Raw genomic sequence first — 144,179 nt, 5'->3', positions numbered from 1 at the left:
TAAACTAAATACTGACACCTAGTGTCACAGACACACACTGACAGACAGTAACACAAACAAACACACACTGAGACCCAGTAACACAGAGAAACACTAATAAACAGTAACAAAGACATACACTGACACCAAGTAACACAGACACACAATGACACCCAGTAACAAAGACATACACTGCCACCAAGTAACAAAGAGAAACATTGATACCAAGTCACAAAGACATACACTGATACCCAGTAACACAGACACACACTGACACCAAGTAACAAAGACATACACTGACAACAAGTAACAAAGGCATACACTTACACCAAGTAACAAAGACACACACTTACGCCAATAAACACAGACAAACACTGACACCAAGTAACAAAGACAGACAAATACACCAAGTAACAAAGACATACACTTACACCAAGTATTTTGACATACACTGACACCAAGTAACAAAGACATACATTGATACCCAGTAACACAGACACACACTGACACCAAGTCACAAAGACATACACTGATACCCAGTAACACCGACACACACTTACACCAAGTAACAAAGACAGATACTGATACCAAGTAACAAAGACATGCACTGAAACCCAGTAACACAGACACACACTGACACCCAGTAACAAAGACATACACTGACACCAAGTCACAAAGACATACACTGATACCCAGTAGCACAGACACACACTTACACCAAGTAACACAGACATATACTGACACCAAGTAACAAAGACATCCACTGATACCCAGTAACACAGACACACACTTACACCAAGTAACAAAGACAGACACTGATACCCAGTAACACAGACACACACTTACACCAAGTAACAAAGACATACACTGACACCCAGTAACAAAGACATACACTGACACCCAGTAACACAGAAATACACTGACACCAAGTAACAAAGACATACACTGACACCAAGTAACAAAGACATACACTGATACCCAATAACACAGACACACACTGACACCAAGTAACAAAGACATGCACTGACACCAAGTCACAAAGACACACACTGACACCCAGTAACAAAGACATACACTGACACCAAGTCACAAAGACATACACTGATACACAGTAACACAGTCACACACTTAAACCATGTAACAAAGACATACGCTGACACCCAGTAACAAAGACATACCCTGACACCCAGTAACACAGACACACACGGACACCAAGTAACAAAGACACACACTTACACCAAGTAACACAGACACGCACAGACACCAAGTAACAAAGACACACACTGATACCCAGTAACACAGACACACACTTACACCAAGTAACAAAGACAGACACTGATACCCAGTAACACAGACACACACTTACACCATGTAACAAAGACATACACTGACACCCAGTAACAAAGACATACCCTGACACCCAGTAACACAGACACACACGGACACCAAGTAACAAAGACACACACTTACACCAAGTAACACAGACGCGCACTGACACCCAGTAACACAGACACACACTTACACCAAGTAACACAGACATGCACTGACACCAAGTAACAAAGACATACACTGATACCCAGTAACACAGGCACACACTTACACCATGTAACACAGACATACACTGACACCCAGTAACAAAGACATACCCTGACACCCAGTAACACAGACACACACGGACACCAAGTAACAAAGACACACACTTACACCAAGGAACACAGACGCGCACTGACACCCAGTAACACAGACACACACTTACACCAAATAACACAGACATGCACTGACACCAAGTAACAAAGACATACACTGATACCCAGTAACACAGGTACACACTTACACCATGTAACACAGACATACACTGACACCAAGTATCAAAGACAGACAATTACACCAAGTAACAAAGACATACACTTACACCAATTATTTTGACATACACTGACACCAAGTAGCAAAGACATACACTGATACCCAGTAACACAGACACACACTTACACCAAGTAACAAAGACATACACTGACAGCAAGTCACAAACACACACACTGACACCCAGTAACAAAGACAGACACTGACACCAAGTCACAAAGACATACACTGATACCCAGTGACACAGACACACACTTACACCAAGTAACACAGACATACACTAACACCAAGTAACAAAGACATACACTGATAACCAGTAACACAGACACACACTTACACCAAGTAACAAAGACAGACACAGATACCCAGTAACACAGACATACACTGACACCCAGTAACAAAGCCATACACTGACACCCAGTAACACAGACACACACGGACACCAAGTGACAAAGACACACACTTACACCAAGTAACACAGACACACACTAACACCCAGCAACACAAACAAACACACTGACACCAAGTAACACAGACATCCACTGACACCAAGTAACAAAGACATACACTGATACCCAGTAACACAGGCACACATTGTGGCGGGGGGGGGAACACATTGGCGCAGTGGTTAGCACCGCAGCCACACCGCTCCAGGGAACCGGGTTCGATTCTGGGTACTGCCTGTGCGGAGTTTGCAAGTTCTCCCTGTGTCTGCGTGAGTTTCCTCCGGGTGCTCCGGTTTCCTCCCACATGCCAACGACTTGCAGGTTGATAGGTTAATTGGCCATCATAAATTGCCCCTAGTATAGGTAAGTGGCAGGGAAATATATAGGGACAGGTGGGGATGTGATCGGAATACGGAATTAGTGTAGGATTAGCATAAATGGGTTGTTGATGGTCGGCACAGACTCGGTGGGCCGAAGGGCCTGTTTAAGTGCTGTATCTCGAAACTAAACTAAATACTGACACCTCGTGTCACAGACACACACTGACAGCCAGTAACACAAACAAACACACACTGAGACCCAGTAACACAGAGAAACACTAATAAACAGTAACAAAGACATACAATGACACCAAGTAACACAGACACACAATATCACCCAGTAACAAAGACATACACTGACACCAAGTAACAAAGACATACATTGATACCAAGTCACAAAGACATACACTGATACCCAGTAACACAGACACACACTGACACCAAGTAACAAAGACTTACACTGACAACAAGTTACAAAGGCATGCACTTACACCAAGTAACAAAGACACACACTTACACCAAGTAACACAGACAAACACTGACACCAAGTAACAAAGACAGGCAAATACACCAAGCAACAAAGACATACACTTACACCAAGTATTTTGACACACACTGACACCAAGTAACAAAGACATACATTGATACCCAGTAACACAGACACACACTTACACCAAGTAACAAAGATATACACTGACACCAAGTCACAAAGACACACACTGACACTCAGTAACAAAGACATACACTGACACCAAGTCACAAAGACATAGACTGATACCCAGTAACACAGACACACACTTACACCAAGTAACACAGAAATACACTGACACCAAGTAACAAAGACATACATTTACACCAACTATTTTGATATACACTGACACCAAGTAACAAAGACATACACTGATACCCAATAACACAGACACACACTTACACCAAGTAACAAAGACATACACTGACACCAAGTCACAAAGACACACACTGACACCCAGTAACACAGTCACACACTTACACCAAGTAACACAGACATGCACAGACACCAAGTAACAAAGACATACACTGATACCCAGGAACACAGACACACACTTACACCAAGTAACAAAGACAGACACTGATACCCAGTAACACAGACAAACACTTACACCATGTAACAAAGACATACACTGACACCCAGTAACAAAGACATTCCCTGACACCAGTAACACAGACACACACGGACACCAAGTAACAAAGACAACACTTACACCAAGTAACACAGACGCGCACTGACACCCAGTAACACAGACACACACTTGCACCAAGTAACACAGACATGCACTGACACCAATTAACAAAGACATACACTGATACCTAGTAACACAGGCACACACTTACAACATGTAACACAGACATACACTGACACCAAGTAACAAAGACAGACAATTACACCAAGTAACAAAGACATACACTTACACCAAGTATTTTGACATACACTGACACCAAGTAGCAGAGACATACACTGATACCCAGTAACACAGACACACACTTACACCAAGTAACAAAGACATACACTGACAGCAAGTCACAAAGACACACACTGACACCCAGTAACAAAGACATACACTGACACCAAGTCACAAAGACATACACTGATACCCAGTGACACAGACACAGACTTACACCAAGTAACACAGACATACACTAACACCAAGTAACAAAGACATACACTGATAAGCAGTAACACAGACACACACTTACACCAAGTAACAAAGACAGACACAGATACCCAGTAACACAGACATACACTGACACCCAGTAACAAAGCCATACACTGACACCCAGTAACACAGACACACACTTACACCAAGTAACACAGACACACACTAACACCCAGCAACACAAACAAACACACTGACACCAAGTAACACAGACATCCACTGACACCAAGTAACAAAGACATACACTGATACCCAGTAACACAGGCACACACTGGGGGGGGGGGGGTGTGGGGACACATTGGCGCAGTGGTTAGCACCGCAGCCACTCCGCTCCAGGGAACCGGGTTCGATTCTGGGTACTGCCTGTGCGGAGTTTGCAAGTTCTCCCTGTGTCTGCGTGAGTTTCCTCCGGGTGCTCCGGTTTCCTCCCACATGCCAACGACTTGCAGGTTGATAGGTTAATTGGCCATCATAAATTGCCCCTAGTATAGGTAAGTGGCAGGGAAATATATAGGGAGAGGTGGGGATGTGATCGGAATACGGAATTAGTGTAGGATTAGCATAAATGGGTGGTTGATGGTCGGCACAGACTCGGTGGGCCGAAGGGCCTGTTTAAGTGCTGCATCTCGAAACTAAACAAAATACTGACACCTCGTGTCACAGACACACACTGACAGCCAGTAACACAAACAAACACACACTGAGACCCAGTAACACAGAGAAACACTAATAAACAGTAACAAAGACATACAATGACACCAAGTAACACAGACACACAATGACACCCAGTAACAAAGACATACACTGACACCAAGTAACAAAGACATACATTGATACCAAGTCACAATGACATACACTGATACCCAGTAACACAGACACACACTGACACCAAGTAACAAAGACTTAAACTGACAACAAGTAACAAAGGCATAAACTTACACCAAGTAACAAAGACACACACTTACACCAAGTAACACAGACAAACACTGACACCAAGTAACAAAGACAGGCAAATACACCAAGCAACAAAGACATACACTTACACCAAGTATTTTGACACACACTGACACCAAGTAACAAAGACATACATTGATACCCAGTAACACAGACACACACTTACACCAAGTAACAAAGATATACACTGACACCAAGTCACAAAGGCACACACTGACACTCAGTAACAAAGACATACACTGACACCAAGTCACAAAGACATAGACTGATACCCAGTAACACAGACACACACACCAAATAACACAGAAATACACTGACACCTAAACTGGATTGGAGCAATCTCCTTGCTAAGAGGGTAAAAAGATCAATCCAAACTTTTTAACTGAATTCAAATTCTCAAATCCTCTGGATAACTAGTCCAGTAACATAACTGCAATCCAACAGAGTACAATTTCCAGCCAGTTCCACCCATTTTGCACAGTACTTGATCTTCCAGCAGACCTAAAGTTATTTTTGCATAAAAAGTTGCAGAGCTTAGATTCAATATGTAGTGGTCCAAGGACAGATCCTCTGAAACAAAAACAAGAAATGCTGGATTCACTCAGCAGGTCTGGCAGCATCTGTGGAAAGAGAAGCAGAGTTAACGTTTCGGCTCAGTGACCCTTCTTCGGAACAGATCCTCTGCTCATTTCTCCATGCTTCACAGTTCTGTACTTTCCTCTTCAGTTACTCATGTCTCTCATTTTTCTAAACCTCCATTAGAAATGAGCAATATGACTAGGGAAAAAGTACATGAAGTGGTTCTCGTTGCCTGTAAGCAGCCATTGTCCCTCTTCGAGCTCTTCCATCATTACCACTGAAAATTTCCTGGATCAGCAATTAGCCGTGGTTTGTAACCCCGAGCATCGGACCCTTAACTGTGGGCTTTCAATATGTAAATGTATCATAATCAGGTCTAATGTAATTGCTCGTTCATTTACATCATTAAGTGAAAATTCAACACTTCTGCACCCCTCGGCGCTTGACCACGTTGTGAACGATCTCGCAGTGTAAGAAATCTGAAATTTCTTCCGATATCATCTCTCCAGCCATATTTTCACCTGTCTCTCCTTATCTGATGCCGTACATTGACACTGATAGCAATCCTGAGATTACTCAGGGAAGAATAGGCAAGAGAGCTTTTTTGGAGAGTATCCGGAATCAGGAGCTAAATTTAAGAGCAGGACCTCAAGGGTTATGATCTCTGGACTGTTATGCGAGCCACGTGCAAATTACCAAAAGTATAAGCAGATTAGGGAGGTGAACATGTGGCTGTAGGGAAGCTGTGGGAAAGAGGGGTTCCATTTCTTTGGATACTAACACGAGTACTAGGACAGGAAGGAACCATACCATTGGGCTGGGTTTCACCTGAACCCAGCTGGGACCAGGGTTCTAGTTGCAAGGGTGAATAAGGTAATCAAAAGGACTTTAAACTAGTAAGTGGGGGGAGGGCTCAGGTGGAAAAGGTAGTATAAATAATAGTTCAAAAACTAACAAAATTGAAGAGAATAGAGTAACAGTTAGAAATTGTGCTTTAGGCACTACAGGTAAAAGGAAAAGAAAAAGCTATAAAGTAATTAAACCAGGAGAGAGAAATAAGAAACATGTGAGTAAAACATTAGAGCAGAAGCACAAGCTAAGGTTGTGTGGCCCAAATAAGCATTCTTTATTGTACGAAATGTGAATTCTGTGATTTTTACTGGCTATTTTTGTTTGTATTATGAATTTTATGTACTTTCATATATATATGTTGTGTATAAGGTTTTGGTTCCCCGCACCCCCTTCCCCTGCACCCCCCCCCCACCCCCTCCCTCTACCCCTCCCCCTTGCATCCCCTCCTCCCACCGGCACCATCCTACACCTGTGTAGGGGCCCCAACAACCCCACTGCCTTGTGGGCGTCTCGGGAGAGACCAAGGCTAAGGGAGTAAACCCTAACAGAAAATCCGGAGCGGAACCCCGTAGGCGGTCATGTGTCACCTTTGGCATGTTTCCGGCAGTTCCTGCAGCCATACTGGTGCCAAATGTCGTGTCCTGCACTCCTTTGGACCCCACCAGAAAGGCCGAGAGGGGGGTTTTGACGACTGGGCAACTCTCAACCTCCATAAATTTGCCCAGGCATGCGCCATGGAGAGGTCACTCCACAGTTGCCTCACAGCGACTGAAACAACACGGAAGGCAGCAGTTACGGGTTATAAGTCCAGATAAATTGGCGTAGAAACTGGGCGCCACGGGTTGCCTTTGTCGGTGGGAGAGGTCATTGCACCTCACTGGACAGCTACCGCCCGCCTCAAACCGGGCAGCCCCCGGTCAATAAGGTTCTGTCCCGCCACAGTCTGCCTGCTTCAATGGGTGCTTGGAGCTCAGGGTCATTGCCCGAAAGGTGGACTGATACCTCTGCAGCACCTGTGGAAGAGCCTGTCACTCCAGAATTGGCCTTTATAGCCACTCCAGGCGCTGCTTCACAAACCACTGACCACCTCCAGGCGCGTATCCATTGTCTCTCGAGATAAGGAGGCCCAAAAGAAAAGAAAGAAAGAAACACTGACACCAAGTAACAAAGACATACACTTACACCAACTATTATGACATACACTGACACAAAGTAGCAAAGACATACACTGATACCCAATAACACAGACACACACTTACACCAAGTAACAAAGACATACACTGACACCAAGTCACAAAGACACACACTGACACCCAGTAACACAGTCACACACTTACACCAAGTAACACAGACATGCACAGACACCAAGTAACAAAGACATACACTGATACCCAGTAACACAGACACACACTTACACCAAGCAACAAAGACAGACGCTGATACCCAGTAACACAGACACACACTTACACCATGTAACAAAGACATACACTGACACCCAGTAACAAAGACATACCCTGACACCAGTAACACAGACACACACGGACACCAAGTAACAAAGACAACACTTACACCAAGTAACACAGACGCGCACTGACACCCAGTAACACAGACACACACTTACACCAAGTAACACAGACATGCACTGACACCAATTAACAAAGACATACACTGGTACCTAGTAACACAGGCACACACTTACAACATGTAACACAGACATACACTGACACCAAGTAACAAAGACAGACAATTACACCAAGTAACAAAGACATACACTTACACCAAGTATTTTGACATACACTGACACCAAATAGCAGAGACATTCACTGATACCCAGTAACACAGACACACACTTACACCAAGTAACAAAGACATACACTGACAGCAAGTCACAAAGACACACACTGACACCCAGTAACAAAGACATACACTGACACCAAGTCACAAAGACATACACTGATACCCAGTGACACAGACACACACTTACACCAAGTAACACAGACATACACTAACACCAAGTCACAAAGACATACACTGATAACCAGTAACACAGACACACACTTACACCAAGTAACAAAGACAGACACAGATACCCAGTAACACAGACATACACTTAAACCAAGTAACAAAGACATACACTGACAGCAAGTCACAAAGACACACACTGAAACCCAGTAACAAAGACATACACTGACACCCAATAACAAAGACATACACTGACACCCAGTAACACAGACACACACGGACACCAAGTAACAAAGACACAAACTTACACCAAGTAACACAGACACACACTGACACCCAGCAACACAAACAAACACACTGACACCAAGTAACACAGACATCCACTGACACCAAGTAACAAAGACTTACACTGAGACCCAGTAACGCAGAGAAACACTAATAAACAGTAACAAAGACACACACTTACACCAAGTAACACAGACGCGCACTGACACCCAGTAACACAGACACACACTTACACCAAGTAACACAGACATGCACAGACACCAAGTAACAGAGACATACACTGATACCCAGTAACACAAACACACACTTACACCAAGTTACAAAGACATCCACTGACACCAAGTCACAAAGACACACACTGACACCCAGTAACAAAGACATACACTGACACCAAGTCACAAAGACATACACTGATACACAGTAACACAGTCACACACTTACACCAAGTAACACAGACATGCACAGACACCAAGTAACAGAGACATACACTGATACCCAGTAACACAGACACACACTTACACCAAGTAACAAAGACAGACACTGATACCCAGTAACACAGACACACACTTACACCAAGTAACAAAGACATACACTGACACCCAGTAACAAAGACATACCCTGACACCCAGTAACACAGACACACACGGACACCAAGTAACAAAGACACACACTTACACCAAGTAACACAGACGCGCACTGACACCCAGTAACACAGACACACACTTACACCAAGTAACACAGACATACACTGACACCAAGTAACAAAGGCATACACTGATACCCAGTAACACAGGCACACACTTACACCATGTAACACAGACATACAATGACACCAAGTAACAAAGACAGACAATTACACCAAGTAACAAAGACATACACTTACACCAAGTATTTTGACATACACTGACACCAAGTAGCAAAGACATACACTGATACCCAGTAACACAGACACACACTTACACCAAGTAACAAAGACATACACTGACACCCAGTAACAAAGACAGACACTGACACCAAGTCACAAAGACATACACTGATACCAAGTGACACAGACACACACTTACACCAAGTAACACAGACATACACTAACACCAAGTAACAAAGACATACACTGATAACCAGTAACACAGACACACACTTACATCAAGTAACAAGGACAGACGCAGATACCCAGTAACACAGACATACACTTACACCAAGTAACAAAGACATACACTGAAACCCAGTAACAAAGACATACACTGACACCCAGTAACACAGACACACACGGACACCAAGTAACAAAGACACACACTTAAACCAAGTAACACAGACACACACTGACACCCAGCAACACAAACAAACACACTGACACCAAGTAACACAGACATACACTGATACCCAGTAACACAGGCACACACTGGGGGCGGGGGGGGGGGGCACATTGGCGCAGTGTTTAGCACCGCAGCCTCACAGCTCCAGGGAGCCGGTTTCGATTCTGGGTACTGCCTGTGCGGAGTTTGCAAGTTCTCCCTGTGTCTGCGTGAGTTGCCTCCGGGTGCTCCGGTTTCCTCCCACATGCCAACGACTTGCAGGTTGATAGGTTAATTGGCCATCATAAATTGCCCCTAGTATAGGTAGGTGGCAGGGAAATATATAGGGACAGGTGGGGATGTGATCGGAATACGGAATTAGTGTAGGATTAGCATAAATGGGTGGTTGATGGTCGGCACAGACACGGTGGGACGAAGGGCCTGTTTCAGTGCTGTATCTCGAAACTAAACTAAATACTGACACCTAGTGTCACAGACACACACTGACAGCCAGTAACACAAACAAACACACACTGAGACCCAGTAACACAGAGAAACACTAATAAACAGTAACAAAGACATACACTGACACCAAGTAACACAGACACACACTGACACCCAGTAACAAAGACATACACTGACACCAAGTAACAATGACATACATTGATACCAAGTCACAAAGACATACACTGATACCCAGTAACACAGACACACACTGACACCAAGTAACAAAGACATACACTGACAACAAGTAACAAAGGCATACACTTACACCAAGTAACAAAGACACACACTTACACCAAGTAACAAAGACAAACACTGATACCTAGTAACACAGGCACACACTTACAACATGTAACACAGACATACACTGACACCAAGTAACAAAGACAGACAATTACACCAAGTAACAAAGACATACACTTACACCAAGTATTTTGACATACACTGACACCAAATAGCAGAGACATACACTGATACCCAGTAACACAGACACACACTTACACCAAGTAACAAAGACATACACTGACAGCAAGTCACAAAGACACACACTGACACCCAGTAACAAAGACAGACACTGACACCAAGTCACAAAGACATACACTGATACCCAGTGACACAGACACACACTTACACCAAGTAACACAGACATACACTAACACCAAGTCACAAAGACATACACTGATAACCAGTAACACAGACACACACTTACACCAAGTAACAAAGACAGACACAGATACCCAGTAACACAGACATACACTTACACCAAGTAACAAAGACATACACTGACAGCAAGTCACAAAGACACACACTGACACCCAGTAACAAAGACATACACTGACACCCAATAACAAAGACATACACTGACACCCAGTAACACAGACACACACGGACACCAAGTAACAAAGACACAAACTTACACCAAGTAACACAGACACACACTGACACCCAGCAACACAAACAAACACACTGACACCAAGTAACACAGACATCCACTGACACCAAGTAACAAAGACATACACTGATACCCAGTAACGCAGGCACACACTGGGGGGCGGGGGGCGGTGGGGGGACACATTGGCGCAGTGGTTAGCACCGCAGCCTCACAGCTCCTGGGAGCCGGGTTCGATTCTGGGTCCTGCCTGTGCTGAGTTTGCAAGTTCTCCCTGTGACTGCGTGAGTTTCCTCCGGGTGCTCCGTTTTCCTCCCACATGCCAACGACTTGCAGGTTGATAGGTTAATTGGCCATCATAAATTGCCCCTTCTATAGGTAGGTGGCAGGGAAATATATAGGGACAGGTGGGGATGTGATCGGAATACGGAATTAGTGTAGGATTAGCATAAATGGATGGTTGATGGTCGGCACAGACTCGGTGGGCCGAAGGGCCTGTTTAAGTGCTGTATCTCGAAACTAAGCTAAATACTGACACCTAATGTCACAGACACACACTGATAGCCAGTAACACAAACAAACACACACTGAGACCCAGTAACACAGAGAAACACTAATAAACAGTGACAAAGACACAGACTTACACCAAGTAACACAGACGCGCACTGACACCCAGTAACACAGACACACACTTACACCAAGTAACACAGACATGCACAGACACCAAGTAACAGAGACATACACTGATACCCAGTAACACAAACACCACTTACACCAAGTAACAAAGACATCCACTGACACCAAGTCACAAAGACACACACTGACACCCAGTAACAAAGACATACACTGACACCAAGTCACAAAGACAGACACTGATACACAGTAACACAGTCACACACTTACACCAAGTAACACAGACATGCACAGACACCAAGTAACAGAGACATACACTGATACCCAGTAACACAGACACACACTTACACCAAGTAACAAAGACAGACACTGATACCCAGTAACACAGACACACACTTACACCAAGTAACAAAGACATACACTGACACCCAGTAACAAAGACATACCCTGACACCCAGTAACACAGACACACACGGACAACAAGTAACAAAGACACACACTTACACCAAGTAACACAGACGCGCACTGACACCCAGTAACACAGACACACACTTACACCAAGTAACACAGACATACACTGATACCAAGTAACAAAGGCATACACTGATACCCAGTAACACAGGCACACACTTACACCATGTAACACAGACATACAATGACACCAAGTAACAAAGACAGACAATTACACCAAGTAACAAAGACATACACTTACACCAAGTATTTTGACATACACTGACACCAAGTAGCAAAGACATACACTGATACCCAGTAACACAGACACACACTTACACCAAGTAACAAAGACATACACTGACAGCAAGTCACAAAGACACACACTGACACCCAGTAACAAAGACAGACACTGACACCAAGTCACAAAGACATACACTGATACCAAGTGACACAGACACACACTTACACCAAGTAACACAGACATACACTAACACCAAGTAACAAAGACATACACTGATAACCAGTAACACAGACACACACTTACATCAAGTAACAAGGACAGACGCAGATACCCAGTAACACAGAGATACACTTACACCAAGTAACAAAGACATACACTGAAACCCAGTAACAAAGACATACACTGACACCCAGTAACACAGACACACACGGACACCAAGTAACAAAGACACACACTTAAACCAAGTAACACAGACACACACTGACACCCAGCAACACAAACAAACACACTGACACCAAGTAACACAGACATACACTGATACCCAGTAACACAGGCACACACTGGGGGCGGGGGGGAGGGGGCACATTGGCGCAGTGGTTAGCACCGCAGCCTCACAGCTCCAGGGAGCCGGTTTCGATTCTGGGTACTGCCTGTGCGGAGTTTGCAAGTTCTCCCTGTGTCTTCGTCGGTTTCCTCCCGGTGCTCCGGTTTCCTCCCACATGCCAACGACTTGCAGGTTGATAGGTTAATTGGCCATCATAAATTGCCCCTAGTATAGGTAGGTGGCAGGGAAATATATAGGGACAGGTGGGGATGTGATCGGAATACGGAATTAGTGTAGGATTAGCATAAATGGGTGGTTGATGGTCGGCACAGACACGGTGGGACGAAGGGCCTGTTTCAGTGCTGTATCTCGAAACTAAACTAAATACTGACACCTAGTGTCACAGACACACACTGACAGCCAGTAACACAAACAAACACACACTGAGACCCAGTAACACAGAGAAACACTAATAAACAGTAACAAAGACATACACTGACACCAAGTAACACAGACACACACTGACACCCAGTAACAAAGATATACACTGACACCAAGTAACAATGACATACATTGATACCAAGTCACAAAGACATACACTGATACCCAGTAACACAGACACACACTGACACCAAGTAACAAAGACATACACTGACAACAAGTAACAAAGGCATACACTTACACCAAGTAACAAAGACACACACTTACACCAAGTAACAAAGACAAACACTGACACCAAGTAACAAAGACAGACAAATACACCAAGTAACAAAGACATACAGTTACAACAAGTATTTTGACATACATTGACACCAAGTAACAAAGACATACATTGATACACAGTAACACAGACACACACTTACACCAAGTAACAAAGACATACACTGACACCAACTCGCACAGACACACACTGACACCCAGTAACAAAGACATACACTGACACCAAGTCACAAAGACATACACTGATACCCAGTAACACCGACACACACTTACACCAAGTAACAAAGACAGATACTGATACCCAGTAACAAAGACATACACTGACACCAAGTAACAAAGACATACACTGATACCCAGTAACAAAGACATACACTGACACCAAGTAACAAAGACGTACACTGATACCCAGTAACAAAGACACACACTTACACCAAGTAACAAAGACATACACTGATACCCAGCAACAAAGACATACACTGACACCAAGTCACAAAGACATACATTGATACCAAGTCACAAAGCCATACACTGATACCAAGTCACAAAGACATACACTTACACCATGCAACACAGACATACGCTTACACCAAGTAACAAAGACACACACTTACACAAAGTAACACAGACATACACTGTCACCAGGTAACAAAGACAGACAATTACACCAAGTAACAAAGACATACACATACACCAAGTATTTTGACATACACTGACACCAAGTAACAAAGGCATACACTGATACCCAGTAACACAGACACACACTGACACCAAGTAACAAAGACATACACTGACACCAAGTATCACAGACATAAACTGACACCAAGTAACAAAGACATACACTGATACCCAGTAACACAGACACACACTTACACCAAGTAACACAGACATACACGGACACCAAGTAACAAAGACATACACTGATACCAAGTCACAAAGACATACACTGATACCCAGTAACACAGACACACACTGACACCAAGTAACAAAGACATACACTGACACCAAGGAACACAGACACACACTGACACCCAGTAACAAAGACATACACTGACACCAAGTCACAAAGACATACACTGATACCAAGTCACAAAGACATACACTGATACCCAGTAACACAGACACACACTGACACCAAGTAACAAAGACATACACTGACACCAAGTAACAAAGACATACACTTACACCATGTAACAACGACACACACTTACACCAAGTAACACAGACATACACTGACACAAAGTAACAAAGACAGACAATTACACCAAGTAACAAAGACATACACTTACACCAAGTATTTTGACATACACTGACACTAAGTAACAAAGACATACACTGATACCCAGTAACACAGACACACACTTACACCAAGTAACAAAGACATTCAATGACACCAAGTCACAAAGACATACACTGATACCCAGCAACAAAGACATACACTGGCACAAAGTAACAAAGACATACACTGACACCCAGCAACAAAGACATGCACTGATACCCAGTAACACAGACATACACTTACACCAAGTAACAAAGACATACACTGACACCAAGTTACAAAGACACACACTGACAACACGTAACAAAGACATACACAGACACCAAGTAACAAAGACATACACTTACACCAAGTAACAAAGGCACTTACTTACACCAAGTAACACAGACATACACTGACACCAAGTATTTTGACGTACACAGACACCAAGTAACAAAGACATACACTTACACCAAGTATTTTGACGTACACTGACACCAAGTAACAAAGACATACACTGATACCCAGTAACGCAGACACACACTTACACCAAGTAACAAAGACATGCACTGACAAAAAGTCTCAAAGACACACACTGACAGCCAGTAACAAAGACATACACTGACGCCAAGTCACAAAGACATACACTGATACCCAGTAACACAGACACAGAATTACACCAATTAACACAGACATACACTGACACCAAGTAACAAAGACATACACTGATACCAAGTCACACAGACACACACTGACACCCAGTAACAAAGACATACACTGACAACAAGTAACACAGACATCCACTGACATCAAGTAACAAAGACATACACTGATACACAGTAATACAGACACACACTTACACCAAGTAACACAGACATACACTGACACCAAGTAACAAAGACATACACTACAACCAAGTCACAAAGACATACACTGATACCCAGTAACACAGACACACACTGTTACCAAGTCACAAAGACATACACTGATACCCAATAACACAGACACACACTTACACCATGTAACAAAGACATACACTGACACCCAGTAACAAAGACACACACTTACACCATGTAACACAGACATACGCTTACACCAAGTAACAAAGACACACACTTACACCAACTAACGCAGACATACACTGACACCAGGTAACTAAGACAGACAATTACACCAAGTAACAAAGACATACACTGACACCAAGTATTTTGACATACACTGACACCAAGTAACAAAGACATACACTGATACCCAGGAACACAGACACACACTGACACCAAGTGACAAAGACATACACTGATACCAAGTAACAAAGGCATACACTTACACCATGTAACAAAGACACACACTTACACCAAGTAACACAGACATACACTGACACCAAGTAACAAAGACAGACAATTACACAAAGTAACAAAGACATACACTTACACCAGGTATTTTGACATACACTGACACAAAGTAACAAAGACATACACTGATACCCAGTAACACAGACACACACTTACACCAAGTAACAAAGACATACACTGACACCAAGTAACAAAGACATACACTGATACCCAGTAACACAGACACACACTTACACTAAGTAACAAAGACATACAGTGATTCCCAGTAACAAAGACACACACTTACTCCAAGTAACAAAGACATACACTGACACCAAGTAACAAAGACACACACAGACACCCAGTAACAAAGACATACACTGACAGCAAGTCACAAAGACATACACTGATACCCAGTAACACAGACACACACTTACACCACGTAACACAGACAGACACTGACACCAAGTAACAAAGACATACACTGATACCCAGTAACACAGACACACACTTACACCAAGTAACAAAGACAGATACTGATACCCATAACACAGACACACACTTACAGCATGTAACAAAGACATACACTGACACCCAGTAACACAGACACACACGGACACCAAGTAACAAAGACACACACTTACACCAAGTAACACAGACACACACTGATACCCAGTAACACAGACACACACTTACACCAAGTAACAAAGACATACACTAACACCAAGTAACAAAGACATACACTGATACCCAGTAACACAGACACACACTTACACGAAGTAACAAAGACATACAGTGATACCCAGTAACAAAGACACACACTTACACCAAGTAACAAAGACATACACTGACACCAAGTAACAAGGACACACACTGACACCCTGTAACAAAGACATACACTGACAGCAAGTCAGAAAGACATACACTGATACCCAGTAACACAGACACACACTTACACCAAGTAACACAGACAGACACTGACTGCAAGTAACAAAGACATACACTGATACCCAGTGACACAGGCACACACTTACACCAAGTAACAAAGACAGATACTGATACCCATACCACAGACACACACTTACAGCATGTAACAAAGACATACACTGACACCCAGTAACAAAGACATACACTGACACCCAGTAACAAAGACACACACGGACACCAAGTAACAAAGACACACACTTACACCAAGTAACACAGACACACACTGACACCCAGTAACACAGACACATACTTACACCAAGTAACAAAGACATACACTGACACAAAGTAACAAAGACATACACTTACACCAAGTAACAAAGACATACACTGACACCTAGTAACAAAGACATACACTGATACCCAGTAACACAGACACACACTTACACCAAGTAACAAAGACATACACTGATACCCAGTAACACAGACACACACTTACACCATGTAACACAGACATACACTGACACCAAGTAACAAAGACATACACTGACACCAAGTAACAAAGACAGACACTGATACCCAGTAACAAAGACATACACTGACACCCAGTTACACAGACACACACTTACACCAAGTAACAAAGACATACACTGACACCAAGTAACAAAGACATACACTTAAACCAAGTAACAAAGACATACACTGACACCTCGTAACAAAGACATACACTGATACCCAGTAACACAGACACACACTTACACCAAGTAACAAAGACATATACTGATACCCAGTAACACAGACACACACTTACACCATGTAACACAGACATACACTGACACCAAGTAACAAAGACATACACTGACACCAAATAACACAGACACACACTTACACCAAGTAACAAAGACATACAGTGATACCCAGTAACAAAGACACACACTTACACCATGTAACACAGACATACGCTTACACCAAGTAACAAAGACAGACAAATACACCAAGTAACAAAGACATACGCTTACAACAAGTATTTTGACATACACTGACACCAAGTAACAAAGACATACATTGATACCCAGTAACACATAAACACACTTACACCAAGTAACAAAGACATACACTGACACCAAGTCACAAAGACATACACTGATACCCAGTAACACAGACACACACTTACACCAAGTAACAAAGACAGATACTGACACCAAGTAACAAAGACATACACTGATACCCAGTAACACAGACACACACTTACACCAAGTAACAAAGACAGATACTGACACCAAGTAACAAAGACATACACTGATACCCAGTAACACAGACACACACTTACACCATGTAACAAAGACATACACTGACACCCAGTAACAAAGACATACACTGACACCCAGTAACACAGACACACACGGACACCAAGTAACACAGACACACACTTACACCAAGTAACACAGACACACACTGACACCCAGTAACACAGACACACACTTACACCAAGTAACAAAGACATACACTGACACAAAGTAACAAAGACATACACTTACACCATGTAACACAGACATACACTGACACCAAGTAACAAAGACATACACTGACACCAAGTAACAAAGACATACACTGATAGCCAGTAACACAGACACACACTTACACCAAGTAACAAAGACAGATACTGATACCCATAACACAGACACACACTTACAGCATGTAACAAAGTCATACACTGACACCCAGTAACAAAGACAAACACTGACACCCAGTAACAGAGACACACAAGGACACCAAGTAACAAAGACACACACTTACACCAAGTAACACAGACACACACTGACACCCAGTTACACAGACACACACTTACACCAAGTAACAAAGACATACACTGACACAAAGTAACAAAGACATACACTTACACCAAGTAACAAAGACATACACTGACACCTAGTAACAAAGACATACACTGATACACAGTAACACAGACACACACTTACACCAAGTAACAAAGACATACACTGATACCCAGTAACACAGACACACACTTACACCATGTAACACAGACATACACTGACACAAAGTAACAAATACAAACACTGACACAAAGTAACAAAGACATACACTGATACCCAGTAACACAGACACACACTTACACCAAGTAACAAAGACATACAGTGATACCCAGTAACAAAGACACACGCTTACACCATGTAACACAGACATACGCTTACACCAAGTAACAAAGACAGACAAATACACCAAGTAACAAAGACATACGCTTACACCAAGTATTTTGACATACACCGACACCAAGTAACAAAGACATACATTGATACCCAGTAACACATAAACACACTTACACCAATTAACAAAGACATACACTGACACCAAGTCACAAAGACACACACTGACACCCAGTAACAAAGACATACACTGACACCAAGTCACAAAGACATACACTGATTCCCAGTAACACAGACACACACTTACACCAAGTAACACAGACAGACACTGACACCAAGTAGCAAAGACATACACTGATACCCAGTGACACAGACACACACTTACACCAAGTAACAAAGACAGATACTGATACCCATCACACAGACACACACTTACACCATGTAACAAAGACATACAGTGACACCCAGTAACAAAGACATACACTGACACCCAGTAACACAGACACACACGGACACCAAGTAACACAGACACACACTTACACCAAGTAACACAGACACACACTGACACCCAGTAACACAGACACACACTTACACCATGTTACACAGACATACACTGACACCAAGTAACAACGACATACACTGACACCAAGTAACAAAGACATACACTGTACCCAGTAACACAGACACACACTTAAACCATGTAACACAGACATACACTGACACCAAGTAACAAAGACATACACTGACACCAAGTAACAAAGACATACACTGATACCCAGTAACACTGACACACACTTACACCAAGTAACAAAGACATACAGTGATACCCAGTAACAAAGACATACACTTACACCAAGTAACAAAGACATACACTGACACCAAGTAACAAAGACACACACTGACGCCCAGTAACAAAGACATACACTGACAGCAAGTCACAAAGACATACACTGATACCCAGTAACATAGACACACACTTACACCAAGTAACACAGACAGACACTGACACCAAGTAACAAAGACATACACTGATACCCAGTAACACAGACACACACTTACACCAAGTAACAAAGACAGATACTGATACCCATAACACAGACACACACTTACAGCATGTAACAAAGACATACACTGACACCAAGTAACAAAGACATACACTGACACCCAGTAACACAGACACACACGGACACCAAGTAACAAAGACACACACTTACACCAAGTAACAAAGACATACACTGACACAAAGTAACAAAGACATACACTTACACCAAGTCACAAAGACATACACTGATACCCAGTAACATAGACACACACTTACACCAAGTAACACAGACAGACACTGACACCAAGTAACAAAGACATACACTGATACCCAGTAACACAGACACACACTTACACCAAGTAACAAAGACAGATACTGATACCCATAACACAGACACACACTTACAGCATGTAACAAAGACATACACTGACACCCAGTAACAAAGACATACACTGACACCCAGTAACACAGACACACACGGACACCAAGTAACAAAGACACACACATACACCAAGTAACAAAGACATACACTGACACAAAGTAACAAAGACATACACTTACACCAAGTAACAAAGACATACACTGACACATAGTATCAAAGACATACACTGATACCCAGTAACACAGACACACACTTACACCAAGTATCAAAGACATACACTGATACCCAGTAACACAGACACACACTTACACCATGTAACACAGACATACACTGACACCAAGTAACAAAGACATACACTGACACCAAGTAACAAAGACATACACTGATAGCCAGTAACACAGACACACACTTACACCAAGTAACAAAGACAGATACTGATACCCATAACACAGACACACACTTACAGCATGTAACAAAGACATACAATGACACCCAGTAACAAAGACAAACACTGACACCCAGTAACACAGACACACACGGACACCAAGTAACAAAGACACACACTTACACCAAGTAACACAGACACACACTGACACCCAGTTACACAGACACACACTTACACCAAGTAACAAAGACATGCACTGACACAAAGTAACAAAGACATACACTTACACCAAGTAACAAAGACATACACTGACACCAAGTAAAAAAGACATACACTGATACCCAGTAACACAGACACACACATACACCAAGTAACAAAGACATACACTGATACCCAGTAACACAGACACACTCTTACACCAAGTAACAAAGACATACACTTACACCAAGTAACACAGACATACACTGACACCAAGTAACAAAGACAGACAATTACACCAAGTAACAAAGACATACACTTACCCCAAGTATTTTGACATACACTGACACAAAGTAACAAAGACATACACTGATACCCAGTAACACAGACACACACTGACACCAAGTAACAAAGACATACACTGACAACAAGTAACAAAGGAATACACTTACACAAAGTAACAAAGACACACACTTACACCACGTAACACAGACAAACAATGAGACCAAGTAACAAAGACAGACAAATACACCAAGTAACAAAGACATACACTTACACCCAGTATTTTGACGTACACTGACACCAAGTAACAAAGACATACATTGATACCCAGTAACACAGACACACAGTTACACCAAGTAACAAAGACATACACTGACACCAAGTCACAAAGACACACACTGACACCCAGTAACAAAGACATACACTGACACCAAGTCACAAAGACATACACTGATACCCAGTAACACAGACACACACTGACACCAAGTAACACAGACATACACTGACACCAAGTAACAAAGACATACACTGAAACCCAGTAACACAGACACACACGGACACCAAGTAACACAGACACACACTGACACCCAGTAACACAGACACACACTTACACCAAGTAACACAGACGTACACTGACACCAAGTAACAAAGACAGACATTTACACCAAGTAACAAAGACATACACTTACACCAGGTATTTTGACATACACTGACACAAAGTAACAATGACATACACTGATACCCAGTAACACAGACACACACTTACACCAAGTAACAAAGACATACACTTACACCAAGTCACAAAGACATACACTGATACCCAGTAACACAGACACACACTTACACCAAATAACACAGACATACACTGACACTAAGTAACAAAGACAGACAATTGCACCAAGTAACAAAGAAATACACTTACACAAAGTATTTTGACATACACTGACACAAAATAACAAAGACATACACTGATAGCCAGTAACACAGACACACACTGACACCAAGTAACAAAGACATACACTGACAACAAGTAACAAAGGAATACACTTACACCAAGTAAAAAAGACACACACCTACACCAAGTAACACAGACAAACAATGACACCAAGTAAGAAGGCAGACAAATACATCAAGTAACAAAGACATACACTTACACCCAGTATTTTGACATACACTGACACCAAGTAACAAAGACATACATTGATACCCAGTAACACAGACACACACTGATACCCAGTAACAAAGACATACACTGACACCAAGTCACAAAGACATACACAGATACCCAGTAACACAGACACACACTGACACCAAGTAAAACAGACGTACACTGACACCAAGTAACAAAGACAGACATTTACACCAAGTAACAAAGACATACACTTACACCAGGTATTTTGACATACACTGACACGAAGTAACAAAGACATACACTGATACCCAGTAACACAGACACACACTTACACCAAGTAACAAAGACATACACTTACACCAAGTCACAAAGACATACACTGATACCCAGTAACACAGACACACACTTAAACCAAGTAACACAGACATACACAGACACCAAGTAACAAAGACAGACAATTACACCATGTAACAAAGACATACACTTACACCAAGTATTTTGACAAAAACAGACACAAAGTAACAAAGACATACACTGATACCCAGTAACACAGACACACACTGACACCAAGTAACAAAGACATACACTGACAACAGGTAACAAAGGAACACACTTACACCAAGTAACAAAGACACACACTTACACCAAGTAACACAGACAAACAATGACACGAAGTAACAAAGACAGACAAATACACCAAGTAACAAAGACATACACTTACACCCAGTATTTTGACATACACTGACACAAAGTAACAAAGACATACATTGATACCCAGTAACACAGACACACACTTACATCAAGTAACAAAGACATACACTGACACCAAGTCACAAAGACATACACTTACACCAAGTAACAAAGACATACACTGACACCAAGTAAAAAAGACATACACTGATACCCAGTAACACAGACACTCACATACACCAAGTAACAAAGACATACACTGATACCCAGTAACACAGACACACTCTTACACCATGTAACATAGACATACACTGACACCAAGTAACAAAGACATACACTTACACCAAGTAACACAGACATACACTGACACCAAGTAACAAAGACAGACAATTACACCAAGTAACAAAGACATACACTTACCCCAAGTATTTTGACATACACTGACACAAAGTAACAAAGACATACACTGATACCCAGTAACACAGACACACACTGACACCAAGTAACAAAGACATACACTGACAACAAGTAACAAAGGAATACACTTACACAAAGTAACAAAGACACACAATTACACCACGTAACACAGACAAACAATGAGACCAAGTAACAAAGACAGACAAATACACCAAGTAACAAAGACATACACTTACACCCAGTATTTTGACGTACACTGACACCAAGTAACAAAGACATACATTGATACCCAGTAACACAGACACACAGTTACACCAAGTAACAAAGACATACACTGCCACCAAGTCACAAAGACACACACTGACACCCAGTAACAAAGACATACACTGACACCAAGTCACAAAGACATACACTGATACCCAGTAACACAGACACACACTGACACCAAGTAACACAGACATACACTGACACCAAGTAACAAAGACATACACTGAAACCCAGTAACACAGACACACACGGACACCAAGTAACACAGACACACACTGACACCCAGTAACACAGACACACACTTACACCAAGTAACACAGACGTACACTGACACCAAGTAACAAAGACAGACATTTACACCAAATAACAAAGACATACACTTACACCAGGTATTTTGACATACACTGACACAAAGTAACAATGACATACACTGATACCCAGTAACACAGACACACACTTACACCAAGTAACAAAGACATACACTTACACCAAGTCACAAAGACATACACTGATACCCAGTAACACAGACACACACTTACACCAAATAACACAGACATACACTGACACTAAGTAACAAAGACAGACAATTGCACCAAGTAACAAAGAAATACACTTACACAAAGTATTTTGACATACACTGACACAAAATAACAAAGACATACACTGATAGCCAGTAACACAGACACACACTGACACCAAGTAACAAAGACATACACTGACAACAAGTAACAAAGGAATACACTTACACCAAGTAAAAAAGACACACACCTACACCAAGTAACACAGACAAACAATGACACCAAGTAAGAAGGCAGACAAATACATCAAGTAACAAAGACATACACTTACACCCAGTATTTTGACATACACTGACACCAAGTAACAAAGACATACATTGATACCCAGTAACACAGACACACACTGATACCCAGTAACAAAGACATACACTGACACCAAGTCACAAAGACATACACAGATACCCAGTAACACAGACACACACTGACACCAAGTAAAACAGACGTACACTGACACCAAGTAACAAAGACAGACATTTACACCAAGTAACAAAGACATACACTTACACCAGGTATTTTGACATACACTGACACGAAGTAACAAAGACATACACTGATACCCAGTAACACAGACACACACTTACACCAAGTAACAAAGACATACACTTACACCAAGTCACAAAGACATACACTGATACCCAGTAACACAGACACACACTTAAACCAAGTAACACAGACATACACAGACACCAAGTAACAAAGACAGACAATTACACCATGTAACAAAGACATACACTTACACCAAGTATTTTGACAAAAACAGACACAAAGTAACAAAGACATACACTGATACCCAGTAACACAGACACACACTGACACCAAGTAACAAAGACATACACTGACAACAGGTAACAAAGGAACACACTTACACCAAGTAACAAAGACACACACTTACACCAAGTAACACAGACAAACAATGACACGAAGTAACAAAGACAGACAAATACACCAAGTAACAAAGACATACACTTACACCCAGTATTTTGACATACACTGACACAAAGTAACAAAGACATACATTGATACCCAGTAACACAGACACACACTTACATCAAGTAACAAAGACATACACTGACACCAAGTCACAAAGACATACACTTACACCAAGTAACAAAGACATACACTGACACCAAGTAAAAAAGACATACACTGATACCCAGTAACACAGACACACACATACACCAAGTAACAAAGACATACACTGATACCCAGTAACACAGACACACTCTTACACCATGTAACATAGACATACACTGACACCAAGTAACAAAGACATACACTTACACCAAGTAACACAGACATACACTGACACCAAGTAACAAAGACAGACAATTACACCAAGTAACAAAGACATACACTTACCCCAAGTATTTTGACATACACTGACACAAAGTAACAAAGACATACACTGATACCCAGTAACACAGACACACACTGACACCAAGTAACAAAGACATACACTGACAACAAGTAACAAAGGAATACACTTACACAAAGTAACAAAGACACACACTTACACCACGTAACACAGACAAACAATGAGACCAAGTAACAAAGACAGACAAATACACCAAGTAACAAAGACATACACTTACACCCAGTATTTTGACGTACACTGACACCAAGTAACAAAGACATACATTGATACCCAGTAACACAGACACACAGTTACACCAAGTAACAAAGACATACACTGACACCAAGTCACAAAGACACACACTGACACCCAGTAACAAAGACATACACTGACACCAAGTCACAAAGACATACACTGATACCCAGTAACACAGACACACACTGACACCAAGTAACACAGACATACACTGACACCAAGTAACAAAGACATACACTGAAACCCAGTAACACAGACACACACGGACACCAAGTAACACAGACACACACTGACACCCAGTAACACAGACACACACTTACACCAAGTAACACAGACGTACACTGACACCAAGTAACAAAGACAGACATTTACACCAAGTAACAAAGACATACACTTACACCAGGTATTTTGACATACACTGACACAAAGTAACAATGACATACACTGATACCCAGTAACACAGACACACACTTACACCAAGTAACAAAGACATACACTTACACCAAGTCACAAAGACATACACTGATACCCAGTAACACAGACACACACTTACACCAAATAACACAGACATACACTGACACTAAGTAACAAAGACAGACAATTGCACCAAGTAACAAAGAAATACACTTACACAAAGTATTTTGACATACACTGACACAAAATAACAAAGACATACACTGATAGCCAGTAACACAGACACACACTGACACCAAGTAACAAAGACATACACTGACAACAAGTAACAAAGGAATACACTTACACCAAGTAAAAAAGACACACACCTACACCAAGTAACACAGACAAACAATGACACCAAGTAAGAAGGCAGACAAATACATCAAGTAACAAAGACATACACTTACACCCAGTATTTTGACATACACTGACACCAAGTAACAAAGACATACATTGATACCCAGTAACACAGACACACACTGATACCCAGTAACAAAGACATACACTGACACCAAGTCACAAAGACATACACAGATACCCAGTAACACAGACACACACTGACACCAAGTAAAACAGACGTACACTGACACCAAGTAACAAAGACAGACATTTACACCAAGTAACAAAGACATACACTTACACCAGGTATTTTGACATACACTGACACGAAGTAACAAAGACATACACTGATACCCAGTAACACAGACACACACTTACACCAAGTAACAAAGACATACACTTACACCAAGTCACAAAGACATACACTGATACCCAGTAACACAGACACACACTTAAACCAAGTAACACAGACATACACAGACACCAAGTAACAAAGACAGACAATTACACCATGTAACAAAGACATACACTTACACCAAGTATTTTGACAAAAACAGACACAAAGTAACAAAGACATACACTGATACCCAGTAACACAGACACACACTGACACCAAGTAACAAAGACATACACTGACAACAGGTAACAAAGGAACACACTTACACCAAGTAACAAAGACACACACTTACACCAAGTAACACAGACAAACAATGACACGAAGTAACAAAGACAGACAAATACACCAAGTAACAAAGACATACACTTACACCCAGTATTTTGACATACACTGACACAAAGTAACAAAGACATACATTGATACCCAGTAACACAGACACACACTTACATCAAGTAACAAAGACATACACTGACACCAAGTCACAAAGACACACACTGACACCCAGTAACAAAGACATACACTGACACCAAGTCACAAAGACATACACTGATACCCAGTAACACAGACACACACTGACACCAAGTAACGCAGACATACACTGACACCAAGTAACAAAGACACACACTGATACCCAGAAACACAGACACACACTCACACCAAGTAACAAAGACATACACTGACACGCAGTAACAAAGACATACACTGAAACCCAGTAACACAGACACACACGGACACCATGTAACACAGACACACACTGACACCCAGTAACACAGACACACAGTTACACCAAGTAACAAAGACATACACTGACAAAAAGTAACAAAGACACACACTTACACCATGTAACAAAGACATACACTGATACCCAGTAACACAGACATACACTGACACCATGTAACACAGACATACACTGACACCAAGTAACAAAGACATACAGTGACACCAAGTAACAAAGACATACACTGATACACAGTAACACAGACACACACTTACACCAAGTAACAAAGACACACACTGATACCCAGAAACACAGACACACACTTACACCAAGTAACAAAGACATACACTGACACGCAGTAACAAAGACATACACTGAAACCCAATAACACAGACACACACGGACACCAAGTAACACAGACACACACTGACACCCAGTAACACAGACACACAGTTACACCAAGTAACAAAGACATACACTGACACAACGTAACAAAGACACACACTTACACCAAGTAACAAAGACATACACTGATACCCAGTAACACAGACATACACTTACACCATGTAACACAGACATACACTGACACCAAGTAACAAAGACATACACTGACACCCAGTAACAAAGACATACACTGATACCCAGTAACACAGACACACACTTACACCAAGTAACAAAGACATACACTGATACCCAGTAACAAAGCCACACACTTACACCATGTAACACAGACATAGGCTTACACCAAGTAACAAAGACACACACTTACACCAAGTAACACAGACATACACTGCCACCAGGTAACTAAGACAGACAATTACACCAAGTAACAAAGACATACACTTACACCAAGTACTTTGACATACGCTGACACCAAGTAACAAAGACATGCCCCGATACCCAGTAACACAGACACACACTGACACCCAGTCACAAAGACATACACTGACACCAAGTAACACAGACATACACTGACACCAAGTAACAAAGACATACACTGACACAAAGTAACAAAGACATACACTGAAACCAAGTCACAAAGACATACACTGATACCCAGTAACACAGACACACACTGACACCAAGTAACAAAGACACACACTTACACCAAGTAACACAGACACACACGGACACCAAGTCACAAAGACATACACTGACACCGAATAACACAGACATACACTGACACCAAGCAACAAAGACATACACTGACACCAAGTAACACAGACACACACTGACACCCAGTAACAAAGACATGCACTGACACCAAGTCACAAAGACATACACTGATACCACGTCACAAAGACATACACTGATACCCAGTAACACAGACACAGACTGACACCAAGTAACAAAGACATACACTGACACCAAGTAACAAAGGCATACACTTACACCATGTAACAAAGACATACACTTACACCAAGTAACACAGACATACGCTGACACCAACTAACAAACACAGGCAATTACACCAAGTAACAAAGACATACACTTGCACCAAGTATTTTGACACACACTGACACAAAGTAACAAAGACATACACTGATACCCAGTAACACAGACACACACTTACACCAAGTAACAAAGACATACACTGACACCAAGTCACAAAGACATACACTGATACCCAGTAACACAGACACACACTTACACCAAGTAACAAAGACATACACTGACACCAAGTAACAAAGACATACACTGATACACAGTAACACAGACACACACTTACACCAAGTAACAAAGACTGACACTGATACCCAGTAACACAGACACACACCTACACCAAGTAACAAAGACATACATTGACACCCAGTAACAAAGACATGCACTGACACCCAGTAACACAGATACGCACGGACACCAAGTAACAAAGACACACACTTACACCAAGTAACACAGACATACACTGACACCAAGTAACAAAGACATACACTGATAAACAGTAACACAGAAATACACTGACACCAAGTAACAAAGACATACACTGATACCCAGTAACACAGGCACACTCTTACACCAAGTAACACAGACATACAATGACACCAAGTAACAAGGACATACACTGACACCAAGTAATAAAGACATACGCTTACACCAAGTAATAAAGACACACACTTACACCAAGTAACACAGACATACAATGACACAAAGTAACAAAGACAGAAAATTACACCAAGTAACAAAGACATACACTTCCACCAAGTATTTTGACAGACACTGACACCAAGTAACAAAGACTTACACTGATACCCAGTAACACAGACATACACTTACACCAAGTAACAAAGACATACACTGACACCAAGTCACAAAGACACACACTGACACCCAGTAACAAAGACATACACTGACACGAAGTCACAAAGACATACACTGATACACAGTAACACAGACACACACTTACACCAAGTAACACAGACATACACTGATACCAAGGAACAAAGACATCCACTGATTCCCAGTAACACAGACATACACTTACACCAAGTAACAAAGACATACACTGAAACCCAGTAACAAAGACATACGCTTACACCAAGTAATAAAGACACACACTTACGCCAAGTAACACAGACATACAATGACACCAAGTAACAAAGACAGACAATTACACCAAGTAACAAAGACATACTCTTACACCAAGTATTTTGACAGACACTGACACCAAGTAACAAAGACATACACTGACACCCAGTAACACAGACACAAACTTACACCAAGTAACAAAGACAGACAATTACACCAAGTAACAAAGACATACACTTGCACCAAGTATTTTGACATACACTGACACCAAGTAACAAGACATACACTGATACCCAGTAACACAGACACACACTTACACCAAGTAACAAAGACATACGCTGACACCAAGTCACAAAGACACACACTGACACCCAGTAACAAAGACATACACTGACACCAAGTCACAAAGACATACTCTGATACCCAGTAACACAGACGCACACTTACACCAGGTAACACAGACATACACTGACACCAAGTAACAAAGACATACACTGATACCCAGTAATACAGACACACACTTACATCAAGTAACAAAGACAGACACTGATACCCTGTAACACAGACACACACTTACACCAGGTAACAAGACATAAACTGACACACAGTAACAAAGACATACACTGACACAAAGTAACACAGACACACACAGACACCAAGTAACAAAGACACACACTTACACCAAGTAACACAGACACACACTGACACCCAGCAACACAAACAAACACACTGACAACAAGTAACACAGTCTAACACTGACACCAAGTAACAAAGACATACACTGACACCAAGTCACAAAGACACACACTGACACCCAGTAACAAAGACATGCACTGACGCCAATTCACAAAGACATACACTGATACCCAGTAACACAGACACACAATTACACCAAGTAACACAGACATACTCTGACACCAAGTAACAAAGACATGCACTGACACCGAGTAACACAGACACACACTTACACCAAGTAACAAAGACAGACACTGATACCCAGTAACACAGACACACATTTAGACCAAGTAACAAAGAGATACACTGACACCCAGTAACAAAGACATGCACTGACACCCAGTAACACAGACACAGACGGACACCAAGTAACAAAGACACACACTTACACCAAGTAACACGGACATACACTGACATCAAGTAACTAAGACATACACTGACACCAAGTAAAAAAGACAAACAATTACACCAAGTAACAAAGACATACACTTACACCAAGTATTTTGACATACACTGACACCAAGTAGCAAAGACATACACTGATACCCAGTAACACAGACACACACCTACACCAAGTAACAAAGACATACACTGACACCAAGTCACAAAGACACTCACTGACACCCAGTAACAAAGACATACACTGGCACCATTTCACAAAGACATACACTGATACCCAGTAAAACAGACACACTTACACCAAGTAACACAGACATACACTGACACCCAGTAACGCAGACACACACTTACACCAAGTAACAAAGACTGACACTGATACCCAGTAACACAGACACACACCTACACCAAGTAACAACGACATGCACTGACACCCAGTAACAAAGACATGCACTGAGACCCAGGAGCACAAACACACACGGACACCAAGTAACAAAGACACACACTTACACCAAGTAACAAAGAAAGACACTGATACCCAGTAACACAGATACACACGGACACCAAGTAACAAAGACACACACTTAAACCAAGTAACAAAGAAAGACACTGATACCCAGTAACACAGATACACACGGACACCAAGTAACAAAGACACACACTTACACGAAGTAACACAGACAGACACTGACACCAAGTAACAAAGACATACACTGATAAACAGTAACACAGAAATACACTGACACCAAGTAACAAAGACATACACTGATACCCAGTAACACAGTCACACTCTTACATCAAGTAACACAGACATACACTGACACCAAGGAGCAAAGACATACGCTTACACCAAGTAATAAAGACACACACTTACACCAAGTAACACAGACATACAATGACACCAAGTAACAAAGACAGACAATTACACCAAGTAACAAAGACATACTCTTACACCAAGTATTTTGACAGACACTGACACCAAGTAACAAAGACATACACTGACACCCAGTAACACAGACACAAACTTACACCAAGTAACAAAGACAGACAATTACACCAAGTAACAAAGACATACACTTACACCAAGTATTTTGACATACACTGACACCAAGTAACAAGACATACACTGATACCCAGTAACACAGACACACACTTACACCAAATAACAAAGACATACGCTGACACCAAGTCACAAAGACACACACTGACACCCAGTAACAAAGACATACACTGACACCAAGTCACAAAGACATACTCTGATACCCAGTAACACAGATACACACTTACACCAGGTAACACAGACATACACTGACACCAAGTAACAAAGACATACACTGATACCCAGTAATACAGACACACACTTACATCAAGTAACAAAGACAGACACTGATACCCTGTAACACAGACACACACTTACACCAGGTAACAAGACATAAACTGACACCCAGTAACAAAGACATACACTGACACCCAGTAACACAGACACACACAAACACCAAGTAACAAAGACACACACTTACACCAAGTAACACAGACACACACTGACACCCAGCAACACAAACAAACACACTGACACCAAGTAACACAGACTAACACTGACACCAAGTAACAAAGACATACACTGACACCAAGTCACAAAGACACACACTGACACCCAGTAACAAAGACATGCACTGACGCCAATTCACAAAGACATACACTGATACCCAGTAACACAGACACACAATTACACCAAGTAACACAGATATACACTGACACCAAGTAACAAAGACATGCACTGATACCGAGTAACACAGACACACACTTACACCAAGTAACAAAGACAGACACTGATACCCAGTAACACAGACACACATTTAGACCACGTAACAAAGAGATACACTGACACCCAGTAACAAAGACATGCACTGACACCCAGTAACACAGACACAGACGGACACCAAGTAACAAAGAGACACACTTACACCAAGTAACACAGACACACACTGACACCCAGTAACGCAAACCAACACACTGACACCAAGTAACACGGACATACACTGACATCAAGTAACTAAGACATACACTGACACCAAGTAAAAAAGACAAACAATTACACCAAGTAACAAAGACAGACACTTACACCAAGTATTTTGACATACACTGACACCAAGTAGCAAAGACATACACTGATACCCAGTAACACAGACACACACCTACACCAAGTAACAAAGACATACACTGACTCCAAGTCACAAAGACACTCACTGACACCCAGTAACAAAGGCATACACTGGCACCATTTCACAAAGACATACAGTGATACCCAGTAAAACAGACACACTTACACCAAGTAACACAGACATACACTGACACCCAGTAACGCAGACACACACTTACACCAAGTAACAAAGACATACACTGACACCCAGTAAGAAAGGCATACACTGACACCCAGTAACACAGACACACACGGACACCAAGTAACAATAACACAGACTTACACCACGTAACACAGACACACATTGACACCCAGTAACACAGACACACACGTACACCAAGTAACACAGACATACACTGACACCAAGTAACAATGACAAACACTGATACCCAGTAACACAGGCACACTCTGTGGCCGGGGGGGGGGGCGGGGGCACATTGGCGCAGTGGTTAGCACCGCAGCCTCACAGCTCCAGGGACCCGGGTTCGATTCTGGGTACTTGCTGTGCGGAGTTTGGAAGTTCTCCCTGTGTCTGCGTGGGTTTCCTCCGGGTGCTCCGGTTTCCTCCCACATGCCAAAGTATTTCAGGTTGCGAGGTTAATTGGCCATCATAAATTGCCCCTAGTATAGGTAGGTGGCAGGGAAATATATAGGGACAGGTGGGGATGTGACAGGAATACGGGATGAGTGTAGGATTAGCATAAATGGGTGGTTGATGATCGACACAGACTCGGTGGGCCGAAGGGCCTGTAAAAGTGCTGTGTATCTCGAAACTAAACTAAATACTGACACCTAGTGTCACAGATACACACTGATAGCCAGTAACACAAACAAACACACACAGACACCCAGTGGCACAGAGAAACACTGATAAACAGTAACAAATGCATGCACTGCCACCAGGTTTCACAGACACACACTGACACCCACTAACAAAGACATACACTGACAACAAGTCACAAAGACAGACACTGATACCAAGTCACAAAGACATACACTGACACCCAGTAACACAAACAAACACACACTGACACCCAGTAACACAGCGAAACAATGATAAACAGTAACACAGACAGACACTGACAACAAGTCACAAAGACATGCACTGATACAAAGTAACAAAGACATGCACTGATACCCAGTAACACAGACATACACTGACACCAAGTAACAAAGACATACAGTTACACCAATTAACAAAGACATACACTTACACCAAGTATTTTGACATACACTGACACCAAGTAACAAATACATACACTGATATCCAGGAACACAGACACAAACTTACACCAAGTAACAAAGACATACACTGACACCAAGTCACAAAGACACACACTGACACCCTGTAACAAAGACATACACTGACACCAAGTCACAAAGACATACAATGATACCCAGTAACACAGACACACACTTACACCAAGTAACAAAGACATACACTTACACCAAGTCACAAAGACATACACTGATACCCAGTAACACAGACACACACTTAAACCAAGTAACACAGACATACACTGACACCAAGTAACAAAGACAGACAATTACAACATGTAACAAAGACATACACTTACACCAAGTATTTTGACAAAAACAGACACAAAGAAACAAAGACATACACTGATACCCAGTAACACAGACACACACTGACACCAAGTAACAAAGACATACACTGACAACAAGTAACAAAGGAATACACTTACACCAAGTAACAAAGACACACACTTACACCAAGTAACACAGACAAACAATGACACCAAGTAACAAAGACAGACAAATACACCAAGTAACAAAGACATACACTTACACCCAGTATTTTGACATACACTGACACAAAGTAACAAAGACATACATTGATACCCAGTAACACAGACACACACTTACATCAAGTAACAAAGACATAGACTGACACCAAGTCACAAAGACATACACTGATACCCAGTAACACAGACACACACTGACACCAAGTAACACAGACATACACTGACACCAAGTAACAAAGACACACACTGATACCCAGAAACACAGACACACACTTACACCAAGTAACAAAGACATACACTGACACGCAGTAACAAAGACATACACTGAAACCCAGTAACACAGTCACACACGGACACCAAGTAACACAGACACACACTGACACCCAGTAACACAGACGCACAGTTACACCAAGTAACAAAGACATACACTGACACAACGTAACAAAGACACACACTTCCACCAAGTAACAAAGACATACACTGATACCCAGTAACACAGACATACACTTACACCATGTAACACAGACATACACTGACACCAAGTAACAAAGACATACACTGACACCAAGTAACAAAGACAGACATTTACAAAAAGTAACAAAGACATACACTGACACCCAGTAACAAAGACATACACTGATACCCAGTAACACAGACACACACTTACACCAAGTAACATAGACATATACTGATACCCAGTAACAAAGCCACACACTTACACCATGTAACACAGACATACGCTTACACCAAGTAACAAAGACACACACTTACACCAACTAACACAGACATACACTGACACCAGGTAACTAAGACAGACAATTACACCAAGTAACAAAGACATACACTTACACCAAGTACTTTGACATACACTGACACCAAGTAACAAAGACATCCACCGATACCCAGTAACACAGACACACACTGACACCCAGTCACAAAGACATACACTGACACCAAGTAACACAGACATACACTGACACCAAGTAACAAAGACATACACTGATACCCAGTAACACATACACACACTTACACCAAGTAACACAGACATACACTGACACAAAGTAACAAAGACATACACTGAAACCAAGTCACAAAGACATGCACTGATACCCAGTAACACAGACACACACTGACACCAAGTAACAAAGACACACACTTACACCAAGTAACACAGACACACACTGACACCAAGTCACAAAGACATACACTGACACCGAATAACACAGACATACACTGACACCAAGTAACAAAGACATACACTGACACCAAGTAACACAGACACACACTGACACCCAGTAACAAAGACATACACTGACACCAAGTCACAAAGACATACACTGATACCACGTCACAAAGACATACACTGATACCCAGTAACACAGACACACACTGACACCAAGTAACAAAGACATACACTGACACCAAGTAACAAAGGCATACACTTACACCATGTAACAAAGACACACACTTACACCAAGTATTTTGACACACACTGACACCAAGTAACACAGACATACACTGACACCAAGTAACAAAGACATACACTGATAAACAGTAAACACCGAAATACTCTGACACCAAGTAACAAAGACATACACTGATACCCAGTAACACAGGCACACTCTTACACCAAGTAACACAGACATACAATGACACCAAGTAACAAGGACATACACTGACACCAAGTAATAAAGACATACGCTTACACCAAGTAATAAAGACACACACTTACACCAAGTAACACAGACATACAATGACACAAAGTAACAAAGACAGAAAATTACACCAAGTAACAAAGACATACACTTACACCAAGTATTTTGACAGACACTGACACCAAGTACCAAAGACATACACTGATACCCAGTAACACAGACATACACTTACACCAAGTAACAAAGACATACACTGACACCAAGTCACAAAGACACACACAGACACCCAGTAACAAAGACATACACTGACACGAAGTCACAAAGACATACACTGATACACAGAAACACAGACACACACTTACACCAAGTAACACAGACATACACTGATACCAAGGAACAAAGACATCCACTGATACCCAGTAACACAGACATACACTTACACCAAGTAACAAAGACATACACTGAAACCCAGTAATAAAGACATACACTGACAGCCAGTAACACAGACACACACGGACTCCAAGTAACAAAGACACACACTTACACCAAGTAACAAAGACATACACTGACACGAAGTCACAAAGACATACACTGATACACAGTAACACAGACACACACTTACACCAAGTAACACAGACATACACTGACACCAAGTAACAAAGACATACACTGATACACAGTAACACAGACATACACTTACAACAAGTAACAAAGACATACACTGATACACAGTAACACAGACACACACTTACACCAAGTAACACAGACATACACTGATACCAAGGAACAAAGACATCCACTGATACCCAGTAACACAGACATACACTTACACCAAGTAACAAAGACATACACTGAAACCCAGTAACAAAGACATACACTGACAGCCAGTAACACAGACACACACGGACACCAAGTAACAAAGACACACACTTACACCAAGTAACAAAGACATACACTGACACGAAGTCACAAAGACATACACTGATACACAGTAACACAGACACACACTTACACCAAGTAACACAGATATACACTGACACCAAGTAACAAAGACATACACTGATACACAGTAACACAGACATACACTTACAACAAGTAACAAAGACTGACACTGATACCCAGTAACACAGACACACACCTACACCAAGTAACAAAGACATACATTGACACCCAGTAACAAAGACATGCACTGACACCCAGGAGCACAAACACACACGGACACCAAGTAACAAAGACACACACTTACACCAAGTAACAAAGAAATACACTGATACCCAGTAACACAGATACGCACGGACACCAAGTAACAAATACACACACTTACAACAAGTAACACAGACATACACTGACACCAAGTAACAAAGACATACACTGATAAACAGTAACACCGAAATACTCTGACACCAAGTAACAAAGACATACACTGATACCCAGTAACACAGGCACACTCTTACACCAAGTAACACAGACATACAATGACACCAAGTAACAAGGACATACACTGACACCAAGTAATAAAGACATACGCTTACACCAAGTAATAAAGACACACACTTACACCAAGTAACACAGACATACAATGACACAAAGTAACAAAGACAGAAAATTACATCAAGTAACAAAGACATACACTTACACCAAGTATTTTGACAGACACTGACACCAAGTACCAAAGACATACACTGATACCCAGTAACACAGACATACACTTACACCAAGTAACAAAGACATACACTGACACCAAGTCACAAAGACACACACTGACACCCAGTAACAAAGACATACACTGACACGAAGTCACAAAGACATACACTGATACACAGTAACACAGACACACACTTACACCAAGTAACACAGACATACACTGATACCAAGGAACAAAGACATCCACTGATACCCAGTAACACAGACATACACTTACACCAAGTAACAAAGACATACACTGAAACCCAGTAACAAAGACATACACTGACAGCCAGTAACACAGACACACACGGACACCAAGTAACAAAGACACACACTTACACCAAGTAACAAAGACATACACTGACACGAAGTCACAAAGACATACACTGATACACAGTAACACAGACACACACTTACACCAAGTAACACAGACATACACTGACACCAAGTAACAAAGACATACACTGATACACAGTAACACAGACATACACTTACAACAAGTAACAAAGACATACACTGATACACAGTAACACAGACACACACTTACACCAAGTAACACAGACATACACTGATACCAAGGAACAAAGACATCCACTGATACCCAGTAACACAGACATACACTTACACCAAGTAACAAAGACATACACTGAAACCCAGTAACAAAGACATACACTGACAGCCAGTAACACAGACACACACGGACACCAAGTAACAAAGACGCACACTTACACCAAGTAACAAAGACATACACTGACACGAAGTCACAAAGACATACACTGATACACAGTAACACAGACACACACTTACACCAAGTAACACAGATATACACTGACACCAAGTAACAAAGACATACACTGATACACAGTAACACAGACATACACTTACAACAAGTAACAAAGACTGACACTGATACCCAGTAACACAGACACACACCTACACCAAGTAACAAAGACATACATTGACACCCAGTAACAAAGACATGCACTGACACCCAGGAGCACAAACACACACGGACACCAAGTAACAAAGACACACACTTGCACCAAGTAACAAAGAAATACACTGATACCCAGTAACACAGATACGCACGGACACCAAGTAACAAATACACACACTTACAACAAGTAACACAGACATACACTGACACCAAGTAACAAAGACATACACTGATAAACAGTAACACCGAAATACTCTGACACCAAGTAACAAAGACATACACTGATACCCAGTAACACAGGCACACTCTTACACCAAGTAACACAGACATACAATGACACCAAGTAACAAGGACATACACTGACACCAAGTAATAAAGACATACGCTTACACCAAGTAATAAAGACACACACTTACACCAAGTAACACAGACATACAATGACACAAAGTAACAAAGACAGAAAATTACACCAAGTAACAAAGACATACACTTGCACCAAGTATTTTGACAGACACTGACACCAAGTACCAAAGACATACACTGATACCCAGTAACACAGACATACACTTACACCAAGTAACAAAGACATACACTGACACCAAGTCACAAAGACACACACTGACACCCAGTAACAAAGACATACACTGACACGAAGTCACAAAGACATACACTGATACACAGTAACACAGACACACACTTACACCAAGTAACACAGACATACACTGATACCAAGGAACAAAGACATCCACTGATACCCAGTAACACAGACATACACTTACACCAAGTAACAAAGACATACACTGAAACCCAGTAACAAAGACATACACTGACAGCCAGTAACACAGACACACACGGACACCAAGTAACAAAGACACACACTTACACCAAGTAACACAGACGCACACTGACACACAGTAACACAGACACACACTTAAACCAAGTAACAAAGACATACACTGACACCAAGTGACAAAGACATACACTGATACCCCGTAACACAGACACACACTTACACCAAGTAACATAGACATACACTGACACCAAGTAACAAAGACATACACTGATACACAGTAACACAGACACACACTTACACCAAGTAACAAAGACTGACACTGATACCCAGTAACACAGACACACACCTACACCAAGTAACAACGACATACACTGACACCCAGTAACAAAGACATGCACTGACACCCAGGAGCACAATCACACACGGACACCAAGTAACAAAGACAAACACTTACACCAAGTAACAAAGAAAGACACTGATACCCAGTAACACAGATACACACGGACACCAAGTAACAAAGACACACACTTACACGGAGTAACACAGACAGACACTGACCCCAAGTAACAAAGACATACACTGATAAACAGTAACACAGAAATACACTGACACCAAGTAACAAAGACATACACTGATACCCTGTAACACAGGCACACTCTTACATCAAGTAACACAGACATACACTGACACCAAGGAGCAAAGACATACGCTTACACCAAGTAATAAAGACACACACTTACAGAAAGTAACACAGACACACACTGACACCCAATAACGCAAACCAACACACTGACACCAAGTAACACGGACATACACTGACATCAAGTAACCAAGACATACACTGACACCAAGTAAAAAAGAAAAACAATTACACCAAGTAACAAAGACATACACTTGCACCAAGTATTTTGACATACACTGACACCAAGTAGCAAAGACATACACTGATACCCAGTAACACAGACACACACCTACACCAAGTAACAAAGACATACACTGACACCAAGTCACAAAGACACTCACTGACACCCAGTAACAAAGACATACACTGACACCATTTCACAAAGACATACACTGATACCCAGTAAAACAGACACACTTACACCAAGTAACACAGACATACACTGACACCCAGTAACGCAGACACACACTTACACCAAGTAACAAAGACATACACTGACACCCAGTAAGAAAGACATACACTGACACCCAGTAACACAGGCACACACGGACACCAAGTAACAAAGACACAGACTTACACCAAGTAACACAGACACACATTGACACCCAGTAACACAGACACACACTTAAACCACGAAACACAGACACACACTTACACCAAGTAACAAAGACACACACTGACACCCTATAACACAGACACACACTGACACCAAGTCACAAAGACATGCACTGATACCCAGTAAAACAGACACACTTACACCCAGTAACAAAGACATACACTGACACCCAGGAACAAAGACATGCACTGACACCAAGTCACAAAGACATGCACTGATACCCAGTAAAACAGACACACTTACACCAAGTCACAAAAACACACACTGACACCCAGTAACAAAGACATGCACTGACACCAAGTCACAAAGACATACACTGATACCCAGTAACACAGACACACACTTACACCAAGTAACACAGACATACACTGACATCCAGTAACACAGACACACACTTACACCAAGTAACAAAGACATACACTGTCACCAAGTCACAAAGACACACACTGACACCCAGTAACAAAGACATACACTGACACCCAGTAACACAGACACACACTTACACCAAGTAACAAAGACATACACTGTCACCAAGTCACAAAGACACACACTGACACCCAGTAACAAAGACATACACTGACACAAAGTCACAAAGACACACACTGACACCCAGTAACAAAGACAGACACTGAGACCAAGTCACAAAGACATACACTGATTCCCAGTAACACAGACACACACTTACACCAAGTAACACAGACATACACTGAAACCCAGTAACACAGACACACACTTACACCAAGTAACAAAGACATACACTGTCACCCAGTAACAAAGACATACACTGACACCCAGTAACACAGACGCACAAGGGACACCAAGTAACAAAGACACAGACTTACACCAAGTAACACAGACACACACTGACACCCAGTAACACAGACACACACTTACACCAAGTAACACAGACATACACTGACACCAAGTAACAAAGACATACACTGCTAACCAGTAACACAGTCACACACTGACACCAAGTAACAAAGACATTCACTGATACCCAGTAACACAGACACACACTTACACCAAGTAACAAAGACACACACTGATACCAAGTCACAAAGTCACACACTGACACCCAGTAACAAAGACATACACTGACACCATTTCACAAAGACAAACACTGATACCCAGTAAAACAGACACACTTACACCAAGTAACACAGACATACACTGACACCCAGTAACACAGACACACATTTACACCAAGTAACAAAGGCATACACTGACACCCAGTAACAAAGACATACACTGACACCCAGTAACACAGACACACACGGACACCAAGAAACAAAGACACAGACTTACACCAAGTAACACAGACACACATTGACACCCAGTAACACTGACACAGACTTACACCAAGTAACACAGACATACACTGACACACAGTTACAAAGACATACACTGATACCCAGTAACATAGACACACACTGACACCAAGTAACAAAGACATTCACTTACACCAAGTAACGAAGACAGACAATTAAACCAAGTAACAAAAACATACACTTACACCAAGTATTTTGACATACACTGACACCAAGTAACAAAGACAAACACTGATACCCAGTAACACAGACACACACTTGCACCAAGTAACAAAGACATACACTGACACCAAGTCACAAAGACTTACAGTGACACCCAGTAACAAAGACATACACTGACACCAAGTCACAAATACATACACTGATACACAGTAACACAGACACACAATTACACCAAGTAACAAAGACATACACTGACACCCAGTAACACAGACACACACTTACACCAAGTAACAAAGACATACACTGACACCCAGTAACAAAGACACACACTGACACCCAGTAACAAAGACATACACTGATACCCAGTAACACAGACACACACTTACACCAAGTAACACAGACATACACTGACACCCAGTAACACAGACACACACTTACACCAAGTAACAAAGACATACACTGACACCCAGGAACAAAGACATACACTGACACCAAGTCACAAAGACATACACTGATACCCAGTAACACAGACACACACTTACACCGGGTAACACAGACATACACTGACACCCAGTAACACAGACACACACTTACACCAAGTAACAAAGACATACACTGACACCCAGTAACAAAGACATACACTGACACCCAGTAACACAGACACACACTTACACCAAGTAACAAAGACATACACTGTCACCAAGTCACAAAGACACACACTGACACCCAGTAACAAAGACATACACTGACACCAAGTCACAAAGACACACACTGACACCCAGTAACAAAGACAGACACTGAGACCAAGTCACAAAGACATACACTGATTCCCAGTAACACAGACACACACTTACACCCAGTAACACAGACATACACTGACACCCAGTAACACAGACACACACTTACACCAAGTAACAAAGACATACACTGACACCCAGTAACAAAGACATACAATGACACCCAATAACACAGACACACAAGGGACACCAAGCAACAAAGACACAGACTTACACCAAGTAACACAGACACACACTGACACCCAGTAACACAGACACACACTTACACCAAGTAACACAGACACACACTGACACCAAGTAACAAAGACATACACTGATAACCAGTATCACAGTCACACACTGACACCAAGTAACAAAGACATACACTGATACCCAGTAACACAGACACACACTTACACCAAGTAACAAAGACATACACTGTCACCAAGTCACAAAGACACACACTGACACCCAGTAACAAAGACATACACTGACACCAAGTCACAAAGACACACACTGACACCCAGTAACAAAGACAGACACTGAGACCAAGTCACAAAGACATACACTGATTCCCAGTAACACAGACACACACTTACACCAAGTAACAAAGACATACACTGACACCCAGTAACACTGACACACACTTACACCAAGTAACAAAGACATACACTGACACCCAGTAACAAAGACATACAATGACACCCAATAACACAGACACACAAGGGACACCAAGTAACAAAGACACAGACTTACACCAAGTAACACAGAAACACACTGACACCCAGTAACACAGACACACACTTACACCAAGTAACACAGACACACACAGACACCAAGTAACAAAGACATACAGTGACACCCAGTAACAAAGACATACACTGACACCAAGTCACAAAGACATACACTGATACCCAGTAAAACAGACACACTTACACCAAGTAACACAGACATACACTGACACCCAGTAACGCAGACACACACTTACACCAAGTAACAAAGACATACACTGACACCCAGTAAGAAAGACATACACTGACACCCAGTAACACAGGCACACACGGACACCAAGTAACAAAGACACAGACTTACACCAAGTAACACAGACACACATTGACACCCAGTAACACAGACACACACTTAAACCACGAAACACAGACACACACTTACACCAAGTAACAAAGACACACACTGACACCCTATAACACAGACACACACTGACACCAAGTCACAAAGACATGCACTGATACCCAGTAAAACAGACACACTTACACCCAGTAACAAAGACATACACTGACACCCAGGAACAAAGACATGCACTGACACCAAGTCACAAAGACATGCACTGATACCCAGTAAAACAGACACACTTACACCAAGTCACAAAAACACACACTGACACCCAGTAACAAAGACATGCACTGACACCAAGTCACAAAGACATACACTGATACCCAGTAACACAGACACACACTTACACCAAGTAACACAGACATACACTGACATCCAGTAACACAGACACACACTTACACCAAGTAACAAAGACATACACTGTCACCAAGTCACAAAGACACACACTGACACCCAGTAACAAAGACATACACTGACACCCAGTAACACAGACACACACTTACACCAAGTAACAAAGACATACACTGTCACCAAGTCACAAAGACACACACTGACACCCAGTAACAAAGACATACACTGACACAAAGTCACAAAGACACACACTGACACCCAGTAACAAAGACAGACACTGAGACCAAGTCACAAAGACATACACTGATTCCCAGTAACACAGACACACACTTACACCAAGTAACACAGACATACACTGAAACCCAGTAACACAGACACACACTTACACCAAGTAACAAAGACATACACTGTCACCCAGTAACAAAGACATACACTGACACCCAGTAACACAGACGCACAAGGGACACCAAGTAACAAAGACACAGACTTACACCAAGTAACATAGACACACACTGACACCCAGTAACACAGACACACACTTACACCAAGTAACACAGACATACACTGACACCAAGTAACAAAGACATACACTGATACACAGTAACACAGACATACACTTACAACAAGTAACAAAGACTGACACTGATACCCAGTAACACAGAGACACACCTACACCAAGTAACAAAGACATACATTGACACCCAGTAACAAAGACATGCACTGACACCCAGGAGCACAAACACACACGGACACCAAGTAACAAAGACACACACTTACACCAAGTAACAAAGAAATACACTGATACCCAGTAACACAGATACGCACGGACACCAAGTAACAAATACACACACTTACAACAAGTAACACAGACATACACTGACACCAAGTAACAAAGACATACACTGATACCCAGTAACACAGGCACACTCTTACACCAAGTAACACAGACATACAATGACACCAAGTAACAAGGACATACACTGACACCAAGTAATAAAGACATACGCTTACACCAAGTAATAAAGACACACACTTACACCAAGTAACACAGACATACAATGACACAAAGTAACAAAGACAGAAAATTACACCAAGTAACAAAGACATACACTTACACCAAGTATTTTGACAGACACTGACACCAAGTACCAAAGACATACACTGATACCCAGTAACACAGACATACACTTACACCAAGTAACAAAGACATACACTGACACCAAGTCACAAAGACACACACTGACACCCAGTAACAAAGACATACACTGACACGAAGTCACAAAGACATACACTGATACACAGTAACACAGACACACACTTACACCAAGTAACACAGACATACACTGATACCAAGGAACAAAGACATCCACTGATACCCAGTAACACAGACATACACTTACACCAAGTAACAAAGACATACACTGAAACCCAGTAACAAAGACATACACTGACAGCCAGTAACACAGACACACACGGACACCAAGTAACAAAGACACACACTTACACCAAGTAACAAAGACATACACTGACACGAAGTCACAAAGACATACACTGATACACAGTAACACAGACACACACTTACACCAAGTAACACAGACATACACTGACACCAAGTAACAAAGACATCCACTGATACCCAGTAACACAGACATACACTTACACCAAGTAACAAAGACATACACTGAAACCCAGTAACAAAGACATACACTGACAGCCAGTAACACAGACACACACGGACACCAAGTAACAAAGACACACACTTACACCAAGTAACAAAGACATACACTGACACGAAGTCACAAAGACATACACTGATACACAGTAACACAGACACACACTTACACCAAGTAACACAGATATACACTGACACCAAGTAACAAAGACATACACTGATACACAGTAACACAGACATACACTTACAACAAGTAACAAAGACTGACACTGATACCCAGTAACACAGACACACACCTACACCAAGTAACAAAGACATACATTGACACCCAGTAACAAAGACATGCACTGACACCCAGGAGCACAAACACACACGGACACCAAGTAACAAAGACACACACTTGCACCAAGTAACAAAGAAATACACTGATACCCAGTAACACAGATACGCACGGACACCAAGTAACAAATACACACACTTACAACAAGTAACACAGACATACACTGACACCAAGTAACAAAGACATACACTGATAAACAGTAACACCGAAATACTCTGACACCAAGTAACAAAGACATACACTGATACCCAGTAACACAGGCACACTCTTACACCAAGTAACACAGACATACAATGACACCAAGTAACAAGGACATACACTGACACCAAGTAATAAAGACATACGCTTACACCAAGTAATAAAGACACAAACTTACACCAAGTAACACAGACATACAATGACACAAAGTAACAAAGACAGAAAATTACACCAAGTAACAAAGACATACACTTACACCAAGTATTTTGACAGACACTGACACCAAGTACCAAAGACATACACTGATACCCAGTAACACAGACATACACTTACACCAAGTAACAAAGACATACACTGACACCAAGTCACAAAGACACACACTGACACCCAGTAACAAAGACATACACTGACACGAAGTCACAAAGACATACACTGATACACAGTAACACAGACACACACTTACACCAAGTAACACAGACATACACTGACACCAAGGAACAAAGACATCCACTGATACCCAGTAACACAGACATACACTTACACCAAGTAACAAAGACATACACTGAAACCCAGTAACAAAGACATACACTGACAGCCAGTAACACAGACACACACGGACACCAAGTAACAAAGACACACACTTACACCAAGTAACACAGACGCACACTGACACACAGTAACACAGACACACACTTACCCCAAGTAACACAGACAGACACTGACACCAAGTAACAAAGACATACACTGATAGCCAGTAACACAGACACACACTTAAACCAAGTAACAAAGACATACACTGACACCAAGTGACAAAGACATACACTGATACCCCGTAACACAGACACACACTTACACCAAGTAACATAGACATACACTGACACCAAGTAACAAAGACATACACTGATACACAGTAACACAGACACACACTTACACCAAGTAACAAAGACTGACACTGATACCCAGTAACACAGCCACACACCTACACCAAGTAACAACGACATACACTGACACCCAGTAACAAAGACATGCACTGACACCCAGGAGCACAATCACACACGGACACCAAGTAACAAAGACAAACACTTACACCAAGTAACAAAGAAAGACACTGATACCCAGTAACACAGATACACACGGACACCAAGTAACAAAGACACACACTTACACGGAGTAACACAGACAGACACTGACCCCAAGTAACAAAGACATACACTGATAAACAGTAACTCAGAAATACACTGACACCAAGTAACAAAGACATACACTGATACCCTGTAACACAGGCACACTCTTACATCAAGTAACACAGACATACACTGACACCAAGGAGCAAAGACATACGCTTACACCAAGTAATAAAGACACACACTTACAGAAAGTAACACAGACACACACTGACACCCAAAAACGCAAACCAACACACTGACACCAAGTAACACGGACATACACTGACATCAAGTAACCAAGACATACACTGACACCAAGTAAAAAAGAAAAACAATTACACCAAGTAACAAAGACATACACTTGCACCAAGTATTTTGACATACACTGACACCAAGTAGCAAAGACATACACTGATACCCAGTAACACAGACACATACCTACACCAAGTAACAAAGACATACACTGACACCAAGTCACAAAGACACTCACTGACACCCAGTAACAAAGACATACACTGACACCATTTCACAAAGACATACACTGATACCCAGTAAAACAGACACACTTACACCAAGTAACACAGACATACACTGACACCCAGTAACGCAGACACACACTTACACCAAGTAACAAAGACATACACTGACACCCAGTAAGAAAGACATACACTGACACCCAGTAACACAGGCACACACGGACACCAAGTAACAAAGACACAGACTTACACCAAGTAACACAGACACACATTGACACCCAGTAACACAGACACACACTTAAACCACGAAACACAGACACACACTTACACCAAGTAACAAAGACACACACTGACACCCTATAACACAGACACACACTGACACCAAGTCACAAAGACATGCACTGATACCCAGTAAAACAGACACACTTACACCCAGTAACAAAGACATACACTGACACCCAGGAACAAAGACATGCACTGACACCAAGTCACAAAGACATGCACTGATACCCAGTAAAACAGACACACTTACACCAAGTCACAAAAACACACACTGACACCCAGTAACAAAGACATGCACTGACACCAAGTCACAAAGACATACACTGATACCCAGTAACACAGACACACACTTACACCAAGTAACACAGACATACACTGACATCCAGTAACACAGACACACACTTACACCAAGTAACAAAGACATACACTGTCACCAAGTCACAAAGACACACACTGACACCCAGTAACAAAGACATACACTGACACCCAGTAACACAGACACACACTTACACCAAGTAACAAAGACATACACTGTCACCAAGTCACAAAGACACACACTGACACCCAGTAACAAAGACATACACTGACACAAAGTCACAAAGACACACACTGACACCCAGTAACAAAGACAGACACTGACACCAAGTCACAAAGACATACACTGATTCCCAGTAACACAGACACACACTTACACCAAGTAACACAGACATACACTGAAACCCAGTAACACAGACACACACTTACACCAAGTAACAAAGACATACACTGTCACCCAGTAACAAAGACATACACTGACACCCAGTAACACAGACGCACAAGGGACACCAAGTAACAAAGACACAGACTTACACCAAGTAACACAGACACACACTGACACCCAGTAACACAGACACACACTTACACCAAGTAACACAGACATACACTGACACCAAGTAACAAAGACATACACTGCTAACCAGTAACACAGTCACACACTGACACCAAGTAACAAAGACATTCACTGATACCCAGTAACACAGACACACACTTACACCAAGTAACAAAGACACACACTGATACCAAGTCACAAAGTCACACACTGACACCCAGTAACAAAGACATACACTGACACCATTTCACAAAGACAAACACTGATACCCAGTAAAACAGACACACTTACACCAAGTAACACAGACATACACTGACACCCAGTAACACAGACACACATTTACACCAAGTAACAAAGGCATACACTGACACCCAGTAACAAAGACATACACTGACACCCAGTAACACAGACACACACGGACACCAAGAAACAAAGACACAGACTTACACCAAGTAACACAGACACACATTGACACCCAGTAACACTGACACAGACTTACACCAAGTAACACAGACATACACTGACACACAGTTACAAAGACATACACTGATACCCAGTAACATAGACACACACTGACACCAAGTAACAAAGACATTCACTTACACCAAGTAACGAAGACAGACAATTAAACCAAGTAACAAAAACATACACTTACACCAAGTATTTTGACATACACTGACACCAAGTAACAAAGACAAACACTGATACCCAGTAACACAGACACACACTTGCACCAAGTAACAAAGACATACACTGACACCAAGTCACAAAGACTTACAGTGACACCCAGTAACAAAGACATACACTGACACCAAGTCACAAATACATACACTGATACACAGTAACACAGACACACAATTACACCAAGTAACAAAGACATACACTGACACCCAGTAACACAGACACACACTTACACCAAGTAACAAAGACATACACTGACACCCAGTAACAAAGACACACACTGACACCCAGTAACAAAGACATACACTGATACCCAGTAACACAGACACACACTTACACCAAGTAACACAGACATACACTGACACCCAGTAACACAGACACACACTTACACCAAGTAACAAAGACATACACTGACACCCAGGAACAAAGACATACACTGACACCAAGTCACAAAGACATACACTGATACCCAGTAACACAGACACACACTTACACCGGGTAACACAGACATACACTGACACCCAGTAACACAGACACACACTTACACCAAGTAACAAAGACATACACTGACACCCAGTAACAAAGACATACACTGACACCCAGTAACACAGACACACACTTACACCAAGTAACAAAGACATACACTGTCACCAAGTCACAAAGACACACACTGACACCCAGTAACAAAGACATACACTGACACCAAGTCACAAAGACACACACTGACACCCAGTAACAAAGACAGACACTGAGACCAAGTCACAAAGACATACACTGATTCCCAGTAACACAGACACACACTTACACCAAGTAACACAGACATACACTGACACCCAGTAACACAGACACACACTTACACCAAGTAACAAAGACATACACTGACACCCAGTAACAAAGACATACAATGACACCCTATAACACAGACACACAAGGGACACCAAGTAACAAAGACACAGACTTACACCAAGTAACACAGACACACACTGACACCCAGTAACACAGACACACACTTACACCAAGTAACACAGACACACACTGACACCAAGTAACAAAGACATACACTGATAACCAGTATCACAGTCACACACTGACACCAAGTAACAAAGACATACACTGATACCCAGTAACACAGACACACACTTACACCAAGTAACAAAGACATACACTGTCACCAAGTCACAAAGACACACACTGACACCCAGTAACAAAGACATACACTGACACCAAGTCACAAAGACACACACTGACACCCAGTAACAAAGACAGACACTGAGACCAAGTCACAAAGACATACACTGATTCCCAGTAACACAGACACACACTTACACCAAGTAACAAAGACATACACTGACACCCAGTAACACTGACACACACTTACACCAAGTAACAAAGACATACACTGACACCAAGTAACAAAGACATACAATGACACCCAATAACACAGACACACAAGGGACACCAAGTAACAAAGACACAGACTTACACCAAGTAACACAGCCACACACTTACACCAAGTAACAAAGACACACACTGACACCCTATAACACAGACACACACTGACACCAAGTCACAAAGACATGCACTGATACCCAGTAAAACAGACACACTTACACCCAGTAACAAAGACATACACTGACACCCAGGAACAAAGACATGCACTGACACCAAGTCACAAAGACATGCACTGATACCCAGTAAAACAGACACACTTACACCAAGTCACAAAAACACACACTGACACCCAGTAACAAAGACATGCACTGACACCAAGTCACAAAGACATACACTGATACCCAGTAACACAGACACACACTTACACCAAGTAACACAGACATACACTGACATCCAGTAACACAGACACACACTTACACCAAGTAACAAAGACATACACTGTCACCAAGTCACAAAGACACACACTGACACCCAGTAACAAAGACATACACTGACACCCAGTAACACAGACACACACTTACACCAAGTAACAAAGACATACACTGTCACCAAGTCACAAAGACACACACTGACACCCAGTAACAAAGACATACACTGACACAAAGTCACAAAGACACACACTGACACCCAGTAACAAAGACAGACACTGAGACCAAGTCACAAAGACATACACTGATTCCCAGTAACACAGACACACACTTACACCAAGTAACAAAGACATACACTGAAACCCAGTAACAAAGACATACACTGAAACCCAGTAACACAGACGCACAAGGGACACCAAGTAACAAAGACACAGACTTACACCAAGTAACACAGACACACACTGACACCCAGTAACACAGACACACACTTACACCAAGTAACACAGACATACACTGACACCAAGTAACAAAGACATACACTGCTAACCAGTAACACAGTCACACACTGACACCAAGTAACAAAGACATTCACTGATACCCAGTAACACAGACACACACTTACACCAAGTAACAAAGACACACACTGATACCAAGTCACAAAGTCACACACTGACACCCAGTAACAAAGACATACACTGACACCATTTCACAAAGACAAACACTGATACCCAGTAAAACAGACACACTTACACCAAGTAACACAGACATACACTGACACCCAGTAACACAGACACACATTTACACCAAGTAACAAAGGCATACACTGACACCCAGTAACAAAGACATACACTGACACCCAGTAACACAGACACACACGGACACCAAGAAACAAAGACACAGACTTACACCAAGTAACACAGACACACATTGACACCCAGTAACACTGACACAGACTTACACCAAGTAACACAGACATACACTGACACACAGTTACAAAGACATACACTGATACCCAGTAACATAGACACACACTGACACCAAGTAACAAAGACATTCACTTACACCAAGTAACGAAGACAGACAATTAAACCAAGTAACAAAAACATACACTTACACCAAGTATTTTGACATACACTGACACCAAGTAACAAAGACAAACACTGATACCCAGTAACACAGACACACACTTGCACCAAGTAACAAAGACATACACTGACACCAAGTCACAAAGATTACAGTGACACCCAGTAACAAAGACATACACTGACACCAAGTCACAAATACATACACTGATACACAGTAACACAGACACACAATTACACCAAGTAACAAAGACATACACTGACACCCAGTAACACAGACACACACTTACACCAAGTAACAAAGACATACACTGACACCCAGTAACAAAGACACACACTGACACCCAGTAACAAAGACATACACTGATACCCAGTAACACAGACACACACTTACACCAAGTAACACAGACATACACTGACACCCAGTAACACAGACACACACTTACACCAAGTAACAAAGACATACACTGACACCCAGGAACAAAGACATACACTGACACCAAGTCACAAAGACATACACTGATACCCAGTAACACAGACACACACTTACACCGGGTAACACAGACATACACTGACACCCAGAAACACAGACACACACTTACACCAAGTAACAAAGACATACACTGACACCCAGTAACAAAGACATACACTGACACCCAGTAACACAGACACACACTTACACCAAGTAACAAAGACATACACTGTCACCAAGTCACAAAGACACACACTGACACCCAGTAACAAAGACATACACTGACACCAAGTCACAAAGACACACACTGACACCCAGTAACAAAGACAGACACTGAGACCAAGTCACAAAGACATACACTGATTCCCAGTAACACAGACACACACTTACACCAAGTAACACAGACATACACTGACACCCAGTAACACAGACACACACTTACACCAAGTAACAAAGACATACACTGACACCCAGTAACAAAGACATACAATGACACCCAATAACACAGACACACAAGGGACACCAAGTAACAAAGACACAGACTTACACCAAGTAACACAGACACACACTGACACCCAGTAACACAGACACACACATACACCAAGTAACACAGACACACACTGACACCAAGTAACAAAGACATACACTGATAACCAGTATCACAGTCACACACTGACACCAAGTAACAAAGACATACACTGATACCCAGTAACACAGACACACACTTACACCAAGAAACAAAGACATACACTGTCACCAAGTCACAAAGACACACACTGACACCCAGTAACAAAGACATACACTGACACCAAGTCACAAAGACACACACTGACACCCAGTAACAAAGACAGACACTGAGACCAAGTCACAAAGACATACACTGATTCCCAGTAACACAGACACACACTTACACCAAGTAACAAAGACATACACTGACACCCAGTAACACAGACACACACTTACACCAAGTAACAAAGACATACACTGACACCCAGTAACAAAGACATACAATGACACCCAATAACACAGACACACAAGGGACACCAAGTAACAAAGACACAGACTTACACCAAGTAACACAGACACACACTGACACCCAGTAACACAGACACACACTTACACCAAGTAACACGGACACACACAGACACCAAGTAACAAAGACATACACTGATAACCAGTAACACAGTCACACACTGACACCAAGTAACAAAGACATACACTGATACCCAGTAACACAGACACACACTTACACCAAGTAACAAAGACACACACTGATACCAAGTCACAAAGACACACACTGACACCCAGTAACAAAGACATACACTGACACCATTTCACAAAGACATACACTGATACCCAGTAAAACAGACACACTTACACCAAGTAACACAGACATACACTGACACCCAGTAACACAGACACACACTTACACCAAGTAACAAAGACATACACTGACACCCAGTAACATAGACATACACTGACACCCAGTAACACAGACACACACGGACACCAAGAAACAAAGACACAGACTTACGCCAAGTAACACAGACACACATTGACACCCAAGAACACAGACACACACTTACACCAAGTAACACAGACATACACTGACACCCAGTTACAAAGACATACACTGATACCCAGTAACACAGACACACACTGACAACAAGTAACAAAGTCATACACTGACACCAAGTAACAAAGACATTCACTTACACCAAGTAACAAAGATAGACAATTACTCCGAGTAACAAAAACATACACTTACACCAAGTATTTTGACATACACTGACACCAAGTAACAAAGACATACACTGATACCCAGTAACACAGACACACACTTGCACCAAGTAACAAAGACATACACTGACACCAAGTCACAAAGACTCACAGTGACACCCAGTAACAAAGACATACACTGACACCAAGTCACAAATACATACACTGATACCCAGTAACACAGACACACAATTACAACAAGTAACACAGACATACACTGACACCCAGTAACACAGACACACACTTACACCAAGTAACAAAGACATACACTGACACCCAGTAACAAAGACATACACTGATACCCAGTAACACAGACACACAAGGACACCATGTAACAAAGACACAGACTGACACCAAGTAACACATACACATACTGACACCCAGTAACACAGACATATACTTACACCAAGTAACACAGACATACACTGACACCAAGTCACAAAGACACACACTGACACCCAGTAACACAGACACACACTTACACCAAGTAATAAAGATAGACACTGATACCCAGTAACACAGACACACACTTACACCAAGTAACAAAGACATACACTGACACCCAGTAACACAGACACACACGGACACCAAGTAACAAAGACACACACTTACAACAAGTACCAAAGACATACACTGACACCAAGTAACAAAGACAAACAATTACACCAAGTAACAAAGACATACACTGACACCAAGTATTTTGACATATACTGAGACCTATTCACAAAGACATACACTGATACCCAGTAACACAGACACACACTTACACCAAGTAACACAGACATACACTGACACCAAGTAACAAAGACAGACACTGATACCCAGTAACACAGACACACAGTTACACCAAGTAACACAGACATACACTGACACCCAGTAACACAGAAACACAATTACACCAAGTAACAAAGACATACACTGACACCCAGTATCAAAGACATACACTGACACCCAGTAACACAGACACACACTTACACCAAGTAACAAAGACATTCACTTACACCAAGTAACAAAGACAGACAATTACACCAAGCAACAAAAACATACACTTACACCAAGTATTTTGACATACACTGACACCAAGTAACAAAGACATACACTGATACCCAGTAATACAGACACACACTTGCACCAAGTAACAAAGACGTACACTAACACCAAGTCACAAAGACTCACAGTGACACCCAGTAACAAAGACATACACTGACACCAAGTCACAAATACATACACTGATACCCAGTAACACAGACACACAATTACAACAAGTAACACAGACATACACTGACACCCAGTAACACAGACACACACTTACACCAAGTAACAAAGAAATACACTGACACCAAGTCACAAAGACTCACAGTGACACCCAGTAACAAAGACATACACTGACACCAAGTCACAAATACATACACTGATAACCAGTAACACAGACACACAATTACACCAAGTAACAAAGACAGACACTGATACCCAGTAACACAGACACACAGTTACACCAAGTAACAAAGACAGACACTGATATCCAGTAACACAGACACACACTTACACCAAGTAACAAAGACATACACTGACACATAGTAACAAACACTGACGCCAAGTAACAAAGACATAAACTGACACCCAGGAACACAGACACACACTGACACCAAGTCACAAAGACATACACTGATACCCAGTAACACAGACACACACTTACACCAAGTAACAAAGACACCCACTTACACCAAGTAACACAGACATACAGTGACACCAAGTAACAAAGACAGACAATTGAACCAAGTAACAAAGACATACACTTACAACAAGTCACAAAGAAACACACTGACACCCACTAACAAAGACATACACTGATACCCAGTAACACAGACACACACTTACTCCAAGTAACAAAGACAGACACTGATACCCAGTAACACAGACACACACTTACACCAAGTAACAAAGACATACACTGACACCCAGTAACAAAGACATACACTGACACCCAGTAACACAGACACACACGGACACCAAGTAACAAAGACACACACTTACACCAAGGAACAAAGACATACACTGACACCAAGTAACACGGACACACACTGACAACCAGTAACAAAGACACACACTTACACCAAGGAACAAAGACACACACTTACACCAAGTAACACAGACATACACTGACACCATGTAACAAAGACATACAATTGCACCAAGTAACAAAGACATACACTTACAACAAGCATTTTGACATACACTGACACCACGTAACAAAGACATACACTTACACCAAGTAACATAGACAGTCAATTACACCAAGTAACAAAGACATACACTTACACCAAGTATTTTGACATACACTGACACCAAGTAACAAAGACATACACTGATACCCAGTCACACAGACACACACTTACACCAAGTAACAAAGACATACACTGACACCAAGTCACAAAGACACACACTGACACCCAGTAACAAAGACATACACTGATACCAAGTCACAAAGACATACACTGATTCCCAGTAACGCAGACCCACACTTACACCAAGTAACACAGACATACACTGACACCCAGTAACACAGACTCACACTTCCACCAAGTAACAAAGACATACACGGACACCCAGTAACAAAGACATACACTGACACCCAGTAACACAGACACACACGGACACCAAGTAACAAAGACACAGACTTACACCAAGTCACAAAGACATACACTGATACCCAGTAACACAGACACACACTGGCACCAAGTAACAAAGACATCCACTGACACCAAGTAACAAAGACATCCACTTATACCAAGTAACAAAGAGATACACTTACACCAAGTATTTTGACATACACTGACACCAAGTAACAAAGACATACACTGATACCAAGTAACACAGACACACACTTACACCAAGTAACAAAGAAATACACTGACACCAAGTCACAAAGACACACACTGATACCCAGTAAAACAGACACACTTACACCAAGTAACAAAGACATACACTGACACCCAGTAACAAAGACGTACACTGACACCCAGTAACACAGACACACACGGACACCAAGTAACAAAGACACACACTTACACCAAGAAACACAGACACACATTGACACCCAGTAACACAGACACACACTTACACCAAGTAACAAAGACATACACTGACACGAAGTAACAAAGACATACACTGATACCCAGTAACACAGACACACACTGACACCAAGTAACAAAGACATACACTGATAGCCAGTAACACAGACACACACTTACACCAACTAACAAAGACATACACTGATAGACAGTAACACAGACACACACTTACACCAAGTAACAAAGAGATACACTGACACCAAGTAACAAAGGCATACGCTTACACCAACAAACACAGACACACATTGACACCCAGTAACATAGACACACACTTACACCAAGTAACACAGACATACACTGACACCAAGTAACAAAGACATACACTGATACCCGGTAACACAGACACACACTGATACCAAGTAACAAAGACAGACACTGATAGCCAGTAACACAGACACACACTTACACCGAGTAACAAAGACATACACTGATACACATTAACACAGACACACACTTACTCCAAGTAACAAAGACATACACTGACACCAAGTAACAAAGACATACGCTTACACCAAATAACAAAGAAAAAAACTGACACCAAGTAACAAAGACATACACTGATACCCAGTAACACAGACACACACTTACACCAAGTAAAGGAGACATACACTGACACCAAGTAACAAAGACATACAATTACACCAAGTAACACAAACATGCACTGACACCAAGTAACAAAGACATACGCTTACACCAAATAACAAAGAAATACACTGACACCAAGTAACAAAGACATACACTGATACCCAGTAACACAGACACACACTTACACCAAGTAACAAAGACAAACACTGACACCAAGAAACAAAGACATACACTGATACCCAGTAACACAGACACACACTTACAACAAGTAACAAAGACATACGCTGACGCCAAGTAACAAAGACATACACTGACACCCAGTAACACAGACACACACTTACAACATGTAACAAAGACTTACACTGACACCAAGTAACAAAGACATACACTTACACCAGGTAACAAAGACATACACTGTCACCAACTACCAACGACATACACTGACACCAAGTCACAAAGACATACACTGACACCAAGTAATAAAGACATATCCCAATTCCCAGTAACACAGACACACACTTACACCAAGTAAAAAAGTCGTAAACTGACACCAAGTAACAAAGACATACACTTACACCAAGTAACAAAGACATGCACTGACACCAAGTAACAAAGACATCCACTGATACCCTGTAACACAGACACACACTTACACCAAGCAACAAAGACATACACTGATACCCAGTAACACAGACTTTCACTTACACCAAGTAACAAAGACATACACTGACACCAAGTAACAAAGACATACACTTACACCAAGTAACACAGACATGCACTGACACCAAGCAACAAAGACATGCACTGACACCAAGTAACAAAGACATCCTCTGATACCCAGTAACACAGGCACACACTTACACCAAGTAACAAAGTCACACACTTACACCAAGTAACAAAGTCACACACTGACACCAAGTAACAAAGGCATCCACTGATACCCAGTAATACAGACACACACTTACACTAAGTAACAAAGACATACACTGATACCCAGTAACACAGACACACACTTACACCAAGCAACAAAGACATACACTGACACCAAGTAACAAAGACATGCACTGACACCAAGTCACACAGACATACACTGACACCAAGGAACAAAGACATACAGTGATACCCACTATCACAGACACGCACATACAACAAGTAACAAAGACATACACTGACACCAAGTAACAAATACATACACTTACACCAAGTAACACAGACATACACTGACACCAAGTAACAAAGACACACACTTACACCAAGTAACACAGACATACATTGACACCAAGTAACAAAGACATACACTGATACCCAGTAACACAGACACACACTTACACCAAGTAACAAAGAGATACACTGACACCAAGTAACAAAGACATACGCTTACACCAAATAACTAAGACATACACTGACACCAAGTAACAAAGACATACACTGATACCCAGTAACACAGACACACACTTACACGAAGTAAACAAGACATACACTGACACCAAGATACCAATGACATACACTTACACCAAGTAACACAGACATGCACTGACACCCAGTAACACAGACATACACTGTCACCAACTACCAACGACATACACTTACAACATGTAACAAAGACTTGCACTGACTCCAAGTAACAAAGACATATACTTACACCAAGTAACAAAGACATACACTGTCACCAAGTCACAAAGACATACACTGACACCAAGTAACAAAGACATAATCTAATTCCCAGTAACACAGACACACCCTTACACCAAGTAAAAAAGTCGTAAACTGACACCAAGTAACAAAGACATACACTTACACCAAGTAACAAAGACATGCACTGACACCAAGTAACAAACACATCCACTGATACCCAGTAACACAGACACACACTTACACCAAGCAACAAAGACATACACTGATACCCAGTAACACAGACTTTCACTTACACCAAGTAACAAAGACATACACTGACACCAAGTAACAAATACATACACTTACACCAAGTAACACAGACATGCACTGACACCAAGCAACAAAGACATGCACTGACACCAAGTAACAAAGACATACACTGATACCCAGTAACACAGACACACACTTACACCAAGTAACAATGACATACACTGACACCAAGTCACAAAGACATACACTGATACCCAGTAACACAGACACACAATTACAACAAGTAACAAAGACATCCGCTGACGCCGAGTAACAGAGACATACACTGACACCAAGTAACAAAGACATACACTGATACCCAGTAACACAGACACACACTTACACCAAGTAACAAAGACATACACTTACACCAAGTAACAAAGAAATACACTGACACCAAGTAACAAAGACAGACACTGATACCCAGTAACACAGGCACACACTTACACCAAGTAACAAAGTCATACACTGACACCAAGTAACAAAGACATACACTTACACCAAGTAACAAAGACGTGCTCTGACACCAAGTAACAATGACATCCACTGATACCCAGTAACACAGACACACACTTTCACCAAGTTACAAAGACATACACTGATACCCAGTAACACAGACACACACTTACAACAAGTAACAAAGACTTACACTGACACCAAGTAACAAAGTCATACACTGACACCAAGTAACAAAGACATACACTGACACCAAGTCACAAAGACATACACTGACACCAAGGAACAAAGACATACAGTGATACCCCCTATCACAGACACGCACATACACCAAGTAACACAGACATACACTGACACCAAGTAACAAAGACACACACTTACACCAAGTAACACAGACATACATTGACACCAAGTAACAAAGACATACACTGATACCCAGTAACACAGACACACACTTACACCAAGTAACAAAGAGATACACTGACACCAAGTAACAAAGACATAGGCTTACACCAAATAACAAAGACATACACTGACACCAAGTAACAAAGACATACACTGATACCCAGTAACACAGACACACATTTACACCAAGTAAACAAGACATACACTGACACCAAGTAACAATGACATACACTTACACCAAGTAACACAGACATGCACTGACACCCAGTAACACAGACACACACTTACAACATGTAACAAAGACTTACACTGACTCCAAGTAACAAAGACATATACTTACACCGAGTAACAAAGACATACACTGTCACCAAGTACCAAAGACATACACTGACACCTATTCACAAAGACATACACTGACACCAAGTAACAAAGACATACTCTAATTCCCAGTAACACAGACACACACTTACACCAAGTAAAAAAGTCGTAAACTGACACCAAGTAACAAAGACATGCACTGACACCAAGTAACAAAGACATCCACTGATACCCAGTAACACAGACACACACTTGCACCAAGCAACAAAGACATACACTTACACCAAGTAACAAAGAAATACACTGACACCAAGTAACAAAGACAGACACTGATACCCAGTAACACAGGCACACACTTACACCAAGTAACAAAGTCATACACTGACACCAAGTAACAAAGACATACACTTACACCAAGTAACAAAGACGTGCTCTGACACCAAGTAACAATGACATCCACTGATACCCAGTAACACAGACACACACTTTCACCAAGTTACAAAGACATACACTGATACCCAGTAACACAGACACACACTTACAACAAGTAACAAAGACTTACACTGACACCAAGTAACAAAGTCATACACTGACACCAAGTAACAAAGACATACACTGACACCAAGTCACAAAGACATACACTGACACCAAGGAACAAAGACATACAGTGATACCCCCTATCACAGACACGCACATACACCAAGTAACACAGACATACACTGACACCAAGTAACAAAGACACACACTTACACCAAGTAACACAGACATACATTGACACCAAGTAACAAAGACATACACTGATACCCAGTAACACAGACACACATTTACACCAAGTAAACAAGACATACACTGACACCAAGTAACAATGACATACACTTACACCAAGTAACACAGACATGCACTGACACCCAGTAACACAGACACACACTTACAACATGTAACAAAGACTTACACTGACTCCAAGTAACAAAGACATATACTTACACCAAGTAACAAAGACATACACTGTCACCAAGTACCAAAGACATACACTGACACCAATTCACAAAGACATACACTGACACCAAGTAACAAAGACATACTCTAATTCCCAGTAACACAGACACACACTTACACCAAGTAAAAAAGTCGTAAACTGACACCAAGTAACAAAGACATACACTTACACCAAGTAACAAAGACATGCACTGACACCAAGTAACAAAGACATCCACTGATACCCAGTAACACAGACACACACTTGCACCAAGCAACAAAGACATACACTGATACCCAGTAACACAGACTTTCACTTACACCAAGTAACAAAGACATACGCTTACACCAAATAACAAAGACATACACTGACACCAAGTAACAAAGACATATACTTACACCAAGTAACACAGACATGCACTGACACCAAGCAACAAAGACATGCACTGACACCAAGTAACAAAGACATACACTGATACCCAGTAACACAGACACACACTTACACCAAGTAACAAGGACATACACTGACACCAAGTAACAAAGACATACACTGATACCCAGTAACACAGACACACACTTACAACAAGTAACTAAGACATCCGCTGACGCCGAGTAACAAAGACATACACTGACACCAAGTAACAAAGACATACACTGATACCCAGTAACACAGACACACACTTACACCAAGTAACAAAGACATACACTTACACCAAGTAACAAAGACATACACTGACACCAAGTAACAAAGACAAACAATGACACCAAGTCACAGAGACATACACTGACACCCAGTAACAAAGAAATACACTGACACCAAGTAACAAAGACAGACACTGATACCCAGTAACACAGACACACACTTACACCAAGTAACAAAGTCATACACTGACACCAAGTAACAAAGACATACACTTACACCAAGTAACAAAGACGTGCTCTGACACCAAGTAACAATGACATCCACTGATACCCAGTAACAAAGACATACACTGACACCAAGTAACAAAGACATACACTGATACTCAGTAACACAGACACACACTTACACCAAGTAACAGAGACATACACTGACACCAAGTAACAAAGACATACGCTTCCACCAAGTTACAAAGACATACACTGACACCAAGTAACAAAGAGATGCACTTCCACCAAGTAACACAGACACACACTCACACCAAGTAACAAAGACATACACTGACACCCAGTGACAAAGACATACACTGACACCAAGTCACAAAGACATACACTGACACCCAGTAACAAAGAAACACACTGACACCCAGTACCACAGACACACACTGACACCTAGTGTCACAGACACACACTGAGACCCAGTAACACACACACACACACACATTGACACCCCAGTAACACAGAAACACACTGACATCCAGTAACACAGACACACACTGACACCTAGTGTCACATACACACACTGATGGACAGTAACACAAACAAACACAAAGTGAAACACAGTAACACAGATATGCACTGACACCTGTATCACAGACACACACTAAAAGTCAGTAAAACAAACATCACGCACTAACACACTGCAACAGAGATGCACTAACACCAGGAACACAGACACACAGTGAAACACAGTAACACAAACAGACACACACTGACACCCGGTAACACACACACACACTGACACCCAGTTAGAAACACACACTGACCCCCATTAACACAGACACACACTGACACCCAGTAACACAGACACACACTGACACCTGGTGTCACAGACACACACTGAAACCCAGTAACACAGAAACACACTGACACCCAGTAACACAGACACACACTGAAAGCTATTGTCACAGACACACAATGACACCCAATAACACAAACAGACACACACTGACACGCAGTAACACAGAGACACACTGACTCCCAGTAACACAGACAAACACTGATAAACAGTAACATTAACAAACACACAGTGACACACAGTAACACAGATACACACTGAAACCTGCATCACAGACACACACTGAAAGTCAGTAAAACAAACATCACGCACTAACACACGGTAACACAGAGATGCACCAACACCAGGAACACAGACACACAGTGAAACCCAGTAACACAAACAGACGCACACTGACACCCAGCAACACAGACACACACTGACACCCAGTGAAACAAACAAACACACACTGACACACAGTGTCTCAAACAGACACTTACACCCAGCAATGCAAACACACATTGACACGCAGCAACAGAAACACACACTGACACCCAGTAACACAAACACACACTAAGACCCAGTGTCACAAACACTCACTGTCACCCAGTAACCCGGATGCAAACGGACACTAAGTAACATTAGCAGACACACACTGACACCCAGTGACACACTCACACTGACACCCAGTTAGAAACACACACTGACCCCCAGGAAACACAGACACACACTGACACCCAGTAACACAGACACACACTGAGACCTAGTGTCACAGACACACACTGACACCCAGTAACACAGAAACACACTGACACCCATTAACACAGACACACACTGACATCTCGTGTCACAGACACACACTGAGACACAGTAACACAAACAAACACATACTGACATCCAGTAACACAGATACACACTGACACGCAGTAATACAGAAACACACTGACACCCATTAACACAGACACACACTGACACCTAGTGTCACAGACACACACTGATACACAGTAACACTAACAAACACACAGTGACACACAGTAACACAGATACACACTGACACCTGTATCACAGACACACACTGAAAGTCAGTAAAATAAACATCACGCACTAGCACACTGCAACACAGAGATGCACCAACACCAGGAACACAGACACACAGTGAAACCCTGTAACACAAACAGACACACACTGACACCCAGTAAAACAGACACACAGTGACACACAGTGAAACAAACAAACACACACTGACACACAGTTAGAAACACACACTGACCCCCAGTAACACAGACACACACTGACATCCAGTAACACAGACACACAGTGACACCCAGTGTCACAGACACACACTGACACCCAGTGTCACAGAGGCACACTGACACACAGTCACACAAACAAACACACACTGACACACAGTATCACAGACAGACACTGACACCCAGTAACACAGATACACACTGACAGCCAGTAATACAGAAACACACTGACACCCAGTATCACAGACAAACAGCGACACGCAGTAACACAAATAGACACGCACTGAGACCCAGGAACACAGAGAAACACTGACACGCGCATCAGAGACACACACTGACACCCAGTAACGCAGAGATGCACCGACACCTGGAACACAAACACACACTGACACCCAGTAACACAGACACACCCTGACACCCAGTGTCACAAACACACACTGACACCCAGTAACACAGACACACCCTGACACCCAGTGTCACAAACACAAACTGACACCCTGTAACACTGACATACCCTGACACCCAGTAACACAAACACACACTGACACCCATTAACACAAACACACACTGAGACCCAGTGTCACAGACTCACACTGACACGCCTAAAACAAACAAACAAATACACAATGTCACCCAGTAACACAGATGCAAACGGGCACTAAGTAACATTAGCAGACACACACTGACACCCAGTAACACACACACACACACACACGCACACATTGACCCCCCAGTAGCACAGAAACACACTGACACCCAGTAACACAGACACACCCTGACACCCAGTGTCACAAACACACACTGACACCCAGTAATAAATACACACATTGACACCCAGTAACACAAACACACTGACACCCAGCAACACAAACACACACTGAGACCCAGTGTCACAGACTCACACTGACATCCCTAAAGCAAACGAACACAAACTGTCACCCAATAACACAGATGCAAAATTACACTAAGTAACATTAGCAGAGACAAACTGACACCCCGTAGCACATTCACAGACAGACATTGACCCCCTAGTAGCACAGACTCACTGACACCCAGTAACACAGACACATACTGACACCCAGTAACACAGACACACACTGAGACCCAGCAACACACACACACACACATTGACCCCCCCTAGTAACACAGAAACACACTGACACCCAGTGATACAAACAAACACACACTGACACACAGTGTCATAAACACACACCGATACCCAGTAAGACAAAAACACATTGAAACCCAGCAACACAAACACACACTGACGCCAAGTAACAAAGACACACACTTCCACCAAGTCACAAAGACATACACTTACACCAAGTAACAAAGACATACACTGACACCAAGTAACAAAGACACACACTTACACCAAGTCACAAATACATACACTTACACCAAGTAACAAAGACGTACACTTACACCAAGTAACAAAGACATACACTGACACCAAGTAACAAAGACATACACTTACACCAAGTAACAAAGACACACACTGACACCAAGTAACAAAGACATACACTGACACCCAGTAACACAGACACGCACTGACACCAAGGAACAAAGACATCCCCTTACACCAAGTAACAAAGACACACACTGACACCAAGTAACAAAGACAAACACTGACACCCAGTAACACAGACACGCACTGACACCAAGTAACAAAGACACACTCTTACACCAAGTAACAAAGGCATACACTTACACCAAGTAACAAAGACAAACACTGACACGCAGTAACACAGACACGCACTGACACCAAGTAACAAAGACAGAAACTTACACCAAGTAACAAAGACACACACTGACACCAAGTAACAAAGACATACACTTACACCAAGTAACAATGACATACAATGACAACAAGTAACAAAGACACGCACTGACACCAAGTAACAAAGACATACACTGACACCAAGTAACAAAGACACACACTGACACCAAGTCACAAAGACACACACTGACACCAAGCAACAAAGACATACACTTACACCAAGTAACAAAGACATACACTGACACCAAGTAACAAAGACACACACTGACACCAAGTAACAAAGACATACACTGATACCCAGTAACAAAGACACACACTGACACCAAGTAACAAAGACATTCACTGATACCAAGTAACAAAGACAAACAATGACACCCAGTAACACAGACACACACTGACACCCAGTAAAAAAGACAAACACTGACACCAAGTAACAAAGGCAAACACTGACACCCAGTAACACAGACACGCACTGACACCAAGTAACAAAGACATCCACTGACACCCAGTAAAACAGACACTCACTGACACCAAGTAACAAAGACATACACTGACACCAAGTCACAAAGACATACACTGACACCAAATAACAAAGACATGCACTGCCACCCAGTAACACAGACACACACTGGCACCAAGTAACAAAGACATACATTGACACGAAGTAACAAAGGCATACACTGACACCAAGTAACACGGACACACACTGACACCAAGTAACAAAGACAAACACTAACACCAAGTAACAAAGACACGCACTGACACCAAGTAACAAAGACATACACTGACACCAAGTAACAAAGACACACACTGACACCAAGTCACAAAGACTCACACTGACACCAAGTGACAAAGACATACACTTACACCAAGTAACAAAGACATACACTGACACCAAGTAACAAACACACACACACAGACACCAAGTAACAAAAACATACACTGATACCCAGTAACAAAGACACACACTGACACCAAGTAACAAAGACATTCACTGATACCAAGGAACAAAGACAAACAATGACACCCAGTAACACAGACATGCACTGACACCCAGTAACAAAGACAAACACTGACACCAAGTAACAAAGGCAAACACTGACACCCAGTAACACAGACACGCACTGACACCAAGTAACAAAGACATCCACTGACACCCAGTAAAACAGACACTCACTGACACCAAGTAACAAAGACATACACTGACACAAGTTAACAAAGACATACACTGACACCAAGTAACAAAGAGATGCACTTCCACCAAGTAACACAGACACACACTCACACCAAGTAACAAAGACATACACTGACACCCAGTGACAAAGACATACACTGACACCAAGTCACAAAGACATACACTGACACCCAGTAACAAAGAAACACACTGACACCCAGTACCACAGACACACACTGACACCTAGGTTCACAGACACACACTGAGACCCAGTAACACACACACACACACACATTGACACCCCAGTAACACAGAAACACACTGACATCCAGTAACACAGACACACACTGACACCTAGTGTCACATACACACACTGATGGACAGTAACACAAACAAACACAAAGTGAAACACAGTAACACAGATATGCACTGACACCTGTATCACAGACACACACTAAAAGTCAGTAAAACAAACATCACGCACTAACACACTGCAACAGAGATGCACTAACACCAGGAACACAGACACACAGTGAAACACAGTAACACAAACAGACACACACTGACACCAAGTAACACACACACACACTGACACCCAGTTAGAAACACACACTGACCCCCATTAACACAGACACACACTGACACCCAGTAACACAGACACACACTGACACCTGGTGTCACAGACACACACTGAAACCCAGTAACACAGAAACACACTGACACCCAGTAACACAGACACACACTGAAAGCTATTGTCACAGACACACAATGACACCCAATAACACAAACAGACACACACTGACACGCAGTAACACAGAGACACACTGACTCCCAGTAACACAGACAAACACTGATAAACAGTAACATTAACAAACACACAGTGACACACAGTAACACAGATACACACTGAAACCTGCATCACAGACACACACTGAAAGTCAGTAAAACAAACATCACGCACTAACACACGGTAACACAGAGATGCACCAACACCAGGAACACAGACACACAGTGAAACCCAGTAACACAAACAGACGCACACTGACACCCAGCAACACAGACACACACTGACACCCAGTGAAACAAACAAACACACACTGACACACAGTGTCTCAAACAGACACTTACACCCAGCAATGCAAACACACATTGACACGCAGCAACAGAAACACACACTGACACCCAGTAACACAAACACACACTAAGACCCAGTGTCACAAACACTCACTGTCACCCAGTAACCCGGATGCAAACGGACACTAAGTAACATTAGCAGACACACACTGACACCCAGTGACACACTCACACTGACACCCAGTTAGAAACACACACTGACCCCCAGGAAACACAGACACACACTGACACCCAGTAACACAGACACACACTGAGACCTAGTGTCACAGACACACACTGACACCCAGTAACACAGAAACACACTGACACCCATTAACACAGACACACACTGACATCTCGTGTCACAGACACACACTGAGACACAGTAACACAAACAAACACATACTGACATCCAGTAACACAGATACACACTGACACGCAGTAATACAGAAACACACTGACACCCATTAACACAGACACACACTGACACCTAGTGTCACAGACACACACTGATACACAGTAACACTAACAAACACACAGTGACACACAGTAACACAGATACACACTGACACCTGTATCACAGACACACACTGAAAGTCAGTAAAATAAACATCACGCACTAGCACACTGCAACACAGAGATGCACCAACACCAGGAACACAGACACACAGTGAAACCCTGTAACACAAACAGACACACACTGACACCCAGTAAAACAGACACACAGTGACACACAGTGAAACAAACAAACACACACTGACACACAGTTAGAAACACACACTGACCCCCAGTAACACAGACACACACTGACATCCAGTAACACAGACACACAGTGACACCCAGTGTCACAGACACACACTGACACCCAGTGTCACAGAGGCACACTGACACACAGTCACACAAACAAACACACACTGACACACAGTATCACAGACAGACACTGACACCCAGTAACACAGATACACACTGACAGCCAGTAATACAGAAACACACTGACACCCAGTATCACAGACAAACAGCGACACGCAGTAACACAAATAGACACGCACTGAGACCCAGGAACACAGAGAAACACTGACACGCGCATCAGAGACACACACTGACACCCAGTAACGCAGAGATGCACCGACACCTGGAACACAAACACACACTGACACCCAGTAACACAGACACACCCTGACACCCAGTGTCACAAACACACACTGACACCCAGTAACACAGACACACCCTGACACCCAGTGTCACAAACACAAACTGACACCCTGTAACACTGACATACCCTGACACCCAGTAACACAAACACACACTGACACCCATTAACACAAACACACACTGAGACCCAGTGTCACAGACTCACACTGACACGCCTAAAACAAACAAACAAATACACAATGTCACCCAGTAACACAGATGCAAACGGGCACTAAGTAACATTAGCAGACACACACTGACACCCAGTAACACACACACACACACACACGCACACATTGACCCCCCAGTAGCACAGAAACACACTGACACCCAGTAACACAGACACACCCTGACACCCAGTGTCACAAACACACACTGACACCCAGTAATAAATACACACATTGACACCCAGTAACACAAACACACTGACACCCAGCAACACAAACACACACTGAGACCCAGTGTCACAGACTCACACTGACATCCCTAAAGCAAACGAACACAAACTGTCACCCAATAACACAGATGCAAAATTACACTAAGTAACATTAGCAGAGACAAACTGACACCCCGTAGCACATTCACAGACAGACATTGACCCCCTTGTAGCACAGACTCACTGACACCCAGTAACACAGACACATACTGACACCCAGTAACACAGACACACACTGAGACCCAGCAACACACACACACACACATTGACCCCCCCTAGTAACACAGAAACACACTGACACCCAGTGATACAAACAAACACACACTGACACACAGTGTCATAAACACACACCGATACCCAGTAAGACAAAAACACATTGAAACCCAGCAACACAAACACACACTGACGCCAAGTAACAAAGACACACACTTCCACCAAGTCACAAAGACATACACTTACACCAAGTAACAAAGACATACACTGACACCAAGTAACAAAGACACACACTTACACCAAGTCACAAATACATACACTTACACCAAGTAACAAAGACGTACACTTACACCAAGTAACAAAGACATACACTGACACCAAGTAACAAAGACATACACTTACACCAAGTAACAAAGACACACACTGACACCAAGTAACAAAGACATACACTGACACCCAGTAACACAGACACGCACTGACACCAAGGAACAAAGACATCCCCTTACACCAAGTAACAAAGACACACACTGACACCAAGTAACAAAGACAAACACTGACACCCAGTAACACAGACACGCACTGACACCAAGTAACAAAGACACACTCTTACACCAAGTAACAAAGGCATACACTTACACCAAGTAACAAAGACAAACACTGACACGCAGTAACACAGACACGCACTGACACCAAGTAACAAAGACAGAAACTTACACCAAGTAACAAAGACACACACTGACACCAAGTAACAAAGACATACACTTACACCAAGTAACAATGACATACAATGACAACAAGTAACAAAGACACGCACTGACACCAAGTAACAAAGACATACACTGACACCAAGTAACAAAGACACACACTGACACCAAGTCACAAAGACACACACTGACACCAAGCAACAAAGACATACACTTACACCAAGTAACAAAGACATACACTGACACCAAGTAACAAAGACACACACTGACACCAAGTAACAAAGACATACACTGATACCCAGTAACAAAGACACACACTGACACCAAGTAACAAAGACATTCACTGATACCAAGTAACAAAGACAAACAATGACACCCAGTAACACAGACACACACTGACACCCAGTAAAAAAGACAAACACTGACACCAAGTAACAAAGGCAAACACTGACACCCAGTAACACAGACACGCACTGACACCAAGTAACAAAGACATCCACTGACACCCAGTAAAACAGACACTCACTGACACCAAGTAACAAAGACATACACTGACACCAAGTCACAAAGACATACACTGACACCAAATAACAAAGACATGCACTGCCACCCAGTAACACAGACACACACTGGCACCAAGTAACAAAGACATACATTGACACGAAGTAACAAAGGCATACACTGACACCAAGTAACACGGACACACACTGACACCAAGTAACAAAGACAAACACTAACACCAAGTAACAAAGACACGCACTGACACCAAGTAACAAAGACATACACTGACACCAAGTAACAAAGACACACACTGACACCAAGTCACAAAGACTCACACTGACACCAAGTGACAAAGACATACACTTACACCAAGTAACAAAGACATACACTGACACCAAGTAACAAACACACACACACAGACACCAAGTAACAAAAACATACACTGATACCCAGTAACAAAGACACACACTGACACCAAGTAACAAAGACATTCACTGATACCAAGGAACAAAGACAAACAATGACACCCAGTAACACAGACATGCACTGACACCCAGTAACAAAGACAAACACTGACACCAAGTAACAAAGGCAAACACTGACACCCAGTAACACAGACACGCACTGACACCAAGTAACAAAGACATCCACTGTCACCCAGTAAAACAGACACTCACTGACACCAAGTAACAAAGACATACACTGACACAAGTTAACAAAGACATACACTGACACCAAGTAACAAAGACATACACTGACACCAAGTCACAAAGACATACACTGACACCAAATAACAAAGACATGCACTGCCACCCAGTAACACAGACACACACTGGCACCAAGTAACAAAGACAGACACTTACACCAAGTAACAAAGACATACACTGACACGAAGTAACAAAGACATACACTGACACCAAGTAACACAGACACACACTGACACCAAGTAACAAAGACATACACTGACACCAAATAACACAGACATACACTGACACCAAGTAACAAAGACATACACTGACACCCAGTAACAAAGAGACACACTGAAACATAGCAACACAGACACACACTGACACCAAGTAACACAGACATACAATGGCACCCAGTAACAAAGGTACACACAGACACCAAGTAACAAAGACATACAATTACACCAAGTAACAAAGAAATACACTGACACCCAGTAACAAAGACATACACTGACACCAAGTAACACAGACATACACTGACACCCTGTAACAAGGACACATACTGACACCAAGTAACACAGACATACAATGAAACCCAGTAACAAAGACAAACACTGACACCAAGTAAGAAAGTCATACACTGACAACAAGTAACAAAGACATACAATGACATCAAGTAACAAAGACATACACTGACACCAGGTAACAAAGACACACACTTACACCAATCACAAAGACATACTCTTACACCAAGTAACAAAGGCTTACACTGACAACAAGTAACAAAGAAACACGCTTACACCAAGCCGCAAAGACATACACTTACACCAAGTAACAAAGACATACACTTACACCAAGTAACAAAGCCATACACTGACACCAAGTAACAAAGACACACACTTACACCAAGTAACAAAGGCACACACTGACACCAATTAACAAAGACAAACACTGACACCCAGTAACACAGACACACACTGACACAAAGTAACAAAGACATACACTTACACCAAGTAACAAAGACACACACTGACATCAAGTAACAAAGACAAACACTGACACCCAGTAACACAGACACGCACTGACACCAAGTAACAAAGACATAAACTTACCCCAAGTAACAAAGACAGACACTGACACCAAGTAACAGAGCCAAACACTGACACCAAGTAGCAAAGACATACAATTACAAGAAGTAACAAAGACACACACTGACACCAAGTAACACAGACAAATACTGACACCAAGTAACACAGACACGCACTGACACCAAGTAACAAAGACATAAACTTACACCAAGTAACAGAGACACACACTGACACCCAGTAACACAGACAAACACTGACACCAAGTAACAAAGGCAAACACTGACACCCAGTAACACAGACACGCACTGACACCAAGTAACAAAGACAACCACTGACACCCAGTAAAACAGACACTCACTGACACCAATTAACAAAGACATACACTGATACCAGTTAACAAAGACATACACTGACACCAAGTAACAAAGACATACACTGACACCAAGTCACAAAGACATACACTGACACCAAATAACAAAGAAATACACTGACACCCAGTAACAAAGACATACACTGACACCAAGTAACACAGACATACACTGACACCCTGTAACAAAGACACATACTGACACCAAGTAACACAGACAGACAATGAAACCCAGTAACAAAGACACACACTGACACCAAGTAATAAAGTCATACACTGACACCAAATAACACAGACATACACTGACACCAAGTAACAAAGACATACACTGACACCCAGTAACAAAGAGACACACTGAAACATAGTAACACAGACACACACTGACACCAAGTAACACAGACATACAATGGCACCCAGTAACAAAGGCACACACAGACACCAAGTAACAAAGACATACAATTACACCAAGTAACAAAGAAATACACTGACACCCAGTAACAAAGACATACACTGACACCAAGTAACACAGACATACACTGACACCCTGTAACAAAGACACATACTGACACCAAGTAACACAGACATGCAATGAAACCCAGTAACAAAGACACACACTGACACCAAGTAATAAAGTCATACACTGACACCAAGTAACAAAGACATACACTGACATCAAGTAACAAAGACATACTTTGACACCAGGTAACAAAGACACACACTTGCACCAATCACTAAGACATACTCTTACACCAAGTAACAAAGGCATACACTGACACCAAGTAACAATGAAACACGCTTACACCAAGTCGCAAAGACATACACTTACACCAAGTAACAAAGCCATACACTTACACTAAGTAACAAAGCCATACACTGACACCAAGTAACAAAGACATACACTTACACCAAGTAACAAAGGCACACACTGACACCAATTAACAAAGACAAACACTGACACCAATTAACAATGACACACACTGACATCAAGTAACAAAGACAAACACTGACACCCAGTAACACAGACACGCTCTGACACCAAGTAACAAAGACACACACTTGCACCAAGTAACAAAGACAAACAATGACACCCAGTAACACAGACACGCACTGACACCAAGTAACAAAGACATAAACTTACACCAAGTAACAAAGACAGACACTGACACCAAGTAACACAGACAAACACTGACACCAAGTAGCAAAGACATACAATTACAAGAAGTAACAAAGACACACACTGACACCAAGTAACACAGACAAATACTGGCACCAAGTAACACAGACACGAACTGACACCAAGTAACAAAGACATAAACTTACACCAAGTAACAAAGACAGACACTGACACCAAGTAACACAGACAAACACTGACACCAAGTAGCAAAGACATACAATTACAAGAAGTAACAAAGACACACACTGACACCCAGTAACACAGACATACACTGACACCAAGTAGCAAAGACATACACTTACACCAAGTAACAAAGACACACACTGACACAAAGTAACACAGACAAACATTGACACCAAGTCACAAAGACATACACCTACAACAAATAACAAAGACACGCACTGCCACCCAGTAACACAGACACACACTGACACCTGGTGTCACAGACACACACTGAAACCCAGTAACACAGACACACCCTGACACCCAGTGTCACAAACACACACTGACACCCAGTAATAAAAACACACATTGACACCCAGTAACACAAACACTCACTGAGACCCAGTGTCACAGACTCACACTGACACCCCTAAAGCAAACGAACACACACTGTTACCCAATAACACAGATGCAAAATGACACTAAGTAACATTCGCAGAGACAAACTGCCGCCCCGTAGCACATGCACAGACAGACATTGACCCCCTAGTAGCACAGACTCACTGACACCCAGTAACACAGACACATACTGACACCCAGTAACACAGACACACACTGAGACCCAGCAACACACACACACACACACACACATTGACCCCCCCAAGTAACACAGAAACACACTGACACCCAGTGATACAAACAAACACATACTGACACACAGTGTCATAAACACACACCGTTACCCAGTAATACAAAAACACAATGAAACCCAGCAACACAAACACACACTGACGTCAAGTAACAAAGACACACACTTACACCAAGTCACAAAGACATACACTTACACCAAGTAACAAAGACATACACTGACACCACGTAACAAAGACACACACTTGCACCAAGTCACAAATACATACACTTACACCAAGTAACAAAGACGTACACTTACACCAAGTAACAAAGACATACAGTGACACCAAGTAACAAAGACATACACTTACACCAAGTAACAAAGACACACACTGACACCAAGTAACAAAGACAAACACTGACACCCAGTAACACAGACACGCACTGACACCAAGGAACAAAGACATCCACTTTCACCAAGTAACAAAGACACACACTGACACCAAGTAACAAAGACAAACACTGAAACCCAGTAACACAGACACGCACTGACACCAAGTAACAAAGACACACTCTTACACCAAGTTACAAAGGCATACACTTACACCAAGTAACAAAGACATATACTGACACCAAGTAACAAGGACATACACTGATACCCAGTCACACAGACACACACTTGCACCAAGTAACAAAGACATACACTGACACCAAGTAACAAAGACATACACTTACACCAAGTAAAAAAGACATACACTGACAGCAAGTAACAAAGACATACACTGATACTCAGTAACACAGACATACTCTTACACCAAGTATCAAAGACTTACACTGATAGCAAGTAGCAAGGACATACACTTACACCAAGTAACAAAGACATACACTGACACCAAGTAACAAAGACATACACTTACACCAAGTAACAAAGACATACACTAACACCAAGTAACAAAGACATACACTTACACCAGGTAACACAGACAAACACTGACACCCAGTAACACAGACACGCACTGACACCAAGTAACAAAGACATACAATGACACCAAGTAACAAAGACAACGCACTGACACCAAGTAACAAAGACATACACTTCCAACAAGTAACAAAGACCTGCACTGACACCACGTAACAAAGACATACACTGACACCAAGTCACAAAGACACACACTGACACCAAGTAACAAAGACATACACTTACACCAAGTAACAAAGACATACACTGATACCCAGTCACAAAGACATACACTGACACCAAATAACAAAGACATGAACTGCCACCCAGTAACACAGACACACACTGGCACCAAGTAACAAAGACATACACTTACACCAAGTAACAAAGACAGACACTGACACGAAGTAACAAAGACATACTATGACACCAAGTAACACAGACACACACTGACACCAAGTAACACAGACTTACACTGACACCAAGTAACAAAGACATACACTGACACCCAGTAACAAAGAGACACACTGAAACCAAGTAACACAGACACACACTGACACCAAGTAACACAGACATACAATGACACCAAGTAACAAAGACACACACTGACACCAAGTAACAAAGACATACAATGACACCAAGTAACAAAGAAATACACTGACACCCAGTAACAAAGACATCCACTGACACCAAGTAACACAGACATACACTGACACCCTGTAACAAAGACACACACTGACACCAAGTAACACAGACATACAATGAAACCCAGTAACAAAGACACACACTGACACCAAGTAACAAAGACATACACTGACACCCAGTAACAAAGACAGACAATGACACCAAGTAACAAAGACATACACTGACACCAAGTAACACAGACATACAATGAAACCCAGTAACAAAGACACACACTGACACCAAGTAACACAGACAAATACTGACACCAAGTAACACAGACACGCACTTACACCAAGTAACAAAGACCTAAACTTACACCAAGTAACAAAGACACACACTGACACCAAGTAACACCGACACACACTGAAACCAAGTAACAAAGACAAACACTGACACCCAGTAACACAGACATACAATGACACCAGGTAACACAGACACTCACTGACACCAAGTAACCTAGACATACACTGACAACAGTTAGCAAAGACATACACTGACACCCAGTTAGAAAGATATACACTGACACCAAGTCACAAAGATATACACCTACACCAAATAACAAAGACAGGCACTGCCACCCAGTAACATTGACAGACAATGGCACCAAGTAACAAAGACATACACTTACACCAAGTAACAAAGACATAAACTGACACCAAGTAACAAAGACATGCACTGACTCCCAGTAACAAAGACACACACTGAAACCAAGTAACACAGACACACACTGACACCAAGTAACACAGACATACACTGACACCCAGTGACAAAGACACACACTGACACCAAGTAACAAAGACATACACTGACACCAAGTAACACAGACATACACTGACACCCAGTAACAAAGACACACACTGACACCAAGTAACAAAGACATACACTGACACCTAGTAAAACAGACATACACTGACACCTAGTAACAAAGACACACACTGACACCAAGGAACAAAGACAAACACTGACACCCAGTAACAAAGACATGCACTGACACCAAGTAACACAGACACACACTGACACCAAGTAACAAAGACAAACACTGACACCCAGGAACACAGACACGTACTGACACCGAGTAACAAAGACATACACTGACACCAAGTAACACAGACACACACTGACACCAAGTAACAAAGACATACACTGACACCAAGTAACACAGACACACACTGACACCAATTAACACGGACATACACTGACACCAATTAACAAAGACATGCACTGACACCAAGTAACAAAGACAAACAGACAAACACTGACACCAAATAAAAGAGACATACACTGACACCCAGTAACAAAGACAAACACTGACACCAAGTAACAAAGACATACACTGACACCCAGTAACACAGACATACACTGACAAGAAGTAAAAAAGACAAATACTGACACCAAGTAACAAAGACAAACACTGACATCAAGTAAAAAGACATACACTGACACCCAAAAATACAGACATGCACTGACACGAAGTCATAAAGACATACACTGACACCAAGTAACAAAGACAAACACTGACACCCAGTAACACAGACAGGCACTGACACCAAGTAACAAAGACATATACTTACAGCAAGTAACAAAGACATACACTGACACCAAGTAACAAAGACAAACACTGACACCAAGTAACAAAGACATTCACTGATACCAAGTAACAAAGACAAACACTGACACCCAGAAACACAGACATGCACTGACACCCAGGAACAAAGACAAACACTGACACCAAGTAACAAAGACAAACACTGACACCCAGTAACACACACACGCACTGACACCAAGTAACAAAGACATACACTGACACCCAGTAACGCAGACACTCACTGACACCAAGTAACAAAGACATACTCGGACATCAGTTAACAAAGACATGCACTGACACCAAGTAAAAAGACATGCACTGACACCAAGTAACACAGACATACACTGACACCAAGTCACAAAGACATACACCTACACCAAATAACAAAGACATGCACTGCCACCCAGTAACACAGACAGACACTGGCACCAAGTAACAAATACATACACTTACACCAAGTAACAAAGACAGACACTGACACGAAGTAACAAAGACATACACTGACACCAAGTAACACAGACACACACTGACACGAAGTAACAAAGATATACACTTGCACCAAGTAACACAGACATACACTGACACCAAGTAACAAAGACATACACTGACACCCAGTAACAAAGACACACACTGAAACCAAGTAACAAAGACATACACTGACACCAAGTAAAACAGACATACACTGACACCCAGTAACACAGACACACACTGACACCAAGTAACAAAGACATACACGGACACCAAGTAACACAGACATACACTGATACCAATTAACAAGGACATACACTGACACCAATTAACAAAGACATGCACTGACACCAAGTAACACAGACATACACTGACACCAAGTAACAAAGACAAAAGGACAAACACTGACACCAAGTAACAAAGACATACACTGACACCCAGTAACACAGACATACACTGACACGAAGTAACAAAGACAAACACTGACACCAAGTTACAAAGACGAACACTGACACCAATAACAAAGACATATACTGACACGCAGTATCGCAGACATACACTGACACGAAGTAACAAAGGCAAACACTGACACCAAGTAACAAAGACAAACACTGACACCAAGTAAAAAGACATACACTGACACCCAGAATCACAAACATGCACTGACACGAAGTAATAAAGACATACACTGACACCAAGTAACAAAGACATACACTAACACCCAGTATCACAGACATACACTGACACGAAGTAACAAAGACAAACACTGACACCAAGTAAAAAAGACAAACACTGACACCCAGTAACACAGACACGCACTGACACCAAGTAACAAAGACATGCACTGACACAAGTAACAAAGACACACACTGACACCAAGTAACAAAGACAAACACTGACACCAAGTAACATAGACACACACTGACACCAAGTAACAAAGACATTCACTGATACCAAGTAACAAAGACAAACACTGACACCCAGTAACACAGGCATGTACTGACACCCAGTAACAAAGACACACACTGAAACCAAGTAACACAGACACACACTGACACCAAGTAACACAGACAAACACTGACACCCAGTGACAAAGACACACACTGACACCAAGTAACAAAGACATGCACTGACACCAAGTAACAAAGACATTCACTGACACCCAGTAACAAAGACATCCATTGACACCAAGTAACATAGACGTACACTGACACCCAGTAACAAAGACACACACTGACACCAAGTGACAAAGACATACACTGACACCAAGTAAAACAGACATACACTGACACCCAGTAACACAGACACACACTGACACCAAGTAACAAAGACATACACGGACACCAAGTAACACAGACATACACTGACACCAATTAACAAGGACATACACTGTCATCAATTAACAAAGACATGCACTGACACCAAGTAACACAGACATACACTGACACCAAGTAACAAAGACATACACTTCCACCAAGTAACAAAGACACACACTTACACCAAGTAACACAGACATGCACTGATACCAAGTAACAAAGACATACACTGACACCAGTTAACAAAGACATACACTGACACCAAGTAACAAAGACAGACACTGACACGAAGTAACAAAGACATACACTGACACCAAGTAACACAGACACACACTGACACGAAGTAACAAAGACATACACTTGCACCAAGTAACACAGACATACACTGACACCAAGTAACAAAGACATACACTGACACCCAGTAACAAAGACACACACTGAAACCAAGTAACAAAGACATACACTGACACCAAGTAAAACAGACATACACTGACACCCAGTAACACAGACACACACTGACACCAAGTAACAAAGACATACACGGACACCAAGTAACACAGACATACACTGATACCAATTAACAAGGACATACACTGCCACCAATTAACAAAGACATGCACTGACACCAAGTAACACAGACATACACTGACACCAAGTAACAAAGACAAAAGGACAAACACTGACACCAAGTAACAAAGACATACACTGACACCCAGTAACACAGACATACACTGACACGAAGTAACAAAGACAAACACTGACACCAAGTTACAAAGACGAACACTGACACCAATAACAAAGACATATACTGACACGCAGTATCACAGACATACACTGACACGAAGTAACAAAGGCAAACACTGACACCACGTAACAAAGACAAACACTGACACCAAGTAAAAAGACATACACTGACACCCAGAATCACAGACATGCACTGACACGAAGTAATAAAGACATACACTGACACCAAGTAACAAAGACATACACTAACACCCAGTATCACAGACATACACTGACACGAAGTAACAAAGACAAACACTGACACCAAGTAAAAAAGACAAACACTGACACCCAGTAACACAGACACGCACTGACACCAAGTAACAAAGACATGCACTGACACAAGTAACAAAGACACACACTGACACCAAGTAACAAAGACAAACAATGACACCAAGTAACATAGACACACACTGACACCAAGTAACAAAGACATTCACTGATACCAAGTAACAAAGACAAACACTGACACCCAGTAACACAGACATGTACTGACACCCAGTAACAAAGACACACACTGAAACCAAGTAACACAGACACACACTGACACCAAGTAACACAGACATACACTGACACCCAGTGACAAAGACACACACTGACACCAAGTAACAAAGACATGCACTGACACCAAGTAACAAAGACATACACTGACACCCAGTAACAAAGACATCCACTGACACCAAGTCACATAGACATACACTGACACCCAGTAACAAAGACACACACTGACACCAAGTGACAAAGACATACACTGACACCAAGTAAAACAGACATACACTGACACCCAGTAACACAGACACACACTGACACCAAGTACGAAAGACATACACGGACACCAAGTAACACAGACATACACTGACACAAATTAACAAGGACATACACTGACACCAAGTAACAAAGACATACACTTCCACCAAGTAACAAAGACACACACTTACACCAAGTAACACAGACATGCACTGACACCAAGTAACAAAGACATACACTGACACCCAGTAACACAGACACACACTTACAACAAGTAACAAAGACATACACTGACACCAAATAACAAAAACAAACACTGACACCCAGTAACATACACACGCACTGACACCAAGAAACAAAGACATACACTGACACCCAGTAACACAGACACTCACTGACACCAAGTAACAAAGACATACACTGACACCAGTTAACAAAGACATACACTGACAACATGTAACAAAGACATACACTGACACCAAGTAACACACACATACACTGACACCAAGTCACAAAGACATACACCTACACCAAATAACAAATACATGCACTGCCACCCAGTAACACAGACAGACACTGGCACCAAGTAACAAAGGCATACACTTACACCAAGTAACAGAGACATACACTGACACGAAGTAACAAAGACATACACTGACACCAAGTAACACAGACACACACTGACACCAAGTAACAAAGACATACACTGGCACCAAGTAAAACAGACATACACTGACACCCAGTAGCAAAGACACACACTGACACCAAGTAACAATGACATACACTGACACCAAGTAACAAAGACATACACCTACACCAATTAACAAAGACATGCACTGCCACCCAGTAACGCAGACAGACACTGGCACCAAGTAACAAAGACATACACTTACACCAAGTAACAAAGACAGACACTGACACGAAGTAACAAAGACATACACTGACACCAAGTAACACAGACACATACTGACACGAAGTAACAAAGACATACACTGACACCCAGTAACAAAGACACACACTGAAACCAAGTAACATAGACACACACTGACACCAAGTAACACAGACATACACTGACACCCAGTGACAAAGACACACACTGAAACCAAGTAACACAGACACACACTGACACCAAGTAACACAGACATACACTGACACCCAGTGACAAAGACACACACTGAAACCAAGTAACACAGACACACACTGACACGAAGTAACACAGACATACACAGACATCCAGTATCAAAGACACACACTGACACAAAGTAACAAAGATATACACTGACACCAAGTAAAACAGACATACACTGACACGCAGTAACACAGACACACACTGACACCAAGTAACGAAGACATACACTGACACCAAGTAACAAAGACAAACACTGACACCAAGTAAAAAGACATACACTGACACCCAGAATCACAGACATGCACTGACACGAAGTAATAAAGACATACACTGACACCAAGTAACAAAGACATACACGAACACCCAGTATCACAGACATACACTGACACGAAGTAACAAAGACAAACACTGACACCAAGTAAAAAAGACAAACACTTACACCCAGTAACACAGACACGCACTGACACCAAGTAACAAAGACATACACTGACACTAAGTAACAAAGACACACACTGACACCAAGTAACAAAGACAAACACTGACACCAAGTAACACAGACACACACTGACACCAAGTAACACAGACATACACTGACACCCAGTGACAAAGACACACACTGACACCAAGTAACAAAGACATGCACTGACACCAAATAACAAAGACATACACTGACACCCAGTAACAAAGACATCCACTGACACCAAGTAACATAGACATACACTGACACGCAGTAACAAAGACACACACTGACACCAAGTAACAAAGACATACACTGACACCAAGTAAAACAGACATACACTGACACCCAGTCACACAGACACACACTGACACCAAGTAACAAAGACATACACGGACACCAAGTAACACAGACATACACTGACACCAATTAACAAGGACATACACTGACACCAATTAACAAAGACATGCACTGACACCAAGTAACACAGACATACACTGACACCAAGAAACAAAGACACACACTTACACCAAGTAACACAGACATACACTGACACCAAGTAACAAAGACATACACTGACACCCAGTAACACAGACACACACTTACAACAAGTAACAAAGACATACACTGACACCAAATAACAAAAACAAACACTGACACCCAGTAACATACACACGCACTGACACCAAGAAACAAAGACATACACTGACACCCAGTAACACAGACACTCACTGACACCAAGTAACAAAGACATACACTGACACCAGTTAACAAAGACATACACTGACAACAAGTAACAAAGACATACACTGACACCAAGTAACACACACATACACTGACACCAAGTCACAAAGACATACACCTACACCAAATAACAAATGCATGCACTGCCACCCAGTAACACAGACAGACACTGGCACCAAGTAACAAAGGCATACACTTACACCAAGTAACAGAGACATACACTGACACGAAGTAACAAAGACATACACTGACACCAAGTAACACAGACACACACTGACACCAAGTAACAAAGACATACACTGGCACCAAGTAAAACAGACATACACTGACACCCAGTAGCAAAGACACACACTGACACCAAGTAACAATGACATACACTGACACCAAGTAACAAAGACATACACCTACACCAATTAACAAAGACATGCACTGCCACCCAGTAACGCAGACAGACACTGGCACCAAGTAACAAAGACATACACTTACACCAAGTAACAAAGACAGACACTGACACGAAGTAACAAAGACATACACTGACACCAAGTAACACAGACACATACTGACACGAAGTAACAAAGACATACACTGACAACCAGTAACAAAGACACACACTGAAACCAAGTAACATAGACACACACTGACACCAAGTAACACAGACATACACTGACACCCAGTGACAAAGACACACACTGAAACCAAGTAACACAGACACACACTGACACCAAGTAACACAGACATACACTGACACACAGTGACAAAGACACACACTGAAAACAAGTAACACAGACACACACTGACACGAAGTAACACAGACATACACAGACATCCAGTATCAAAGACACACACTGACACAAAGTAACAAAGATATACACTGACACCAAGTAAAACAGACATACACTGACACGCAGTAACACAGACACACACTGACACCAAGTAACGAAGACATACACTGACACCAAGTAACAAAGACAAACACTGACACCAAGTAAAAAGACATACACTGACACCCAGAATCACAGACATGCACTGACACGAAGTAATAAAGACATACACTGACACCAAGTAACAAAGACATACACGAACACCCAGTATCACAGACATACACTGACACGAAGTAACAAAGACAAACACTGACACCAAGTAAAAAAGACAAACACTTACACCCAGTAACACAGACACGCACTGACACCAAGTAACAAAGACATACACTGACACTAAGTAACAAAGACACACACTGACACCAAGTAACAAAGACAAACACTGACACCAAGTAACACAGACACACACTGACTCCAAGTAACACAGACATACACTGACACCCAGTGACAAAGACACACACTGACACCAAGTAACAAAGGCATGCACTGACACCAACTAACAAAGACATACACTGACACCCAGTAACAAAGACATCCACTGACACCAAGTAACATAGACATACACTGACACCCAGTAACAAAGACACACACTGACACCAAGTAACAAAGACATACACTGACACCAAGTAAAACAGACATACACTGACACCCAGTCACACAGACACACACTGACAACAAGTAACAAAGACATACACGGACACCAAGTAACACAGACATACACTGACACCAATTAACAAGGACATACACTGACACCAATTAACAAAGACATGCACTGACACCAAGTAACACAGACATACACTGACACCAAGAAACAAAGACACACACTTACACCAAGTAACACAGACATACACTGACACCAAGTAACAAAGACATACACTGACACCCAGTAACACAGACACACACTTACAACAAGTAACAAAGACATACACTGACACCAAATAACAAAAACAAACACTGACACCCAGTAACATACACACGCACTGACACCAAGTAACAAAGACATACACTGACACCCAGTAACACAGACACTCACTGACACCAAGTAACAAAGACATACACTGACACCAGTTAACAAAGACATACACTGACACCAAGTAACAAAGACATACACTGACACCAAGTAACACACACATACACTGACACCAAGTCACAAAGACATACACCTACACCAAATAACAAAGACATGCACTGCCACCCAGTAACACAGACAGACACTGGCACCAAGTAACAAAGACATACACTTACACCAAGTAACAGAGACATACACTGACACGAAGAAACAAAGACATGCACTGACACCAAGTAACACAGACACACACTGACACCAAGTAACAAAGACATACACTGACACCAAGTAAAACAGACATACACTGACACCCAGTGACAAAGACACACACTGAAACCAAGTAACACAGACACACACTGACACCAAGTAACACAGACATACACTGACACCCAGTGACAAAGACACACACTGACACCAAGTAACAAAGACATACACTGACACCAAGTAACAAAGACATACACTGACTCCCAGTAACAAAGTCGTACACTGACACGAAGTAACACAGACACACACAGACATCCAGTATCAAAGACACACACTGACACCAAGTAACAAAGACATACACGGACACCAAGTAACACAGACATACACTGACACCAATTAAGAAGGACATACACTGACACCAAGTAACAAAGACAAACACTGACACCAAGTAAAATGACATACACTGACACCCAGAATCACAGACATGCACAGACACGAAGTAATAAAGACATACGCTGACACCAAGTAACAAAGACATACACTAACACCCAGTATCACAGACATACACTGACACGAAGTAACTAAGACTAACACTGACACCAAGTAAAAAAGACAAACACTGACACCCAGTAACACAGACATACACTGACACCCAGTGACAAAGACATACACTGACACCAAGTAACAAAGACATGCACTGACACCAAGTAACAAAGACATACACTGACACCCAGGAACAAGGACATCCACTGACACCAAGTAACATAGACATACACTGACACCCAGTAACAAAGACACACACTGACACCAAGTAACAAAGACATACACTGACACCAAGTAAAACAGACATACACTGACACCCAGTAACACAGACACACACTGACACCAAGTAACAAAGACATACACGGACACCAAGTAACACAGACATACAGTGACACCAATTAACAAGGACATACACTGACACCAATTAACAAAGACATGCTTTGACACCAAGTAACACAGACATACACTGACACCAAGTAACAAAGACATACACTTACACCAAGTAACAAAGACACACACTTATACCAAGTAACACAGACATACACTGACACCAAGTAACATAGACATACACTGACACCCAGTAACACAGACACACACGTACAACAAGTAACAAAGACATACACTGACAGCAAATAACAAAAACAAACACTGACACCCAGTAACATACACACGCACTGACACCAAGTAGCAAAGACATACACTGACACCCAGTAACACAGACACTCACTGACACCAAGTAACAAAGACATACACTGACACCAGTTAACAAAGACATACACTGACACCAAGTAACACACACATACACTGACACCAAGTCACAAAGACATACACTGACACCAAGTAAAACAGACATACACTGACACCCAGTAACACAGACAGACACTGGCACCAAGTAACAAAGACAGACACTTACACCAAGTAACAGAGACATACACTGACACGAAGTAACAAAGACATACACTGACACCAAGTAACACAGACACACACTGACACCAAGTAACAAAGACACACACTGACACCAAGTAACAATGACATACACTGACACCAAGTAACAAAGACAAACACCTACACCAATTAACAAAGACATGCACTGCCACCCAGTAAAGCAGACAGACACTGGCACCAAGTAACAAAGACATACACTTACACCAAGTAACAAAGACAGACACTGACACGAAGTAACAAAGACATACACTGACACCAAGTAACACAGACACATACTGACACGAAGTAACAAGGACATACACTGACACCCAGTAACAAAGACACACACTGAAACCAAGTAACACAGACACACACTGACACCAAGTAACATAGACATACACTGACACCCAGTGACAAAGACACACACTGAAACCAAGTAACACAGACACACACTGACACCAAGTAACACAGACACACACTGACACCAAGTAGCACAGACATACACTAACACCCAGTGACAAAGACACACACTGACACCAAGTAACAAAGACATACACTGACACCCAGTAACAAAGACATACACTGACACGAAGTAACACAGACATACACAGACATCGAGTATCAAAGACACACACTGACACCAAGTAACAAAGACATACACTGACACCCAGTAACACAGACACACACTGACACCAAGTAACAAAGACATGCACGTACACCAAGTAACACAGACATACACTGACACCAATTAACAAGGACATACACTGATACCAAGTAACAAAGACAAACACTGACACCAAATAAAAAGACGTACACTGACACCCAGAATCACAGACATGCACTGACACGAAGTAATAAAGACATACACTGACACCAAGTAACAAAGACATACACTAACACCCAGGAACAAAGACATACACTGACACCAAGTAACATAGACATACACTGACACCCAGTAACAAAGACACACACTGACACCAAGTAACAAAGACATACACTGACACCAAGTAAAACAGACATACACTGACACCCAGTAACACAGACACACACTGACACCAAGTAACAAAGACATACACTGACACCAATTAACAAGGACACACACTGACACCAAGTAACACAGACATGCACTGACACCAAGTAACAAAGACATCCACTTACACCAAGTAACATAGACATACACTGACACCCAGTAACAAAGACACACACTGACACCAAGTAACAAAGAGATACACTGACAGCAAGTAAAACAGACATACACTGACACCCAGTAACACAGACACACACTGACACCAAGTTACAAAGACATACACGGACACCAAGTAACACAGACATACACTGACACCAATTAACAAGGGCATACACTGACACCAATTAACAAAGACATGCACTGACACCAAGTAACACAGACATACACTGACACCAAGTAACAAAGACATACACTTACACCAAGTAACAAAGACAAACACTTACACCAAGTAACACAGACATACACTGACACCAAGTAACAAAGACATACACTGACACCCAGTAACACAGACACACACTTACAACAAGTAACAAAGACATACACTGACACCAAATAACAAAAACAAACGCTGACACCCAGTAACATACACACGCACTGACACCAAGTAACAAAGACATACACTGACACCCAGTAACACAGACACTCACTGACACCAAGTAACAAAGACATACACTGACACCAGTTAACAAAGACATACACTGACACCAAGTAACAAAGACATACACTGACACCAAGTAACACACACATACACTGACACCAAGTCACAAAGACATACACCTACACCAAATAACAAAGACATGCACTGCCACCCAGTAACACAGACAGACACTGGCACCAAGTAACAAAGACATACACTTACACCAAGTAACAGAGACATACACTGAGACGAAGTAACAAAGACATACACTGACACCAAGTAACACAGACACACACTGACACCAAGTAACAAAGACATCCACTGATACCAAGTAACACAGACATACACTGACACCAAGTAACAAAGACATACACTGACACCAAGTAAAACAGACATACACTGACACCCAGTAACAAAGACACACACTGACTCCAAGTAACAATGACATACACTGACACCAATTAACAAAGACATACACCTACACCAATTAACAAAGACATGCACTGCCACCCAGTAACGCAGACAGACACTGACACGAAGTAACAAAGACATACACTGACACCATGTAACACAGACACATACTGACACGAAGTAACAAAGACATACACTGACACCCAATAACAAAGACACACACTGAAACCAAGTAACACAGACAGACACTGACACCAAGTAACACAGACATACAATGACACCCAGTGACAAAGACACACACTGAAACCAAGTAACACAGACACACACTGACACCAAGTAACACAGACATACACTGACACCCAGTGACAAAGACACACACTGACACCAAGTAACAAATACATGCACTGACACCCAGTAACAAAGACATACACTGACACGAAGTAACACAGACATCCAGTATCAAAGACACACACTGACACCAAGTAACAAAGATATACACTGACACCAAGTAAAACAGACATACACTGACACCCAGTAACACAGACACACACTGACACCAAGTAACAAAGACATACACGGACACCAAGTAACACAGACATACACTGACACCAATTAACAAGGACATACACTGACATCAATTAACAAAGACATGCACTGACACCAAGTAACAAAGTCAAACAGTCAAACACTGACACCAACTAACAAAGACATACACTGACACCCAGTAACAAAGACAAACACTGACACCAAGTAACAAAGACAAACACTGACACCAAGTATCAAAGACATACACTGACACCCAGTAACACAGACATACACTGACACCAAGTAACAAAGACATACACTGACACCAAGTAACAAAAACTCACACTGACACCAAGTAACAAAGACAAACACTGACACCCAGTAACACATACATGCACTGAAACCCAGTAACAAAGACAAACACTGACACCAAGTAACAAAAACAAATACTGACACCCAGTAACATACACACGCACTGACACCAAGTAACAAAGACATACACTGACACCCAGTAACACAGACACTCACTGACACCAAGTAACAAAGACATACACTGACACTAGTTAACAAAGACATGCACTGACACCAAGTAACAAAGACATGCACTGCCACACAGTAACACAGACAAACACTGGCACCAAGTAACGAAGGCATACACTTACACCAATTAACAAAGACATACACTGACACCAAGTAACAAAGACATACACTGACATCAAGTAACAAAGACATGCACTGACACCAAGTAACAAAGTCAAACAGTCAAACACTGACACCAAGTCACAAAGACATACACCTACACCAATTAACAAAGACATACACTGACACCCAGTAACAAAGACACACACTGAAACCAAGTAACACAGACACACACTGACACCAAGTCACACAGACATACACTGACACCCAGTGACAAAGACACACAGTGACACCAAGTAACAAAGACAAGCACTGACACCAAGTAACAAAGACATACACTGACACCCAGTAACAAAGACGTACACTGACACCAAGTAACACAGACATACACTGATACCCAGTAACAAAGACACACACTGACACCAAGTAACAAAGACGTACACTGACTCCAAGTAAAACAGACATACACTGACACCCAGTAACAAAGACACACACTGACACCAAGTAACAAAGACATACACTGACACCAAGTAACACAGACACGCACTGACACCAAGTAACAAAGACAAACACTGACACCGAGGAACACAGACACGCACTGACACCGAGTAACAAAGACATACACTGCACCACGTAACACAGACACACACTGACACCAAGTAACAAAGACAAACACTGACACCAAGTAACAAAGACAGACAGTGACACGCAGTATCACAAACATACACTGACACCAAGTAACAAAGACAAACACTGACACCCAGGAACACAGACACGCACTGACACCGAGTAACAAAGACATACACTGACACCAAGTAACAAAGACAAACACTGACACCAAGTAAAAAGACATGCACTGACACCCAGTATCACAGACATGCACTGACACGAAGTAGTAAAGACATACACTGACACCAAGTAACAAAGACATACACTGACACCCAGTATCACAGACATACACTGACACGTAGTAACAAAGACAAACACTGACATCAAGTAACAAAGACAAACACTGACACCCAGTAACACAGACACGCACTGACACCAAGTAACAAAGACATATACTGAAACCAAGTATCACAGACACGCATTGACATCAAGTAACACAGACATACACTGACACCCAGTGACAAAGACACACACTTACACCAAGTAACAAAGACATACACTGACACCAAGTAACACAGACATACACTGACACCCAGTGACAAAGACACACACTGACACCAAGTAACAAAGACATACACTGACACCAAGTAAAACAGACATGCACTGACACCCAGTAACAAAGACACACACTGACACCAAGTAACAAAGTCATACACTGACACCCAGTAACACAGACATACACTGACACCAATTAACAAAGACATACACTGACACCACTTAACAAAGACATGCACTGACACCAATTAACAAAGACAAACACTGACACCATGTAACAAAGACATACACTGCCACCGAGTAACACAGAGATACACTGACACGAAGTAACAAAGACAAACACTGACACCAAGTTACAAAGACATCCACTGACACCAAGTAACATAGACATACACTGACACCCAGTAACAAAGACACACACTGACACCAAGTAACAAAGACATACACTGACACCAAGTAAAACAGACATACACTGACACCCAGTAACACAGACACACACTGACACCAATTAACAAGGACATACACTGACACCAATTAACAAAGACATGCACTGACACCAAGTAACACAGACATACACTGACACCAAGTAACAAAGACATACACTTACACCAAGTAACAAAGACACACACTTACACCAAGTAACACAGACATACACTGACACCAAGTAACAAAGACATACACTGACACCCAGTAACACAGACACACACTTACAACAAGTAACAAAGACATACACTGACACCAAATAACAAAAACAAACACTGACAACAAGTAACACAGAGACACACTGACACCAAGTAACAAAGACAAACACTGACACCCAGGAACAGGGACACGCACTGACACCGAGTAACAAAGACATACACTGACACCCAGTAACACAGACACACACTGACACCAAGTAACAAAGTCAGACACTGACACCAAGTAACACAGACATACACTGACACCAATTAACAAAGACATACACTGACACCACTTAACAAAGACATGCACTGACACCAATTAACAAAGACAAACACTGACACCATGTAACAAAGACATACACTGCCACCGAGTAACACAGAGATACACTGACACGAAGTAACAAAGACAAACACTGACACCAAGTTACAAAGACATCCACTGACACCAAGTAACATAGACATACACTGACACCCAGTAACAAAGACATACACTGACACCAAGTAAAACAGACATACACTGACACCCAGTAACACAGACACACACTGACACCAAGTAACAAAGACATACACGGACACCAAGTAACACAGACATACACTGACACCAATTAACAAGGACACACACTGACACCAAGTAACACAGATATACACTGACACCCAGTTGCAAAGACACAAACTGACACCAAGTAACAAAGACATGCACTGACACCAAGTAACAAAGACATCCACTGACACCAAGTAACATAGACATACACTGACACCCAGTAACAAAGACACACACTGACACCAAGTAACAAAGAGATACACTGACACCAAGTAAAACAGACATACACTGACACCCAGTAACACAGACACACACTGACACCAAGTTACAAAGTCATACACGGACACCAAGTAACACAGACATACACTGACACCAATTAACAAGGACATACACTGACACCAATTAACAAAGACATGCACTGACACCAAGTAACACAGACATACACTGACACCAAGTAACAAAGACATACACTTACACCAAGTAACAAAGACACACACTTACACCAAGTAACACAGACATACACTGACACCAAGTAACAAAGACATACACTGACACCCAGTAACACAGACACACACTTACAACAAGTAACAAAGACTTACACTGACACCAAATAACAAAAACAAACACTGACACCCAGTAACATACACACGCACTGACACCAAGTAACAAAGACATACACTGACACCCAGTAACACAGACACTCACTGACACCAAGTAACAAATACATACACTGACACCAGTTAACAAAGACATACACTGACACCAAGTAACAAAGACATACACTGACACCAAGTAACACACACATACACTGACACCAAGTGACAAAGACATACACCTACACCAAATAACAAAGACATGCACTGCCACCCAGTAACACAGACAGACACTGGCACCAAGTAACAAAGACATACACTTACACCAAGTAACAGAGACATACACTGAGAAGAAGTAACAAAGACATACACTGACACCAAGTAACACAGACACACACTGACACCAAGTAACAAAGACATACACTGATACCAAGTAACACAGACATACACTGACACCAAGTAACAAAGACATACACTGACACCAAGTAAAACAGACATACACTGACACCCAGTAACAAAGACACACACTGACAGCAAGTAACAATGACATACACTGACACCAAGTAACAAAGACATACACCTACACCAATTAACAAAGACATGCACTGCCACCCAGTAACGCAGACAGACACTGGCACCAAGAAACAAAGACATACACTTGCACCAAGTAACAAAGACAGACTCTGACACGAAGTAACAAAGACATACACTGACACCAAGTAACACAGACACATACTGACACGAAGTAACAAAGACATACACTGACACCCAGTAACAAAGACACACACTGATACCAAGTAACACTGACACACACTGACACCAAGTAACACAGACATACACTGACACCCAGTGACAAAGACACACACTGAAACCAAGCAACACAGACACACACTGACACCAAGTAACACAGACATACACTGACACCCAGTGACAAAGACACACACTGACACCAAGTAACAAAGACATACACTGACACCAAGTAACAAAGACATACACTGACACCCAGTAACAAAGACATACACTGACACGAAGTAACACAGACATCCAGTATCAAAGACACACACTGACACCAAGTAACAAAGATATACACTGACACCAAGTAAAACAGAAATACACTGACACCCAGTAACACAGACACACAATGACACCAAGTAACAAAGACATACACGGACACCAAGTAACACAGACATACACTGACACCAATTAACAAGGACATACACTGACACCAATTAACAAAGACATGCACTGACACCAAGTAACAAAGTCAAACAGTCAAACACTGACACCAAGTAACAATGACATACACTGACACCCAGTAACAAAGACAAACACTGACACCAAGTAACAAAGACAAACACTGACACCAAGTAACAAAGACATACACTGACACCCAGTAACACAGACATACACTGACACGAAGTAACAAAGGCAAACACTGACACCAAGTAACAAAGACAAACACTGACACCAAGTAAAAATACATACACTGACACCCAGTAACACAGACATGCACTGACACGAAGTAATAAAGACATACACTGACACCAAGTAACAAAGACATACACTGACACCCAGTATCGCAGACATACACTGACACGAAGTAACAAAGACAAACACTGACACCAAGTAACAAAGACAAACACTGACACCCAGTAACACAGACACGCACTGACATCAAGTAACAAAGACATACACTGACACCAAGTAACAAAGACTCACACTGACACCAAGTAACAAAGACAAACACTGACACCCAGTAACACATACATGCACTGACACCCAGTAACAAAGACAAACACTGACACCAAGTAACAAAAACTAATACTGACACCCAGTAACATACACACGCACTGACACCAAGTAACAAAGACATACACTGACACCCAGTAACACAGACACTCACTGACACCAAGTAACAAAGACATACACCTACACCAAATAACAAAGACATGCACTGCCACACAGTAACACAGACAGACACTGGCACCAAGTAACAAAGACATACACTTACACCAATTAACAAAGACATACACTGACACCAAGTAACAAAGACATACACTGACATCAAGTAACAAAGACATGCACTGACACCAAGTCACACAGACATACACTGACACCCAGTGACAAGGACACACAGTGACACCAAGTAACAAAGACATGCACTGACACCAAGTAACAAAGACATACACTGACACCAAGTAACACAGACATACACTGATACCCAGTAACAAAGACACACACTGACACCAAGTAACAAAGACGTACACTGACTCCAAGTAAAACAGACATACACTGACACCCAGTAACAAAGACACACACTGACACCAAGTAACAAAGACATACACTGACACCAAGTAACACAGACACGCACTGACACCAAGTAACAAAGACAAACACTGACACCGATCAACACAGACACGCACTGACACCGAGTAACAAAGACATACACTGACACCACGTAACACAGACACACACTGACACCAAGTAACAAAGACAAACACTGACACCAAGTAACAAAGACATACAGTGACACGCAGTATCACAGACATACACTGACACCAAGTAACAAAGACAAACACTGACACCCAGGAACACAGACACGCACTGACACCGAGTAACAAAGACATACACTGACACCAAGTAACAAAGACAAACACTGACACCAAGTAACAAAGACATGCACTGACACCCAGTATCACAGACATGCACTGACTCGAAGGAGTAAAGACATACACTGACACCAAGTAACAAATACATACACTGACACCCAGTATCACAGACATACACTGACACGTAGTAACAAAGACAAACACTGACACCCAGTGACAAAGACACACACTTACACCAAGTAACAAAGACATACACTGACACCAAGTAACAAAGACATACACTGACACCCAGTAACAAAGACATACACTGACACCAAGTAACAAAGGTATACACTGACACGCAGTGACAAAGACACACACTGACACCAAGTAACAAAGACATACACTGACACCAAGTAAAAAAGACATGCACTGACACCCAGTAACAAAGACACACACTGACACCAAGTAACAAAGACATACACTGACACCCAGTAACAAAGACATACACTGACAACAAGTAACACAGAGACACACTGACACCAAGTAACAAAGACAAACACTGACACCCAGGAACAGGGACACGCACTGACACCGAGTAACAAAGACATACACTGACACCAGGTAACAAAGACATACACTGACACCCAGTAACAAAGACATACACTGACACCAAGTAACAAAGACAAACACTGACACCCAGGAACAGGGACACGCACTGACACCGAGTAACAAAGACACACACTGACACCAAGTAACAATGACATACACTGACACCCAGTAACAAAGACAAACACTGACACCAAGTAACAAAGACATACACTGACACCCAGTAACACAGACATACACTGACACGAAGTAACAAAGGCAAACACTGACACCAAGTAACAAAGACAAACACTGACACCAAGTAAAAATACATACACTGACACCCAGTAACACAGACATGCACTGACACGAAGTAATAAAGACATACACTGACACCAAGTAACAAAGACATACACTGACACCCAGTATCGCAGACATACACTGACACGAAGTAACAAAGACAAACACTGACACCAAGTAACAAAGACAAACACTGACACCCAGTAACACAGACACGCACTGACATCAAGTAACAAAGACATACACTGACACCAAGTAACAAAGACTCACACTGACACCAAGTAACAAAGACAAACACTGACACCCAGTAACACATACATGCACTGACACCCAGTAACAAAGACAAACACTGACACCAAGTAACAAAAACAAATACTGACACCCAGTAACATACACACGCACTGACACCAAGTAACAAAGACATACACTGACACCCAGTAACACAGACACTCACTGACACCAAGTAACAAAGACATACACTGACACTAGTTAACAAAGACATACACTGACACCAAGTAACAAAGACATACACTGACACCAAGTAACACACACAAACACTGACACCAAGTCACAAAGACATACACCTACACCAAATAACAAAGACATGCACTGCCACACAGTAACACAGACAGACACTGGCACCAAGTAACAAAGACATACACTTACACCAATTAACAAAGACATACACTGACACCAAGTAACAAAGACATACACTGACATCAAGTAACAAAGACATGCACTGACACCAAGTAACAAAGTCAAACAGTCAAACACTGACACCAAGTAACAAAGACATACACCTACACCAATTAACAAAGACATACACTGACACCCAGTAACAAAGACACACACTGAAACCAAGTAACACAGACACACACTGACACCAAGTCACACAGACATACACTGACACCCAGTGACAAAGACACACAGTGACACCAAGTAACAAAGACATGCACTGACACCAAGTATCAAAGACATACACTGACACCCAGTAACAAAGACATACACTGACACCAAGTAACACAGACATACACTGATACCCAGTAACAAAGACACACACTGACACCAAGTAACAAAGACGTACACTGACTCCAAGTAAAACAGACATACACTGACACCCAGTAACAAAGACACACACTGACACCAAGTAACAAAGACATACACTGACACCAAGTAACACAGACACGCACTGACACCAAGTAACAAAGACAAACACTGACACCGATCAACACAGACACGCACTGACACCGAGTAACAAAGACATACACTGACACCACGTAACACAGACACACACTGACACCAAGTAACAAAGACAAACACTGACACCAAGTAACAAAGACATACAGTGACACGCAGTATCACAGACATACACTGACACCAAGTAACAAAGACAAACACTGACACCCAGGAACACAGACACGCACTGACACCGAGTAACAAAGACATACACTGACACCAAGTAACAAAGACAAACACTGACACCAAGTAACAAAGACATGCACTGACACCCAGTATCACAGACATGCACTGACTCGAAGGAGTAAAGACATACACTGACACCAAGTAACAAATACATACACTGACACCCAGTATCACAGACATACACTGACACGTAGTAACAAAGACAAACACTGACACCCAGTGACAAAGACACACACTTACACCAAGTAACAAAGACAGACACTGACACCAAGTAACAAAGACATACACTGACACCCAGTAACAAAGACATACACTGACACCAAGTAACAAAGATATACACTGACACGCAGTGACAAAGACACACACTGACACCAAGTAACAAAGACATACACTGACACCAAGTAAAACAGACATGCACTGACACCCAGTAACAAAGACACACACTGACACCAAGTAACAAAGACATACACTGACACCCAGTAACAAAGACATACACTGACAACAAGTAACACAGAGACACACTGACACCAAGTAACAAAGACTAACACTGACACCCAGGAACAGGGACACGCACTGACACCGAGTAACAAAGACATACACTGACACCAGGTAACACAGACACACACTGACACCAAGTAACAAAGACAGACACTGACACCAAGTAACACATACATACACTGACACCAATTAACAAAGACATACACTGACACCACTTAACAAAGACATGCACTGGCACCAATTAACAAAGACAAACACTGACACCAAGTAACAAAGACATACACGGCCACCGAGTAACACAGAGATACACTGACACGAAGTAACAAAGAAAAACACTGACACCAAGTTACAAAGACAAACACTGACACCAAGTAACAAAGACATACACTGACTCCCAGTAGCACAGACATACACTGACACGAAGTAGCAAAGACAAACACTGACACCAAGTAACAAAGACAAACACTGACACCCAGTAACACAGACACGCACTGACACCAAGTAACAAAGACAAACACCGACATCAGGTAACAAAGACAAACAGTGACACCCAGTAACACATAAACGCACTGACACCAAGTAACAAAGACATATACTTACACCAAGTGACAAAGACGTACACTGACACCAAGTAACAAAGACACACACTGACACCAAGTAACAAAGACATACACTGACACCAAGTAAAACAGCCATGCACTGACACCCAGTAACAAAGACACACACTGACACCAAGTAACAAAGACATACACTGACACCCAGTAACAAAGACATACACTGACAACAAGTAACACAGAGACACACTGACACCAAGTAACAAAGACAAACACTGACACCCAGGAACAGGGACACGCACTGACACCGAGTAACAAAGACAGACACTGACACCAAGTAACACAGACATACACTGACATCAATTAGCCAAGACATACACTGACACCACTTAACAAAGACATGCACTGGCACCAATTAACAAAGACAAACACTGACACCAAGTAACAAAGACATACACGGCCACCGAGTAACACAGAGATACACTGACACGAAGTAACAAAGACAAACACTGACACCAAGTTACAAAGACATACACTGACACCAAGTAACAAAGACATACACTGACACCCAGCAGCACAGACATACACAGACACGAAGTAACAAAGACAAACACTGACACCAAGTAACAAAGACAAACACTGACACCCAGTAACACAGACACGCACTGACACCAAATAACAAAGACAAACACTGACATCAAGTAACAAAGACTAACACTGACACCCAGTAACACATAAACGCACTGACACCAAGTAACAAAGACAAAAACTTACACCAAGTAACAAAGACGTACACTGACACCAAGTAACAAAGACACACACTGAGACCAAGTAACAAAGACAAACCCTGACACCACGTAACACAGACACACACTGACACCAAGTAACAAAGACATTCACTGATACCAAGTAACAAAGACAAACACTGACACCAAGTAACAAAAACAAACACTGACGCCCAGTATCATAGACACGCACTGACACCAAGTGACAAAGACATACACTGACACCCAGTAACACAGACACTCACTGACACCAAGTAACAAAGACATACACTGACACCAGTTAACAAAGACATACACTGACACCAAGAAACACACACATACACTGACACCAAGTCACAAAGACATACACTGACACCAAATAACAAAGACATGCACTGCCACCCACTAACAAATACAGACACTGACACCAAGTAACAAAGACATACACTTACACCAAGTAACAAAGACAAACACTGACACGCAGTTACACAGACATACACTGACACGAAGTAACAAAGACAAACACTGACACCAAGTAACAAAGACAAACACTGACACCAAGTAACAAAGACAGACACTGACACCCAGTATCACAGGCATACACTGACATGAAGTGACAAAGACAAACACTGACACCAAGTAACAAAGACAAACACTGACACCAAGTAACAAAGACAGACACTGACACCCAGTATCACAGGCATACACTGACATGAAGTGACAAAGACAAACACTGACACCAAGTAACAAAGACAAACACTGACACCAAGTAACAAAGAAAGACACTGACACCCAGTATCACAGACATACACTGACACGATGTAAAAAAGACATACACTGACACCCAGTATCACAGACGTACACTGACACCAAGTAACAAAGAGACACACTGACACCAAGTAACAAAGACAAACACTGACACCACGTAACACAGACACACACTGACACCAAGTAACAAAGACATACACTGACACCAGTTAACAAAGACATACACTGACACCAAGTAACAAAGACATATACTGACACCAAGAAACACACACATACACTGACACCAAGTCACAAAGACATACACCTGCACCAAATAACAAAGACATGCACTGCCACCCACTAACACAGCCAGACACTGGCACCAAGTAACAAAGACATACACTTACACCAAGTAACAAAGACAAACACTGACACCAAGTAACAAAGACATACACTGACACCCAGTAACAAAGACATACACTGACACCAAGTAACACAGACATACACTGACACCAAGTAACAAAGACATACACGGCCACCGAGTAACACAGAGATACACTGACACCAAGTATCAAAGACAAACACTGACACCAAGTTACAAAGACAAACACTGACACCAAGTAACAAAGACCTACACTGACACCCAGCAGCACAGACATACACTGACACGAAGTAACAAAGACAAACACTGACACCAAGTACAAAGACAAACACTGACACCCAGTAACACAGACACGCACTGGCACCAAGTAACAAAGACAAACACTGACACCAAGTAACAAAGACATACACTGACACCCAGCAGCACAGACATACACTGACACCAAGTAACAAAGACAGACACTGACACCCAGTATCACAGGCATACACTGACATGAAGTAACAAAGACAAACAATGACACCAAGTAACAAAGACAAACACTGACACCAAGTAACAAAGACAAACACTGACACCCAGTAACACAGACACGCACTGACACCAAGTAACAAAGACATATACTTACACCAAGTAACACAGACATACACTGACACGAAGTAACAAAAACACACACTGACACACAGTAACACAGACACACACTTACACCAAGTAACAAAGACACACAATGACAGCCAGTAACACAGACATACACTGACACCGAGTAACAAATAAACACTCTTATGCCAAGTCACAAAGACATACACTTACAGCAAGTAACAAAGACATACACTTACACCCAGTAACAAAGACATACACTGACACACTGTATCACAGACATACACTGACACGAATTAACCAAGACAAACACTGACACCAAGTAACAAAGACAAACACTGACACCAACGAACAAAGACATACACTGACACCCAGTCACACAGACATACACTGACACGAAGTAACAAAGACAAACACTGTCACCAAGTAACAAAGACAAACACTGACACCCAGTAACATTGACACGCACTGACACAAAGTAACAAAGAAATACACTTACACCAAGTAACAAAGACACACACTGACATCAAGTAACAAAGACAAACACTGACACCCTATAACACAGACATGCACTGACACCAAGTCACATAGAAACACACTTACACCAAGTAACAAAGACATACACTTACACCAAGTAACAAAGACAAACAATGACACCCAGTATCACAGACATGCACTGACACGAAGTAATAATGACATACACTGACACCAAGTAACACAGACATACACTGGCACGAAGTAACAAAGACAAACACTGACACCAAGTAACAAAGACATACACTGACACCCAGTATCACAGACATGCACTGACACGAAGTAATAATGACAGACACTGACACCAGGTAACAAAGACATACACTGACACCCAGTATCACAGACATGCACTGACACGAAGTAATAATGACATACACTGACACCAAGTAACAAAGACAAACACTGACACCCAGTATCACAGACATACACTGGCACGAAGTAACAAAGACAAACACTGACACCAAGTAACAAAGACATACACTGACACCAAGTAACAAAGACATACACTGACACCCAGTTACACAGACATACACTGACACGAAGTAACAAAGACAAACACTGACACCAAGTAACAAAGACAAACACTGACACCAAGTAACAAAGACAGACACTGACACCCAGTATCACAGGCATACACTGACATGAAGTGACAAAGACAAACACTGACACCAAGTAACAAAGACAAACACTGACACCAAGTAACAAAGAAAGACACTGACACCCAGTGTCACAGACATACACTGACACGATGTAAAAAAGACATACACTGACACCCAGTATCACAGACATACACTGATACGAAGTAGCAGAGACAAACACTGACACCAAGTAACAAAGACATACACTGACACCCAGTAACACAGACATACATTGACACGAAGTAACAAAGACAAACAATGACACCAAGTAACAAAGACAAACACTGACACCAAGTAATAAAGACAAACACTGACACCCAGTAACACAGACAAGCACTGACACCAAGTAACAAAGACAAACACTGACATCAAGTAACATAGACAAACACTGAAACCCAGTAACACAGACACGCACAGACACCAAGTAACAAAGACATATACTTACACCAAGTAACAAAGACGTACACTGACACCAAGTAACAAAGAGACACACTGACACCAAGTAACAAAGACAAACACTGACACCACGTAACACAGACACACACTGACACCAAGTAACAAAGACATACACTGACACCAGTTAACAAAGACATACACTGACACCAAGTAACAAAGACATACACTGACACCAAGAAACACACACATACACTGACACCAAGTCACAAAGACATACACCTGCACCAAATAACAAAGACATGCACTGCCACCCACTAACACAGACAGACACTGGCACCAAGTAACAAAGACATACACTTACACCAAGTAACAAAGACAAACACTGACACCAAGTAACAAAGACATACACTGACACCCAGTAACAAAGACATACACTGACACCAAGTAACACAGACATACACTGACACCCAGTAACAAAGACACACACTGACACCAAGTAACAAAGACATACACTGACACCAAGTAAAACAGACATACACTGACACCCAGTAACAAAGACACACACTGACACCAAGTAACAAAGACATACACTGACACCCAGTAACAAAGACATAAACTGACACCAAGTAACAAAGACAAACACTGACACCAAGTAACAAAGACAAACACTGACACCAAGTAACAAAGACATACACTGACACCCAGTAACAAAGACAAACACTGACACCCAGTATCATAGACACGCACTGACACCAAGTGACAAAGACATACACTGACACCCAGTAACACAGACACTCACTGACATCAAGTAACAAAGACATACACTGACACCAGTTAACAAAGACATACACTGACACCAAGAAACACATACATACACTGACACCAAGTCACAAAGACATACACTGACACCAAATAACAAAGACATGCACTGCCACCCACTAACAAATACAGACACTGGCACCAAGTAACAAAGACATACACTTACACCAAATAACAAAGACAAACACTGACACGCAGTTACACAGACATACACTGACACGAAGTAACAAAGACGAACACTGACACCAAGTAACAAAGACAAACACTGACACCAAGTAACAAAGACAGACACTGACACCCAGTATCACAGGCATACACTGACATGAAGTGACAAAGACAAACACTGACACCAAGTAACAAAGACAAACACTGACACCAAGTCTCAAAGACAGACACTGACACCCAGTATCACAGGCATACACTGACATGATGTGACAAAGACAAACACTGACACCAAGTAACAAAGACAAACAATGACACCAAGTAACAAAGAAAGACACTGACACCCAGTATCACAGACATACACTGACACGATGTAAAAAAGACATACACTGACACCCAGTATCACAGACGTACACTGACACCAAGTAACAAAGAGACACACTGACACCAAGTAACAAAGACAAACACTGACACCACGTAACACAGACACACACTGACACCAAGTAACAAAGACATACACTGACACCAGTTAACAAAGACATACACTGACACCAAGTAACAAAGACATACACTGACACCAAGTCACAAAGACATACACCTGCACCAAATAACAAAGACATGCACTGCCACCCACTAACACAGACAGACACTGGCACCAAGTAACAAAGACATACACTTACACCAAGTAACAAAGACAAACACTGACACCAAGTAACAAAGACATACACTGACACCCAGTAACAAAGACATACACTGACACCAAGTAACACTGACATACACTGACACCAAGTAACAAAGACATACACGGCCACCGAGTAACACAGAGATACACTGACACGAAGTAACAAAGACAAACACTGACACCAAGTTACAAAGACAAACACTGACACCAAGTAACAAAGACATACACTGACACCCAGCAGCACAGACATACACTGACACGAAGTAACAAAGACAACAACTGACACCAAGTAACAAAGACAAACACTGACACCCAGTAACACAGACACGCACTGACACCAAGTAACAAAGACAAACACTGACACCAAGTAACAAAGACATACACTGACACCCAGCAGCACAGACATACACTGACACCAAGTAACAAAGACAGACACTGACACCCAGTATCACAGGCATACACTGACATGAAGTAACAAAGACAAACAATGACACCAAGTAACAAAGACAAACACTGACACCAAGTAACAAAGACAAACACTGACACCCAGTAACACAGACACGCACTGACACCAATTAACAAAGACAAACACTGACATCAAGTAACAAAGACAAACACTGACACCCAGTAACACAGACACGCACTGACACCAAGTAACAAAGACATATACTTACACCAAGTAACACAGACATACACTGACACGAAGTAACAAAAACACACACTGACACACAGTAACACAGACACACACTTACACCAAGTAACAAAGACACACAATGACACCCAGTAACACAGACATACACTGACACCGAGTAACAAAGAAACACTCTTATGCCAAGTCACAAAGACATACACTTACAGCAAGTAACAAAGACATACACTTACACCCAGTAACAAAGACATACACTGACACACAGTATCACAGACATACACTGACACGAATTAACCAAGACAAACACTGACACCAAGTAACAAAGACAAACACTGACACCAACTAACAAAGACATACACAGACACCCAGTCACACAGACATACACTGACACGAAGTAACAAAGACAAACACTGTCACCAAGTAACAAAGACATACACTGACACCCAGTATCACAGACATACACTGACACGAATTAACCAAGACAAACACTGACACCAAGTAACAAAGACAAACACTGACACCAACTAACAAAGACATACACTGACACCCAGTCACACAGACATACACTGACACGAAGTAACAAAGACAAACACTGTCACCAAGTAACAAAGACATACACTTACACCAAGTAACAAAGACACACACTGACACCAAGTAACAAAGACAAACACTGACACCCAGTAACATTGACACGCACTGACTCAAAGTAACAAATAAATACACTTACACCAAGTAACAAAGACACACACTGACATCAAGTAACAAAGACAAACACTGACACCCTATAACACAGACATGCACTGACACCAAGTCACATAGAAACACACTTACACCAAGTAACAAAGACATACACTTACACCAAGTAACAAAGACAAACAATGACACCCAGTATCACAGACATGCACTGACACGAAGTAATAATGACAGACACTGACACCAAGTAACAAAGACATACACTGACACCCAGTATCACAGACATGCACTGACACGAAGTAATAATGACATACACTGACACCAAGTAACAAAGACAAACACTGACACCCAGTATCACAGACATACACTGGCACGAAGTAACAAAGACAAACACTGACACCAAGTAACAAAGACATACACTGACACCAAGTAACAAAGACATACACTGACACCCAGTTACACAGACATACACTGACACGAAGTAACAAAGACAAACACTGACACCAAGTAACAAAGACAAACACTGACACCAAGTAACAAAGACAGACACTGACACCCAGTATCACAGGCATACACTGACATGAAGTGACAAAGACAAACACTGACACCAAGTAACAAAGACAAACACTGACACCAAGTAACAAAGAAAGACACTGACACCCAGTATCACAGACATACACTGACACGATGTAAAAAAGACATACACTGACACCCAGTATCACAGACATACACTGACACGAAGTAGCAGAGACAAACACTGACACCAAGTAACAAAGACATACACTGACACCCAGTAACACAGACATACACTGACACGAAGTGACAAAGACAAACAATGACACCAAGTAACAAAGACAAACACTGACACCAAGTAACAAAGACAAACACTGACACCCAGTAACACAGACAAGCACTGACACCAAGTAACAAAGACAAACACTGACACCCAGTAACACAGTCACGCACTGACACCAAGTAACAAAGACATATACTTACACCAAGTAACAAAGACGTACACTGACACCAAGTAACAAAGAGACACACTGACACCAAGTAACAAAGACAAACACTGACACCACGTAACACAGACACACACTGTCACCAAGTAACAAAGACATACACTGACACCAGTTAACAAAGACATACACTGACACCAAGTAACAAAGACATACACTGACACCAAGAAACACACACATACACTGACACCAAGTCACAAAGACATACACCTGCACCAAATAACAAAGACATGCACTGCCACCCACTAACACAGACAGACACTGGCACCAAGTAACAAAGACATACACTTACACCAAGTAACAAAGACAAACACTGACACCAAGTAACAAAGACATACACTGACACCCAGTAACAAAGACATACACTGACACCAAGTAACACAGACATACACTGACACCCAGTAACAAAGACACACACTGACACCAAGTAACAAAGACATACACTGACACCAAGTAAAACAGACATACACTGACACCCAGTAACAAAGACACACACTGACACCAAGTAACAAAGACATACACTGACACCCAGTAACAAATACATAAACTGACACCAAGTAACAAAGACAAACACTGACACCAAGTAACAAAGACAAACACTGACACCAAGTAACAAAGACATACACTGACACCCAGTAACAAAGACATACACTGACACCAAGTAACACAGACACACACTGACACCAAGTAACAAAGACAAACACTGACACCCAGGAACAGGGACATGCACTGACACCGAGTAACAAAGACATACACTGACACCAAGTAACACAGGCACACACTGACACCAAGTAACAAAGGAATACACTGACACCAAGTAACACAGACATACACTGATACCAAATAACAAAGACATGGACTGACACAAAGTAACAAAGACATACACTGACACCAAGTAACACAGACACACACTGACACCAAGTAACAAAGACATACACTGACACCAAGTAACACCGACATACACTGATACCAATTAGCAAAGACATACACTGACACCAATTAACAAAGACATACACTGACACCCAGTAACAAAGACAAACACTGACACCAAGTAACAAAGACAAACACTGACACCAAGTAACAAAGACATACACTGCCACCCAGTAACACAGACATACACTGACACGAAGTAACAAAGACAAACACTGACACCAAGTTACAAAGACTAACACTGACACCAAGTAACAAAGACATACACTGACACCCAGTATCACAGACATACACTGACACGAAGTAACAAAGACATGCACTGACACCAAGTAACAAAGACAGACACTGACACATAGTTACACAGACATACACTGACACGAAGTAACAAAGACAAACACTGACACCAAGTAACAAAGACAGACACTGACACCCAGTATCACAGGCATACACTGACATGAAGTGACAAAGACAAACACTGACACCAAGTAACAAAGTAATACACTGACACCCAGTATCGCAGACATACACTGACACGATGTAAAAAAGACATACACTGACACCCAGTAACACAGACATACACTGACACCAGGTAACACAGACACACACTGACACCAAGTAACAAAGACGTACACTGATACCAAGTAACACAGACATACACTGACACCAAGTAACAATGACATACACTGACACCAAGTAAAACAGACATACACTGACACCCAGTAACAAAGACACACACTGACACCAAGTAACAATGACATACACTGACACCAAGTAACAAAGACATACACCTACACCAATTAACAAAGACATGCACTGCCACCCAGTAACGCAGACAGACACTGGCACCAAGTAACAAAGACATACACTTACACCAAGTAACAAAGGCAGACACTGACACGAAGTAACAAAGACATACACTGACACCAAGTAACACAGACACACACTGACACGAAGTAACAAAGGCATACACTTGCACCCAGTAACACAGACATACACTGACACCAAGTAACAAAGACATACACTGACACCCAGTAACAAAGACTAACACTGAAACCAAGTAACACAGACACACACTGACACCAAGTAACACAGACATACACTGACACCCAGTGACAAAGACACTCACTGACACCAAGTAACAAAGACATACACTGACACCAAGTAACAAAGACATCCACTGACACCCAGTAACAAAGACATACACTGACACGAAGTAACACAGACATACACAGACACCCAGTATCAAAGACACACACTGACACCAAGTAACAAAGTTATACACTGACACCAAGTAAAACAGACATACACTGACACCCAGTAACACAGACACACACTGACACCAAGTAACAAGGACATACACTGACACCAATTAACAAAGACATGCACTGACACCAAGTAACAAAGTCAAGCAGTCAAACACTGGCACCAAGTAACAAAGACATACACTGACACCCAGTAACAAAGACAAACACTGACACCAAGTAACAAAGACATACACTGACACCCAGTAACAAAGACAAACACTGACACCAAGTAACAAAGACAAACACTGGCATCAAGTAACAAAGACATACACTGACACCCAGTAACAAAGCCAAACACTGACACCCAGTAACAAAGACAAACACTGACACCAAGTAACAAAGACATACACTGACACCCAGTAACACAGACATACACTGACACGAAGTAACAAAGACAAAGACTGACACCACGTAACACAGACACACACTGACACCAAGTAACAAAGACATACACTGACACCAGTTAACAAAGACATACACTGACACCAAGTAACAAAGACATACACTGACACCAAGAAACACACACATACACTGACACCAAGTCACAAAGACATACACCTGCACCAAATAACAAAGACATGCACTGCCAACCACTAACACAGACAGACACTGGCACCAAGTAACAAAGACATACACTTACACCAAGTAACAAAGACAAACACTGACACCAAGTAACAAAGACATACACTGACACCCAGTAACAAAGACATACACTGACACCAAGTAACACAGACATACACTGACACCCAGTAACAAAGACACACACTGACACCAAGTAACAAAGACATACACTGACACCAAGTAAAACAGACATACACTGACACCCAGTAACAAAGACACACACTGACACCAAGTAACAAAGACATACACTGACACCCAGTAACAAAGACATAAACTGACACCAAGTAACAAAGACAAACACTGACACCAAGTAACAAAGACAAACACTGACACCAAGTAACAAAGACATACACTGACACCCAGTAACAAAGACATACACTGACACCAAATAACACAGACACACACTGACACCAAGTAACAAAGACAAACACTGACACCCAGGAACAGGGACACGCACTGACACCGAGTAACAAAGACATACACTGACACCAAGTAACACAGACACACACTGACACCAAGTAACAAAGGCATACACTGACACCAAGTAACACAGACATACACTGATACAAAATAACAAAGACATGGACTGACACCAAGTAACAAAGACATACACTGACACCAAGTAACACAGACACACACTGACACCAAGTAACAAAGACAGACACTGACACCAAGTAACACAGACATACACTGACACCAAGTAACACAGACATACACTGATACCAATTAACAAAGACATACACTGACACCAATTAACAAAGACATACACTGACACCCAGTAACAAAGACAAACACTGACACCAAGTAACAAAGACAAACACTGACACCAAGTAACAAAGACATACACTGCCACCCAGTAACACAGACATACACTGACACGAAGTAACAAAGACAAACACTGACACCAAGTTACAAAGACAAACACTGACACCAAGTAACAAAGACATACAGTGACACCCAGTATCACAGACATACACTGACACGAAGTAACAAAGACATACACTGACACCAAGTAACAAAGACAGACACTGAACCATAGTTACACAGACATACACTGACACGATGTAACAAAGACAAACACTGACACCAATTAACAAAGACAGACACTGACACCCAGTATCACAGGCATACACTGACATGAAGTGACAAAGACAAACACTGACACCAAGTAACAAAGAAATACACTGACACCCAGTATCGCAGACATACACTGACACGATGTAAAAAAGACATACACTGACACACAGTAACACAGACATACACTGACACCAGGTAACACAGACACACACTGACACCAAGTAACAAAGACGTACACTGATACCAAGTAACACAGACATACACTGACACCAAGTAACAATGACATACACTGACACCAAGTAAAACAGACATACACTGACACCCAGTAACAAAGACACACACTGACACCAAGTAACAATGACATACACTGACACCAAGTAACAAAGACATACACCTACACCAATTAACAAAGACATGCACTGCCACCCAGTAACGCAGACAGACACTGGCACCAAGTAACAAAGACATACACTTACACCAAGTAACAAAGGCAGACACTGACACGAAGTAACAAAGACATACACTGACACCAAGTAAAACAGACATACACTGACACCAAGTAACAAAGACATACACTGACACCCAGTAACAAAGACTAACACTGAAACCAAGTAACACAGACACACACTGACACCAAGTAACACAGACATACACTGACACCCAGTGACAAAGACACTCACTGACACCAAGTAACAAAGACATACACTGACACCAAGTAACAAAGACATCCACTGACACCCAGTAACAAAGACATACACTGACACGAAGTAACACAGACATACACAGACACCCAGTATCAAAGACACACACTGACACCAAGTAACAAAGTTATACACTGACACCAAGTAAAACAGACATACACTGACACCCAGTAACACAGACACACACTGACACCAAGTAACAAAGACATACACGGACACCAAGTAACACAGACATACACTGACACCAATTAACAAGGACATACACTGACACCAATTAACAAAGACATGCACTGACACCAAGTAACAAAGACAGACACTGACACCCAGTATCACAGGCATACACTGACATGAAGTGACAAAGACAAACACTGACACCAAGTAACAAAGAAATACACTGACACCCAGTATCGCAGACATACACTGACACGATGTAAAAAAGACATACACTGACACCCAGTAACACAGACATACACTGACACCATGTAACACAGACACACACTGACACCAAGTAACAAAGACGTACACTGATACCAAGTAACACAGACAGACACTGACACCAAGTAACAATGACATACACTGACACCAAGTAAAACAGACATACACTGACACCCAGTAACAAAGACACACACTGACACCAAGTAACAATGACATACACTGACACCAAGTAACAAAGACATACACCTACACCAATTAACAAAGACATGCACTGCCACCCAGTAACGCAGACAGACACTGGCACCAAGTAACAAAGACATACACTTACACCAAGTAACAAAGGCAGACACTGACACGAAGTAACAAAGACATACACTGACACCAAGTAACACAGACACACACTGACACGAAGTAACAAAGGCATACACTTGCACCCAGTAACACAGACATACACTGACACCAAGTAACACAGACACACACTGACACCAAGTAACACAGACATACACTGACACCCAGTGACAAAGAGACTCACTGACACCAAGTAACAAAGACATACACTGACACCAAGTAACAAAGACATCCACTGACACCCAGTAACAAAGACATACACTGACACGAAGTAACACAGACATACACAGACACCCAGTATCAAGGACACACACTGACACCAAGTAACAAAGTTATACACTGATACCAAGTAAAACAGACATACACTGACACCCAGTAACACAGACACACACTGACACCAAGTAACAAAGACATACACGGACACCAAGTAACACAGACATACACTGACACCAATTAACAAGGACATACACTGACACCAATTAACAAAGACATGCACTGACACCAAGTAACAAAGTCAAGCAGTCAAACACTGGCACCAAGTAACAAAGACATACACTGACACCAAGAAACACACACATACACTGACACCAAGTCACAAAGACATACACCTGCACCAAATAACAAAGACATGCTCTGCCACCCACTAACACAGACAGACACTGGCACCAAGTAACAAAGACATACACTTACACCAAGTAACAAAGACAAACACTGACACCAAGTAACAAAGACATACACTGACACCCAGTAACAAAGACATACACTGACACCAAGTAACACAGACATACACTGACACCCAGTAACAAAGACACACACTGACACCAAGTAACAAAGACATACACTGACACCAAGTAAAACAGACATACACTGACACCCAGTAACAAAGACACACACTGACACCAAGTAACAAAGACATACACTGACACCCAGTAACAAAGACATAAACTGACACCAAGTAACAAAGACAAACACTGACACCAAGTAACAAAGACAAACACTGACACCAAGTAACAAAGACATACACTGACACCCAGTAACAAAGACATACACTGACACCAAATAACACAGACACACACTGACACCAAGTAACAAAGACAAACACTGACACCCAGGAACAGGGACACGCACTGACACCGAGTAACAAAGACATACACTGACACCAAGTAACACAGACACACACTGACACCAAGTAACAAAGGCATACACTGACACCAAGTAACACAGACATACACTGATACCAAATAACAAAGACATGGACTGACACCAAGTAACAAAGACATACACTGACACCAGGTAACACAGACATACACTGATACCAATTAACAAAGACATACACTGACACCAATTAACAAAGACATACACTGACACCCAGTAACAAAGACAAACACTGACACCAAGTAACAAAGACAAACACTGACACCAAGTCACAAAGACATACACTGCCACCCAGTAACACAGACATACACTGACACGAAGTAACAAAGACAAACACTGACACCAAGTTACAAAGACAAACACTGACACCAAGTAACAAAGACATACACTGACACCCAGTATCACAGACATACACTGACACGAAGTAACAAAGACATACACTGACACCAAGTAACAAAGACAGACACTGAACCATAGTTACACAGACATACACTGACACGAAGTAACAAAGTCAAACACTGACACCAAGTAACAAAGACAGACACTGACACCCAGTATCACAGGCATACACTGACATGAAGTGACAAAGACAAACACTGACACCAAGTAACAAAGAAATACACTGACACCCAGTATCGCAGACATACACTGACACGATGTAAAAAAGACATACACTGACACCCAGTAACACAGACATACACTGACACCAGGTAACACAGACACACACTGACACCAAGTAACAAAGACGTACACTGATACCAAGTAACACAGACATACACTGACACCAAGTAACAATGACATACACTGACACCAAGTAAAACAGACATACACTGACACCCAGTAACAAAGACACACACTGACACCAAGTAACAATGACATACACTGACACCAAGTAACAAAGACATACACCTACACCAATTAACAAAGACATGCACTGCCACCCAGTAACGCAGACAGACACTGGCACCAAGTAACAAAGACATACACTTACACCAAGTAACAAAGGCAGACACTGACACGAAGTAACAAAGACATACACTGACACCAAGTAACACAGACACACACTGACACGAAGTAACAAAGGCATACACTTGCACCAAGTAACACAGACATACACTGACACCAAGTAACAAAGACATACACTGACACCCAGTAACAAAGACTAACACTGAAACCAAGTAACACAGACACACACTGACACCAAGTAACACAGACATACACTGACACCCAGTGACAAAGACACTCACTGACACCAAGTAACAAAGACATACACTGACACCAAGTAACAAAGACATCCACTGACACCCAGTAACAAAGACATACACTGACACGAAGTAACACAGACATACACAGACACCCAGTATCAAAGACACACACTGACACCAAGTAACAAAGTTATACACTGACACCAAGTAAAACAGACATCCACTGACAGCAGGTAACACAGACACACACTGTCACCAAGTAACAAAGACATACACGGACACCAAGTAACACAGACATACACTGACACCAATTAACAAGGACATACACTGACACCAATTAACAAAGACATACACTGACACCCAGTAACAAAGACAAACACTGACACCATGTAACAAAGACATACACTGACACCCAGTAACAAAGACAAACACTGACACCATGTAACAAAGACAAACACTGGCATCAAGTAACAAAGACATACACTGACACCCAGTAACAAAGACAAACACTGACACCCAGTAACAAAGACAAACACTGACACCAAGTAACAAAGACATACACTGACACCCAGTAACACAGACATACAATGACACGAAGTAACAAAGACAAACACTGACACCAAGTTACAAAGACAAACACTGACACCAAGTAACAATGACATACACTGACACGCAGTATCACAGACATACACTGACAGTAAGTAACAAAGGCAAACACTGACACCAAGTAACAAAGACAAACACTGACACCAAGTAAAAAGACATACACTGACACCCAGTATCACAGACAAGCACTGACACGAAGTAATAAAGACATACACTGTCACCAAGTAACAAAGACATACACTGACACCCAGTATCACAGACATACACTGACACGAAGTAACAAAGACAAACACTGACACCAAGTAACAAAGACAAACACTGACACCCAGTAACACAGACACGCACTGACACCAGGTAACAAAGACATACACTGACACCAAGTCACAAAGACTCACACTGACACCAAGTAACAAAGACGTACACTGATACCAAGTAACACAGACATACACCGACACCAAGTAACAATGACATACACTGACACCAAGTAAAACAGACATACACTGACACCCAGTAACAAAGACACACACTGACACCAAGTAACAATTACATACACTGACACCAAGTAACAAAGACATACACCTACACCAATTAACAAAGACATGCACTGCCACCCAGTAACGCAGACAGACACTGGCACCAAGTAACAAAGACATACACTTACACCAAGTAACCAGGGCAGACACTGACACGAAGTAACAAAGACATACACTGACACCAAGAAACACAGACACACACTGACACGAAGTAACGAAGGCATACACTTGCACCAAGTAACACAGACATACACTGAAACCAAGTAACACAGACACACACTGACACCAAGTAACACAGACATACACTGACACCCAGTGAAAAAGACACTCACTGACACAAAGTAACAAAGACATACACTGACACCAAGTAACAAAGACATCCACTGACACCCAGTAACAAAGACATACACTGACACGAAGTAACACAGACATACACAGACACCCAATATCAAAGACACACACTGACACCAAGTAACAAAGTTATACACTGACACCAAGTAAAACAGACATACACTGACACCCAGTAACACAGACACACACTGACACCAAGTAACAAAGACATACACGGACACCAAGTAACACAGACATACACTGACACCAATTAACAAGGACATACACTGACACCAATTAACAAAGACATGCACTGACACCAAGTAACAAAGTCAAGCAGTCAAACACTGGCACCAAGTAACAAAGACATACACTGACACCCAGTAACAAAGACAAACACTGACACCAAGTAACAAAGACATACACTGTCACCCAGTAACAAAGACAAACACTGACACCAAGTAACAAAGACAAACACTGGCATCAAGTAACAAAGACATACACTGACACCCAGTAACAAAGACAAACACTGACACCAAGTAACAAAGACACACACTGACACCCAGTAACACAGACATACACTGACACGAAGTAACAAAGACAAACACTGACACCAAGTTACAAAGACAAACACTGACACCAAGTAACAATGACATACACTGACACGCAGTATCACAGACATACACTGAAACGAAGTAACAAAGGCAAACACTGACACCAAGTAACAAAGACAAACACTGACACCAAGTAAAAAGACATACACTGACACCCAGTATCACAGACAAGCACTGAAACGAAGTAATAAAGACATACACTGTCACCAAGTAACAAAGACATACACTGACACCCAGTATCACAGACATACACTGACACGAAGAAACAAAGACAAACACTGACACCAAGTAACAAAGACTCACACTGACACCAAGTAACAAAGACAAACACTGACACCCAGTAACACATACATGCACTGACACCCAGTAACAAAGACAAACACTGACACCACGTAACAAAAACAAACACTGACACCCAGTAACATACACACGCACTCACACCAAGTAACAAAGACAAACACTGACACCCAGTAACACAGACACTCACTGACACCTAGTAACAATGACATACACTGACACTAGTTAACACAGACATACACTGACACCAATTAACAAGGGCATACACTGACACCAATTAACAAAGACATGCACTGACACCAAGTAACACAGACATACACTGACACCAAGTAACAAAGACATACACTTACACCAAGTAACAAAGACACACACTTACACCAATTAACAAAGACATACACTGACACCAAGTAACAAAGACATACACTGACATCAAGGAACACAGACACACACTGACACCAAGTAACAAAGACATACACTGACAACAAGTAACGCAGACATACATTGACACCAAGTAACAAAGACATACACTGACACCCAGTAACAAAGACACACACTGAAACCAAGTAACACAGACACACACTGACACCAAGTAATACAGACAAGCACTGACACCCAGTGACAAAGACACACAGCGACAATAAGTAACAAAGACATGCACTGACACCAAGTAACAAAGACATACACTGACACCCAGTAACAAAGACATACACTGACACCAGGTAACACAGACATACACTGATACCCAGTAACAAAGACACACACTGACACCAAGTAACAAAGACGTACACTGACTCCAAGTAAAACAGACATACACTGACACCCAGTAACAAAGACAAACACTGACACCCAGTAACAAAGACATACACTGACACCAAGTAACACAGACACACACTGACACCAAGTAACAAAGACAAACACTGACACCCAGGAACACAGACACGCACTGACACCGAGTAACAAAGACATACACTGACACCACGTAACACAGACACACACTGACACCAAGTAACAAAGACAAAGACTGACACCAAGTAACAATGACATACTCTGACACGCAGTATCACAGACATACACTGACACCAAGTAACAAAGACAAACACTGACACCAAGTAACAAAGGCATACACTGACACCAAGTAACACAGACACACACTGACACCAAGTAACAAAGACAAACACTGACACCAAGTAAAAAGACATGCACTGACACCCAGTATCACATACATGCACTGACACGAAGTAGTAAAGACATACACTGACACCAAGTAACAAAGACACACACTGACACCCAGTATCACAGACATACACTGACACGTAGTAACAAAGACAAACACTGACACCAAGTAACAAAGACAAACACTGACACACAGTGACACAGACATGCACTGACACCAAGTAACAAAGACATATACTTACACCAAGTAACAAAGACACACACTGACACCAAGTAACAAAGACAAACACTGACACCAAGTAACACAGACACACACTGACACCAAGTAACAAAGACATTCACTGATACCAAGTAACAAAATGAAACACTGACACCCAGTAACATAGACACGCACTGACACCAAGTAACAAAGACATACACTGACACCCAGTAACACAGACACTCACTGACACCAAGTAACAAACGACATACACTGACACCAGTTAACAAAGACATACACTGACATCAAGTAACAAACACATACACTGACACCACGAAACACAGACATACACTGACACGAAGTCACAAAGACATACACCTACACCAAATAACAAAGACATGCACTGCCACCCACTAACACAGACAGACACTGGCACCAAGTAACAAAGACATACACTGACACCAAGTAACAAAGACATACACTGACACCCAGTAACAAAGACATACACTGACACCAAGTAACACAGACATACACTGTCACCCAGTAACAAAGACACACACTGACACCAAGTAACAAAGACATACACTGACACCAAGTAAAACAGACAGACACTGACACCCAGTAACAAAGACACACACTGACACCAAGTAACAAAGACATACACTGACACCCAGTAACAAAGACATATACTGACACCAAGTAACACAGACACACACTGACACCAAGTAACAAAGACAAAGACTGACACCCAGGAACACAGAAACACACTGACACCAAGTAACAAAGACAAACACTGACACCAAGTAACAAAGACACACACTGACACGAAGTAACAAAGACAAACACTGACACCAAGTAACAAAGACAAACACTGACACCAAGTAAAAAGACATACACTGACACCAAGTATCACAGACATGCACTGACACGAAGTAATAAAGACATACACTGACACCAAGTAACAAAGGCATACACTGACACCCAGTATCACTGACATACACTGACACGAAGTAACAAAGACAAACACTGACACCAAGTAACAAAGACAGACACTGACACCAAGTAACAAAGACACACACTGACACCAAGTAACAAAGACACACACTGACACCACGTAACACAGACACACACTGACACCAAATAACAAAGACAAACACTGACACCAAGTAACAAAGACACACACTGACACGAAGTAACAAAGACAAACACTGACACCAAGTAACAAAGTCAAACACTGACACCAAGTAAAAAGACATACACTGACACCCAGTATCACAGACATGCACTGACACGAAGTAATAAAGACATACACTGACACCAAGTAACAAATGCATACACTGACACCCAGTATCACAGACACGCACTGACACCAAGTAACAAAGACAAACACTGACACCACGTAACACAGACACACACTGACACCAAGTAACAAAGACATTCACTGATACCAAGCAGCAAAGACAAACACTGACACCCAGTAACACAGACATGCACTGACAGCCAGTAACAAAGACAAACACTGACACCAAGTAACAAAAACAAACACTGACACCCAGTAACATAGACACGCACTGACACCAAGTAACAAAGACAAACACTGACACGCAGTAACACAGACACTCACTGACACCAAGTAACAAAGACATACACTGACACCAGTTAACAAAGACATACACTGACACCAAGTAACAAAGACATACACTGACACCAAGAAACACACACATACACTGACACCAAGTCACAAAGACATACAACTACACCAAATAACAAAGACATGCACTGCCACCCACTAACACAGACAGAAACTGGCACCAAGTAACAAAGACATACACTTACACCAGGTAACAAAGACATACACTGACACGAAGTAACAAAGACATACACTGACACCAAGTAACACAGACACACACTGACACCAAGTAACAAAGACATACACTGACAACAAGTAACACAGACATACACTGACACCAAGTAACAAAGACATACACTGACACCCAGTAACAAAGACACACACTGAAACCAAGTATCACAGACACGCACTGACATCAAGTAACACAGACATACACTGACACCCAGTAACAAAGACATACACTGACACCAAGTAACACAGACACACACTGACACCAAGTAACAAAGACAGACACTGACACCAAGTAACACAGACATACACTGACACCAATTAACAAAGACATACACTGACACCAATTAACAAAGACATGCACTGACACCAATTAACAAAGACAAATACTGACACCAAGTAACAAAGACATACACTGCCACCGAGTAACACAGAGATACACTGACACGAAGTAACAAAGACAAACACTGACACCAAGTTACAAAGACAAACACTGACACCAAGTAACAAAGACATACACTGGCACCCAGTAGCACAGACATACACTGACACGAAGTAACAAAGACAAACACTGACACCAAGTAACAAAGACAAACACTGACACCCAGTAACACAGACACGTACTGACACCAAGTAACCAAGACAAACACTGACATTAAGTAACAAAGACAAACACTGACACCCAGTAACACAGACACGCACTGACACCAAGTAACAAAGACATATACTTACACCAAGTAACAAAGACGTACACTGACATGAAGTAACAAAGACACAAAATGACACCAAGTAACAAAGACAAGCACCGACACCCAGTAACACAGACATGCACTGACACCCAGTAACAAAGACAAACACTGACACCAAGTAACAAAAACAAACACTGACACCCAGTATCATAGACACGCACTGACACCAAGTGACATAGACATACACTGACACCCAGTTACACAGACACTCACTGACACCAAAAAACAAAGACATACACTGACACCAGTTAACAAAGACATACACTGACACCAATTAACAAAGACATACACTGACACCAAGAAACACACACATACACTGACACCAAGTAACAAAGACATACACTGACACCCAGTATCACAGACATACACTGACACGAAGTAACAAAGACAAACACTGACACCAACTAACAAAGACATACACTGACACGCAGTCACACAGACATACACTGACACGAAGTAACAAAGACAAACACTGTCACCAAGTAACCAAGACATACACTTACACGAAGTAACAAAGACATACACTGACACCAAGTATCAAAAACATACACTTACACCAAGTAACAAAGACACACACTGACACCAAGTAACAAAGACAAACACTGACACCACGTAACACAGACACACACTGACACCAAGTAACAAAGACATTCACTGATACCAAGTAACAAAGACAAACACTGACACCCAGTATCATAGACACGCACTGACACCAAGTGACAAAGACATACACTGACACCCAGTAACACAGACACTCACTGACACCAAGTAACAAAGACATACACTGACACCAGTTAACAAAGACATACACTGACACCAAGTAACAAAGACATACACTGACACCAAGAAACACACACATACACTGACACCAAGTCACAAAGACATACACCTACACCAAATAACAAAGACATGCACTGCCACCCACTAACACAGACATACACTGTCACCAAGTAACAAAGACATACACTTACACCAAGTAACAAAGACAAGCACTGCCACGAAGTAACAAAGACATACACTGACACCAAGTAACACAGACACACACTGACACCAAGTAGCAAAGACATACACTGACAACATGTAACAAAGTCATACACTGACACCCAGTAACAGAGACATACACTGAAACCAAGTATCACAGAAACACACTGACACCAAGTAACACAGACATACACTGACACCCAGTGACAAAGACACACACTGACACCAAGTAACAAAGACATACACTGACACCAAGTAACACAGACACTCACTGATACCAATTAACAAAGACATACACTGACACCAATTAACAAAGACATACACTGACACCCAGTAACAAAGACAAACACTGACACCAAGTAACAAAGACAAACACTGACACGAAGTAACAAAGACAAACACTGACACAAAGTTACAAAGACAAACACTGACACCAAGTAACAAAGACATACACTGACACCCAGTATCACAGACATACACTGACACGAAGTAACAAAGACAAACACTGACACCAAGTAACAAAGACAAACACTGACACCAAGTAAAAAGACATACACTGACACCCAGTATCACAGACATATACTGGCACGAAGTAACAAAGACAAACACTGACACCAAGTAACAAAGACATACACTGACACCAAGTAACAAAGACATACACTGACACCCAGTTGCACAGACATACACTGACACGAAGTAACAAAGACAAACACTGACACCAAGTAACAAAGACAAACACTGACACCAAGTAACAAAGACAGACACTGACACCCAGTATCACAGGCATACACTGACATGAAGTGACAAAGACAAACACTGACACCAAGTAGCAAAGACAAACACTGACACCAAGTAACAAAGAAATACACTGACACCCAGTATCACAGACATACACTGACACGATGTGAAAAAGACATACACTGACACCCAGTATCACAGACATACACTGACACGAAGTAGCTGAGACAAACACTGACACCAAGTAACAAAGACATGCACTGACACCCAGTAACACAGACATACACTGACACGAAGTAACAAAGACAAACACTGACACCAAGTAACAAAGACAAACACTGACACCAAGTAACAAAGACAAGCACTGACACCCAGTAACACAGACACTCACTGACACCAATTAACAAAGACATACACTGACACCAAAAAACAGATACAAACACTGACACCAAGTAACACAGACACACACTGACACGAAGTAACAAAGACACACACTTACACACAGTAACACAGACATACACTGACACGAAGTAACAAAGAAACACACTGACACACAGTAACACAGACACACACTTACACCAAGTAACAAAGACACACTATGACACCCAGTAACACAGACATACACTGACACCTAGTAACAAAGACACACTCTTACGCCAAGTCACAAAGACATACACTTACACCAAGTAACAAAGACATACACAAAGACCATGTAACAAAGACACACACTTACACCAAGTCACAAAGACATACACTTACAGCAAATAACAAAGACATACACTTACACCCAGTAACAAAGACATACACTGACACCAAGTAACAAAGACATACACTGACACCCAGTATCACAGACATACACTGACACGAATTAACAAAGACAAACACTGACACCAAGTAACAAAGACAAACACTGACACCAACTAACAAAGACATACACTGACACCCAGTCACACAGACATACACTGACACGAAGTAACAAAGACAAACACTGTCACCAAGTAACCAAGACATACACTTACACGAAGTAACAAAGACATACACTGACACCAAGTATCAAAAACATACACTTACACCAAGTAACAAAGACACACACTGACACCAAGTAACAAAGACAAACACTGACACCACGTAACACAGACACACACTGACACCAAGTAACAAAGACATTCACTGATACCAAGTAACAAAGACAAACACAGACACCCAGTAACACAGACATACACTGACACCCAGTAACAAAGACAAACACTGACACCAAGTAACAAAAACAAACACTGACACCCAGTATCATAGACACGCACTGACACCAAGTGACAAAGACATACACTGACACCCAGTAACACAGACACTCACTGACACCAAGTAACAAAGACATACACTGACACCAGTTAACAAAGACATACACTGACACCAAGTAACAAAGACATACACTGACACCAAGAAACACACACATACACTGACACCAAGTCACAAAGACATACACCTACACCAAATAACAAAGACATGCACTGCCACCCACTAACACAGACATACACTGACACCAAGTAACAAAGACATACACTTACACCAAGTAACAAAGACAAACACTGACACGAAGTAACAAAGACATACACTGACACCAAGTAACACAGACACACACTGACACCAAGTAACAAAGACATACAATGACAACAAGTAACACAGACATACACTGACACCAAGTAACAAAGACATACACTGACACCCAGTAACAAAGGCACACACTGAAACCAAGTATCACAGAAACAAACTGACACCAAGTAACACAGACATACACTGACACCCAGTGACAAAGACACACACTGACACCAAGTAACAAAGACACACACTGACACCAAGTAACAAAGACATAAACTGACACCCAGTATCAAAGACATACACTGACACCAAGTAACACAGACATACACTGACACCCAGTAACAAAGACACATACTGACACCAAGTAACAAAGACATACACTGACACCAAGTAAAACAGACATACACTGACACCCAGTAACAAAGACACACACTGACACCAAGTAACAAAGACATACACTGACACCCAGTAACAAAGACATAAACTGATACCAAGTAACACAGACAAACACTGACACCAAGTAACAATGACAAACACTGACACCCAGGAACAGGGACACGCACTGACACCGAGTAAAAAAGACATACACTGACACCAGGTAACACAGACACACACTGACACCAAGTAACAAAGACATACACTGACACCAAGTAACACAGACATACACTGATACCAATTAACAGAGACATGCACTGACACCAAGTAACAAAGACATACACTGACACCAAGTATCACAGACACACACTGACACCAAGTAACAAAGACATACACTGACTCCAAGTAACACAGAAATACACTGACACCAAGTTACAAAGACATACACTGACACCCAGTATCACAGACATACACTGACACGAAGTAACAAAGACAAACACTGACACCAAGTAACAAAGACAAACACTGACACCAAGTAAAAAGACATACACTGACACCCAATATCACAGACATACACTGACACGAAGTAACAAAGACAAACACTGACACCAAGTAACAAAGACATACACTGACACTCAGTTACACAGACATACACAGACACGAAGTAACAAAGACAATCACTGACACCAAGTAACAAAGACAAACACTGACACCAAGCAACAAAGAAAGACACTGACACCCAGTATCACAGGCATACACTGACATGAAGTGACAAAGACAAACACTGACACCAAGTAGCAAAGACAAACACTGACACCAAGTAACAAAGAAATACACTGACACCCAGTATCACAGACATACACTGACACGATGTAAAAAAGACATACACTGACACCCAGTATCACAGACATACACTGACACGAAGTAGCTGAGACAAACACTGACACCAAGTAACAAAGACATACACTGACACCCAGTAACACAGACATACACAGACACGAAGTAACAAAGACAAACACTGACACCAAGTAACAAAGACAAACACTGAAACCAAGTAACAAAGACAAGCACTGACACCCAGTAACACAGACACTCACTGACACCAATTAACAAAGACATACACTGACACCAAAAAACAGATACAAACACTGACACCAAGTAACACAGACACACGCTGACACGAAGTAACAAAGACACACACTTACACCCAGTAAGACAGACACACACTTACACGAAGTAACAAAGACACACTATGACACCCAGTAACACAGACATACACTGACACCTAGTAACAAAGACACACTCTTACGCCAAGTCACAAAGACATACACTTACACCAATTAACAAAGACATACACTGAGACCAAGTAACAAAGACACACACTTGCACCAAGTCACAAAGACATACACTTACAGCAAGTAACAAAGACATACACTTACACCCAGTAACAAAGACATGCACTGACACAAATTAACAAAGACATACACTGACACCCAGTATCACAGACATACACTGACACGAATTAACAAAGACAAACACTGACACCAACTAACAAAGACAAACACTGACACCAACTAACAAAGACATACACTGACACCCAGTCACACAGACATACACTGACACGAAGTAACAAAGACAAACACTGACACCAAGTATCAAAGACATACACTTACACGAAGTAACAAAGACACACACTGACACCAAGTAACAAAGACAAACACTGACACCACGTAACACAGACACACACTGACACCAAGTAACAAAGACATTCACTGATACCAAGTAACAAAGACAAACACTGACACCCAGTAACACAGACATGCACTGACACCCAGTAACAAAGACAAACACTGACACCAAGTAACAAAAACAAACACTGACACCCAGTATCATAGACACGCACTGACACCAAGTAACAAAGACATACACTTACACCCAGTAACAAAGACATGCACTGACACAAATTAACAAAGACATACACTGACACCCAGTATCACAGACATACACTGACACGAATTAACAAAGACAAACACTGACACCAAGTAACAAAGACAAACACTGACACCAACTAACAAAGACATACACTGACACCCAGTCACACAGACATACACTGACACGAAGTAACAAAGACAAACACTGACACGAAGTATCAAAGACATACACTTACACGAAGTAACAAAGACACACACTGACACCAAGTAACAAAGACAAACACTGACACCACGTAACACAGACACACACTGACACCAAGTAACAAAGACATTCACTGATACCAAGTAACAAAGACAAACACTGACACCCAGTAACACAGACATGCACTGACACCCAGTAACAAAGACAAACACTGACACCAAGTAACAAAAACAAACACTGACACCCAGTATCATAGACACGCACTGACACCAAGTGACAAAGACATACACTGACACCCAGTAACACAGACACTCACTGACACCAAGTAACAAAGACATACACTGACACCAGTTAACAAAGACATACACTGACACCAAGTAACAAAGACATACACTGACACCAAGAAACACACACATACACTGACACCAAGTCACAAAGACATACACCTACACCAAATAACAAAGACATGCACTGCCACCCACTAACACAGACAGACACTGGCACCAAGTAACAAAGACATACACTTACACCAAGTAACAAAGACAAACACTGACACGAAGTAACAAAGACATACACTGACACCAAGTAACACAGACGCACACTGACACCAAGTAACAAAGACATACACTGACAACAAGTAACACAGACATACACTGACACCAAGTAACAAAGACATACACTGACACCCAGTAACAAAGACACACACTGAAACCAAGTATCACAGAAACACACTGACACCAAGTAACAAAGACATACACTGACACCCAGTGACAAAGACACACTGACACCAAGTAACAAAGACATACACTGACACCAAGTAACACAGACATACACTGACACCCAGTATCACAGACATACACTGACACGATGTAAAAAAGACATACACTGACACCCAGTATCACAGACATACACTGACACGAAGTGACAAAGACAAACACTGACACCAAGTAACAAAGACAAACACGGACACCAAGTAACAAAGAAATACACTGACACCCAGTATCACAGAGATACACTGACACGATGTAAAAAAGACATACACTGACACCCAGTATCACAGACATACACTGACACGAAGTAGCAGAGACAAACACTGACACCAAGTAACAAAGACATACACAGACACCCAGTAACACAGACACACACTGACACCAAGTAACAAAGACAAACACTGACACCCAGGAACAGGGACACGCACTGACACCGAGTAACAAAGACATACACTGACACCAAGTAACACAGACACACACTGACACCAAGTAACAAAGACATACACTGACACCAAGTAAGACAGACATACACTGATACCAATTAACAGAGACATGCACTGACACCAAGTAACAAAGACATACACTGACACCAAGTAACACAGACACACACTGACACCAAGTAACAAAGCCATTCACTGACACCAAGTAACACAGACATACACTGATACCAATTAACAAAGACATACACTGACACCAAGTAACAAAGACAAACACTGACACCAAGTAACAAAGACAAACACTGACACCCAGGAACAGGGACACGCACTGACACCGAGTAACAAAGACATACACTGACACCAAGTAACACAGACACACACTGACACCAAGTAACAAAGACATACACTGACACCAAGTAAGACAGACATACACTGATACCAATTAACAGAGACATGCACTGACACCAAGTAACAAAGACATACACTGACACCAAGTAACACAGACACACACTGACACCAAGTAACAAAGCCATTCACTGACACCAAGTAACACAGACATACACTGATACCAATTAACAAAGACATACACTGACACCAATTAACAAAGACATGCACTGACACCCAGTAACAAAGACATACACTGACACCAAGTAACAAAGACAAACACTGACACCAAGTAACAAAGACATACACTGCCACCCAGTAACACAGACATACACTGACACGAAGTAACAAAGACAAACACTGACACCAAGTTACAAAGACAAACACTGACACCAAGTAACAAAGACATACACTGACACCCAGTATCACAGACATACACTGACACGAAGTAACAAAGACAAACACTGACACCAAGTAACAAAGACAAACACTGACACCAAGTAAAAAGACATACACTGACACCCAGTATCACAGACATGCACTGACACGAAGTAATAATGACATACACTGACACCAAGTAACAAAGACATACACTGACACCCAGTTACACAGACATACACTGACACGAAGTAACAAAGACAAACACTGACACCAAGTAACAAAGACAAACACTGACACCAAGTAACAAAGACAGACACTGACACCCAGTATCACAGGCTTACACTGACATGAAGTGACAAAGACAAACACTGACACCAAGTAACAAAGAAATACACTGACACCCAGTATCACAGACATACACTGACACGAAGTAGCAGAGACAAACACTGACACCAAGTAACAAAGACATACACTGACACCCAGTAACACAGACATACACTGACACGAGTTAACAAAGACAAACACTGACACCAAGTAACAAAGACAAGCACTGACACCAAGTAACACAGACATACACTGACACCCAGTATCACAGACATACACTGACACGATGTAAAAAAGACATACACTGACACCCAGTATCACAGACATACACTGACACGAAGTGACAAAGACAAACACTGACACCAAGTAACAAAGACAAACACGGACACCAAGTAACAAAGAAATACACTGACACCCAGTATCACAGAGATACACTGACACGATGTAAAAAAGACATACACTGACACCCAGTATCACAGACATACACTGACACGAAGTAGCAGAGACAAACACTGACACCAAGTAACAAAGACATACACAGACACCCAGTAACACAGACACACACTGACACCAAGTAACAAAGACAAACACTGACACCCAGGAACAGGGACACGCACTGACACCGAGTAACAAAGACATACACTGACACCAAGTAACACAGACACACACTGACACCAAGTAACAAAGACATACACTGACACCAAGTAAGACAGACATACACTGATACCAATTAACAGAGACATGCACTGACACCAAGTAACAAAGACATACACTGACACCAAGTAACACAGACACACACTGACACCAAGTAACAAAGCCATTCACTGACACCAAGTAACACAGACATACACTGATACCAATTAACAAAGACATACACTGACACCAAGTAACAAAGACAAACACTGACACCAAGTAACAAAGACAAACACTGACACCCAGGAACAGGGACACGCACTGACACCGAGTAACAAAGACATACACTGACACCAAGTAACACAGACACACACTGACACCAAGTAACAAAGACATACACTGACACCAAGTAAGACAGACATACACTGATACCAATTAACAGAGACATGCACTGACACCAAGTAACAAAGACATACACTGACACCAAGTAACACAGACACACACTGACACCAAGTAACAAAGCCATTCACTGACACCAAGTAACACAGACATACACTGATACCAATTAACAAAGACATACACTGACACCAATTAACAAAGACATGCACTGACACCCAGTAACAAAGACATACACTGACACCAAGTAACAAAGACAAACACTGACACCAAGTAACAAAGACATACACTGCCACCCAGTAACACAGACATACACTGACACGAAGTAACAAAGACAAACACTGACACCAAGTTACAAAGACAAACACTGACACCAAGTAACAAAGACATACACTGACACCCAGTATCACAGACATACACTGACACGAAGTAACAAAGACAAACACTGACACCAAGTAACAAAGACAAACACTGACACCAAGTAAAAAGACATACACTGACACCCAGTATCACAGACATGCACTGACACGAAGTAATAATGACATACACTGACACCAAGTAACAAAGACATACACTGACACCCAGTTACACAGACATACACTGACACGAAGTAACAAAGACAAACACTGACACCAAGTAACAAAGACAAACACTGACACCAAGTAACAAAGACAGACACTGACACCCAGTATCACAGGCTTACACTGACATGAAGTGACAAAGACAAACACTGACACCAAGTAACAAAGAAATACACTGACACCCAGTATCACAGACATACACTGACACGAAGTAGCAGAGACAAACACTGACACCAAGTAACAAAGACATACACTGACACCCAGTAACACAGACATACACTGACACGAGTTAACAAAGACAAACACTGACACCAAGTAACAAAGACAAGCACTGACACCCAGTAACACAGACACTCACTGACACCAATTAACAAAGACATACACTGACACCAAAAAACAAATACAAACACTGTCACCAAGTAACACAGACACACACTGACACGAAGTAACATATACACACACTTACACCCAGTAACACAGACATACACTGACACGAAGAAACAAAGACACACACTGACACACAGTAACACAGACACTCACTTACACCAAGTAACAAAGACACACAATGACACCCAGTAACACAGACATGCACTGACACCCAGTAACAAAGACAAACACTGACACCAAGTAACAAAAACATACACTGACACCAAGTAACAAAGACAAACACTGACACCAAGTAACAAAGAAATACACTGACACCCAGTATCACAGAGATACACTGACACGATGTAAAAAAGACATACACTGACACCCAGTATCACAGACATACACTGACACGAAGTGACAAAGACAAACACTGACACCAAGTAACAAAGACAAACACTGACACCAAGTAACAAAGAAATACACTGACACCCAGTATCACAGAGATACACTGACACGATGTAAAAAAGACATACACTGACACCCAGTATCACAGACATACACTGACACGAAGTAGCAGAGACAAACACTGACACCAAGTAACAAAGACATACACAGACACCCAGTAACACAGACACACACTGACACCAAGTAACAAAGACAAACACTGACACCCAGGAACAGGGACACGCACTGACACCGAGTAACAAAGACATACACTGACACCAAGTAACACAGACACACACTGACACCAAGTAACAAAGACATACACTGACACCAAGTAAGACAGACATACACTGATACCAATTAACAGAGACATGCACTGACACCAAGTAACAAAGACATACACTGACACCAAGTAACACAGACACACACTGACACCAAGTAACAAAGCCATTCACTGACACCAAGTAACACAGACATACACTGATACCAATTAACAAAGACATACACTGACACCAAGTAACAAAGACAAACACTGACACCAAGTAACAAAGACATACACTGACACCAAGAAACACACACATACACTGACACCAAGTCACAAAGACATACACCTACACCAAATAACAAAGACATGCACTGCCACCCACTAACACAGACAGACACTGGCACCAAGTAACAAAGACATACACTTACACCAAGTAACAAAGACAAACACTGACACGAAGTAACAAAGACATACACTGACACCAAGTAACAAAGACATACACTGACACCAAGTAACACAGACATACACTGACAACAAGTAACACAGACATACACTGACACCAAGTAACAAAGACATACACTGACACCCAGTAACAAAGACACATACTGAAACCAAGTATCACAGAAACACACTGACACCAAGTAACAAAGACATACACTGACACCCAGTGACAAAGACACACTGACACCAAGTAACAAAGACATACACTGACACCAAGTAACACAGACATACACTGACACCCAGTATCACAGACATACACTGACACGATGTAAAAAAGACATACACTGACACCCAGTATCACAGACATACACTGACACGAAGTGACAAAGACAAACACTGACACCAAGTAACAAAGACAAACACTGACACCAAGTAACAAAGAAATACACTGACACCCAGTATCACAGAGATACACTGACACGATGTAAAAAAGACATACACTGACACCCAGTATCACAGACATACACTGACACGAAGTAGCAGAGACAAACACTGACACCAAGTAACAAAGACATACACAGACACCCAGTAACACAGACAGACACTGACACCAAGTAACAAAGACAAACACTGACACCCAGGAACAGGGACACGCACTGACACCGAGTAACAAAGACATACACTGACACCAAGTAACACAGACACACACTGACACCAAGTAACAAAGACATACACTGACACCAAGTAAGACAGACATACACTGATACCAATTAACAGAGACATGCACTGACACCAAGTAACAAAGACATACACTGACACCAAGTAACACAGACACACACTGACACCAAGTAACAAAGCCATTCACTGACACCAAGTAACACAGTCATACACTGATACCAATTAACAAAGACATACACTGACACCAATTAACAAAGACATGCACTGACACCCAGTAACAAAGACATGCACTGACACCCAGTAACAAAGACATACACTGACACCAAGTAACAAAGACAAACACTGACACCAAGTAACAAAGACATACACTGCCACCCAGTAACACAGACATACACTGACACGAAGTAACAAAGACAAACACTGACACCAAGTAACACAGACACACACTGACACCAAGTAACAAAGCCATTCACTGACACCAAGTAACACAGACATACACTGATACCAATTAACAAAGACATACACTGACACCAAGTAACAAAGACAAACACTGACACCAAGTAACAAAGACATACACTGACACCAAGAAACACACACATACACTGACACCAAGTCACAAAGACATACACCTACACCAAATAACAAAGACATGCACTGCCACCCACTAACACAGACAGACACTGGCACCAAGTAACAAAGACATACACTTACACCAAGTAACAAAGACAAACACTGACACGAAGTAACAAAGACATACACTGACACCAAGTAACACAGACGCACACTGACACCAAGTAACACAGACATACACTGACAACAAGTAACACAGACATACACTGACACCAAGTAACAAAGACATACACTGACACCCAGTAACAAAGACACATACTGAAACCAAGTATCACAGAAACACACTGACACCAAGTAACAAAGACATACACTGACACCCAGTGACAAAGACATACTGACACCAAGTAACAAAGACATACACTGACACCAAGTAACACAGACATACACTGACACCCAGTATCACAGACATACACTGACACGATGTAAAAAAGACATACACTGACACCCAGTATCACAGACATACACTGACACGAAGTGACAAAGACAAACACTGACACCAAGTAACAAAGACAAACACTGACACCAAGTAACAAAGAAATACACTGACACCCAGTATCACAGAGATACACTGACACGATGTAAAAAAGACATACACTGACACCCAGTATCACAGACATACACTGACACGAAGTAGCAGAGACAAACACTGACACCAAGTAACAAAGACATACACAGACACCCAGTAACACAGACAGACACTGACACCAAGTAACAAAGACAAACACTGACACCCAGGAACAGGGACACGCACTGACACCGAGTAACAAAGACATACACTGACACCAAGTAACACAGACACACACTGACACCAAGTAACAAAGACATACACTGACACCAAGTAAGACAGACATACACTGATACCAATTAACAGAGACATGCACTGACACCAAGTAACAAAGACATACACTGACACCAAGTAACACAGACACACACTGACACCAAGTAACAAAGCCATTCACTGACACCAAGTAACACAGACATACACTGATACCAATTAACAAAGACATACACTGACACCAATTAACAAAGACATGCACTGACACCCAGTAACAAAGACATACACTGACACCAAGTAACAAAGACAAACACTGACACCAAGTAACAAAGACATACACTGCCACCCAGTAACACAGACATACACTGACACGAAGTAACAAAGACAAACACTGACACCAAGTTACAAAGACAAACACTGACACCAAGTAACAAAGACATACACTGACACCCAGTATCACAGACATACACTGACACGAAGTAACAAAGACAAACACTGACACCAAGTAACAAAGACAAACACTGACACCAAGTAAAAAGACATACACTGACACCCAGTATCACAGACATGCACTGACACGAAGTAATAATGACATACACTGACACCAAGTAACAAAGACATACACTGACACCCAGTTACACAGACATACACTGACACGAAGTAACAAAGACAAACACTGACACCAAGTAACAAAGACAAACACTGACACCAAGTAACAAAGACAGACACTGACACCCAGTATCACAGGCTTACACTGACATGAAGTGACAAAGACAAACACTGACACCAAGTAACAAAGAAATACACTGACACCCAGTATCACAGACATACACTGACACGAAGTAGCAGAGACAAACACTGACACCAAGTAACAAAGACATACACTGACACCCAGTAACACAGACATACACTGACACGAGTTAACAAAGACAAACACTGACACCAAGTAACAAAGACAAGCACTGACACCCAGTAACACAGACACTCACTGACACCAATTAACAAAGACATACACTGACACCAAAAAACAAATACAAACACTGTCACCAAGTAACACAGACACACACTGACACGAAGTAACATATACACACACTTACACCCAGTAACACAGACATACACTGACACGAAGAAACAAAGACACACACTGACACACAGTAACACAGACACTCACTTACACCAAGTAACAAAGACACACAATGACACCCAGTAACACAGACATGCACTGACACCCAGTAACAAAGACAAACACTGACACCAAGTAACAAAAACATACACTGACACCAAGTAACAAAGACAAACACTGACACCAAGTAACAAAGAAATACACTGACACCCAGTATCACAGAGATACACTGACACGATGTAAAAAAGACATACACTGACACCCAGTATCACAGACATACACTGACACGAAGTGACAAAGACAAACACTGACACCAAGTAACAAAGACAAACACTGACACCAAGTAACAAAGAAATACACTGACACCCAGTATCACAGAGATACACTGACACGATGTAAAAAAGACATACACTGACACCCAGTATCACAGACATACACTGACACGAAGTAGCAGAGACAAACACTGACACCAAGTAACAAAGACATACACAGACACCCAGTAACACAGACACACACTGACACCAAGTAACAAAGACAAACACTGACACCCAGGAACAGGGACACGCACTGACACCGAGTAACAAAGACATACACTGACACCAAGTAACACAGACACACACTGACACCAAGTAACAAAGACATACACTGACACCAAGTAAGACAGACATACACTGATACCAATTAACAGAGACATGCACTGACACCAAGTAACAAAGACATACACTGACACCAAGTAACACAGACACACACTGACACCAAGTAACAAAGCCATTCACTGACACCAAGTAACACAGACATACACTGATACCAATTAACAAAGACATACACTGACACCAAGTAACAAAGACAAACACTGACACCAAGTAACAAAGACAAACACTGACACCCAGGAACAGGGACACGCACTGACACCGAGTAACAAAGACATACACTGACACCAAGTAACACAGACACACACTGACACCAAGTAACAAAGACATACACTGACACCAAGTAAGACAGACATACACTGATACCAATTAACAGAGACATGCACTGACACCAAGTAACAAAGACATACACTGACACCAAGTAACACAGACACACACTGACACCAAGTAACAAAGCCATTCACTGACACCAAGTAACACAGACATACACTGATACCAATTAACAAAGACATACACTGACACCAATTAACAAAGACATGCACTGACACCCAGTAACAAAGACATACACTGACACCAAGTAACAAAGACAAACACTGACACCAAGTAACAAAGACATACACTGCCACCCAGTAACACAGACATACACTGACACGAAGTAACAAAGACAAACACTGACACCAAGTTACAAAGACAAACACTGACACCAAGTAACAAAGACATACACTGACACCCAGTATCACAGACATACACTGACACGAAGTAACAAAGACAAACACTGACACCAAGTAACAAAGACAAACACTGACACCAAGTAAAAAGACATACACTGACACCCAGTATCACAGACATGCACTGACACGAAGTAATAATGACATACACTGACACCAAGTAACAAAGACATACACTGACACCCAGTTACACAGACATACACTGACACGAAGTAACAAAGACAAACACTGACACCAAGTAACAAAGACAAACACTGACACCAAGTAACAAAGACAGACACTGACACCCAGTATCACAGGCTTACACTGACATGAAGTGACAAAGACAAACACTGACACCAAGTAACAAAGAAATACACTGACACCCAGTATCACAGACATACACTGACACGAAGTAGCAGAGACAAACACTGACACCAAGTAACAAAGACATACACTGACACCCAGTAACACAGACATACACTGACACGAGTTAACAAAGACAAACACTGACACCAAGTAACAAAGACAAGCACTGACACCCAGTAACACAGACACTCACTGACACCAATTAACAAAGACATACACTGACACCAAAAAACAAATACAAACACTGTCACCAAGTAACACAGACACACACTGACACGAAGTAACATATACACACACTTACACCCAGTAACACAGACATACACTGACACGAAGAAACAAAGACACACACTGACACACAGTAACACAGACACTCACTTACACCAAGTAACAAAGACACACAATGACACCCAGTAACACAGACATGCACTGACACCCAGTAACAAAGACAAACACTGACACCAAGTAACAAAAACATACACTGACACCAAGTAACAAAGACAAACACTGACACCAAGTAACAAAGAAATACACTGACACCCAGTATCACAGAGATACACTGACACGATGTAAAAAAGACATACACTGACACCCAGTATCACAGACATACACTGACACGAAGTGACAAAGACAAACACTGACACCAAGTAACAAAGACAAACACTGACACCAAGTAACAAAGAAATACACTGACACCCAGTATCACAGAGATACACTGACACGATGTAAAAAAGACATACACTGACACCCAGTATCACAGACATACACTGACACGAAGTAGCAGAGACAAACACTGACACCAAGTAACAAAGACATACACAGACACCCAGTAACACAGACACACACTGACACCAAGTAACAAAGACAAACACTGACACCCAGGAACAGGGACACGCACTGACACCGAGTAACAAAGACATACACTGACACCAAGTAACACAGACACACACTGACACCAAGTAACAAAGACATACACTGACACCAAGTAAGACAGACATACACTGATACCAATTAACAGAGACATGCACTGACACCAAGTAACAAAGACATACACTGACACCAAGTAACACAGACACACACTGACACCAAGTAACAAAGCCATTCACTGACACCAAGTAACACAGACATACACTGATACCAATTAACAAAGACATACACTGACACCAAGTAACAAAGACAAACACTGACACCAAGTAACAAAGACATACACTGACACCAAGAAACACACACATACACTGACACCAAGTCACAAAGACATACACCTACACCAAATAACAAAGACATGCACTGCCACCCACTAACACAGACAGACACTGGCACCAAGTAACAAAGACATACACTTACACCAAGTAACAAAGACAAACACTGACACGAAGTAACAAAGACATACACTGACACCAAGTAACAAAGACATACACTGACACCAAGTAACACAGACATACACTGACAACAAGTAACACAGACATACACTGACACCAAGTAACAAAGACATACACTGACACCCAGTAACAAAGACACATACTGAAACCAAGTATCACAGAAACACACTGACACCAAGTAACAAAGCCATTCACTGACACCAAGTAACACAGACATACACTGATACCAATTAACAAAGACATACACTGACACCAATTAACAAAGACATGCACTGACACCCAGTAACAAAGACATGCACTGACACCCAGTAACAAAGACATACACTGACACCAAGTAACAAAGACAAACACTGACACCAAGTAACAAAGACATACACTGCCACCCAGTAACACAGACATACACTGACACGAAGTAACAAAGACAAACACTGACACCAAGTAACACAGA

The sequence above is a fragment of the Heterodontus francisci genome, unplaced genomic scaffold (genome assembly GCF_036365525.1).
Source record: "Heterodontus francisci isolate sHetFra1 unplaced genomic scaffold, sHetFra1.hap1 HAP1_SCAFFOLD_102, whole genome shotgun sequence".
Classification (NCBI taxonomy): domain Eukaryota; kingdom Metazoa; phylum Chordata; class Chondrichthyes; order Heterodontiformes; family Heterodontidae; genus Heterodontus; species Heterodontus francisci.
Note: the sequence above shows the minus strand (reverse complement) of the source record.